The 120,454-nt window shown below is 36.0% G+C and overlaps 6 protein-coding genes and 1 pseudogene across 21 annotated transcripts; 3 read left to right on the forward strand and 4 right to left on the reverse strand.

The window, feature by feature from the left end:
- Nucleotides 1–25,422: 25,422 nt before the first annotated feature.
- On the forward strand, nt 25,423–47,366 carry LOC132623421 (histone-lysine N-methyltransferase CLF-like). Of its 15 annotated transcripts, none has more exons than XM_060338182.1 (24): nt 25,424–25,651; nt 27,712–27,813; nt 27,933–28,258; nt 29,460–29,618; nt 30,371–30,455; nt 30,606–30,749; nt 30,857–30,904; nt 31,002–31,073; nt 31,241–31,950; nt 32,360–32,513; nt 32,623–32,843; nt 33,062–33,193; nt 34,633–34,723; nt 35,698–35,745; nt 35,835–35,963; nt 36,064–36,141; nt 36,224–36,369; nt 41,520–41,602; nt 43,784–43,831; nt 43,921–43,996; nt 44,136–44,213; nt 44,296–44,772; nt 45,859–45,952; nt 47,021–47,366. In XM_060338182.1, the coding sequence occupies exons 1-19, from the start codon at nt 25,601–25,603 to the stop codon at nt 43,801–43,803; spliced, it is 2,799 nt and encodes a 932-aa protein (XP_060194165.1). In that variant the 5' UTR covers nt 25,424–25,600; the 3' UTR covers nt 43,804–43,831; nt 43,921–43,996; nt 44,136–44,213; nt 44,296–44,772; nt 45,859–45,952; nt 47,021–47,366. The 15 variants fall into 15 exon arrangements, with proteins under 15 accessions (XP_060194154.1, XP_060194153.1, XP_060194155.1 ...); XM_060338180.1 differs by having other exon boundaries at nt 44,296–44,582; nt 44,706–44,772; nt 45,859–47,366; XM_060338183.1 differs by having other exon boundaries at nt 44,296–44,582.
- On the forward strand, nt 26,218–26,332 carry LOC132625373 (U6atac minor spliceosomal RNA; annotated as a pseudogene).
- A 2,032-nt stretch (nt 47,367–49,398) lies between the features above and the next one.
- On the forward strand, nt 49,399–53,753 carry LOC132623423 (PI-PLC X domain-containing protein At5g67130). Its single transcript, XM_060338186.1, has 8 exons — nt 49,399–49,714; nt 49,899–50,021; nt 50,143–50,280; nt 50,384–50,482; nt 50,566–50,869; nt 51,330–51,553; nt 51,899–51,985; nt 53,159–53,753. Exons 1-8 carry the CDS (start codon nt 49,604–49,606, stop codon nt 53,336–53,338), a joined length of 1,266 nt encoding a protein of 421 aa, XP_060194169.1. The 5' UTR covers nt 49,399–49,603; the 3' UTR covers nt 53,339–53,753.
- Nucleotides 53,754–55,283: 1,530 nt separating this feature from the next.
- On the reverse strand, nt 55,284–60,620 carry LOC132621566 (F-box protein At5g67140). 2 transcript variants are annotated; one of them, XM_060335889.1, is made up of 6 exons: nt 60,467–60,620; nt 60,133–60,259; nt 59,877–60,023; nt 58,954–59,089; nt 55,890–55,988; nt 55,284–55,744 (listed from the first exon to the last, which is right to left on the reverse strand). In XM_060335889.1, exons 2-6 carry the CDS (start codon nt 60,246–60,248, stop codon nt 55,550–55,552), a joined length of 693 nt encoding a protein of 230 aa, XP_060191872.1. In that variant the 5' UTR covers nt 60,249–60,259; nt 60,467–60,620; the 3' UTR covers nt 55,284–55,549. The 2 variants fall into 2 exon arrangements, with proteins under 2 accessions (XP_060191872.1, XP_060191871.1); XM_060335888.1 differs by lacking the exon at nt 60,467–60,620 and having other exon boundaries at nt 60,133–60,439.
- Nucleotides 60,621–71,919: 11,299 nt separating this feature from the next.
- LOC132622191 (caffeoyl-CoA O-methyltransferase 3-like) lies at nt 71,920–73,392 on the reverse strand. Its single transcript, XM_060336748.1, has 5 exons — nt 73,216–73,392; nt 73,026–73,105; nt 72,766–72,910; nt 72,545–72,676; nt 71,920–72,451 (listed from the first exon to the last, which is right to left on the reverse strand). Exons 1-5 carry the CDS (start codon nt 73,291–73,293, stop codon nt 72,158–72,160), a joined length of 729 nt encoding a protein of 242 aa, XP_060192731.1. The 5' UTR covers nt 73,294–73,392; the 3' UTR covers nt 71,920–72,157.
- Nucleotides 73,393–77,815: 4,423 nt separating this feature from the next.
- LOC132622192 (caffeoyl-CoA O-methyltransferase) lies at nt 77,816–79,317 on the reverse strand. Its single transcript, XM_060336749.1, has 5 exons — nt 79,143–79,317; nt 78,931–79,010; nt 78,661–78,805; nt 78,451–78,582; nt 77,816–78,343 (listed from the first exon to the last, which is right to left on the reverse strand). Exons 1-5 carry the CDS (start codon nt 79,218–79,220, stop codon nt 78,050–78,052), a joined length of 729 nt encoding a protein of 242 aa, XP_060192732.1. The 5' UTR covers nt 79,221–79,317; the 3' UTR covers nt 77,816–78,049.
- A 2,879-nt stretch (nt 79,318–82,196) lies between these two features.
- On the reverse strand, nt 82,197–83,655 carry LOC132623536 (caffeoyl-CoA O-methyltransferase 3). Its single transcript, XM_060338315.1, has 5 exons — nt 83,497–83,655; nt 83,281–83,360; nt 83,021–83,165; nt 82,799–82,930; nt 82,197–82,707 (listed from the first exon to the last, which is right to left on the reverse strand). The coding sequence occupies exons 1-5, from the start codon at nt 83,572–83,574 to the stop codon at nt 82,414–82,416; spliced, it is 729 nt and encodes a 242-aa protein (XP_060194298.1). The 5' UTR covers nt 83,575–83,655; the 3' UTR covers nt 82,197–82,413.
- Nucleotides 83,656–120,454: the final 36,799 nt, after the last annotated feature.

The raw sequence follows: 120,454 nt of genomic DNA on the forward strand, positions 1-120,454 counted from the left end.
AAGCAAAAGAGCTAGAGTAGGAAAAGATTTTGGTCCTGATTTTTATGTTTTTAATGTTGGAGATGACCCTCCCAATTTACAAGAAGTTTTATCTTCACATGATGCTATTTTTTGGAAAGAGACTGTAAATGATGAAATGGAGTCACTTATTTCCAATAAAACTTGGAAGTTAGTTGATTTACCACCGGGTTGTAAAACAATTGGGTGTAAATGGGTCCTTAGAAAAAAGTTAAAACCGGATGGCTCTGTTGATAAATATAAGGCTAGACTAGTTGCTAAAGGTTTTAAACAACTAGAAGGCCTAGAATTTTTTGATACTTTTTCTCCGGTAACTAGAATTACATCCATAAGGCTTTTAATTGCTATTGCTGCAATTTTTGATTTGCACATTCACCAAATGGATGTAAAAACTGTTTTTTTATATGGGGACCTAAATGAGGAAATTTATATGGAACAACCCGAAGGTTTTATTGAAGCAGGCCAAGAGAGCAAAGTGTGTAAACTTACTAAATCCCTATATGGCTTGAAACATGCACCAAAGCAATGGCATGAGAAATTTGATTCCTGCATGATTGAAAATGGTTTTAAAACAAACGAATGTGATAAGTGCATCTATCATAAGTCTTGGAATAATTCACATGTTATTGTTTGCCTCTATGTTGATGATTTATTGATCTTTGGCTCTAACATGAATGTTATTGATGAAACTAAAAATATTCTTAGAAGCCATTTTGACATGAAAGATCTTGGTGAGGCAAATTTAATTATTGGAATAAAAATTACTAAAACATGTGATGGAATATTCCTTGACCAGTCACATTATGTTGAGAAAATATTGAAAAAATATAACTTTCTTGATTGCAAGCATGTTATAACTCCTTTTGATTCAAGTGTTCACTTGTTTCCTGTTCAAAGTGACAATGATGTGATAAATCAAAAGGAATATGCTAGCTTAATTGGAAGTTTGAGATATGTGACTGATTGCACTAGGCCTGATATTGCGTATGCAGTTGGAGTACTTAGCAGGTTTACAAGCAAGCCAGGTAGTGAACATTGGCATGCCATAACGAGAGTTATGAAATATTTAGTTGGTACAAAAACATATGGCTTGTTTTATAAAAAATATCCTGCTGTACTTGAAGGCTTTACTGATGCAGATTGGAACACTTTATCTGGTGATTCCTGTTCTACCACTGGTTATATCTTTACATTGGCAGGTGGTGCTATTTGTTGGAAATCAAAAAAACAAACTATTATTGCTAACTCTACCATGGAGGCTGAACTAATTGCTTTAGCTTCAGCTAGTGAAGAAGCGAATTGGTTAAGAGATTTATTATTTCAAATTTCTTATTTTGAAAAACCAATTCCTTCTATTTTAATTCATTGTGATAGCACCGCTGCAATTGGTAGAGTTCAAAACCGTTATTATAACGGTAAATCAAGATCTATAAGGAGAAAACACAGTACTGTGAGATCATATTTGACAAGTGGTACCATCAATGTTGATTATGTCAAATCTTGTGATAATCTTGCAGATCCACTAACCAAGGCCTTGGCAAGAGAAAAGGTCTGGAGCACATCGAGGGGGATGGGATTGAAGCCCATAAATTCATGAGTCGTATATGAGGAAACCCAACCTGGGGACTAGAGATCCTATAACCAGATTCAATGGGAAAAACGAATCATATGATGACTTGTTGAGAAAAATGCACTATTTTATTTATTCTCTCCCTATGATGTAAGTGCATTATTCTGTAACAATTTGTGGATGTTGAGTTTATAAACTCTTAATGAAACTCTGTAGCTCGTATGAGTGGGGTGTTAAGTTACAGAAGCACTCTTGACAGATTTCACCTATGTGAGTGTGGAAGTAGGCCGCTTTCTATGAGAATTGGGCTCGTTCTCAAAAGCACTCATGAAAATCGGGATAGCACAAGGCTGTAATGTGCTGGCTATTAAAGCTCATGTCAACACCTTGATTATTATGTGTAAGCGGTAATTCTTCTAAAATAGTCATAGTTCAAGTCTGAGACCACTACGGCTCTGGAGTAAAGATTATTGTTTTATTAAGTGGAGGTTCAATGCAGAGCACACCTTCATTATGCATATTAGTCTACCTTCAACTGATAAACTCTCTTATGTTAATATTAAAATGAGTGGGGGATTGTAAGGTCTTGTTTTAGCATTTTAATATTACAATTCCCACAAAATTTGACCATACATTTCACATGATAGCAGCCAATGTTTTTCACATTGGTAGCAGCCACAAAACAATAAATTTGGTAAATCCTTTGACCATACATTTCACATGGTAGCAGCCAATGTAGCAGCCACAAAACAACAAATTTGGTAAATGTTTCACACGTTTTTGTGGTAAAAAAAAGTGACTACTATACCTTTTCATCCACTATAAAAGGATGAATTATTATTCTCCATAACACACATTCAAATACATAGAAAAAATCCTTAACTTGTGAGAGTTGAGAGGAAAATATATATCCTTTGGAGAATTCATAAAAAGTGAGGAAAGTAAAAATAAAAGAGTTTATTAGTTGAAGGAAGGTGTTCTTCTTTGGTGGAGCTTTGGACTCAACATCTTGTTCAGAGTTTGTTGAGTTATACGACGTGATCGGGCTGTTGTATCCTGGAGGGGACAAGTCAGAAAGACTTACTGCTGGACCGGTAAATTTGCTGCAGTGGGCTTGAATCTCCTTAAAGAGAGCGAGATATCCGCGCCTCAGCCATAAAAAAATTTTATTGCTTGATTGCTATTTTTCAATTGTAATTGTAATTTCACTGCAAGATCACCAACAGAAAGTATTTATCTTTTTTCTTCTTTTTTTTTTTTTATATTTTCCACTTCGTTTATCTATTTATTTTATTTTTAATAGCCCAAAAAGACTTTAAATTGAATTCATCAACTTTCCACCTCCCACTGTAATTGTAATTTAGCTAATGAAACTGTTACAACGACCGAATATTGACATTCTACTGATCGTTTAAGTTGCAACAATTGCATTCAAATAATGGGTCATTAAAGCTGCATAAATGCAATACCAAGAGCCTTATAATTTTCTTCATACAGTTTCCCATATATTAGAGAGCCCAAAGATCTAATGTTGGTTCATCATATACAGTCATGTCTGATGCAACATAATTGTCTTTTGCATTCTTTATCTGAAGAATCTATTTGTTGGCTCCTGCATTCATACAAGGATGAAAAGCATATGCTTGAAGTAAAGAATGGTGGATATATGCTCTATAAATAAGAAAAGGACACTGAAGAAGGAGATAGTTACGGGGCTCTGATCTACCACACAATTGGCAGGCCTGGAATTAGAGATTGTCTAGGAACACAATGTAAATATCAATTTTGTCAGAGAGCGGATACAAAAGGAAACTAGTTGTAGGCTAGAGCTGATACAAGGGCTGTGTTTGGTATGATAGAAAATTGTTTTCCTATTTTTTCTTGTTTGATTGCACTAATTATTTTGAAAAATGTTTTCTCTAAGAAAAATATTTTACGGATGAGTAATAACACACCAATGCATTTCCCATCCACACCGCGCTATCCAATCCACCCTCTTACTTGCCTACTCCCACCCACCCCCACCCCACCTCCCCAACTCCACCATCCTACCCCCTATATACTCCCCCGCCTACCCCACTACCCTACCCCACCCACCCACACACCCTACCTACCCCCACTACTACTATCAGAAGATGCACTTCGAATTCAAAAATCTCATAATGGTTTGCTTTGAATATATGTAGAGGCTCTTAAAATAACGTTTTTTAACTTGTCAATCAAACACAAGAAAATGAATTAAAAAATCACTTATTTTTCAAGAAAATATTTTCTTAGAAAACATTTTTTGTGGAAATAGTTTTCGTCATACCAAACACACCCAAGGTTCAAAAAGAACTCATAGGTGTCAAGTTTTGCTTCAAAAATTATGTAATTAATTAGCTTTGTTTGTTATTTTAGTCTGAGGACTGGATGACTTCTTTGTGGTCCTAGCTAGGTGCTCTTTTCTTGTTTAGTATTTAGTCATCGATTTGTAATTTCACAATTATTATCAAATATTTCTTTAAGAATTTTTTTTTTACGCCTGAATGACATTTCTTCTTCGATTATATTTTTTTTTCTAACAATTTTAAAGATGTATGATATGTTATTGCTATTGAATTAGACCTGAATTGATAATGGTATTCTCTTTCTAGTGTTCATATGGCTACTACCAATGATCCAACAGAGGAGGAGATTAGCAACACGAAGCTATTGCTTAAATCTTAGAAATTGTCTACCCGCCTAAATCAGCGGAAACAGATCTGAATGTGTGAAGGGGTGTGATCAACGTAACCATCACACTTGTTAAATGGCTTTGTCGTCTCCAGCAAGAATTGCGTAGTGAATTTGTTTTCATTTAATGATACAAGATCATCTAATTCACTGTCAATATGCAGTGTCTCTTGGAAAACATATGAAGATAAGAAAGTGACAATAAAATTGGGTTCTATTTTTTTTTTTTTACTTTACTCATTATTTATCTATGAGTTAATACCTTTTGTGAAATTTATTTTACAAATATTAAGGTAAATGATCCATTTGTGATAATCTTGAAATGCATAGTAAGTTTAGGAATAACATATGATATGCTTATTATAATTTATTATTCCATGTCAAATAATTGTCATAAATTGATATAACTGTATTGCATAAAGATCATATAGAGTTTACTTTCAAGTTATGAAATATATATAGAGAGAGAGACAGAGACGGAGACGCACACTTAAAAGTAGTTGTAACAATTTAAGATCATAAATAAAAAATTATCATTTTGATGTCCTCCTGTAAAGAGACGATATATTAATGTTTTAATTGTGCATTATACTTTATAATAATAAAATTTTGAGTTTTTAGTATGATACTTGGAATATTTAAAATATGAGGATATTTGACTTATGATTGAAATCAATATTGGACTTAGTGTCTTATATAATTTTGAAGAGTTTAAAATATTTAATTAATTTAAATATGTATTTCTTCAACTCCCATAAAAATTCATAGTGAATATTGATATAGTAGTTAGTGAATTCATAACTTGTTCGATCTTGGTGATAACTAGTTGATAAAATAACTAATTTGAATTTTGAATATAGTTAGTCGTATGTCTTTTCAGAAAGCGTGTATTATTTTGTAAAAGGGGTCATTTGAAATGTTATTTTTTTTTTTGTAAGAAGACGTTACTTGAGAGATTGTGACTTTTATAATAAGATAAAATAAATATGTTTGTTAAAAGACAACCCTTTATAAAGATAAAATGTTAGTCTATAAAGAGAGGAACTAACTAATAGTAATGAAAGATCAAATTTAATTTGGTTTTGTGGCATGATTGAAAGTGCAGCAATTTGAGCATCAAAATAGACTTGTATTCCGTAATGGAATAAAAGATTTAGCTTGTAAATGCTTGAAAGAAGTGAAATTGTTAAAAAAACATGTTGTTTAAAAGTTGTGGCCACAATTGATACAAGCATTCCTAGTTATTGCTACATTAAAAGTAGTTGATACTTTCACATACAATGGAAAGCCTAGACTTTTTAGTTTGTAACATGTTTATGCGTGAAATTTTGCTTTCAATATGTCGTGACAATAATTTATGTTAATCTTGTATATATATAGACACACACGCTTAAAATTAGTTGTAACAACTTAAGATCATGATAAAAAAAAATTATCGTTTTGATGTCCTCCGGTAAAGAGATGATATAGTAATGTTTTAATTGTGCATTATACTTTATAATAATAAAATTTTGAGTTTTTAGTGTGATACTTGGAATATTTAAAATATGAAGATGTTTGACTAATGATTAAAATCAATATTAGACTTAGTGTCTTATATAATTTTGAAGAGTTTAAAATATTTAATTAATTTATATATGTATATCTTCAACTCCCATAAAAATTCATAGTGAATATTGATACAGCGGTCAGTGAATTCATAACTTGTTTGATCTTGGTGATGACTAGTTGATAAAATAACTAACTTGAATTTTGAATATGGTCGGTCGTATGTCTTTTCATAAAGGTTGTATGCTTTTGTAAAAGGGTGTCATTTGAAGTGTTATGTTTTTTTTCTTAAAAAAACGTCACTTGAGATATTGTGACTTTTATGATAAGATAAAATAAATATGTTTGTTAAAAGACAACCCTTTATAAAGAGAAAACTTTAGTCTATAAAGAGAGGAACTAACCTAATGAAAGATCAAATTTAAGCTGGTTTTGTGACATGATTGAAAGTGCAACAGTTTGAGCGTCAAAATAGACTTGTATTCTGCAATGGAATAAAAGATTTAGCTTGTAAATGCTTGAAAGAACGGGAATTGTTAAAAAACATGTTGTTTAAAAGTTGTGGCCACAATTGATACAAGCATTCCTAATTATTGCTACATTAAAAGTAGTTGATATTTTCACGTACAATGGAAAGCCTGGACTTTTTAGTTTGTAACATGTTTATGCGTGAAACTTTTGCTTTCAATATGCCGTGACAATAATTTATGTTAATCTTGTAAGATTTAGATTCAAATGATGCGCTGTAATAAACTTGTGAAGGAATGAGGCTAAAATCCTTCAACTAAACACAAATGATGAGAATCCAGGTGACCGTAGGTTGTGGACTTCACTCCATAACTGAGTGCCTTTGGTGTAACCAAGTTGCATCATGGCGAAATAGTCCCTTGGGTAGTATTAACGCTCACATGATGGACCGGTTGTTTGCCTAAAAAAAGGAGTCAGCCCAACATGGGCAATGATAGACAGACCAAAGATTTACGCAGTCCTTGTGTGCTTGCGAATTCGGGTAACGGCTACAAGGGAGAAATCGAAAGGAAACTCATTTTGTTTGAAGCGGGCCAAATAGAGAATGAAATGCATCAAAAAAATAGGGGAAGGAAGTCAGAGACTCCCTTTTTTTTTTGGTTTAAGGGCTGCTCGCCCTAACTCTGAGTTAGTATACATTCTAACTACGCAAGTTCAGCGGTTAATAACAAGTTATTTTGTGTTACTAAAGCTTGAGTTTCCTCTTTTAGAGCCTTGATTTCAATGTACCGCGTACTGTTATATGAGGAGTTAAGGATTTGTTAAATGCCGAAATAACCGGGACATAATGACAAAATCAACAGTGTAAATTGCTAAGAAGAGGTTAAATTAATTCTTAATGAAATTAGTAAATGTCGGCGGTAACAGAGACATAATACCTAATTTCACCTATATGAATGTTGAAGTGGTCCAATTCAAGTAATATTTAAAATGTTGGACTTGTAAGTATTAAGGAAATCATAATGAGCACATGGTCGTAAATGTGCAAAAATAAATATTGGGTTTTATGAGCTATCAAAGAGTATGTATGTGATATTTTCGAATTTGGCACAAGAGGGTTCAAAGTATTTACACCAATGAAAAGTTCAATCTATTTCAAAACACTCTCTTGCATGCATGATATTAGAGAAGTATTATAAACTAGTGGATCGGGAAAGTGTTAGATAGGTTTTATAATATATGAAGTGGGATCATCCCACAACTGAAGGTGAAACGAGTTTGAAGACTTTAAATGCTAGAAGCCTTGGTATTTTCAGGTTTCATATAAAACTTGCATTTAAATGGATGTATTTATTTTTATAATAAGATGACTATTTCGAATGCCATTTTCTAACTCTATAAATTGGGTCTTCTTTCATAAAATGGCTTATATATAAACACGAACTTTATTGTATTCTTAATTGAATTACTTATATTTTTTCCAATATATATGTGTCATGACCCGTCTAGAGGGCCGCGACGAGCGCCCGGTGCTAGCCCACCCGGGCACCCCTTGGCTTACACTTCAATTACGTCTGGGTGAGTCGTACAATTAAACATGCAATTCTATCCATTCATCATACTAGTCTCATTAGACAACAATGCTTCTATATCATCATTGGCATCTATGTCACGTCAATGTACATGAGCCGACGAGGCTATCAAAACGATATACAAAATATAGGCCGACAAGGCCAGACATATCTAACCATACACACATGTCTACGAGCCTCTAAGGAGAGTATAACATATCACATAAGCGGGACAGGAGCCCCTATGCCCATAATTATATACACAAAAGAATAAGTACCCAAAAGCTATGGCTCCGAATGAAATGGAGCTCTGCTATGGAGTCTCTCAGAATACCGCTATGGATCGAGCCTGTCTCCATGTGCACCTGCGGGCATGACGCAGAGTCCACAAACAAAAGGACGTCAGTACGAAGAATGTACTAAGTATGTAAAGCATGATCAATATCAATATAGAAGCATAATAAGCAACATAAGAAATAACACAAGATGGGAGATGGTAATATCATCATCATGGGCACTTACTTGCCTTTCATAGGAACTTTCCATTCAAATGCGTATTTGTGCTCATACATCAATATCCGAATCCATAATCGTATCCGTTCCATATTAGTACCCGTATTCATCCTTATTCACATTCATATCGTATCATATTCATACTCATTTCTATATCATATACATCATCATATCACATACATAGTATTGACATAGCATACCCGACCATGGAGGATCGGTGTTTCATACATACTTGGTCAACCAAGGCTCAAGGTTACTCATACCTGGCCCTACCAAGGCTTCAGGGTTACATCTACCTGGCCCTACCAAGGCGTCAGGGTTATCCGTACCATCTGCAGAGGTGTGCGCGCATTACGTAATCATATACATACTTATTTACATATCTTAACCGGCCTCATAAGCTCGGGGTTCCATAATAGTCATACATAGACACATATACATAATAGCGCATAGGCATCTTTACTATTTATATCATTATCATAATCGTCATCAACATCATTATTACTATTATTTTCATTCATCACATTTATCTTTATAGGCTTACTCGTCATACGAGGGATTTAGTACAATCGTGGCGTATCAAGAATCATGAGCTTACTAGCTCGGAAGGTCAAATAATTTGAAGGATATCATAATCTCATAGAAGATTTAGATATTTGGCCAAAGAACCATGCCTTATGAAAGAAGGGTTAGCCTTACATACCTTTTCTGTTCAACTATTTTACACTTGCGCGTTCTCCTCCAATGCTAACGTTTCTACCTTCATTAAAGTCATACTATCATTAGAATCGATAGCTAGCATATCTGACCAAAACTAGAGAAAATCGGACAACCTCTCCTTTATTTATACGACATTCCTCCATAGCGCGTATCAACTCCTAAACGTCAATAATGCATTCACAATACCATAACAATAATCATTATTCATCCACATTATCCACATTTCTAGACTTACTTTCAATTACTCATATCCATGGCTATAACGCACAACTATGTCCATTCACGTACATTGCTCATCTCATGTTCTCAACATCATTTATAACACATTTACATCACAATACATCAAGACTCATAACTCAATTCAAACTATTTCTCAAAATGACACTATTCCACATTCATGACCCATTTTGCCATACCTCTCTACAATCCAAGTATTTCAACTCTTAAATACCTTAAACCATATAGAAACATCATAAATCTTACCTTAGATGTCGTAGGAACAAGCCTTGGTTGATAATACTCCACTTGAGCAAAACCCGAGTTTATCTCTAATGAGATTTCTTGACATGTATGATCCTTAATGGCTTTCTTATACTTGATTCACTTAGTTTATGTTGTTGATCACCAAATATCCTTGAATTCTTGTGGAATTTATGTAGAGAGAAGGGGTGTCATGTAGAAGTGAAATGAAATGAAATAATAAACTTGGTCCCACTTTTAATAACCCAAAATCTGATCTGAAGTGAACAGTCGTCGAAAGTGCACAGTGGCCGTAAACCCAGTTTACGGGCCGTATTCTGGTTTACGGTCCGTCTTTCAAGACCGTATTTAAGCATAATAGAACCAGAAAGGTTTGCTGGAGGCCATGGTGGTTTACGGTCACAGTTTACGGGTTGTATTTCTATTTACGGTTGGTATTCTGAGTCGTATTTAACCATTTAGACATTTGGCAGAAAGTTGAAGTTTTGGAATGTTGAAAGACGATAGCAGTTTACGGTCCGTAAACCACTTTACGTGTCGTATTCTATTTTACGACCAACTGGGCCGAAGTGCAAATCTGCAACTTTCGCATTTTCAAAACTCATAAGTAGTCATCCCCTGCTTAGTAAAACACCGTACACTCATACTCTTCGTTGTCCTATTCATTGTACGCTCACGGAAAAATTTCTGAGGTGTAACATTCTCCCCCCCTTAAGAACATTCGTCCTCGAATGTTAATGTCTTCGGGGATTCTGTAAAATTTTTGCCAAAGTCTCCCCTATAATATGACACTACCATCCTGTCACATCAACCCATAATATCATCGACTCACAGGGTTACATCACAATATCAACATATCTATGGCCACACACGACCAAAAGCATGAAAAGTAAGTATATATACCTTATGTCGTTAGCATTTCATCTTGAATCTCTCTTGGGGTTGGAATAAATGCGGGTATCTGGATCGCATACATTCTTCCGCTTCCCGTGTCATTTCCTCTCGTTTATTGCTTCTCCATAGAACCTTAACTGAGGCCACCTCTTTGTTTATAAGCCTCCATACTTGCCTATCTAGTATGGCATGTGCACTTCTTCATAAGTCAACTTTTCTGTCACTTGCACATCACCTATTGGCACGATCGTAGTAGGATCTCTAACACATTTTCGAAGCATCAAGACATGGAAAACTGGATGGACTGATTCCAAATCTGGAGTTAGATCTAATTTATAGGCCACTTTGCCTACTTTGCGCACAATCTCATAAGGCCCAATGTACCGGGGGATAAGCTTCCCATTTTTGTCAAATCTCATTACACCCTTCATCGGTGACACTTTCAAGAATACCCAATCTTTCACTTGGAACTCTAAGTCTCTTCGACGATTATCCGCATAGGACTTTTGACGACTTTGGGCTGCTAACAACCGATCTTGTATGAGTTTTACTTTCTCTATAGTTTGCTGGACCAAATCTGGCCCTATCAATTTGGCCTTTCCTGTTTCAAACCACCCGATTGGGGATCTACACCTTCGCCCATATAAAGCCTCATAGGTGCCGTTTGAATGCTAGAATGATAGTTGTTATTGTAAGCAAATTCAATGAGTGGCAAATGATCATCCCAATTTCCTCCAAAATCTATCATACATGCCCGTAACATATCTTCAAGAGTCTGAATGGTGCTTTCAGCTTGTCCATCGGTCTGTGGGTGAAATGCCGTGCTAAGGCGCACTTGGGTTCCTAAACCCTCTTGGAAAGACTTCCAAAAATTGGTCGTGAACTGAGTCCCTCTATCAGAGATAATAGATATTGGAACACCATGGAGTCTCACAATCTCTTTAAGATAAAGCTTTGCATAATCTTCTGCCACATAGGTCATCCGGACCGGTAAGAAATGAGCTGACTTTGTGAGTCTATCCACAATCACCCATATGGAATCGTATTTACGTCGAGAACGGGGTAAGCCTGAAATGAAGTCCATGTTAATCACTTTCCATTTCCAAGTTGGGATTTCTATAGCTTTGTCACGACCCAGCCCCGTGGGCCACGACTGGTGCCCTATCTGGACACCCAAACGGACTTACATGCCAAACTGTCATATTATAGCTTAGTTCAAATTTCAAACTCGTCATTTTAAACAGATCTGAAAATAATTATTATCTTAAGCGGTAACGCGTACCAAAATATCATATCAGAACAAAAAGGAGCGGTGGAATACACATCGCCGATCATATGTACATATGCAAACATATGGGCCGTTTTGGCCGCTATAACAAACCGGACCGCATTAAGACACAAACCATAACCAAAACGAACACACATAGGACCCACGACCCACATATATGACTACAGGCCTCTACAAATCAAAACGAAAACATATGACGGGACAGGGCCCCGCCGTACCCCAAATAGTCAAATGTACAGAAGCATATACATAGCAAAAGACATATATACCAAAATGTGGGCTCCGGTTCAACGGGAGCACTCTGAAACAGCAGAATGTGGGGCCTACACTGGCGGATCACCAATGTCTGTACCTGCGGGCATGAAACGCAGCCCTCCGAGGAAAAGGGGGGTTAGTACGAAAGATGTACTGAGTATGTAAAGCATAGAGTACAGAAATCCAAACCATAACTAAAGTAAATAGTACAGAAGGGGGATATCGAATTAGTATGTCACAATCTGTACTGGGAACATATGTATATGTAATGCAAATGAAATCATGCATAAGGCTCAGGAACGTGGTCACCACTCCGACACTGGTGCCACACACAGCATACTCCAGAAGGTTTTAAATCTTCGTACAAACCCCGAACATAACATATCATCACAACATATCATATCGCCAAAACGTATCATAAGCCATATCACAGCATAACTCCATGAACGGTACCCGGCCCTATGGCGAGGTCTCGGGAACCGTAACACATCATACTGCTGAATGTATCAAAATGCGCACGATCATAAATCCGGCTCGGGAACCGGCGAACGATATCATAATAATGGGCACGAGCAGAGTAGTGCGGAAACTAATGCAATTTACCTCTCAAAACATTTATGAAACTGGATATAATCATATGACAACCCGTTCGGCAAACTAGTCTGGACAACTGATCAATACGGAGTTTATCTCACAAAAGTACTTCTGAAATCGTATTTATAGTTCAAAATGTAAATCAGAATATCATGGAGTAATCAAAACATTATTTTTTAATAGCTAGAATCATAGGCAAAAGTCTATTTCCGATATCGTACAAGGTTAAGGCAATTAGGGCAACGAAGGAGGCTCGAGGCTAGTGGGCCCACCTCGGTTCAAGTCGAGGCGGCGTACGAATTTTTACAAATATTTGACCTTATGGAATCATCCATGAAAGCTTGGGGGTGATTCGATCATGTTTACGAAAGTTGCAAATGTTTGAACATTTCTTTTCAACAAAGCATAAGTTTCTAATTCAATTTCACTGAATGGAATAGTGCTAAAAGTAAACTCGGATTTCTATGGACAGAATAATCTCCGAGGCTCAAACTCAAACCTAGTACATCTAGGACATGCCAAGAGAAGAAGAGGGATAGCCTTACATACCTCACTTGCGCCTTACGCTCGTCCAAACTCAATCCCCGTTCCGTCCAAAATCTACAATTGGTCATAGTTGACAAATATAAGTTTCAAGCTTTTAGAATTTCAAGTCTTAAATTCATATTATCTACCGAAATTTCGGCAGCATTTCCCCTATAAATTCAACGTCCCCAAGAATCATCTCGGCCCAAAATATCAACAACAACAACCCAACAATACCAACAACATCAACAATCATCACAAAATACATTATAATATAAATAGTCTTCTTTTCTACATAGTTCAACAACTTGCATCCCAATTTCACAATATCAAGCTAATATCAACATTCTCATATTCATTTACTAATTCAAGGTTATTCAAACATATTTCAATAGCATTCCAAACAATATTCATGGATTCAAGTATTCCCGCCAATTCCATATTCCATCTGAAACTTCTACAAATGCGACAAAACTACTAAATCGCATTGTCTTCTTCCAAATTCAATAACAATAACATTGTTTCACATTCTAGAATCTTACTTTCATAATTACATAAAAACTATATAAAAATCACATAATTTCCCATAACGACTTATAACCAATTTCAATGCCAACTCAACTCGTTAAACCTTTATTTACGTCTAAATGTCACAACGACACAACTAACTAACTAAATGAACTTCACTTCACCTCCCCTTCACCATACTATGGCTCACGGCCATACACTACTTCACACACACATACGGCTATGCACACACACACATCACAACTCCATAATTCTCATCCAATTCTCATCATCATAACATATATACTTATTCCATAACACAAAAGAATAGAAATCTTACCTGTTTCTTCAAACTTCAACTTGCCGCAACGTTGTTCTCTTGCTTAACTAATTATACCGCGTTGTAGAGGATCTTGAACTTAGTAAGGATCCAAGAAGAACAAGATTTTTGGAATGAAGATTGAAGGGCTAAATTTTTTTTTCTTTCTCCTTGTTATGGCCGAACCCTCATAGTCTTTGGCTCTCTCTCTCTCTCTCTTTTGTTTTGTTGTCTTGAAACTTCTAGTAGGTGATGACTAATGGTCCCTTATTAATTTATCACATGGATAAATTTAATTTTTCCATGGCTTGGGCTAGCATATCCGGCCACCCCCATAAGACTTGGGCCTCATTTTTCTCTTATTTTTAAGCCCAATTAGTTTATGGATCTTATTTTAAAATTTACGGAACTAATTTCCAAAATTCCAATTTTTGCCCTTGGCCTTCTTCCGTATTTTCGCATTAATATTTTTCATGAATAACACACATGTGTTAAATAAAATAGAAACATAGCCTTATTTCTTACAAGTCAAGATTATTCCAAATTTTCCAAACGCGCAGAAACGCTGGATATAACAAGCTTGCAACAATCCACCCGGCTTTTGGTGCTCGATTTTTACTTGTTGACAATTGGGACATTGAGCTACAAATTCCGCTATATCTTTCTTCATCCCATTCCACCAATATACAGACTTAAGATCATGATACATCTTCGTCGCACCGGGGTGAATAGAATAACGGGAACAATGAGCTTCTCTCAATATCTGGTGGCGTAGACCTGTCACAGCGGGAACACATAATCTACCTCGACATCGAAGAACTCCGTCTTCTGAAATATCAAATGATGACTCATCTTTCTGAGGGAGTGTATCTCTGTACTACATCAGCATGAGATCCTCATATTGTCGCTCTTTCACTTATGCTACTAGCGACAAGACTGCCGAATTCTGAACAATAGTCCCTTTGCTACCTGAGTCCACTACTCGGACTCCTAGGCTAGCTAACTGCTGGAGCTCACGGGCCATTTCTCTCTTCTCTGGTCGTACATCATATAAACTTCCCATCAATCTACGGCTAAGAGCATCAGCCACAACATTTTCCTTTCCAGGGTGATACAAGATATCGACATCATAATCTTTTAGCAATTCCAACCACTGTTGTTGCCGCAAATTCAACTCTTTATGCTTGAAGATGTACTGAAGACTCTTATGATCTGTATAAATATCCACATGGACACCATATAAATAATATCTCCATATCTTTAATGCATGAACCACCGCGGCCAATTCTAGATCATGGATAGGATAATTCTGCTCATGTTTCCGCAATTGCCTTGAAGCATACGCAATCACTTTGCCATGTTGCATCAATACACAGCCTAACCCGACACCTGAAGCATCACAATAGACAACATATCCTTCCAATCCCTCTGGAAGTGTCAAGATTGGGGCAGAAGTCAATCTACCCTTTAACTCTTGGAAACTATGTTAACAAGCATTTGTCTATTGAAACTTTGCCGATTTCGGGGTCAACGTTGTGAGCGGTGCAGAAATAGAAGAAAATCCTTTAACGAATCTCCTGTAATAACTTGCTAAGCCCAGAAAGCTACGAACCTCCGTCAGAGTTGTGGGCCTTGGCCAAGTCTTCACGGCCTCAATCTTTTGGCTATCCACTCGAATACCGTCGGCAGCAACAATATGCCCCAGAAATGCTACTGAGTTCAACCAAAACTCGCATTTGGAAAACTTTGCAAACAACTCTCGAGTTCGAAGGACTCCGAGGACAGTACGCAAATGATCCGCATGTTCTGCCTCGGATCTAGAATATACCAAGATGTCATCAATAAATACGATCACAAATAAATCGAGAAAAGGCCTGAACACATTATTCATCAGATCCATAAATGCCGCCGGCGCATTAGTTAGCCCAAATGACATCACCCGGAACACAAAATGACCATATCTTGTTCTAAAGGCTGTCTTAGGGATATCTTTCTCCCTAACTCTCACTTGATGATACCCGGACCTCAAATCAATCTTTGAAAACCATTTGGTACCTTGCAATTAATCAAATAAGTCATCAATCCTCGGAAGAGGGTACTTGTTCTTAATCGTCACCTTATTCAATTGCCGATAATCAATGCACATTCTCAAAGAGCCATCTTTCTTTCGGACAAACAGCACGGGGGCTCCCCATGGAGACGAACTGGGTCTAATAAAGCCTTTATCAAGCAAGTCTTTCAACTGCTCCTTCAACTCTTTCAATTCTGCGAGATCCATTCTATAAGGAGGAATATATATAGGCTTAGTGTCTGGCAGCACATCAATGACAAAGTCAATCTCCCGCTCGGAGGAAGGCCTGGGAGCTCTTCCGGGAACACATCCGGAAATTTATTTACAACGGGAACTGACTGAAGAGTCCACGATTCAGCTTCTACATCTTGAACCCGAACTAGATGATAAATGCAACCTTTTGTGATCATTTTCCCTGCCTTTAGATAGGAAATAAACCTACCTTTTGGTGACGCCATATTTACTTTCCACTCTAACACTGGTTCTCCCGGAAATTGGAAATGAACCATTTTCATTCGGCAATCAACATTGGCATAATAACAAGCCAACCAATCCATGCCCATAATAACATCAAAATCCACCATTTCTAACTCATGCAAGTCAATCATGGTACGACGATTACAACTCACAATTACACAATTTCTATATACTCGGCTAGCTATCATCGATTCACCCACAAGTGTAGACACCTCAAAAGGTTTGATCGACTCTGGTTTGACTCTAAATTGACCCGCAATATATGGAGTAACTTACAACAATGTGGAGCCCGGATCAATCAAAGCATATACATCCTGAGAGAATACCGATAATATACCTGTAACCACATCAGGAGAAGACTCAAGATCTTAGCGTCTCGCCAAAGCATAGATACGGTACTGAGGACCGCTAGAACTGGGAACTTTCCCTCTGCCTCTACCATGGCCGACCGGCGCATGTGAACCTGGCCCCATAGGGCGTACAGACGCTAAAGATCCAGCTACCGACCCTGAAGGCTGGGTCCTACCTCTACCATGAACTGAGGGGCAGTCACACATGATATGGACGGGTCGACCACATGAATAGCAAGCATCTGAACTCAATGGGCATCGACCCCAATGTAACTTCCCATACTTGGAACATCGTAGTGCGGGTAGCCTTGCCTGACCCGAATCATCTCTAAACTGAGACCCCGAATAACTTTGACTTGGCCCAGAACGAGTAGATCTGTCGAATCTCTGGCCTGAAAACCGTGGAGGCGCACTAGTCATAGAATAGCCTGAGTGCCTGGACATCTGTTGTTCGTACCCGCCCCTGAGCTCACTCACCGGACCCGAAAATCTGACCCTCTTACCTTGACCCCTATCCTGCTCGCGCTCACTTCTTTGCTGTTGTAGGCTTTCTTCTAAGTTCTGAGCATGAGCCTGAATGCGTGCAATATTCATGTTGTCCTGAAGGGACGCCGTTAAACATCTATCCATCAAATGTGGCCCTAGGCCCTTCACAAATCGGTGCACTCGGTCACCCATATCCGCGACCATGGCAAAAACATATCTAGCCAAGGAATTGAAGCGGAGACTGTACTCTAGAGCACTCATGCTACCTTGCCTCAATTTTAAAAACTTATCGGCTCTAGCTCGCCGAACTTCTGGGGGCATGTAATGTCGGAGAAAAGCATCAACAAACTCTTGCCATACCGAGGTAGGTGCATTGGCTCCCCGTGAAGCCATCCAAACCGTATATCATTGGATCGAAACATCTCTCAATCTATATGACGCTAGCTCCACCAATTCGGTGTCCGAAGCGTCCTCAACATACCATCAATAAAATCCTGAGGATCCTCCTCCGGCTTTGACCCAAAGAATTCCGGAGGGTTCAAAGTAATGAAGTAACGGGCCCTTGCACTAACAGCCTTATCACCTTGCCCTGAACTTTGCTTCTGAGTCTGGGCCGCAACCAATTGAGTCGGCAAATTAATGGCCTCTTTCACATCTTGACCCGAAGCATTCGGAGGAGGAGCTGGAGGTGCTGGAGCTGGGGCTGAGGCTCCCTCACGCTCCTCTAATATAGGCACTGATCGGGAGGACTGAGATTGAGCCGCACTCTTGGACTCACTTTCCTCTGCTACCGGTGGCGGTGCTCTTTCAGCCCGCTTCTCTGCCACCATCTTTCCCTTTTGGGCTACTGTAGCCTTTCTCTTTACAAGCATTTATGAAATAAACAACACACGGTTACGGAATAAGAATTTCTTATATCATAGCTCTATCGCACAATTCTTATGAAGAAAGAAGGTCATTTATTCCTAAAATGCCCGTAGCTTTTTGTTCATAAGTGTGGCGCGCAACACACCGATAACCAAGACTCTACTAGATACAGCTCGTAGACACACCCTAGGATTGAACTGCTCTGATACCACTTTTGTCACGACCGGTCTAGAGGGCCGCGACGAGCGCCCGGTGCTAGCCCACCCGGGCACCCCTTGGCTTACACTTCACTTACGTCTGGGTGAGCCGTACAATTAAACATGCAATTCTATCCATTCATCATACTAGTCCCATTGGACAACAATGCTTCTATATCATCATTGGCATCTATGCCACGTCAATGTTGTAACACCCCGTACTTTTAACCTAAGCTTTGACCATGATCCTAAACTTAGAAAACTAGATAAAAAAATGTGGAAATTGGAATTTCCTGTTCAGTTGTAAGATGGGGGTTTACGCCCATGAACAGTAACCGTATTTCATTATACGGGCCGTAATTTAAGTCGTAAACTGGTACCAAGGATTTCTGAGCATTCTAGAATTTGACATTTGGATGTCAAATGGTTAAATACGGACCGTATTTCAAAATACGGCCTGTATTTCAAAACACAGCCCGTATTTCAAAACGTATTTGAACTTTGGGAAAACTTCCTTGATAAAAGTTGTAGAGCTTTGAAATACCTTTCCAACGGTATATTATGAGGGTCAAACGGACATCTGTGCAAAGAGTTATCGCCATTTTACTGAAGAGACGCAGTGCAGTCCATATTTCAAAATACGGACCGTATTTCAAAATACGGCCAGTATTTAACTGGGCAGAAATTTTAATTTTCCAGAACAGTATATATTCGTCCGTATCAGTTCACATCATTATTTTTCATTCCTTCAAGCCCTAGAACGACCTCCTACCCTCTTCCATCATCAAGAACATCAAGGTAAGCCTACTCTAATTATTCTAACTCAATTCTAATACATATCCTTGTAATCTAAACAAGAAATCATCATTCCTAAACTAGGTTTTTCAAGAAAACCCATCTCAAGGTTCAAGATTCAAGATTTTGGAAATCTTCTTCAAAGCTCAAGTCTTTAATTCAAGTTTTGGAGCGACTAAGGTATGTAGAGTTGCTATCTACGTGTGGGAACATCATTGTTCTTCCCTACGCCTCTTAATCCATAAAGTATGAACCCTTATGAAAACTAGGGTTTCTATACCATGCTCATGATAACCCTAGGTCCATGTCCATGATTATATTATGTATGAATTTTATAATTCCATCATTGAGTTCTTAATATTTCTTTATGATTATTGAGAACCCGTCTGTAATCCATGAAAACCCATATCTTGTATTCCATGGGTTCTTGCATGCATGTTTTTAAATAAAAATGATTGTTTCATGAATATCCTACATGTCTACAATTTTTCATGCAACTATATTATAATATTACTTTCATGCTATGATACAAGATACATACATACTAAATACAAGTTATTTCATGAAACCATATTTACAAGTTATTTCATGAAACCATGCTTACACGTTATTTCATGAAACCATGTTTACAAGTTATTTCATTAAACCATGTTTACAAGTTATTTCGTGAAATCATGATTACAAGTCAAGTACAGGTTAATTCACGAAAATCATGGGCTTCTTAGCCAACTATATTATGTTCATGTTTTTGGGAGTTGCACGAATTACCGAGAAGGCTCAGATAGCCTGAATCTACGTAGCCACCGTAGGACAAGGATCGCTCCGCCCAGTTAGGACGATACCTTAATTTTACACTGAATGGATCCATCAGGCATGATACCACCTTATACCTTGGCAAGGTATGAGGGCTCTGCTGGTCCAGCGAGGTACCAGACTCCACGTACCCACGTGGTGATATCACATGTCGGTTATGAAATGCTCTCCCTACTTATCATGTTTTGCTTATATCATATATATATATATATATATACCAGTACTCATATTCAGATCCAGGTTTTCAGTTTCAGTTCTTATCATGTTATTCCATATCCCATGTTATTTCTTTTAGTTGCTCTACATACCAGTACATTCAATGTGTTGACATCCCCTTTTATTGCAAGGGGGCCTGCATTTCACGATGCAGGTACTGATATACAGGACGACTGCTCAGTAGGACAATATTCGTATCAGCTTATTGGTGAGCCCCATCTCATTCGGGGTTTAGTCAACTTTTATTTTATGATTAGTTATGCATCTAAGGTATGCTGGGGCCTTGTCCCAGTAAGTATGTTTTTTAGTCAGACTCATGATAGAGGTTTCATAGACTAGACAAGTCAGTTATGTTATGTCAGACATTCGGAGTCGTATAGCCATTTTGGCTCATTCATGTTATTTCCCCACTCATGTTTAAACAAGTATTTTTATTAAGTATTATGACTTACTACGTTTTATAAAGGTCATCATGCATTCACGTTATATTCTGCTCATGCTATGCCTCATGATGATTCAGCAAGCCATGTGGTTCGCTCGGTCACATGCAGTAAGGCACCGAGTGCCGTGTTTCGCCCAGGCCATGGTTCGGGGTGTGACAAATGTACATGAGCCGATGAGGCTATCAAAATGTTATACAAAATATAGGGCGACAAGGCCAGACATATCTAACCATACACACATGTCTACGAGCCTCTAAGGAGAGTATAACATATCACATAAGCGGGACAGGAGCCCCTATGCCCATAATTATATACACAAAAGAATAAGTACCTAAAATCTATGGCTCCGAATGAAATGGAGCTCTGGTATGGAGTCTCTGAGAATATCGCTATGGATAGAGCCTGTCTCCCTGTGCACCTGCGGGCATGACGCAGCGTCCACAAGCAAAAGGACGTCAGTGCGAAGAATGTACTGAGTATGTAAAGCATGATCAATATCAATATAGAAGCATAATAAGCAACATAAGAAATAACACAAGATGGGAGATGGTAATATCATCATCATGGGCACTTACTTGCCTTTCATAGGAACTTTCCATTCAAATGCGTATTTGTGCTCATACATCAATATCCGTGTCCATAATCGTATCTGTTCCATATTAGTACCCGTATTCATATAAATATCCTTATTCACATTCATATCGTATCATATGCATATTCATACTCATTTCTATATCATATACATCATCATATCACATACATAGTATTGACATAGCATACCCGACCATGGAGGATCGGTGTTTCATACATACTTGGTCAACCAAGGCTCAAGGTTACTCATACCTGGCCCTACCAAGGCTTCAGGGTTACATCTACCTGGCCCTACCAAGGCGTCAGGGTTATCCGTACCATCTGCAGAGGTGTGCGCGCATTACGTAATCATATGCATACTTATTTACATATCTTACCCGGCCTCATAAGCTCGGGGTTCCATAATAGTCATACATAGACACATATACATAATAGCGCATAAGCATCTTTACTATTTATATCATTATCATAATCGTCATCAACATCATTATTACTATTATCGTCATTCATCACATTTATCTTTATAGGCTTACTCGTCATACGAGGGATTTAGTACATTCGTGACGTATCAAGAATCATGAGCTTACTAGCTCGGAAGGTCAAATCATTTGAAGGATATCATAATCTCATAGAAGATTTAGATATTTGGCCAAAGAACCATGCCTTATGAAAGAAGGATTAGCCTTACATACCTTTTTTGTTCAACTATTTTACACTTGCGCGTTCTCCTCCAATGCTAACGTTTCTACCTTCATTAAAGTCATACTAGTATTAGAATCGATAGCTAGCATATCTGACCAAAACTAGAGAAAATCGGACAGCCTCTCCTTTATTTATACGACATTCCTCCATAGCGCATATCAATTCCCAAACGTCAATAATGCATTCACAATACCATAACAATAATCATTATTCATCCACATTATCCACATTTCTAGACTTACTTTCAATTACTCATATCCATGGATATAACGCATAACTATGTCCATTCACGTACATTGCTCATCTCATGTTCTCAACATCATTTATAACACATTTACATCACAATACATCAAGACTCATAACTCAATTCAAACTATTTCTCAAAATGACACTATTCCACATTCATGACCCATTTTGCCATACCTCTCTACAATCCAAGTATTTCAACTCTTAAATACCTTAAAAAACATAGAAACATCATAAATCTTACCTTAGATGTTGTAAGAACAAGCCTTGGTTGATAATACTCCACTTGAGCAAAACCCGAGTTTATCTCTAATGAGATTTCTTGACATGTATGATCCTTAATGGGCTTTCTTATACTTGATTCACTTAGTTTATGTTGTTGATCACCAAATATCCTTGAATTCTTGTGGAATTTATGTAGAGAGATGTTTTAGAGAGAATGGGTGTCATGTAGAAGTGAAATGAAATGAAATAATAAACTTGGTCCCCCTTTTAATAACCCAAAATCTAATCTGAAGTGAACAGTCGTCGAAAGTGCACACTGGCCGTAAACCCAGTTTACGGGCCGTATTCTGGTTTACGGTCCGTCTTTCAAGACCGTATTTAAGCATAACAGAACCAGAAAGATTTGCTGGAGGCCATGGTGGTTTACGGTCACAGTTTACGGGTCGTATTTTGATTTACGGTCGGTATTCTGAGTCGTATTTAACCATTTAGACATTTGGCCGAAAGTTGAAGTTTTGGAATGTTGAAAGACGATAGCAGTTTAATGTCCGTAAACCACTTTACGGGCTGTATTCTATTTTACGACCAACTGGCCCGAAGTGCAAATCTGCAACTTTCGCATTTTCAAAACTCATAAGTAGTCATCCCCTGCTTAGTAAAACACCGTACACTCATACTCTTCGTTGGCCAATTCATTGTACGCTCACGGAGAAATTTCCGAGGTGTAACAATATGCGAGCAATATCTCTTTAGAAAAATCGATATTTTCAAGTTTCAAGCCGTTTTTTTTCCGATTATGTTTTTTCGATTTTTCTAAAAATAAATTGCACTCTAATTAATATTAGTTACTTTGAAAAATAATTAAAGTTAAGGATAAAATAGGAAAAATTTAGTTAATTGCATCTTGGTTTTGTATATGAACAAATATTTTAGGACAAATATTTTTAGTAATGTGGCCAACTAATATAGGACAAAGGGAGTACTTTAATATTCCAGCATAAACTTAGAGGATATAGCAGTTCAAGTATTTTTTTCTATGCCATACCTCAACAATAATTTTTGATAATCTAAATAACGCGTATGCCTTAATCTTTCATAACCCCCACCAATATTTAAATTTACAAATTTATGACAGTTTATTGTGTTCCTTCATAAATATCTATATAAGTTTATATATGTAAGATCAGATGTGTGCTCCGTTAGTATGTTAACTCGCGTATAACCTCATTGTAAAACACTTAGTCTAAATATGACCTTATTTTAAACGGTTCATCCACATAATCTAATTACAAGATTTATTATCAATAAGTACAACATCTTGACACGTGCCGTAATCCTAAAAGATCTAGACTTACCCGCCCTTATATGGAGGGTATCTTTGGTCTTACGCGCATACTCTGAGAATATTTTGACCCACAAAAAAATCACAAAGGAGGAGCAGCATAGGGAGCCAAAAAAAAAAAAAAAAAAAGGAGGAGCCGTAAAAAAACGAAGAAGAAGAGCCGACTTGGGAGAAATAAATCATAATTTAATCAGCCATCTAAAGATTTACAAAGAAAGCAATCAATTTGAGGGAAATTTCACCATTACAAACTTTTATTACACTATGATGAACTAACAAGACAATTCATTAACAAATAAATAACACAAAAGTTTTAGAACTTTAATGGGTCGAATATGAACTCAAAGTATGTTGAAGGGCGAAATATGCCCTTCATATGAGTTCATATGAGGCCAAATAAGTCTTAGATCTCTTGAGATTATGATACGTATCAAGATCTAATACTAATTGACTAATTAATCTCGTAATTAGGTTAATTGGGGGAGCTGTTTTAAAATAACATTATATTTGGATCAAGTATTTGACGCTAAGAGTATATGTGAGCTAAAGTATTAACGGAGGGTAAATTTGCTCAATTTCATAGAGTACAAAGACGTATTTGGACCTTTTCCATATTTGGTTTGTAGCGGTATTAAGATGTTGATATAACACCATATATGTATATATATACACACACATATACGTATATGATGTTTATATTTGGGGGGCAACATACATCGGCGACCCCTTAAATTTATCAGTAAATTTATTTTAGACATTTGAACTACGATATATTCTACTTGAACATCTCAACATATGATAAAGTTTTTCTATTAGACATTTCCAACTCAACTTTTTTTAAAAAAAAATTATGCGTGTGTTCTCAGACACCAATAACATAGATAAGTTAATCATACTAAATATGCGTCTCCTTTAGTTACATCATGCATGTTGTAATTGATGCTGATGTATATGATTAAAAAGGATCCATATAAATTTAATGTGATTAACTTATCCACGTAGAGGACGCTTGCAATTATGTGCAGAAACTTTTTTCAAAATATGAGCGAAATATGTTTAATAGAACACTTTATCGTATGTTTAGGTGCTCAATTAATACTATGATAGTACCTATATAAAATTACGGACAAATTTAAAGGACTGCCGGTGTATTCAGCCTATTTGGTACGATGCATAAAAATAGTGAGATAAATATTCCTTCAGTCCTTTGCTCGTATTCAGCGGACAAAGAATCAGTAATGTTAATACTCCCTCTGTCCCATATTATTTGACCACATTATTAAAAATATATGTCCCAAATTACTTGTTCATTTACAAAACAAAGATAAAATTAGTTAAATTTTTCCCAACTTACACTTAGTATTAAATGTTCTTGAAAATAGTCAATATTGATTAAAATGTATTTATTGAACAAAGATAGAAGTAAGATAGTAAAATATATCTTCTATTTATAATTTTTTAAAGAACACGAAAAAAAAATATCAAATAATATAGGACGGAGCGAGCAGTACTAGTAGTGAATGAATAGCAATTGACAGTGGGGGTAAAAAAAAAGTTAGCAATCGACAGAAGAAGGAAGTTTCCAACAGGGCGATGACCCCAAGAATTGACACGTGGCTAAAATTCGAAATAATGGGCCTAGAAATACGTTCCCCCCAAATTTTAATAAGCACAGTGTACTAAGCGGGATTACCAAAATCCCATTTCACACAAATCCTCGACTGGTCCGCCTCAAACAAAATACATAAGAGCATACCCAAATCAATCCTAGGGTTTCAAATCAAATCGATTGGAATGTCGGGCTCTCCTTCAGCCCTCCTATCTCGACTTACAATTGATCTTCCTGTAAACTTCTTATTCTCATTATTTGTTGACTCTTTTTTTCAATTGAATTTTGATTCAATTCTGAATAAGATTGATGATTTTTTTTGTTTGATTGAAAATTCTATTTTGCGTTCTGGTTACGGCTATCGGTGTCGATTTTATTGATATTAAGAAGCAATTGATCGGCTTACATTGATTTATCAATTGCATTTTAATTGAGTTGTGAATAAGATTTGCGATTTTTTGTTTTATTGGAAAATTGAATTTTGCGCTGAGGTAGTACAGAGCGAGCGATCAGCTACATTGGTTGAACTCATTCAATTGCGTTTTAATTGAATTCTGAATAAGATTTATGATTTTTTTTTTTACTGAAAATTGAATTTTGCGCTGAGGTTAGGGCTATCTCGTTGATTTTATCGCTTATGCAGAGCGAGCGATCAGCTACATTGTTTTTCTGGGAATTCATATAAGGCTGATGGCTAATGTAGGTTGCGAAATTTAGGGGTTTATGGTGCTACATCAATGGATTTTGTGTCTAATTTGAGGCTTTGTCGTTTGGTTGATGATTCATTGTCCCAGTGCTGTCTGTGTTCATAGAAAGGAAAGATGCTTGGCATATCGCTCGGCAGGGACTACAACAGTCGTCAGACTTTACCTGTTACCAGACACATTGATGAGTGCAACAATCCGCGATAAATTTAAAGTAAAAATGGGAAATGTTGCAGGAACATAAGGTATCAAATAAAGAATAATCATTGAACAAGCACCACAAGAATCTCGAGAATGACTTCTTGGTACCGGGTTAAAAGGGGGAAGGGAATCCCTAATCAAATAACTGTTCAGGGAAGGAAGTCCCAACTAACATGCGAAAATTAACTATTTATTATCTGACTGACTGGAGTTGCTTCCAATTGCCTTGTAAATTACACTGGAGTGGTAGTAGGATTGTGGTTGTTAGCTTAGGATTTTCAATGTGCTGAATATAGCCATAAACGAAATATGGTTACTGTCATTACTAAGAGCAACTATCGTCTTGTTCTCTCTCTAGTTGATCTTTCATTTCCATTTGCTTTCGTACAGTATGGCGGCCTATCCCATTTCTTGATTGGACTTATTTATATTGGAATGACCCTTTCCTCCAAGTATGGTGTTTAATACTCGACAATATTATTTAAAACCATTGCCTCGTCTCTTAAAGTGATGCACAGCGAGGACCATAGCTTGATAGTTGAAGTCACACACTTCAATAAAGTGTAAGCTTCAGATATGATTGGTGAATTGCATAATTTGCAACTTCACTTTTTGCACTTGCTTTGTGCTGATCCTTTTCTAATACAATCCCTTATCATTATCGAAAAAGCAAAAAACAAAGTGTAAGCTTCAAATAATGACATGCAAAGTGATTGCAACTAGAAGTGACTAGTTCTTTAAATCTCAACTTTTAAGAGATAGATCAATATCAGCATTATTGTAATTTGATGCTATAATTAATTATTTTAACTGGATCCGATTATTTTAATAATTCATATATGTTTGGTACTTATTAATACTTGAATTGTGTGCTTCACCTCAAAATAGCATTCACTTCATTTCTCGCTGTTCGCTTCAAGGCCCATGAATGTTGTCGGTTTTTTTGTGCTTTTTGCTTTTAAAAGCACTGCCAATTGAGTTGTCATATGATGGTGTTGGAATAGTTGAGGTGCGTCCAAGACACCAGTACTACAAAAAATGGGAGTTTTGGAAGTTGGATGTGCGTAGATTCGTGGTCTCTTAATCTTGGGGTTTCATATAATTACCACATCTGTTGGCAATTGGCGTGTAAAACCCTAGTTTCTGTTCATGCTGTATTTGGTTCTCATAGGGTTATTTCTGTCCCCATGTCTAATTCCACCAATGTCTTTCTCATAATCATTTTCTTGTTCTCAATTCCTTTATGCTTGCTGCATTCTGCCGGTGGCTCGCACTTTTGACTTCGAGGACAGGATCTTCCATGTTTGTCATTTTCTTGTTACCCTTAGTTATATAGTTATATTTCCTTTTGTGACCTGTTATGTCATTAAATGCTATACTGCTTTGGACAGATTGATGCACCTGAAGGAACAACTGTAGAAACTGATGAAGTATTGCCGGCTACTGAATCTTTGAATAAAGAATCTGCTTCTAAACGTGCTGATTATGTAAAGGTATGTTTTCTGAATTGAGTTTTCTCCTACTTCCCCAATGCTTGGTTGTGTATTTCGATTAAAGTACTTTTACAAGGTTTAAGCAACCACTATAACTGTATTGTCTCGTCTCCTTCCAGATAAGGGTTGAAGAGAATGCACAAAAGTTGTTTGATGTGACGGAAAATCTTTTTAAGTTGTCAACAGAGAGAAGAAATCTTATAATTCATGGTGCGGATGTTAGCATTGATCTTCTATCTAAGAGACAGCAGGATGCAATTGATATGCAAAATGGGATTGATTCCAGCAATGGGGATAATGATAGCAATTGCTCTGAAAATGATGGATATGCCTTTGCTGAAAGTCGTCTTGGATCTAGCATTGCTGTCAAGAATGCTGTATGTCCCATTAAACTTCCTGAAGCGAAAAGACTACCTCGATATACTACATGGATATTTTTGGATAGGTATGTTAAATTGCCTTGATGGACAAGTCACGTGGTCTTCAAGTTTGATTTGTGCCTCTTCTTTTCTTTAATCTACATATTTTTAGCTTGCTTCCTATATAAAATTTGAGGTTCTTTCATCACTTCCAGTGTGGTATGCTGTTGAACCTCATAAATGTCTAACCATATATTTCTTGATCATCTTCAACTTGCAATTGAATGTATTGACTGCACCATTGAATCACCTGTCCCACCCCTTTACAGAGGCTTTGTTTTTAGCGTCTTGTATTTATCACCATAGGAATTTAATACCAGCTGCTTTTAGACTTTCTTCTGTACAGTTAATGATCCTATAGGCTTTAGAAATGTTTTTTTTGCACTATGAAATTTCATTTGATGCCTGTTCTCAAAAGGATGTCAGTTTGACCTACTCGATTAGTATGTCAATGCCATTTAAGTGGTTTCGTTTCAAATGGTTTCCTCCTCGGCAGGAATAACTTTGATACTTGATTAGTATGTCAATGCCATTTAAGTGGTTTTGTATCAAATGATTTCCTCCTTGGCAGGAATAACTTTGATGATGTGATCCTTGTTTTACATATTAGTTTCACAGTGCCTTTATCCTCAAGAGATGCTTTCCTAAAGACAGAACAGAGATTTTCAAGTCTCTGGAAGGCGAAAATGGAGATTTTATATAGATCTTCACATGGATTCTTGCTGTAGTTTTTAGCTGATGGCTATTGAATCTTGTAAAAGAATGGATCTTGGGCAAAAGTCAACCCCAAAAGCTAGCTCATGAGGGGAGAATTGCCCAAGACCATATAAGGAGACTACTCATCCCATTTTCATCCGATGTGGGACACTGTCTCAATGTGCCTCTCTCTTTTCATAGCTTCTTTCTTCTTTGCAATGTGCGTGTTGTGGGTTTTTTTGGGGGGGGGGGGGGGGGCGTCTTTGGCTGTTTGGTGTTGTCTTTTGATTTTAAGTTTCCAATAACACTGTAAATCATGATTCTAGTACTTGTAACACTCCAATATTTCACCATTCTTGTTGAAGATTATTTTTTGTTTAACAAATTCACCCCCCCCCCCCCCCCCCCCCCGCGTGTATTGTGTGGAATACTCACACTTATATCACTAGATTGTAAGCCTTGGCGGTTGTTGAAGATTATGAGTTTTCTTGCTATTTTGAAACTGTTCTGATTCTACTTTGACTGGTGCAGAAATCAGAGGATGACCGATGATCAATCAGCGGTTGGTCGTAGAAGAATTTATTACGACCAGGACAGCGGAGAAGCTCTAATTTGCAGTGATAGCGAGGAAGAGTTACTTGAAGACGAGGAAGAAAAGGAGTTTGTAGAGTCTCAAGATATTATGCTGCGGTTGGTATAATTAAGCTACATGAAGTACTGGATTCAATGTGCCATCATATATTTTTTCTTTTTCTACGTAGTAGAATCATCAATTTTAACGTTCTTTCCACATGAAACAATGGTGTCATGTTTCTTGGAGCAGCAAAATTTTTGCCATTGATAGATCATAAGCACATTACCTCATGACAATCAGAGCAATTTTTTCATGGGGTCCAGTTTCGTAGTCAGATAGAGAATATGCCCTACTAGATATATTATGGTAGTCTTAAATGCATATGCATTATTTTGCTATTCTTGTCTCTCTGTTGTAGTACTGTTGCCTACTTACCTAGCACTATGAGCTGCCATTTTTCAGATTTTACAGTCTCATAACTCCTAACTGTAATATAGATCATTGTTCAGTTGATGTCAAATACAGATCTCTTCTGTTTTAGCGTTTCTCTTGACTTCTGCACCATCCATCTTCATGATCAATTAATTAATAAAAGCAGTTTCTTGAAAACTGAATTTCTTTCACAAAGACCCCCTTTGAAACACATTTCAGGAGGTTTCAACTTGGCGATGTGAAATATGTTTAAATCTTTAAATATCTAGAATATAGCATGTAGCACGGAAAGGGTTCACGTGGTATTGAGCTTGGAGCATGTCTTATAAGATTTTCACTGTGGTCTGCTATTTCTTGCTGGATTATTTGCTAAATACTTTTTTAAACTTCTCCAATTATGTGGCTAAGTTGATGATCGTTGTTTACTTACTTGCAGTTCAACTATCCAACAAGTTGGCTTGCCTGACAGCATGTTAGATTTGTTTGGGAAGTGCTTGTCTAGAAAACCCAGTAAAGTCAAGGTACACACTTGGTTTAGAGAAGAAGTACACTTTGTTGTTAAGCTCATTATCGAATAAAACTGGTCACAGTGCGACGTCTGGTCCAGCTGTTTCCCATTTGGTTTTTGCTGTCTTTAAAGAGATAAACCACCATCAAACGTTTTTATACAGGCAAGATATGAAGATCCTGTTAAGGACATAAATGCATGCTCCTCAAAGAATGAGAACATCCAAGGGACTCTAAATTTATGTCTTGACAAAGATCTTGATGCTGCTCTAGATTCTTTTGACAACCTATTTTGTCGTCGATGCCTTGTATGTATCTATCTGTTGTTTTAACTCTGGCTGGTTTTCCGCTTCATACTTTTCCTTCTGACTGTAGTTCTCTTATTATTTTTTTCTCGTTTTACTCTCACTTGCAGGTTTTTGATTGTAGATTACATGGATGTTCACAGAATTTGATCTTCACGGTACGTGAATGGCCATTGAACCAATGTTTTAGTACTTCAGAACTTTGTGCATTAGAAATCGATTCTTACAGTGTTTCTTACTCCTTACGTTCATAAGGCTAAAAAGCAATTGCCATGGTACCCTCCCGACGTGGATAAGGAGCCCTGTTGTCCAAATTGCTATCGCCTGGTATCTGGTTCCTCTTCTTTTATGTAATTTCTGACATCAATTTGGCACTGACCTGAATCTTTTATTTTATAAAACAACTATCATTTCTTAGTAGGGGGATGCACTTGTTCTTTACTCCTGTTGTGGCAATAGTACCTACTAACTTTGTGTGATCTTTTACTCTTCAGGCCATCAAGAAGGAAAGCAAAGCGGGATCAACCTCCCCTCAGTTGGCTAATCACGGAGAAAACCCTGTCCAACCATCTGAAATTGCTAATAATGCTCAGGTGCCTGGTAGGAAGCATCTATCAAGGAGATCAAAGTCTAGCCAAAGCGAAAGTGCTTCATTGCATGCAAAGAACATCTCTGAAAGCAGCGATTCAGAGATTAGGCTGTTAAGTGACATCACTACTGTTCAGGGTTCTGCTTCTCCATCTAACAGCAAATCTGATAGTAGACGGGGGAGCAACAAAACAAAATGCAAGAGAATAACTGAAGATATTCTAGTTTCCACTAAAAAGCGACAGAAGAAAATGACGGCTGTGGAGTCTGAATCTGTAGCTTCTGAAAGTCCAGTGTCTAAAGACTTGAATCTCCACTCTAATTCACATAAGGATATCAAAGATTTTAGTTCATCTTCACAAAAAACACAACAATCTCATAGTGGTAGAAGGTCTAGCAGAAAAGACTCTCCAGTATTGGGTAGAAAAAATTCTTTGCAAGTTGAGGGTTTCAATTGCCAATATAAAGAGGCTACCAGTGAAAGTGATGACACATTGAGGAAGAATGAGTTTGTGGATGAGAATAATTCCAAACAAGAAATAGATGGTGACAAATCATGGAGACCACTTGAAAAGGCTCTCTTTGAAAAAGGTCTGGAAATTTTTGGTAGGAGCAGGTCAGTTAACTTCAAATTACTCTTTGCAATCAAATCTGCTCCTGTTCTTGTCAGTTATTTGACTTGTTTATACTTTGTTTCTCGACACTGGCTCTTCTGTAATATCTTCTTAAATCATTCACTTGACTACTGCCTAACTTTCGTCTATAAAGACATTGTTGTGGTAGCTTTTTAATCAAATTCATGCTAGTTCTCAATAAGCAAGCTAGAACTTGCAAAACTTTCTCTATTAAGTGTTCCTCCGAACTAAGTTGGAAATGGCAAGCGGACTTTTCTTGTTTGATGATTGTGTGCATTCAAGTCCTGTTTTACTTGTCAATGCTCTTCCTAGACGAATGAAAATGCTAGACTTGTATTTTCTTACAGCTGAGATTTTTTACCTGACCTGAGCACCTATTTTGTCATACAGCTGTATGATTGCTCGAAATCTGATGAATGGTTTGAAAGATTGTTGGGAGGTGTTCCAGTATATGAACAATTCCGAGAATAAGCTATCACGAGTAGGTGATGCGGTGAATGGAATGCTTGAAGGCTCTTTCAAGGGTGATGGCCATACAATCACGGTCAGTATATTGACTTTATTTGCATGTTGCTTTGCGTTCTTCTTGTTGAACAGTAGGAATATTATTGCTACCCCCACTTAGGCCGATCCTGTTTTGAATTCAATTTTAGGGTAATCAACCACGGAGAAGATCTAGATTCTTACGTAGAGGAGGTAGAGCTTGCCGCTTAAAATCCACATCGAAATCAGCTGGATATCACGCACTTAGGAAACGGATCTCTGACTGGAAAGATCAGCTTTGTCGTCAGTACAATCCATGCAATTGTCTTGCACCTTGTGGAAAAGAGTGTTCTTGTATCGTAAATGGGACCTGCTGTGAAAAATACTGTGGGTAAGGCGGCATTCTTCTCTACAAACTCCAGTGAGATAATAATGTAGGACCTGGGCTGTAAATTATCCTTGTGAAATCCACAGTGCTAAACGAATTTTATTGCCTTCTGGGTTGTCTGCTTTTTTTTTTGTTTCTGTCTCTTAAACATCTCTTTAATCACAGGTTTGTGCCTATATTAACTAGTTCTGCTTCTACGCTTTGTCATTCTTTTATTCTAGATGCCCAAAGAGTTGCAAGAATCGATTTCGTGGTTGTCTTTGTGCCAAAGGTCAGTGCAGAAGCAGGCAATGCCCTTGCTTTGCTGCAGACAGGGAATGTGATCCTGATGTTTGCCGAAATTGCTGGATCAGGTGAGCTCTCGGTAGTGCTATGGATTTATTTTCTGTTTTTATCTAGTTCCTGAAAGTTGTGTCAAACTAGAAGTGTTCTAGTGCCCATGTGCATCTGTGCTTTCGGATTCCCCATCTTTGGTGTACCTTCTTGTTTTAGTGGTGGTTAATTTTCATGCATCTAGTGTTTTTAGATCTTGTATCGTCCCTCCGTACTCTCAGTCTTCTTTATCCAAAGCCTAAACTAAGATTTTCAGTTTGCATGTGCAAATAGGATAGGGTTTGTTTGGTTCATGGACTAGTTATGCAAGGATTGTAATGTATGAATTATTATGCAAGGGTTTGAATGCGGAGCATAATTATAAAGGGACTGCTATGCTGTGGATAGTAATGTGGGATTGTTAGTTGAGAACAACAAAATAGGGATTATTATGCAATGATTATCTATTTTTAAGGGTATTTTAATTAATAGATACTCTTATTGATGTATTGTTAATATATTATTCTAAATTCTATACAACAACTATGCCTGAATTCCTACCAAGTTGGGGTTGGATGTATGAATCCTCACCAACCATGCTGGTCCTAGCTTAGACTATTCCTCCTGGTATAATACAATAGATTCTTGTAGAGTTTATTACCGAAAATCAATTGCCGCATTGGTTATGCAGAAGTTTCTATTAAATTTTCAGAGATTACATTAGTAATCATAATTTTATGTTGCAAATGAGACGTTGTATTAGTTATGCAAAATTTTTTCGTTGTGTGACCAATCGATTCCTAAAAGCATAAGCTATTACAACAAATTCTCTGTGTTATCTTCATCTACAATATTTAACCAAACCATTTATGTAACACTTTTCTGTCTTTTTCTCTCCCTAAAATGAACAACCGTATTGATTGATTTTTGATGATTGATAATTATTAATTGCTGAGCAAGTAACATCTGATGAACAACCTTTTCATGCTTGATTGATTATTGACCTCAATTGATCTTTCATAATGATGAAGAGGTCGTTTGTTTTAGTATTGGAGCGATTAATCGCGACGCAAAATCTCGTATAAGATAATAAAGTGTTTGGTTGGCCGCCTAAGAAAATATCGCCGTATAACTAATGCAACATTTGGTTGGCAGTTTTAAATAATACCCTTGTTAAGTTATTGAGAATCTATATATTATTTATGCGGAGCAGAGTATGGAATAAGAATGCATGTATTAGCACTGGGATTAAGCTATTTAAAGACAAAAGTGCGCTTTTGAAGTAAGTAATTCATGTATAACAATCCCTTCATTATTATTCAATACATAGCAACCCTTTGTTACTAATCACTGCATATAAATGATCATTATAATTCCCACATAACTAGTAAATGAACCAAACAGCCCCTAATTTTTTCATTTTAATATCCTTCATTTTCTGTTGCAAAATTTTCATGTCTATGTTATTTGGCTCTTGCAGCTGTGGCGATGGGACTCTCGGTATTCCTTCACAAAGAGGTGACAATTATGAATGCATGAACATGAAGCTTCTTTTGAAACAACATCAAAGGGTAATTATCACTATTTGTTTGTGAAGGATGGTTATGTTATTTCTCGTTGAAGTTAGTGGTTGAAGTGATTGTTATTTGTTCCCCTCTGTTCTCCAAGTTCAATTAGATGGATAAAATTTGAATTTGGCATTATCAGTTTCTACATTTTGGGTATTAACTAGTCTTTTTAGATGATACTTTTATTTCATGTCAGAGATTATGTTTTATTCTAATTAGCTGTTGAATTGTTTTGGGGTACATTGTTGAGTCATGTCTTCTTTGCTTACCAGCTAGTTCTTAGTTCACAGGCAATCTTTTTACTTGTTCTCCCAGTACCTTTTATGATGTTCAATTGTATGAAATCCAGTAATTGGCTAAATTCGTCCCTTTTTTTTACAATAGTCGATCTTATCTTGCTGATATTTTGATTATTTAAGATATGAGGTGAAGAAACTGGACCTTATAACTAATTTAACCTTAAAAGTTAGCTCATGAAGTGAGTATTACCGGTATTATGAAAAGCCAAGAATAGGGAGAGTCTGGCTCAGATACCATGTGAAGAAAATGAACCTTGAACCTAACTCATTCTCAAAAGTTAGTTGATGATGGAGGATTTCCCAAGACCATAAAATGGGACAATAACCTATTCCCCTTAGCCCGAATCAATGTAGGACATTTTTAACAAAGGAAAAGATGGAGGTATGCTGCGGTCACTTTTGTGGATCAAACTTTATTTGATTATCTGTTTTTAAGTCTTGTACATTTTGCATGTAATATTGGTACTCTTCACGAGACAGTGTAATGGACAAAAGTTGAAAAAATATTAATTTAAATAATTTATCATCTCACTTTAGGTTCTTGTGAGGCTTTAAAAAATGTGCTGCTCCCTTTTTCTCTTCACCCTTCCTTTTCATGTATTTGCTTTAGAACTGCTCTATTAAGAATCAAGTTCCAGTTTTAGGCTAATTGTAATTCTTCCTTACATTAATTTGCAGATTCTTCTTGGAAGATCTGATGTTTCTGGCTGGGGTGCTTTCTTGAAGGTAACATCTAAGAACAGTGTTATGCTTTTTCTCTCTTTCTATCTGCACATCCTTGTTATTCTTGGGCTTATGTTTAGAATTACTTACAGAATAGTGTTGAAAAGCACGAATACCTTGGGGAGTATACCGGTGAAATAATCTCACACCATGAAGCTGATAAGCGTGGAAAGATTTATGATCGTGAAAATTCTTCGTTTCTCTTCAATTTAAATGATCAGGCATGAGAAGTGACTTGCCCTCCATACCTTGTTAAGTTAGTCCATAGGGTAGGGCCTCAACTGTGGTCTTACGTGAATCACTTGTCTTGTGTGCATGTAGTTTGTAATTGATGCTTATGGGAAGGGTGACAAGTTGAAGTTCGCAAACCATTCTCCTGATCCAAATTGCTACGCCAAGGTAATTGCTGAAATTTGTGTAGGCACTCCCTGGACTAAATTCCTATGGTAGATACACTAATGCTCAACTAACTCTTTGACAGGTTATTATGACGGCTGGAGATCACAGAGTTGGTATATTTGCCAAAGAAAGAATTTGTGCAGGAAAGGAACTCTTTTATGATTATCATTATACACCTGAAACAGCACCTGCCTGGGCAAGAAAGCCTGAGGCATCCACTACAAGAAAGTAAGCCTACAAAGACATTTTATAAATGCCGTATTAAGTTACATAAATGTCACAAAATCACTATCGGGATTTATTAATTTGGCATAAATGTCGGAAGTTTCAATGTCGGGAGTTTTTCGACTTTTAAGTAAATGTCGGTAAAATGTTTACGGCATTTCTTTATGACATTTGTGAAATGTCTCTGGCTAAATAAATAGTGACATTTCTTTACTACTTTTATCAAATTTCAGCATTTTATGCTTTTAGCTTATTGTTTGCGACATCTTTAAAAGTGTCTGAATATTTTGAGTTCTTATTGACACTAATGCAAATAGTGTTAAATTCTTGTGAATATTTTTAACACATCCTACAGATGTTAACAACGGTTTCTTTTTAACTTTACATGAAACTAAACCATCCAAATTAAAATAAATATACCTACAAATTTCATTAACCATAGAAAACATAAATGGGAAACATATGTTGGAAAATAGAAGTTCTCATTAACTAATTCCAAGAATAAGAATCTGTAATCTCTACAACAAAACAATATCATGATAAAATTGTTTAATAACATTCAAGCAAAATCTAACTAATTTAGGAACAACAAGCGATATCTTCGCTCTACAAATTCCTCTTCCACTCTTTCTGACCTGCTTCTGTAGGTTCCTCTCCAATTTAATTGGGTTTGTCTATTTGATAGCCCTAAGGGAAGCCTTGGCGTAACTGGTAAAGTTGCTGCCACGTGACCAGGAGGATACGGGTTCGAGCCGTGAAATCAACCTCATGTAGAAATACATGGTATCCTCGGAGCCCGCGCATAGTGGAAGCTTAGTGCACCGAGCTGCCCTTTGTTTTTTTTTTCTTTGGAAAATGGTAATTTGTATTCTTCAGCATTATGGAGATGCTGGGGACCTTTAAAAGAAAAACAAAGAGAGAAATACTTACAGAGATCCTAATAATTCTACCAACTGTTCTGTTTCCTCTATATCTTTTTCTTTACACCAAATGAAAAGATACAATACAATTCCACTTAACCTTCTGAATGGAATTGGACCTATCTTCACAATTTCTACTATTCCTTTCTTTCCACACTGTCCACCATATGCAGTGTGGGATTATCCTCCACCATGCCTTCTGACTCTTACTTCCTCCTCTTCTAATCCAACAACGTAGCAGATCTGTAGTATGTTCAAGCATGGTCCACTTTGTTTCTGTGAGACTAAGAAAGATGGCCCAAATCTGTGTTGTGAAGCTGCAATGCAAAAATAAATGGTTGTTGGTCTCTTCTGTTTTCCCACATAATGAACACCAAGATAATACAGTCATTCCTTTTTTCTTCAGAACTTCATGTGTCAAGTAAGCCTCCTAGCAACCAACCATGTAAAGCATTTTACTTTGGTTGGTGCTAAGTTTCTCCAAACCTTTCTCCACAAGCTTTTGTGTCTGTTGTTTTGCTGGTCGCTTTCCATTTTGTAAGCCTTACTAACAGTGAAAGCCCCATCTTCACTATGCTTCCATTTTAATGAGTCAGGCCCTTTGTTTTATTTGATGGCCTATTGAATGACATTAGAAGTGGCTGATGTCGCAACCTGTTTTTTAATAAAATGCAAAACAAATTAATTATAAAGTAGTTACAGGTTAATAGTAAACCTCATAGTTACATACACGAACAATTTCATATAGCGAATATTATTAAAAGTGCAGCTGCATAGAAAAGCATTCTCTTAGTTATGCAGTAGAGCCAACCATTTGACTTACTCCATTAGGCTGATCTTTCAACCCAATGAACACGAATAATCAAGAGTAGAAAATACAAAACTATGAAAGATGGATGTTGTTTGGCCATCAAATCTACAAGGTCCTGCCCATCTAAGTTCCTCGGACTTTGGTGCGGGTGTCCGATACGGGCGCGGATCTAATGGTCGGATCCTTCAAACAACAACGACATACCCAGTGTAATTCCACAAGTGGGGTCTGGGGAGGGTAGACACTTACCCCTACCTTGAGAGGTAGAGAGGTTGTTTCCGATAGACCCTTGATCCTTCATGATCTAAATTTTATGGTCCGATTTTAAAATTCGGGGTATGGATCTAGGTACGGATATGGGTGCGGGGAATTCTGCTAAAAATAGTTCAAATATTTAAACATAGAGTTATATGTCTAAATTTTGTGACATTATGTGTAAAACTTACAAGGTAAAAGAGAGAATATTGTTCAAGAGGAGAATCCCAGATGGAGATACAATACAAGGAAAAAGACTTATATAGGAATATCTATACACAATATATTCCATTGCTTCAATTTCACCTTAACTTTTGTTTTGATTACAGAAATCATTGTTTCTGTCCTAAATTTCTCCGTTGATTTTGGTCAAAGTGCCCAAATAGGTTGACCATATCCGGCATGGATCCCCCCACAAACACCCACACCAAGTCGTGTCGACACAAGCACAGCACCGGGTAGAGTCCGAGCAACTTAGTTGCCCATAAGATGCCAAACTCTAGACTTGCTCACCGTGACTCTATAACATACACAAAAGACTAACTACATATTAGCTACCTTATTTTTCACAAAATAATCCAGTATAACTTTCAGCTTAAAAGTTAAAACAACAAAAACTAGCAAAGAAAACAATTGGTAAATTATTTTTACTATAAAGGCATAAAGATTGTCAAAACAAGGATAGTACATAAATTACATCAGTTGAATAGCAAGACGCCCCGTAGGGATGAATTTCCATCCGGTAGCCAATCAACAACCCAAATCTTTCCAGCCAACTTCACTGAATTACCAAAACAACAACAACATACCCAGTGTAATCCCACAAGTGGGGTCTGGGGAGGGTTGCGTTTACGCAGACCGTACTCCTACCTCGCAGGTAGAAAGGCTATTTCCGGAAGACCCTCGGCTCAAGTGCATCAAATCAAAACAATTATGAAAAAAGAAAATATGACAGTGAAGAAAACATGTCAACTAATAAGGAAAGCATTATTACAGAGCATACAAAAGCAATAGTAATTCAACGAAATAATGCGATAACAGGAATAAAATAAATAGATATCAAATGGCAACAAACTACTGGAATAGGGTTAATTCTACGACAGATACGGTGCGCTAGACTACCACCCCGCCCATCCTGCGTAAACGCCAGACAATGCTCAACTAACTACTAACCTGCTACCCTGATCTGCGATCTCCCTACCCTCTTATCTAAGGTCATGTCCTCGGTAAGCTGAAGCTGCGCATGTCCTGCCTAAATGCCGAATTACCAAAACATAGCTAAGCTCAAACATAGGCGTTGTATGTGATAATCAATTTAAGCAAAAGTAGAATTGCTAATATACTAGCAAAACCATATCACCTACAACCGCAACAATTCTTCCAAAATAAAAGTCCCTTCCTTTTGCAAACCAGTAATCCGATAGACGATCAATTTGGAACCAACTACTCAAGCAAACTTCACATGTTTACAAAATACACACCATGACCAAAATTAATAACGGATAATTACAATCAGCATATAAATTTTTAAATGTGCGAAAACCATTGTCAACATATCTGCAGGAAGCCAAAAAACAAGGCGCTCTGGGTCGTCATGAAATTCTACAAACACATGGTTAAATGAAGGGAAACAGAACTACTTCCTCTGAACTTTGATCAATACATATAGCTATGAACTTTGATCAATAGATATAGCTAATTAAATGAAAATTTCAGGAATGCTGATATGGTACACCATCCGAACACTATGTATCAACATGACATTGAGACTAGTTTTTTGACACGTTAACCATATATGGTAATTAATTAAGACATAGGTTTAAGTAAAAAATTAACAAAATTAACTAATAAAGTACAAATTCTTATAAACAATGAATACTCCTTGGTTAATGACTCGGTATTTTAAACTCATTATAATTGCATTACTTTCAATATATGATGTACTAACATATATAACCTACTTTGTACCCATTTTAAACTCTCTACTTGTCAAGGTAGAGGTAAGGTCTACGTACACTCTACCCTCCTTAGACCCCACTTGTGGGATTACACTGGGTATGTTGTTGTTTTTATCCAAAAAAAAAAAGAAAAAAGCAAGAGTGCTTGAATCTGAATAAAAACTGTGATTTTTTAAAATCAAGGGCCTATATATTAAACGGTGTTTTGATGCATAAAGGTTTTTCTTTCTAATGATAATGATGTTTTTGGGGTTATTTCTCTCTATTAATGTGATGATGAGATCACAAAGGGTGAACGTTGAAAGCTAATAATATATCACACGAACTAGCGCAATTATTATCAATTTTATTTATTTTAAAAGCAAGCGAACAACACACACACACACACACACACACACATATATATATATATATATATATATATATAGGGGAGTGACAATAGGCCCGGTGACATGGCACCTCTTCTAGGCCAAGATTGCTATTTATCTAATTCCCCATATTTTTGTATTAGTTCTCTTAATTTCCACCTACTTTGTCCATTAATATTAATTTCTTTCCTTATTATCAGGTATCGTCAGTTATACGTAACTTTTCTGAAAGCCCTCCATTTATTCCTTGGAACGCACCTGTCCCTTTCTTTTTGTTTCGTTCACTTCCCTTCTTTTCGGTTTCGTTTCCTTTTCTCATTGAGACACGCATTAATTTTCTTCCTTTACTCACTTTTATGTGATTGTCTTTAATTATTCATCATTTTTATTCCTTTCTCTCCTGCCTCTCCAAATAGATAATGTATGTATGATATACATACATTGTACTCCCTTTGTTCCAATTTGTTTGTCTTACTTTTCTTTTTAGTCTATTTAAAGATGAATCCCTTTTTCCTAATTTGGTAACTCTTTAATATCACTATCGCACATGGCATGTTTATGAACACAGGATTAAAGGGCATTTTGGTACAATAAACATATCTTTAATATTTAATTTAGGACCACATCAAAAGTCTTCTTTACTTTCTTAAATGCCATGCCCAGTCAAACTAAGACAAACATATTGAAACAGAGGGAGTATAATGTAATATGGAGCTCTACTGAGTTAGGGAGGGTGGTAGAGGGGTGAGGCATATTTTGGAGTTTTTGGGATGGTTTTCTCATAGTGAAAAACTTTTCTGGGAATTTTTTCTTGAATGACAATGTTAGAGTTTTTTCCCAGGCGTTTGGAAGGATTTGTGTGGTTGCAGCTCCAAAAGTGGCTTTGGTTTTGCTATAAAGGAACAGAAAGCTTCATAGTACAAGGTGGTTTCTTTGGTTTATTTAGTTCTCTTATTCAAGATAGTATTTTCACCCTATTGCATTTGTTTTGACTTAAGTGAGAATACATGATCTCTCACTGCTTCTTTTCCATTTAAGTTGCCTTAGGATGGAGCTGGCAACAAACTTTTACAAGGAATAAGGATTTGTAATTCATGATTGCTTCTCCACCAAAATAATGATCCTAAACATCAAGACACTGAGAATTGCAATTGACATCTCCTTCATTTCGTCAAAATAAAATGATAGTGGGTGGTATCATATATATGGGTGTTCAACCAACCTTTTGTACAATAATCCAAATTGTAAGAACATTTTGCAAATGAATCAATATATCTATTAATTGTGGCTTATGGTTCAAAATATTTATACAAGTAACTTTTATTTCTATTACTATTACAAACAAGTTATCTACTGATGCTTTTTCATAACCGCGTGATGCGCGGCAATTTCACTAGTTATAGAAATATTGCTGGAAGATGAAAGCTCTCCCGAACAATGGATAAACATGATAATTAATAGAAGATAAAAATGACTCCAAGAAAGTAAACAAAAGTAAACAGACTACGGTAAGTGCTTTGCAAGATACATGGAACTTGCCATTTAATTGATTCATATGATATAAAAATATTATAGTAGTGTTTAAATGAGGGATGAAAATGTCGTTCTATTTTTAAAGGACATTTTGGTAATTCAATTTTACAACTTAAATTCTTGCCACTTTTAGTATAGTATGATGATATGATATGATACGATGATGATGTCAATTAGGTTTGATTAGGTTGGTTGAACAACACCTAAACAAATATGTAATGACAAGAACTGCAGAGCCCTCTCAAACAATTCCTCCATACCACCAGCACTAGAAAGCTTGTTATATCTCGAATTTTCTATCTCCTCCCAAAGATAAATGAACTGAGCAAATCTAGCATCTTCCCAAAGGGATTTTCTGACTTCTCCCAAAGATAAATTAACTGAGCAAATTTAGCCTCTTCCCGGAATAGGCAAAGGCAGGATGGTCATAGGGAATAATATCAACAACCAGGCAGGTTTTATCATCCTTCATAGAGCTGTATAAAGCACTCCAGACTCCTTTAGATGATTAGTCAAAACTAAAAGAACAATGCTTTAGTTGTCTAGATGCAGAAATTGACAGAATTGAAGCGGAAAGATGTTATCTAGATGCAGAAATTGATAGAATTGAAGCGGAAAAAGAACAAATCCAAGAAATTAGACAATTCCTTCTTCTTTTGATGTCTACACTACCGCTTTCCCGATTTAAGTATCAATCAATGGCAAACGCCAAAATGTTCAATACATTATAAAAAAAGAAAAAACCACAACCATTTTAAACACATTTAATTAGAAATTCTGATGAGTGAACAATATAGAACTTAAATAGAGGTAAGCACTTACCCAAAAATCTAATACCCTTTGATCAAAACATTTCAGAATTATCTGCTGTAGTATCTATGTCACCTTCCGACTCTATGACCCGGTGAGATTCGTTTATCTGCAAATGGAGCGCGACTCTGAACTTCGACAAATTGATCGGAGTGCTGGAAAGGGATATGAAGCAAGTCCAAAAGGGAATTCCCTGTATGCTTTCTGTGTTGCTTTGTCTTTTCCAATCAACAAAAACGATCTTCTGATAAAGAGTTGAATCTGTCGGCAGCAAGAGAAAACAGAGCCCCTGCCTTTCTTTCAAGAGATTCCAAAGAAAACAATTGCTGGTGAAAGCAGTTCCAGTTGACATCACCGCCACTGCCGTCGTGGGTTGAGATGCTAGGGTTTTTGAGAGTTGTGAGAGAATCAGAGAAGAATGCTAGAGTAGACTCTTTTTTCCAAAGAGAAGAAATGTAGATGGGTCTTATATTTTTTTTACTTTCAATTAGTAAAACTTTAAAGTTATAAATGTAAGAAAATTTCCTCCATTTGTTTGTAGTAGTCACTAAATACTGACTAATATTATGACGTTTGCGTTGAAAGACCCAATAAAGTGTCATTAATTTTATGTTAGAAAATGTAATCTTTTCCGGACGTTTAGCATGCATGTCAATAATTAAATGTCGTCATAGGCCTACTGTCTTGTAGTGTCTAGTGTAAGAATGAAGGTTGTAAATTTCCGATTTTAGGCTAATTGTAATTCCTTACATTAATTTGCAGGTTCTTCATGGAAGATCTGATGTGTCTGGCTGGGGTGCTTTCTTGAAGGTAATATCTAAGAACAGTGTTATGCTTTTTCTCTCTTTCTATCTGTACATCCTTGTTATTTTACGGCTCATGTTTAGCATTACTTCCAGAATAGTGTTGGAAAGCACGAATACATTGGGAAGTATACGGGTGAAATAATCTCACACTATGAAGCTGATAAGCGTGGTAAGATTTAATTCGTTTCTCTTCAATCTAAATGATCAGGCATGAGAAATGACTTGCCTTCCATTCCTGGTTAAGTTTGTCCATAGGGTAAGGTCTCAACTGTGGTCTTACGTGAATCGCTTGTCTTGTGTGCATGTAGTTTTTGCTTGATAATTATCGGAAGGGTGACAAGTTGAAGTTCGCAAACCATTCTCCTGATCCAAATTGCTACACCAAGGTGATTCCTGAAATTCGCATAGGCACTCCCTGGACTGGTCTGCCTATGTAGATTCAATAATGCTCAATTAACTCCTTGACAGGTTATTATAGTGGCTGGAGATCACAGAATTGATATATTTGCCAAAGAAAGAATTTGTGTTGTAGAGAAACTCTTCTATGGTTATCACTATAGGCCAGATACACTTACTTTCTTGAAGTGGATGCCTGAGGCTTTCTTGCCCAGGCAGGTGCTGTTTCTGGTGTATAGTGATAATCATAAAAGAGTTTCTACGAAGAGTATTCTGCTCCTTCAGGTGGCCGTGGCAAGAAGCATACATAATGAGTGTAATCTAAGCGGTTTTGATTGGCTCGTTCTTTTTCCAACAAGGTATCATCTACATTGACCATCTGATTGACCTTGTGATCCATTTCGTTGGCGGACAGAACCATTGCATCTCCAGGATAACTTATTAGATTATGTTTGGGTTTTTTTTGACTGGGCTGCTTTCAGAGCCGAGTTTAGTCGTTGAAGCGGGAAAACAATCTATATATCTATATAATTGCAGGAGATAGGCCCGGTGAGTTGGCGTTCTCTTAGGCCAGCATTATCATCTATCTTTTTTCTTAGAATTTTGCCCTTTTCTCTAATTTTAAAATTTACGCTCTCTGTTAAAAAAAACCTAAACAGTCGCTTATTTTAAATTTTAACGGATGTCCCTGAAAAGTTACTTCTTCAGTGTCTTAGCGATGATTTGCGGTCTATGCCGAAACAAAAGGCCTCCACAAAGCGCCTCTCTTCTTCTTTTTTGTTTGGGCTTAATACTCATGAAACAATCAATCTCCATGATCGGGTGCTTAAAGCTGCAACAACTTCCGGTTCTCTCAACTTATCAAATTTCCTCTCTCAGGCAGGTCCATAATTCTTTCTTTCTTAGTGACAATTCACAGTATACTGCCCGGAGAAAAAAACGCCTCTCTTCTTTTTCTTAGTATGGGCTTAGCACTCATGAAACAATCAATCTCCATGATCGGGTGCTTAAAGCTGCGACAACTTCTGCTTTTCTCAACTTATCAAATTGCTCTCTCAGATAAGGTCCCAATTCTCTTATTCTTCTCGTGCTGTTTCTTTTTGTCGACATGATTCACACATTTCATCTTTTTTTCCTATTAGCATTATCTCTGGAATGATGAATTTAGAACATTTTAAAGCTGCTAATCAGTTTTGTTTTTTTACTAATGTTTTGTGAGGACAGGGGATGGGTGTGTAGTTGACGATGGTATCTAGAATCTAAAGATCCGCAGAGCTTCTGGAATTAGTTGTACTCTGATGAAATAGTGTTGGTTTTATGAATATCGAAAATTTCTATGTTCAACAAATTCTTTGAACCAAACTGTCATTCCCTCATTTTATTTGGTCCTGCCTTTCTTTTATTTCTGTTCTAATTTAGTCTTTTTCCTGAAATACAATTTTTAAGTCGATTTACTGTTCTTAAAACAGTCCAATTGCTTTCTTGTTTTTTATGGTACTCCAATTTGTCAGCCTCTGCTTCAAGAACTTCATCAAAGCATTGATAAACTGTTGTAGTATTACTTTTTCCGTCTGCTCATGTGGGTCTCTTGCTTATAGCTTATTATTATATGTTGGAACTGATTCATGATTATAGGTGATTCAATGTTGTGTTATTTTATTCCATGCTGAATGAAAGTGAGAGGACTATTGAGATTGAGGAGAACTTATTATCAATCAACGAGCCTAAGGTACCGTAGAAATTTATTATTGCTAGCTGCCAAATATTATTGGCATGAATTTTTGTTTGAACATGCTCTTTTTACTGCCTAATTTATTGTGTCTGAGTTGAGTAAGTTGACTTATAATTTTACAAAATCTTATATTCTGGTTTCGAAAAGAGTACTACGTTAACCGAGTTGTGATTTTTAGTGTAAAAGCTTTTCCTTTCTCTCCTAATTTCAGTTTGGGCAGGAGTAGTTGACTTTTTCCTGTCTACTGGAGAAGTGCTATAACAGTTCTGGTCTGATCATGATATACATTTACATTAGTTGTGTCCTTTCTTATTATGGAGTCTTTTTAATGGAGGGCAGAACCTGCCTGGCCTGAGTACTGTCCAAGGGTAAGTATTTGTTAATTTACCCATTCATATCATCAATGGAATTTCTTATACTCTATAGCCTTTCACGTAGCAATTAATCTTGAGCAGAAGATAGTTTCGATTTTAACATTCTTTTAGCAACATGATGCTCATAGTTAATTTATAATTTTTCATGATATCGTAAATGGTTTAGTTTGTGTTGCAGGATTCCTAATAACATCTCGAGTCATAATTTTATATCTTGTACTTCACTTCTTTTTTGTTTTCATTCATTTGGTTATCTTTTGGGGACATAGAGATGTTGTACTCTGATTTTAAGTTGAGTTCCAAACTAAATTTTTTGGGCGCTTCTTTGCTGGAGCTCTAAAGAGGGAATTTTTAATGATAAGAAAATCAAGATTGTGTAAATTTGTGTTCTCAAAGAAGACATGTTAGAAAATACTTACCTCAAAGAATAAATAATTGACTTTTTAGACATTGATAATAGCCGCTTGATAGATCGTTTTGCACTTTGGCATAGGATTTTTCTCAAATGTTTTATGTATTGGAGCTTAAAATTTCCAATGCCTAGCAAAATGCATATATTTTAGTTTTAGAGTCAACTCACAATGATGAGAGTTAACATTTAGTCGATGGTTGTTTTACTTGTAAAGTTTATGACAATTATTTATTTGTTAGTTCGATGAGGTTGTGGTCGACTTATTTCACAGTTCAGCAGATATTATTTTTATAGTGGTGAATTTGAGAATTTCACTGAGAAGATAACACAGAGAGTGGTTCTGAAATAGCAACAGAAGTAAAGCTTGAGAAGGAGAAGATTGCCGGATGAAGCAGAGCAGAATATTGAGGTGCCACCTGAAGATTGATCTTATTTTGCAAGATCTTCTCTTTTCTCATTATTTCTGCTTATTATTGAATAATTCCTACCTCAATGTTTTTTCATTCCTTCCTTTTGTGGTTGGTCTGACATTATGTATGTATATCTATATAGGCTTATTGGCTTGATTTTCTATGGAAGTTGGAGCTAGATTTAATGGTTAGATGTAGTTTTCATTATTGTGTAAGGTTGTTTCTTTGGTGCTTTTGTTTATAAGTTTTTCAGGACAATTCATTGTTATATCGTGTTTCTTTATTTTGGGCTGCTTATTAGATGATTGTTGGTCAATGTTTAAGCAAAAAAGAAAGTGCTCCTCCAGCTAATGCATGTAATAGCATACTTTAATTGGTCAGTAAAGCCATGTTTTTATTTTCTTTTATTTTACGACTGCGGTCAACACACTAGTGTATTTATAATTTGGTAATTAAATTGTAAACGTTTATATAGTTGGCCAAATCTGAGTGGAAGTCATATCTAGGAGCAAAGAGAGGGTATGACATGGATTTCTTGCTGATAATATCTGCTGCCAAGCATCTCTTTTCAACTGACAGATGACGAAGGAGAAAAAAATTATTCGCACTCGATATACCAAACTAAAGCTAAACTATGTTTGTGCACTCTTTTAAGTTTTGTGACTAAACCTTGGTCGACTAATTGCGTTCACATCTGATTTTACCATCTAATTATTGATAATAATATGGTGTGGTGTAAATATTGGGAGCGGATATGTATTGTTTTAATGACAGTTAATCCTGGTTTTAGTCAGACTCACGTAAACTTTGTTGAAGTCGATGCTGGCCTCATGTCTCACCTGTAGCCTAACTGCTTCTACGTGTTTAAATTGCCAAGTGCTGTTCTGTTTTTTGAAGCGTCACTTAGATGAATTTCGTGTACGCAATCGGAAGATTTAAGCATTAATTTTCTTAGATGTTTATATAGGTTAGCCCAACTGTTCATTAAACAGAAAGTGGGCGCCGTTCCTATTTGAAACACTGAAGGGAAATAATTGACTCCTTTGTCTATTAAGCCAACAAATTAAACTTGTGTCCCACCACCACGTGAAAAGGAAACCCCACTAGAACTTACTCCTATAAAGGAGAGCCGATAATATTGGGCAGCAATAGCACGATTAAAGTGCTGATTTTAGTTAGGAAGTCTTAATTGTAATAATTAAAATTATGACATCTGAATGCTGAAAATTAAAATTATGACATCTGAATGCTGAAAATCACCACCCAGATAAAGTGAAAAAGCTAACAAGAGGGTGAAAACTATGAAGAACTGAAGGATTGAAGCTTTTGTGCAACAAAAATAAGAAACTGGTAATCAAGATCCTGCTCATTTTACAAATATTTATAACTAATTTGCGGGGGTCAGTTATAAAAAAGGCCAAATGAAAAAAAATATATTTAAAAAGGAGACTTGCCTTATGCGCCAGAATTGACAGATTTTATTTGTTTTTAAATACACGTAAGGTTTTTCTAAATTATTTTATTTATAGATTTTGTTGGTTTAGTTTATATTATTGTAAGACCCCGTTTGGACATGGTTTGAAACCTAGTTTCAAATCATGTTTGGACATACAATTTGAATATTTTAAGTTGTATTTTCTCTTATAGACATAAAAACCCCACAAATTGTGAAAACTATCAAAACATTCTCAATTCTTATACTATCTTACCAAATGAGCAAATCATAGTTTATAACAAAATTAGTACACTACTATAAGGTTTTTCTAAAAAATGCAACATCAATTAATCCAACTTTACTTCAATAAAATCGAAAATTTAACATGAATAGTAACGTAACTACTATTTAATATAATCTTTCCACATAAATTAAAGGTTGGTAGACATAAATAAAGATTGATGAGAGTTAATGAGATTGGTAAATGATTAATGTGGGTAATTGTTAAAAATATTTACCAATGTATGAGTTTTTTTTTACAAAATATTAACTTATGGGTTAAATTTTGTATTTAAAAAAGTTGAAAACATGATTTCAAACCCAAATCATGCTTTTTTGGATGATTTGGGTTCAAACTATGATTTCAAACCACAATTAAAAATTGATGGCTAAATGCTGGTTTGGAACAATGGTTACAAAATTGATGGCCAAACGCCTACTAAGTACTGAGCTTGAGTAATAGGCTTCAGCTAATTGCCCTTGGCCTCAAGTAAAACATTAGCCTATAGTATAATATAAAGTGGGGGTTTAGCACTTTGCAGACAGTGATACACAAAAATTGGCATCTTCTTTGTCGTCTCTCATAAATCTCACTGTTTCTAGCTCTTGACTTTTTGCCTTCTCTCTTTTTCTCTATCTTCTTCTTTCTTTTATACATGCGACCACATTTGTTTTATCAAAACTAGTGTTTTTCTTTCAACAACTCCCATACTGTCTTGTTTCTCGGAGAAGCACAGTATGTGGAGAAGAAGAGGAAATAGTTACCTCATTTTGCTAGTCTGTCACTTAGCTGTCTTCCACTGCTTACTCATCACTTGTTCAACTGCTTGTTCCAGTGGCAATTGCCAGGTAACTCTCTCTCTCTTCTTGCTATATTCCCTTATCTTTACAAGAAGTTGTAGAGAAAAAACACTTATTTTTTTGTATGTGAAAGCAATTCTTGTATGAATTGGTGAACCCCATGTTGCAGATCCGTGCAATTTTGAATTTTGATTTGTGGGTTTCAGCTGAAATTTGATGAATATTACTACAGCTTTTAGATTCATGTGCTTCGGCTACGGATTGTGGAGCAGCTTTATACTGTGGTAATTGCCCTGAATTGGGAAAGAATCAGCCTTTTTGTATTAGAGGACAAGCTATTGAACCCACTTCCGTTGTAAGCTTCTTCCTCCTTTCTTTACTATGCTCTGAAGTGTTTTTTTTTTTTTTTTTTTTGGTGAAAAAGTATGAAGTGTTTATGTTTTTGTTCTCTGTTTTTTTGACTTGGAAATGGGCAGATTAGTGGATTACCCTTCAACAAATACTCATGGCTGGTGACCCATAATGCCTTTTCAATTGTAAATGCACCATTATTGACAGGCCCTCAGAGAATTACTTTCTATAATCAAGAAGACACTGTCACTAACCAATTGAGAGTATGTTGTTCCTTATTATTGTGCAACTTCATTTTTTCCAGGATATGAGTTTATATGCTGTTGACACAACTGTTGTTTGTTTCATGTATTTTTTTTTTTTAAGAATGGAGTCAGGGGATTGATGCTGGATATGTACGATTTCGAGAACGATATATGGCTCTGTCACTCGTTTCGTGGCCAATGTTACAACTTCACTGCCTTTGTAATGCTGCTATAAAATCCCTCTCTTCTTTTTGCTTTTGAGTCGCTCTTCCGATGTTAATAGATAAAATGTGCTTTCTTTAGGAACCAGCAATCAACACTTTGAAAGAGGTGGAAGCATTTTTGAGCGCAAATCCTACGGAAATAGTTACCATCATAATTGAGGATTATGTGCATTCCCCAAAGGGTTTAACAAGGGTATTTGCTGATGCGGGGTTGGATAAGTATTGGTTTCCTGTTTCTAAGATGCCGAGAAAGGGTGCTGATTGGCCCACCGTGAATGACATGGTTAAACAGAATCACCGTTTGTTGGTTTTTACCTCTGATTCCTCCAAGGAAGCTGCTGAAGGAATTGCTTATCAGTGGAGATACATGGTTGAAAATGAGCGTAAGTACTAAATCAATGTGCTCCTTTGGTGGTTCTGGTTTGTGGGTTGGTTCTAGGAGCGGCAAACAGGGGGTTCGGATATGGAGGGGTCAAAAACGGATAAAATTTCCGACCCGCTCATATTTAACATGGATAAAAAAAATGGGTTAACCACAGATTATATGAATATCCATATTATCCATGATAAGGTGAGAACACAAGCTAAATGCCAAAATAAGTTAGACTCCAGAAAGCAAGAACACATGAAAAATAACAAGCAGATAAATGGGTATTGATAATATGGATATCCATATTATTCATCTGGATATCCATTTTTTAGTGGATAGTATGGATAATATCCATATTTGATCCATTTTTAAAAATTCAGTTATCCAACCATGTCTAATGGGTCGGATTGGATGGTTACTTGTTCTTTTTAACTGTTTTGCCAGCCTGATCATATGTGGTAATAATGTTTCAGCTGGAGATCCCGGCGTGGTGCCTGGTGCATGCAACAGTCGTAAGGAATCGAAGCCACTTAATTCCAGAAGTGCGTCTCTGTTTCTAATGAACTACTTCCCCACAGTTGCTGTACAAAACGGAGCCTGCAAAGAGCATTCAACTCAACTTGATGATACGGTCGGTGCCTGTTACAAAGCAGCAGGCAACATGATGCCCAATTATGTGGCAGTAAACTTTTACATGGTATGAAAATATTTAATGGTTACTGATGCTATTGCAAAATTACTACTCTCCTCTGTCCCGAAAAGAATGTCACCTTTCTATAATTAGAAATAACTGAACTTTAAAATTTTCCTTGTGTCCTTAATGAAATGATTATAGCCACAGACCTTAGATATGTGGCACCATTTGATTAGGCACAAAGTTTAAGAAATAAAAGGACTTCTGAAATTTGCAGTCTAAAACAAACATTAGATTTTTTTTTTCCAAGTGCTTAGTCAAACGGTGCCACATAAATTAGGCACCATAAATTGGGAAGGACGGAGCATAAATTTTCAAACGTTGACTGATGAAAAATAAATCCTGCAGAGAAGTGATGGAGGAGGAGTTTTTAATGTTTTAGATCAAATGAACGGTCAGACGCTATGTGGTTGCCCAACGGTCACGGCATGCCAGGTTTTTCCGTCTTTTCTCAAATATTTGATATGTGGATAATTGTTTTAGAACTGTAAACATGTGTTAATGTGGGAAAGGCTCACCCTATGAATAGAATTAGGCGGAAGAACCATAATTGAACTTCTCTTTTATTAGCTGATTCTGAGTTTGAATTATGTGGCCTGTAAGTGATACAATTTTTTCAATACGACAGTAGAGAAAGTAACGTACTTCTCTGTCCAGAAAAAAAGTTGAAGTCCACAATAAGAAATAAATTCGAGACGAGAAATAGCATAGTACTACTTATGTGATTTATCAGATCACAGGAGCTATCAATTGCAACTTCTTTTTCTGTGAATCTAAGCAAATTTGGTGTATTATTCACTGTAGAAGTAGTGGGCCCATGATCTTTAACATTCTGCTTGCATGAATAGATATTTTTTTTATAATTAGCAGGAGAGTTGACTTGCACCATTTTTTGCCTCTATATGGCCAAAAAGCTCTTATCAGGATGTTGTCTTCCTAGTCTCCTTTTAACCTGTCTCTCAAAATAAAAATGTGCAATAAGAAGACAACCCAGGAAGATCTGACCTTAAACATGTTGATCAGTTGCGTGATCTTTTGATACTTATATTGATAAAATTTCAAAAAGATTTGTTGGGGGAGGATATTGGCATGGTTGAACCAAAAATTCTCTTAACATTGACCTGGTTACTTAGTTTGTTTAGCCGTAATTAAATAAACAGCTTTCATCTTCATGGATATTGCAAATATTCTGAGGGATCTATTAGAGGTAGATTTAAGCTTAAACAGTTTTGTTGGTCAAACAATTCTTCAATAATATAGGGTCATCACTGATATTCTCTGCAACAGGCTTTAAGAAGTACATATCTCAATATAAAAACCTTCGACATGCTTGACAGTTTCTTCTCGGATGACATATCTGAGCAAGTGTGATTACCACTCTGTTGGTTCCTAAGGAAATATCTTAGCTTGGTTTCACTTTGTTATTAAGTGAATAGTTGTTTGTGATTTACTAGAGCCATACATGAGACCATAAGTTTACTTTTCCATTTCTGAAAATAGAATCAAGAAAAATGTTCTATTATGAACTCATGAATTATGCAGCCTCAAAGTTGTTTCCAAAAATGATCACTGAAGAACTTATGCTTAAATGGGCCTTTTTTTTTGCAGGCGGGAACACATTATGGAGTTTGTAGGAATATTAGTGCAGCGAATGCAGCTCCAACAGCAACCAATCCTTCTGGAATGTTTTCTGGGTCCGTGCAATTAACAGGCCATGCTTCAGCAATCCATTTTTCCAGTATCAGATACCTATTTTCATTGTTTTCTGTAATGATGTTTCTATTATGAGAAGAAAGAAAAAGAGTTTTACGCAGACGTTTACATGAGTTTCATCCGTGGATGCTCGATTTCTCCTATATTTTCATGTGTATATTTTTGGAGTCGGAATAGGTACAGTATACACTAGAGTCCCACTTCGGCATGTTAGAGACAATGAACATTCAGCTTGAAGTTTTCCTAGTAAAAATGAACTCGTGATTTTTATGGAGGAGTTTGCGTAGAAGTAGGCAATGGACTGCAGAAGAGTAATCAATATGTAGCAGGTGTTTTTATCGCGACCCAAGTCATTTTCTAGCTGCCAGTTCTTTTCCTTCGATATGTTGACGGGGGTGGTCTTATTTTTCAAGTGAATTTTGTTTAGTTTCCAGAAAGGAAATGTAACTTTTCTCCAGTCACATTAGTAAGTGACCTTGTGATTGTGCTATGCTGTTGCTCTGAGTTTCTTGAATTAGTTTGATAATTGAAGATGTCATGCATGAAAGCTGTTGTCTATTAGGAGGAGGTGATAACTGAAAATTCTTGGGTAATTCAACTATTTTCATTCGATTTTCGGTTGAGTGGTTTCTTTTTTTAACAATGTGACGCTGATCTTGCTTCCAGACCAAGCCTGGAGTGGTTCCAACGTTTTGCCTTGTTGCAACATGTGTTTTTTATTCCTTTAGGGTAAATTTATTTAGTCATTTTTTGGGATTGACAATATGGTTCTATGGAGAGTTTCAGAACAGATATACTATTCCTAAATTCATATTGTTATCTGGATGGTGATAAGTCCAAAGTGGAGTTAAGTGGTTCTGGGGCTTTATTTGATGGGGGCGGGTTGGGTTGTGGGGTTGGTGGGCTGAGCCGGTCATCAACAACAACATATCCAGTGTATTCCTACATAGTGGGATCTGGGGAGGGTAGAGTGTACGCAGACCTTACCCCTACTTTGAGAAGGCTGTTTCCGGTAGACCCCCGACTCAAGAAAAGGTGTCAAGACAACAATAATAATAGGCAGTAATAACAACATATAATAAGATAAATGACGTTAAAGAAAGAAAGAGAGAAACAAGCAAGCTAAAGGGCTGAGCCGGTCAACATTATTAAAAATTAATTAGATTAGTTAATTAAATATGATAACCAAATTAAAAGCTGCCATGTGTTTAATGAGATGGGGGTGTTAGCAATAATGGTATTTTAGACCCCATAGGTAGACGGCATGGGTATTTGGGGGCTCAAAGGTGGATGGAGGATATTTTTGCACTAATCGTACTAGTTCGAGGGTATTTTAGACCCTTTTCCGATGATACATTCGAATCACTTTCTGGTTAAGTAACTTACACCAAGAGGAGCTGGCAATTGTTATGGTGCTTCCTTGGTGGACTAAGTTGAATTCTTTCCTAAGGCACATCATGTTCCTAATCGTTTCTACCTAAAGTTTTAAAATGCTTTGGCTTTTATACTATCAATTGATGTAAGTCAAACTATTATTTATTAGTTAACTTTACTCTGACACCTCATTTCTTCATCTTCTCTTCAGGTTTTTATTCAGGGCAGTTCATGTATTAGTTGTGTTCAATGAATGATGATGTCAATCATGCAATCTTTTTCGTCTTTCCAACGTTTCTGCTTGTGGTGTAATCACTATTAACATCATGCAGTTTAGCCACTTTCCAGCTTTGAAAATTAAACTAGAATATGATAGATTCACATGTTAGACCACTATAATACTATTCTAAGGTTTCTCTCGTGTGACACTACTATGCTCCATAGTGGAATCATTGTTCGTCTAAAGCATTAGACAAATCCTAAACATCGCCACTGATGTCAGATGAAGTTTCTATGGTAGTAAGGCTACGTTTACTAATAAGAGACACACACAGATTTGTTATGTCTGCGTCTCTGGGCGCTCTAATTAAAACGGAGAGTTTAAGTTGTATGCACTTATGGTGTATGAAATATCTACACAATTAGATCATTTAGAAGGTGATTACAGGTAAATTTTTATGACAAATATTAATAGGCGAAATAGCCTTTAAATGTCTCTAGCAGAAGGATCTTTTCAGAAGCCGTGCTGCAGGAAATCGTCCAAACAAAAACAAAGGAGAACCACAAAAACAATCTGTACAAAGTATTATTGTTCAATGCAACAATTGACAAGCTGTACACAAGATATAGTTGCAATAACAATCCAGGTGGATGATCCCTTAAGAGAAAGGTCACACGGGGACTTCTGGCTTGTCAAAATACAGCAATATCAGGCAGGATTCCTTTAGGTTGTATCTGTAGAGCTGGGCTAATAGTGACTAGGCCAATAAAGCAGTCCACAGTAACCCTCATGCCCCATGCATTAATAGACTCTAGCTTCCGGCATTTATTTACCAAAGCTAGAAGCCCATTCTCAGTTACATGACGACACCCCCAAAGCACAATAGTCTGCAAAACAGATAGACAAGTATTAGTATCTTAAAAATCCCTTATTACAGTGGAGAAAGTAAAACAAAGAGGTAAGAAACTGCTAGTGAATTGGTGATGCATTTGAAGAGGTGCAACCTTAGGTGTGGAATTTTCGGAGACTTACCTTCAAGTGTGGGCAGCTACCAGCAATAGCAAACAAGGATGTGTCTGTTATGAATGTACCACCGATATTCAGATGCTGTAGAGAATTAGCTCTGGAGATCTATCAAAAAAAGAAAAAAAAAAAAAAGAGGCAATAGACTAGTAGAACTTTTCATAAGCAGCTAATTTCACCCAAAAGTACAGGTCAGGTAAAGCCTAACTCGCATCAGAACAACAAATGAAATTCACCAACTTTACACTTAATCATCCCCTATAGATTGACTAACTATTGAAGCAGCTTCACTGGGTTCAACAAGTCATCAAAATGCATGAATATTGGTGTACAATTGCAGCCTCCAGAGATATAGTTGCAAGGAACAAAGAACATTAACCTTCTACTCGGGATTTTGGTGTACAATTCTTTCCAATCTTCCGTTGGTTTTGTTAATGTAATGGAAGCTTGAGATCGGGAGTTTGACCTTGTCTAGTGCCCTAGAAATGGGGGAGAAGTTGATGGCTATGGGAGCATGGGATAGTAGGGGGGATGCGAGCAGCATGTGGGATAGGACGGCCAGTTACATTAAGGAAGCAGCTAAAGATGTACTGGGGGTCTCAAGAGGCCGCCGTGGTGAGCACCAAGGGGATTGGTGGTGGAATGGAGAAGTGCAAGGGAAGGTGGAAGCAAACAAACAGGCGTATGTGAAGTTGGTAGACAACAAGGATGATGAAGAGAAGCGGATGAACAGGGATAAGTATAAGATGGCGAGAAAGGAGGCGAAGTCGGCGGTCTCGGCGGCAAAAACGGCAGCCTTCGAACGCCTTAATGCAGAACTAGAGGACCGAGGTGGGGATAAGAAGTTGTTCAAGCTTGCCCAGGTGAGAGAGAGGAAGGCACGCGATTTGAATCAAGTGAAGTGCATCAAGGTCGAGGATGGCAAAGTGCTGGTGGAGGAAGCCCACATTAGAAGGAGATGGCAATCACACTTTCATAAACTCTTGAACGAAGAAGGGGACAGAGACATTGTGTTGGGAGATTTGGAGTACTCCGATAGGCGTCGCGACTTTGGATATTGTAGGAGTATAAAGGTTGAGGAAGTTAAGAGAGTTGTTCATAGGATGCACAGGGGAAGAGCGACCGCACCTCACGAGATCCTGGGAGAATTTTGCAAGAGTGCGGGCAGGGTAGGCTTGGAATGGCTGACTGGGTTGTTTAATGTCATTTTCAAGACGGCAAAGATGCCCGAAGAATGGAGGTGGAGTACAATGATTCCCTTGTATAAGAACAAGGGCGACATTCAAAGCTGCAAGAACTATAGAGGTATCAAGCTGCTAAGTCACACTATGAAAGTGTGGGAAAGGGTGGTGGAGATGAGGGTGAGGCGAGGTGTGTCTATTTTAGAGAACCAGTTCGGATTCATGCCGAGACGCTCGACTACAGAAGCCATTCATATTGTAAGGAGATTGGTGGAGCAGTATAGGGAGCGGAAGAGGGACTTGCACATGGTATTCATCAACCTAAAAAAGGCTTACGACAAAGTTCCGAGAAAAGTTCTTTAGAGATGCTTGGAGGCTAAAGGTGTACTTGTGGTGTACATTAGAGCGATAAAGGACATGTATGATGGAGCCAAGACCAGCGTAAAGACAGTGGGAGGAAACTCGGAGCACTTCTCTGTTCTGATGGGGTTGCACCAGGGATCAGCTCTTAGCCCGTTTTTATTTGCCTTGGTGATGGATGGATTGACGCGACAAATACAAGGTGAGGCGCCTTGGTGTATGTTGTTCGCGGATGACATAGTCTTGATTGACGAAACTCGTAGCGAAGTTAACGCTAAGCTGGAGGATTGGAGACAGACGTTGGAGTCTAAGGGATTTAAGTTAAGTAGGACCAAGACAGAGTACTTGGAGTGCAAGTTCAGTGGCGTACCATATGAGGCTGACGAGGAAGTGAGGCTTGGTACCCAGCCATCCAGAAGAAAGGAAGTTTTAAGTATCTTGGGGCTATTATTCAGGGAGATGGGGAGATCGACGATGATGTTTCACATCGTATTGGTGCAAGATAGATGAAATGGAGGCTCGCTTCTAGAGTCTGTGTGACAAGAAAGTGCCACCAAAACTTAAAAGCAAGTTCTACAAAGTGGTGGTTAGACCGACTTTGCTGTACGGGGCGGAGTGTTGGCCAATCAAGAAATCTCACGTTCAGAAGATGAAAGTCGCGGAAATGCGAATGCTGCGGTGGATGTCTAGCCACACTAGGAAGGATAGGATTAGGAATGAAGATATCCGGAGCAAGGTGGGAGTGGCATCGATGGAGGACAAGATGTGGGAAGCGAGGCTGAGATGGTTTGAACATGTCAAGAGGAGAGACACAGATGCCCCAGTGCGGAGGTGTGAGAGGTTGGCTATGGACGGTTTCAGAAGAGGTAGAGGTAGGCTAAAGAAGTATTGGGGAGAGGTGATTAGATAGGACATGACGCAGTTTTAGCTTACCGAGGATATGACCTTAGATAGGAGGTTGTGGAGGACTCAGATTAGGATAGAAGGTTAGGAAGTAGTCTCGCTTACTTCTTTCGTCCTAGTAGTTGTAGTTTGCTCATTCGTTTATTGCCATCTGATTTCTGCTTATATTGTTGGGTCTTGTACTTCGAGTATCTTATTTATTTATGGTAGCTACTGTTTATCATGACTCTCTCGCTTTTGTTGCTTCTCGTTTTCATATTGTTTTGTTATGCTTGTCCTTATCTGATCTTTTGTATTGTTCTCTTTTGAGCCGAGGGTCTTTCGGAAACAGCCAAGGTGAGGATAAGGTTTGCGTACACTCTACCCTCCCCAGACCCCACATTGTGGGAATTTACTGGGTATGTTGTTATTGTTGTTGTTGTTGAAGTGTAACAGATTTAAAATGTGAAGAAATCTCTTTCCCTCTGATTAGTATATGATGTCCTTGCTTATTCTAAAAGCAATTGTTAAGTACACATTGAGGTAACCAAATAGCTCCAATTAGACATAAATCTCTAAGACAATAACATCTAACTAGACCAACTTAATATTTCAGATCAAGGACACGATAAACAATGAGGATGACATACCAGTTGAACAACACCTGCATCTGTGATCCCGGTAGTGCCCCATAAAGATAGTGATGATAGATTGCTAATACATTTAGCAGTTGACAATTGGTACAGCCCGCGATCTGTTATTTGACAACCCCAACGGCTCCTTGAACTTAAGATAGCAAACAAGTCAGAACAGTATAACACATAAGACCTCCCTTATCATCATGGTATTGCATTTTTTAACACTAAAGATCCAAAGTTGAGACAACCAAAAAGGTTGTAGACATTTGTGCATTGACAACTAATAATAATTGTTGTAACTCAATCGAGTCTTGCAGAAATAGGATCAAATATAGAGCTTCAAATATATGCTGTTGGGACGGGGTAGCTAGCTCTCTAATACTAGTAACTCCACATGATTAGATGTCTTCATCGATCTAGTGCAGCGGCGCATCTAGCATACCAAGTGTGGTGGATCTATTAATGGTACATATAGTCTAGACCTACCCAATTTTCAAAAATTGAAGTGAAAGGACGGCTTTTTTGCTTTGCTCATCTATCATACTTGAGATAGATTGATTAAAAGAGAAATTGATTACTCTGATTGCAGGATTTGAAAAGAAGACTATCAATAGTCTAACATCTCTATAGAAGATTCAATGAATCTTATTAAAGCTAGTCCAAGAAAGTCACTTCTCCTTCAATGTATTTTTGTTACTAATATAAGCATTCTCACTTCTATTAGCTCAAAGTCCTGATCAAATTACTTGTTGCCCTTTTTAAAGATATATAAACCCCTGAGTCCTAATGTAAATGAAAGAGAGTGCTTTTATCATAAATTGACAAATGTACCATAGCTGATCAAAGTTCATTTAAAGAGTGCAATGAAAGGAAATAAATTTACTTGTTACAAAATTTTACAGAGCAAAGGCATATAGAAAGAAAAAAAGTCATACATATCCAGTTCTTTGAGACTGTAAGCATGAAGGACAAGGCGAGTGGTAGAATCATCATTCACTTTCCACCCTGAAAAACTCAATCTTTCTCTTCTTGCCAGGGATTCTTTCACCCCTTGTCTCCATTTCTTGCACACAGCGCTGGTCCTACAACATGTACCAAAAACCATAAATAAACACAAGAGCAAGAGAAAAAAAAAAAAAAAAAAAAAAAAAAAAGGAACAAAATAAAAAGCTGAAAATTAGCAAAATTAACTGAGCCAAATCCTTGAAACAAGTAAGCATAGCAAATATGTGAGCCAAGAGGTCAAAGGGGAGTCTATCAATCGGCCTGTCTTGATCATCTAGTTCCTCAACCCCCTTTCGCTTCATCGAAATAAAAGCTGAAAAACGAAATCACAGAAATAACAAGGTGCTTCAAAATTCAACAAAACTCACAAAGACAATTCAATTCAAGAAGAAGAAGGAGAAGGCGTCGAAGTTATGTAAGCTGTGGAACAGAGAAATAATAATAAAATAAAAAATCTGTAGGAGAGAGAAACAAGACGATGGAAATAAAGTGTGGTCATATTTCGTCATGTTATATTCACCTTTTAACGTAGTACGGTGTCTTTCTAGATGCAGTAGCTTTTAGAATCTTCTTAAAGGATTCGGCCTGTAAGCCTGTAACTGACTCAGATGGATTTAGTAAACTTGCTCGTCATTTTAGTCGAAATATGAGAACATCTGTAATAATTGCAGATGATGGCCTGACTAAAATTCAAAAAGTTTACCTGAATCTAATAATTTTAACTGTTAGTCGGTACAAATGAAATTGTTTATCACTGACTAATTTACAAAAATTTACAAAGGTATTTATGTTTATTTTAGATGTACAGTAAAGTATACCCTCCTAAAATAGTGTGCAAGTTGTGCAAGTATTGTGTCTTTGCGTAATCGTAACTCAGGACACCTTTGATTGTTAGTTTCGTTAATAACGTCACGTTTAGCTTTCGTATATAGAGCCCGTTTGGATTGGCTTACAGCTTAAAGCTGTTTGCAGCTTATAAGCTGAAAAAAATAAGTTGGGGTAGTCCAACTTATTTTTTTTGGCTTATAAGCTGTTTTCAGCTTATAAGCTGCTTTAGATAAACTAAGTCAAATGGGTCCAATTATTTTTTTGAGCTTATTTTAAGCATAAAATGACTTTAAGCTGGTCAGTCAAACACTCAAAAAAGCTGAAAACAGCTTATAAGCCAACTTATAAGCCAATCCAAACGGGCTCATAGACTGATTTGGGCATTACACGTGGTTATGCGTTGCCGTTCTTCTTTGCAAGGAACTCTTTTTTTCCCTTTCCATTTGGATGTTATCTTATTGACTTTTGTTATTTATTAGTATTAGAAATGTATATGTTCCTTGATCAATTGTGTAAACTAACACGCTTTGGTTCCTTTTCTTGTTTAATTAGATGCTTATCCTAAAAATAAGTCAATCGAAGTTGTTTTTATTTGTATACTAGTGAATTTATCCGCACTTCGCGCGGTCATAAAAAAAAATTACTAAATAATATATAGATAAAAAGGTGTGTGTATATATATGGTAACAATTTTCATACTTCAAGGAATTGCATGTTTAAATCAAAAGTAAAAAACAATATTACATGTGAGATGTTGTCCTTTAAAAAAAGTTTATAGATGACCCGATTTTTATAAACAGGCTATTTGTAAAGTTGATATGTTTTCTCAATCAATTATCTCTTTAGTATATATTTAATATATTTACGTATCTAAGTTAGGATCTTTAAATATATTTCGAGAGTTTCTCCTTACATAAAAAAGAATATAAAATAAAGGGAAAATGGCGGTTCTAGTCCCTGTATTATTGGCTTATTATGATTTTGGTCCTTGTATTATTGTACTAAGCACATTTAACCCATAATTAAATAGAGTGTAATTTTAGTCCTTATCCATTAACACCGTTAACTTTTGATATCTTCAAGAAAAAATATTACACGTACTCGACCGTTTTTATAAATACTCAGACCTACAATTTGATTCCCTAAAGAGAAACGTTAGAAATTCACATGTGATCATCTTCTTAAGAAGTGAAAGAACACAATATTTATTCTTGCAATTTACTTCAACTTTAACATAAATACACCATTTCTCAAAGTAATACATGTTTGTGTTTATTCTCCCTCCACACCCATGTTGCTTTATATTTATCAATTCTCACGTCATACGTATTTTTTGGTAGTTCTTGAAACTTAAACATAACAAACACCAAATGAATGATGTATTTCAATCACTAAAATTTATTCCTTTTAAGCAATCAATTATAGATTTTGAAACTTGATTAGTAGTTAGCACACTTCCAATCATAAGTTACTAATTTGAACCAAAAGAAAATTACAAACTTACAACAATCAGAAAGTTATATACAAATTAAGCTCGAGATCATAGGAAAAAATAAAGAAAGACGAAAATAATACAATACACACATCGTTACGACCTTAATCATTAAAAAATGAAACTGAAAAATACGAAATCAATACGTATCTGAAAAATACGAAATCAATAAGTATTTTATTCCTTTTAAGCAATCAATTATAGATTTTAAAACTTGATTAGTAGCTAGCATGCTTCCAATCATAAGTTACTAATTTGAACCAAAAGAAAATTACAAACTTACAACAATCAAAAAGTTATATAAAAATTAAACTCGAGATCATAGGAAAAACAAAGAAAGACGAAAATAATACAATACACACATCGTTACGACCTTAATCATTAAAAAATGAAACTAAAAAATACGAAATCAATACATATTTTTCCAAGCTCTTGTCGATATTCCCTCTCACAAGTCGATCATCATCAAGAGCTTTCTTCGTCTTCAAGTCAAACAAAAGTATGAATATAGTACTGGAGTGAAAATAGAGGACAACTTTGGGTAGAGTGTCATGAACAAAAAATATGAGTTTATATAGATAAAAATGGAGAAATACCATAACGCATCTTAATCTTTCAAATTAAATATTTGGGGGTTATGAATATGAAAACTTGAAAAGCATGAAAGTTATAAATATTATTAAAGTAGAAATTAAATCGGTGAGTTATGAAGATAAAAATGCAAAGCAAATAAAGGGTGAAAAAAGATAAATAAAGAAGAAAGAAAGATGCAAATGGTTTACGTGCTATAGTGCGTGGGGTCCGTTTGAGAAAACGGATGCTTTTTAGTAATGTTCTTTGCTTTTACTCATACATTTACTACAAATTAATCACATTAAAAGGGAATGATAAAAAAGGACATTACCCAAAGGTGGGCTGTTGTAGCTGCATTCATTTGTGAGGCTTTTTATAAGTCATTTATTTGATTTTTTATATAGAAATAACTCATAAAAAATTTTAAAAAAGGAGAAAAAAGATAAATGCCAATGGAGGCCATAGAGAGGTGCCACATAGGATTGTCTATGCCTAGCTTTAGATTATATATAGATTGGGATTGACAAAATCCAACTTATGGGTAGTTTTTTGAATAATTTCTCACAAGTTTAATATATTATAAACAACGAATTTCTATCTATGATCTTATATTGATATATAGTAAAATCGATATTTGTGACATGGTTCAACACTAGAATCTTGGATATGCGAGTACAAAATGTAACTTTCTTTGTCCCATTTTATGTGCCACATCTTTGTTTTGATCCATTCCAAACGAGTGACATATTTTTGCATTTAAAAATGATTTAATTCTAAACTGTTCATGTTATCCTTAATGAAACTATTTTTATAGTCATAGAAATGTCTATTATGTTTTAGACGACAAGTTAAAAAAAAAAATTCTTAAATTTCATGTCCACTCCAATATGGTGACATAAAATGGGACGACATGAGTAGTATTTAATAGATAAATTAGGTTTGAGATGATGGTATTTTCCTTTAATTATTTAACGATGTTTAATCTAAGTATCATAATTAAAAATTAAGATAGATTTCAAGGTTTGGATTCAACTCTCATCAGTTCTCTATTTGGTTAGTAGTTACAAGTCGATCGTGCTGAGCACGGGCCCCAGCATTAAAATGAACAGTAATTACTACGTGCTACTCGTGTAAGGATAGATTTTGATTTTCAAAGTTTTGGGTTGCTTCATGGCTTTGAGATTTCATATATACTAAATTGTATAATGTAATTAATTTTTAATACAAACAAACCTATCATTCAAAAAAAAATACTAATTCCTATTTCGTAATAACAACATAATTAATTCTTGCATAACTTACTTTAAAACCAAAAAACCCCTAAGTGAATGAACGATGCAGGAGAGAAAGTCATTACGTATTAGAAAAACAAAATAATACTCATCATAGCCATAGGATTTGAAACAAAATTCCATAAAGGATTTTTAATTTATAGGGGTGCAAAAACTTTCAGAATTGAAAGAAAAATAGGCAAAATAAGCGATAAAACTTCCAATTTGGTCGGTGATGGGGTTAACAAAACATGGATCCCACAAGTTCCACCTACAGATGACATCATCAACTTTTGAAGTGTATTTAAAGTCCCCAAACTTGGAAATATTTACCAATTTATACGTCGCTAATAATGGAATAAATTGAAGTACAAGGGCAAATTAGAGCTTTAGAAAGGGCCACACATTAGTTGGCTTGGGAAAAGGGCAATTCGTAGGAATGGCCCCTCATTCGGGGTGGTCTTTAATTTTTATCACTCAAATTGTTGGTCTTTAATTTTTATTATTCACGTAAAAATCCTGAGATTTTGGGTTCGAATTACGATTTCGGTATAAAAATAAAAAATAATTTCACAAGATAAGGCTTGGGAAATGTTATATCGGATCAGGCATAAGCGCCTTAAGGCCAAACTAAAGTTATATCGGATCCGACATAAATTTTATGTCTTAAGGCAATTTTATGCCTTAACATCTCCTCTCTCTAACTTTCTCTCTCCTCTTCCCTTCACCATTCAGATCTGAGATTTAGATCAGATTAGATCTGATATCTGATATTTCAGATCCTTTTCCGGCCACTATCACATTCAGGTAATACCGGCGACCAGGTAACGCCGGCGACTTTTCTGGCTACATTTACTTTGCTTTCGCTTTTTCCTTTTTCTTCTCCTCTTCTTCTTCTCTTCTACTTTTTTCCCTTTTTATCTGCCGGATAGCCGCTGGTCAGTCGCCGGCGAATTTTTCCGGCAGCTTTTCCGGGTTTTTTCGCTGTGAACAGTACATGTTATGACCCGTGTTTTCACACGTTTGGAAAGACTTGAATTACATTGGATTCTTGAGATATAAGATCAATTTGATATTTTGTTGAACATAGGAGTTATGCATGAAAGAATAGAGTCATGAAAGTGTGGGACAAGGTTAAGGGTAATTTTGGAATTTTGGAAATTAGTTTCGGGAATTACAAAATGTGATCCATAAGTATTGGGCTCAAAACATAATTGAAGCAAAGTGAGGCCCAAAATAGGGTGCTTGGCCGACCACTTTGGCTTGGTCCAAGCCCATTTTATGGGTCATGTGCTTGGTCATGTGACCAAGCACTTCAATACTTATATAATTGAATACTATGATAAGTATGAAAGGAGATAACCAAGAACAAAAAAATAGAAGAGGAGAAAGAAGAGGGTTTCGGGTTTGCTAGGAAAAAATAGGTACCAAAAATCTTGCTTCAAAAATTTATTTCTTGTTGATTTCCTACTAAGTCAAGGTTCCTTTGTAACTTGGTATAGTTGGATTGGAGTGGGGAGCATTAGAATCATCAAAGTGACTACATCTCCAAGTGAAGGAAACTTGAAGAAAAGGTATGAATTTCTACCTTTTTATTGTGTTGTGAAGTTTTGATTGTGTTGTAGTATATGGAAATGTGTTGATTGTATGAAGAAATGGAAGTTTGCAATGTGGGTTTGGTATATGGCTTGTAGCCGTGTGTATATGCATGTTGTATAGCCAAATTGTATTGAATTTATGTTATATTCTAGTTATGATTGTGATGAAAGGCATGTGGGAATTGAAAGTTGGATGAATTTAGTTGATATGGAAAAATAAGCATATGGCTGTGTGGTATGTTGGCTATGGAGTGGAATTGATTAAGTTTGTTTAGTGTATTGGAGTGTTGTTGTAATGCTTGGCATAGAAATGAAGTTAGAATGATATAAGTTTGTATTGAATTGGAATGTAGAAACTTATGTCGTTTTAGTATGATTTTCCGACATTAAGGAAATGAAGTTGTTTGGTTGTTAATGGTGATAATCATTGATGAATTTGGAAGTTGGAAACTTGTTATGGAATTGCATGCCAAAGATTTGATGTTTTGCATAAGTTAAGACTTTGGCGGACAATTGTATATTATGTATATCAAGTGTATATCTTAAGGCAATCGATATGAAATGTATCTAGAACTATATGGTGATGATCTTGATTGTTGATGAATGTGAAATTATTGATATTAGTGAAAGTTTGGATTGAAATGAAGGTTATGTCAACTTGTGAGAAAAATGTCTTGTTGAAGGATATTTGTGTTCTTAATGTTCTTTGTTGATGTTAATGTCGTCGTTTGGGTTGTTGTTGATGATTTCTAGCCGAGTTGAATTCTCGGGGTGCCATATGTATAGGGGAAGTGCTGCCGAAATTTCGGTAGCCAAATATGATTAAAGTTGTAATAATGGCATTAATAACTCACAATTGGTAAACTTGACCAATTGCAGTTTTTCGACGAAACAGGAAGTGAGTTTGGAAAGGCTTAAGGAGCGTGAAAGGTATGTAAAGCAAACTCAATTCTTCCCTTGGCATGCCCTTAGTGTGTTAGAGTCGGATCCGGGCCTCGAAGGACCTCTTGGCCCTCGGAATCCGCAAGACAAAATTTCAGTTTTTCCTTCAGTAGAATTGAACCATCTTTGATACGCTATTTCTTGAAATTATGCAACTTTGCTCCAAATTACTTGGAAAGTCATAGAATGTCTGTATAACCTTTTTAGGTGATACCATAAGCTTAGAGGGCATAATTTGAGCCCGCCGCCTTATTTGTCCCGAGGCGGGCCCACTATTTCCGGTTTTGCCCCTAATATGCTAAAGCTTACTTTTTAAGCGATTTTTGAAAGAAATGTTTTGATTACCTTACTAATCGCTTAAAGAATATTATTTTAAATATTCTATTAAATCTTATAAATTATTTTGACACTCGGAATGACTTCAGGAAGGTTATATTCCTGTAAATTATTATGATATCCGAATTGTATTAGTTCTGATTCCGTCCGACTCCATTGGATTTGTTTGGCTTTGATACGCTTCATCGAGTCTTTGAAACCATTTATGATATTTTTAAATTGCATTAGTCTCTCACTACTCCATTCGTGGATGTCCCAATGTTTCCCACACTGAGCCCGGGCCAGGATATGTTGTCAAGCGTAATTCTCTACATTGTTCGCCGCGTCCCGATGTGAGGGGGCAGGTATACGCGTACATGGGTCTGTGGAGTATGATGTGCCATGTCCGCCTATTCTGATCTGATCTGTTATGGCCATTTTGATATGACATTATATGATACGGGGCCACGCCCCTTTTTCTGATTCCTCTGTATAGTGGCACCAGCGTCGGGAGGGTGGCCACATTCTGTCTGCCGAGTCCCGTGGCAGGGACCGGATATGATATGATATGACATATGTTTTTGTACACATTCTATCTGATTTGGAAATATGCATTTGACACTCTGGATTTTGTACCCATTTTCTGTAATCATTATGATTTGACTTCTGTGATTCCGCTTTACATATTCAGTACATATTTCGTACTGACCCCCTTTCTTCGGGGGCTGCGTTTTCATGCCGCGCAGGTACGGACGACAGGTTTGCTGATCCGCACGTTTAGGATCCCATTTCTGCTATTTTGGGGCGCTCTCTTCTACAGAGCCCATCTTTTGGTACAGTCTGTCACTGCTATCTGGATATGTACTTTGTTCAGGGTATGACGGGGCCCTGTCCCGTCTTATGATTGCGATATGTTCTGTAGAGGTCTGTGGATACATCTGTGTGGGTTCTGTACATATGTTTGGGATGTTTTGTTATATGACAGCCTTATCGGCTTCTGTGTGCCAAGTCTGCTCTTCTGCTAAATTCTGTAGCATCCACTAATGTTATTATTATATTATTATTCTGATAATATGCTAATTTGGGTATCGGGTACGTATAGGTGCCCAGCTAGGGCACTGGTCGCGGCCCACGGGGTTGGGTCGTGACAAAGAGGGACTTGCATATGGTATTCATCGACCTAGAAAAGGCTTACGATAAAGTTCCAAGAGAAATCCTATGGAGATGTTTGGAGGATAAAGGTGTACCTGTAGCATACATTAGGGTGATCAAGGACATGTATGAGGAAGCCAAAACTAGAGTAAGGACAGTAGGAGGGGACTCAGAGCACTTTCCAGTTGTGATGGGGTTGCATCAAGGATCAGCTCTTAGTCCGTTTTTATTTGCATTGGTGATGGATAGATTGACGCGACAAATTCAAGGTGAGGTGCCATGGTGTATGCTTTTCGCGGACGACATAGTCCTGATCGATGAGACTCGTAGCGGAGTTAACGCTAAGCTGGAGGATTGGAGACATACCTTGGATTCTAAAGGATTTAAGCTGAGTAGGACCAAGACAGAGTACTTAGAGTGTAAGTTCAGTGAGACACCCCAGGAGGTTGGCGTGGAAGTTAGGCTTGGTGCTCAGGCCATCCAAAAGAAAAGTAGTTTCAAGTACCTTGGGTCTATCATGCAAGGCAGCGGGGAGATTGACGATGATGTCACACATCGTATTGGGGTAGGGTGGATGAAATGGAGGCTAGCTTCAGGAGTGCTATGTGACAAGAAGGTGCCACCACAACTGAAGGGCAAGTTCTACAGAGTGGTGGTTAGATCGGCTATGTTGTATGGGGCGGAGTGTTGGCCAGTTAAGATCTCTCACGTTCAAAAGATGAAAGTTGCCGAGATGAGAATGTTGAGATGGATGTGTGGGCACACTAGGAGCGACAGGATTAGAAATGAGGCTATTCGGGATAAGGTGGGAGTGGCCTCAGTGGAAGACAAGATGCGGGAAATGCGACTAAGATGGTTTGGGCATGTGAAGAGGAGAGACATAGATGCCCCAGTGCGGAGGTGTGAGAGGTTAGCCATGGATGGTTTCAGAAGAGGTAGGGGTAGGCCAAAGAAATATTGGGGAGAGGTGATTAGACAGGACATGACGCAGTTACAGCTTACCGAGGACATGACCTTAGATAGGAAGGTGTGAAGGACCCACATTAGGGTAGAAGGCTAGTATATAAGTCTCATTATCTTTCCTTATTAGTAGGCGCATTAGTGCATTATAATTTCTTGTGCTTTGATTTATGTTATTATTTGCTACTTTCTGTACTTTGATTACTCTATTTTATCTGTGCCGCTTTCGTGATTTGCATTTCCATATCGCTTTGAATTCCTTGATTATCCTGTTTTACTGTGTCGCTTGCATTATTTCATTGCAATATCGTTTTAAATCTTTTAACCTTATCTGACCCCCTTTTTATGCTTCTATTGAGCCGAGGGTCTCTCGGAAACAGCCATCCTACCTTGGTAGGAGTAAGGTCTGCGTACATTATACCCTCCCCAGACCCCAAGATGTGGGATTTCACTGGGCTGTTGTTGTTGTTGTTGTTGTTGTAAGGCAATTTATAAGGCAAATTTTTAGTTATGTCGGAGACAACATAAGTTGTCTTAAGGCATAACTTTTAGTTATGCCGGATCCAACATAGGTTGCCTTATAAGGCAAATTTTTAGTTATGCCTTAAGGCAACATATGTCGGATCCAGCATAACTTTAGTTATGCCTTAAGTCAGCTTATGCCGCATAAAACAGACTTTTCTCAAAGCCTTACCTTGCGAAATTATTTTTCTTTTTATGTCTGAGCAGGGGTTCGAACCTAGAACTTCAGTATTTTCGGCCACCTTTTCAAGCAAAGGGCAAAACTTAAAGACCTTTGAGGGACAAAATTTAAAGACCACCCCAAAAGAAGAGCAATCCGCGCAAAAAAAATGTACGGAAAAGGAGAAATCTTTGGTATTTGTGACAATTAAACTACATAGTCCAACTTCTACTGAATATGGTACAACACCTCTAAGCATGAGCTAACCCTAACTTCTATGAAATGCCAAGATTGGACCTATGGTCGGCAAGGAGGACAACGTGAAGCTCCTGAAACTCTTCCTTATATGAGGTATTTTTCGCTACCTTAAGGTAGAGTTTGCCTTCAGGTATAAGGCAGAGTTTGCCTTCAGGTATAAGGCAGGTAGAGTTTGAATCCAAAACTCTACCTTTGCGATTTTTCTTTTTAATTTTTGACTGAGCGGGGGTTAGAATCCGAAACCCATTGATTTTTAGATGAAGGACAAAAATCAAGACCAACAATTTGAGGGACAAAAATTAAAGACCTGTGCCTTTGAAGGACAATCCGCGCAAAAAAATGAATTGGAGATCCAATGCTCACTCAGGCTAATTTGAACAGGTTTTTTCGTGAAGGACAAATATATTTCGCCTAAGTATAGTTGTATGAGGTATTTTGTTCCAGCACGAGTGTCAAATGTAATTGGAATGAAGCAGCATAAACTCGTCCAGTTTTAGGCTAGCAGATTTTGCTGTATAGAAAACATGGGGTTAGAAACTTGATAAGGTTTCTATATAAGAACACCACAATTTCATTTGCATGAAGCCAAATTATAATCTAATATCCTAAGTGAGCATTGGATCTCCAATTCATTTTTTTTGCGCGGATTGTCCTTCAAAGGCACAGGTCTTTAATTTTTGTCCCTCAAATTGTTAGTCTTTATTTTTGTCCTTCGTCTAAAACCAATACATTCTGAATTCTAACCCCCGCTCAGTCAAAAATTAAAAAGAAAAATCGCAAAGGTAGAGTTTTGGATTCAATCTCTACTTGCCTTATGCCTGAAGGAAAACTCTGCCTTAAGGTAGAGTTTTGCGGGCAAATTCTGTCTTGACATTTTTTTTAAAAAAAATTTGACTGAGCGAGATTTGAGCTCTGAACCTGTGAATTTTTAGGTGAAGAACAAAATTAAAAACCGGTAATTTGAGGAGCAAAAATTAAAGACCACCCCGAACAAGGACAATGCAAATTGCCCAATTCAGTTTGGTTGGTCCATAGGAAATGGGCTACCTATCATTGGGCGACTGAGTGGGTAAATCTGAAGCCCAAAATCTCAAAGTCTTAATACCAATGCCCGACAAAGTGAAGCTCAGTCTCGATCCTAGTCGTCCCCACCCTGGCTAATCAGTACTCCCTCGTCCCATAATAAGTGTCACTTTAGTCAATTTTTTTTATTCATAATAAATATAATCTTATAAAATCAAGATATAAATTGGCTAGTTTTTTTCAATTCTATCTTTAGACAATAAAGTAACACCTAAATGATGATTGGAAAAGCCACATAATAACTTGGTATTATTGGATTTCCAATGTAAAAAGGTTTACTTCTTGTGCATGCACTAATCAAAAGGTTGAAGTAATTAGTTTTTATTATATAGAGGTAATTTGGTAAACTTCACATTGCATTATTGATTTCTTAATGTGCGTGTTTTTAGCTAAGATGACATTTATTATGAGACGGAGGAAGTAATTTTGATCCATATATTCTAGTTTATCGAAGTTTTCACCCAAAAATCGCCCTATAGTCTACAGTCTACACATCAAATTCATCATCAGTATGGGGCATTTTGTATAGCTTTGGTGAGGCTGCATCTAGCTAATCACTACTAGTTAATAGCAGTTCTTTTTGATTTCTCCTTTTTTTCGACCGAGTCAGTTGTAGTTGAAAGTCATGCCACCTTTTTTTTTATTAAAATCTTTTTCAGTCTTAGCCACTTTGGTTTCTTCTTTGGAAAATGACGACTTTTACCTATTCAAATTAACCTTTTCTTTTTGTCCTACACTGCATTTTGCAGCAATTCTGTGATTCTGTCAAGACGTGATTGATTCTCAATTAGCTCCACTCACCAGATAACATGTTGGAACTTTGTTCTTTGTAATTGGACTTCTTTTTTTTTATTTCTTTCATAAAAATACATTTTGTGAAATAAACAGTAGGTACCTAGACAACGACCCTTGATCAGAAAATACAGAACTAAATATGAAAGGTAAAATAACGAATGAATCGAAACAGGGAATTTAAAAAATATAAATCGTCCATTGCCATGAGCTAGGCCAATGTTATGCCTTTCGTTCTTGGTTGCGATCAATAGCACTTTATATTTTAACTGATGCGGCGACATAAGGTGATGCCATCACCAACTGGAAGCTGGCAGATTTCGATTCTTGTATCAGCAGCCAAAGCCTTGTTGAGTTCCAATACAAAATCCCTATAATATCTAACGTATTTCCTGAGGGGTGCATCAGGTGGTGCCACTACTGATCCATTCCATAGGGTGTTGTCGTAGCCAATTAGTCCACCAATCTTGACCAAGTCAATTAATCTCTTGTGATAGTTCAAGTAATTGTCCTTGTCAGCATCCACAAATATGAAGTCGTATGATCCATGGTAATTGCCCTGTTACCAAAAATGATAACAAACATTAACAATCATAGACAAGTTTTCAGTTTATTCATTTGTTTGTATGTTCATGGGACTTTATGTACTTACGTCTTCAATCATTTTGTCCAGAACGGGAAGTGCAGGGCCTTCTCTGAACTCAATTTTGTGAGCTAGTCCAGCCTTTTCAATTACTGGAAGACCAATTTCGTAGTTTTCCCGGTTGATATCCATGGCAAGAATCTGAATCAATTGTTAGTAAATTAGTACGAATTTATTATAAGTTCAATTATCATTTGCGAGACTGCGAGAAATTGATAAAAATTAATTACCTTGCCATCATCGGGAAGAGCCATGGCAGTAGCAAGAAGAGAGTAACCAGTAAAAACACCAATCTCCATTGTATTTTTGGCATTTATGAGTTTGAGAAGCATGCTCAAGAATTGTCCTTCATCAGCAGAGGTGGTCATAATGTTCCTATTAATGAGTATATGAAGTTTTAATACTTAATGCCAGTTGGAAAATTACTACATTTAAGTATTCAATTTTACATGAACTATAGGCAAAGTAAGAAAAAAAAGGAGAAAGTTACCAAGGGTGATTTGCAGTAATCTCTCTGAGCTCTTTCATGGGTTTTGGCTCTCTTGGATATACACTCGTTTCAAGAATGTACTGTTGAAACATGATTGAAACAATTGATTAAAATCAATACGTCCATAAAAATTGTATATGTGACTGTAATGAGAAGTGGTTGTATGTGGTTTAATTTGCATGTAGTTTACCTGATAAAGGGCATCGCTTTGCAGGAGACTCTTGTGTCCAACTTCTTGATGTCTCCCATTTTCTCCATTGCTTGCCATTGTTGCTTGGTCTTTTGTTGGTGTTGAAGTGGATATTTAGCTACTTATGTTTCTGAAGTAGATAAGTCTTAAGTAAGTAAATCTGCTTTTGGAGTGATGAAAAGTGGCTTAATTTATAGTAGTGGAAAAGAAGAGAGACATGTAAATAGTGGTTGGCTGAATACGATTGGAAGTTGGTGAAGTCTCCTACTCTCCTTCCTCCTCTTACAATTTGTCCAATTGACCAACTCCTTTTTTTGACTTCAAATACATTGCCTAACAATATCCACCGCCAGCCTCTCACTTTCCTAATTTCAGATTAGGCTACTTTCCTTGACCAATTCAGTTGAAAAGTATTCTTTACTGTTTGAAGGGACTCATGTCAAGTGGACGATGCACTGCCGATATTTTTACACACAAAAAAAAAAAAATGAAAAAGCTGTAGGATCTGTGAACTCAATGATAAGTAATACGTACTCATTAAAAGTGGTTGGTTGCTGACTTAAAACTGGTAATCTTATGTAATTGTTGTCTTACAAATAATGGGCGAGCGGGCATGGAATTATTTTACTACTAGTAAATATACCCGCGCTTCGCGCGGTTATAATTTATAAAAATTTATAATTTTTATAAATGAATATTAAGTACTAATTAAATATTTCTTTATTTTTCTACCATGACCTATTACAATGGATCGACAACCGATTGTCTAGGGTGGCTCAATAGTATTAAGGGCCTAAAGTCGAACCTCATAATAAGGCCTAAACTAAAGGGGGAAAAGGGCAGCTTGATGCACAAAGCATTCCGCATTAGCGGGGAAGAGTCGCACCTGAAGGGGTGTGGAGTAGATAGGCAACCCTAATTCAAGCATTAGTGTCTACTTCCACGACTCGAACTCGTGGCCTATAAGTCATACAAAGACAACTTTACTGTTACTCCAAGAGTGCTCTTCTAATGAGGCCTAAACTTAGTTAATAAATTTTCATTGAAAGTCTATTTCTCTAGTAATCATAATCTTTTTTTCGAGGACTGAAATAAAGGCTTCATTTGCCTATGCCAGCCTTAATCCCCAGTGGATATTAAAATTGATCTCTCTCTCAACATAAATCATGTTTCTGTCAAGCACCAGGCTCCAAGTCCTTCAAGATGGAACTGATATCAAGGCAACTGTCTCACTGCACCCAACATTTCGTCCAACAGATTTCTAATATGGTCACGTTAAAGGCTCAACACCTAATTTGAAGAAGGTTTTTTTTTTGGCAGAATTTCAATCGGTGCAACATTAGTGGTGATTTAGTATATACTACCTCCGATCCATGTTATATTGTTTTTTCGCTTTTACCTTTAATCCAAAATAAATGATTTTTCAACATGGAAGGAGTACAGACATTACATTGAAGGGCATGTAAGAATGACAGTACTGAAGGATTTTGAGCTTGAATAAGCTAACATGTAATAAGACCGGAAAGACCAAACCTCTGAGCATTTGAAGTGCCATCAACACTTATTATTGTCTTCTAGCCTCTTCATCAGTCACTTCCCATGGAATATTCTCAAGCTAACAAACATTTAAAATATGATAAGCACACAATCAGTTCATTATGGGGTTGAGATGGTGGAATATCATAGCCGTGTCAAAAAATTAAATAACCAAAACGTGCAATAAGCTAGAGGTTAAGACAATCCCTTAAAATAGGCGACCACTTCCCTAAAGTATTTAGAATAGAAATTTAAATTAGTACATACTTCCTCCGAACAATATTATATGGGCATTTTTAGCTTTTATATTTAGTCCAAAATAAATAATTTTTTACATAATCAAGAAGGTATTTAATGTGCATGATCTTTTTTTTCTATTGCATATAGAAGATAAGTTGTATTATGAAGATCTTAACATAAATACGGAGAACTATATTGAGCAGTTTAAATTTAAATTGAACTCTATAAGAACCGATCACCGTATAGGTTGCGTTATACTTTATGTAAACGTCAAACACTCAAAGAAGGCAGAAACACATCATAATGGAGCAAATAAAACTGCAATTGATATTAAGTCACCAGACAACTTGTTTTTTATACCTTGTTAAAGTTGTGAAAATATTTTCATGGACGGATAGCAAGCTCCTCGGTTTTTTTCTTGCTTTCATCTCCTGGCTAAACTAAAATAAAAACATTAGAACGGGAATAACAGAAACGCGCAACATGAAAGCGATCAGACAACTTGTTCTTTTATACCTCGGCAAGTTTTGAAAATATACTGATGGACGGATAGCAAGCTCCTCGATTTCTCTTTGCTTTCATCTCCTGGCTAATAATTAGTACAACAACTTTAAACTCAGAATAATTAAGTTGGTAGTACAACAACAGGGAAGGAGTAATTCAAAGACATGTTAAAAACATCAAAACGAACGTAACGGAAACCCGAAACAGGAAAAAGACAACGATTAAAGATATAGACATTAGTATGAGTTGAAGACTTTTCTTAAAAAAGGTGCATATATAATTGAAAAAGATGTCAACTATACCACGTCACAGAAAATATGTACTATAAGCAAATCTTCGTGTACCTTCTAAAATTGATTGAATTTGTCAGAAGTTATAAATAAAACAATGGTCAATTTGAAATTTGACTTTAAACTCCCATTAAATCCAGAATGCAAATTCATTTATTCCACATTCTGACAAGTGACAAATTGTAAGGGCCATTTACCATATAATTGAGCAAAATTGAAGAAAGGGAACAACATATCGAAAAAGGTTGGAAAAGGAAGAATAAAAGGAGGGGAATGAAAGAAAGTTGAGACAATTGAAGAATCGGTGTCCAAGAAAGGAGTGGGGGAACGTTGTTTTTAGGTTATGGTGATAAGTGGCCGAGTTTGTAACTGCTTCTCTTTTAATCGGTGTATTAAGAGTTACAGTGTTTAGGAAAAGATGTGACTGTTAGAATATCTGTTTTATTGGAACACTTTTAATTATTTAAAATAGTTTTTTCTCCTCTAAATTCTGTAAAAATAGATAAATAGGAACTTGTGCCTGCTTTTATATAAATATGTGATTTTCTTAAGTTTGTTGGCGTTTGTTTGAGTAAAGAAATTTTTCTATGAAAATATATGTTAAAGTTTGATGAAATTTATATTTATTTATTTATTTACTTTGAGGATGAGAAATTCAAACTTATATGTAGTATTTTTAAAATTTCTCACAACTGAAATATTATTTTTGGACAACTAATTTATATGAGTAATCTTATTCTGCATTGGTCAATTTCACTATTATAGTGATACAAAGTAACAAATATATTTGAGATATAAGGTGTAAATCAAATGGTTCAAAATTAGAATCCTGAACGCCTAAATGGTGAAATGTTATTCCCCTGTTTTATTTTGTATAGCGTTATTTGATTAGACGTAAAATTTAAAAATATAATAAAAGATTTTTGACACACCAAAGTACAATTATAATTAGCGACTTGAGATATACTATGACATTCCTATAGCTATGCAAAATGAAAAGGTTATATATATAAAAAAAAAAAAAAAAAGATGTGTCTTTTTTTTTTTTACTGGAAGTAGAAAGAATTGAAGTCACATAAAATTAATTAGAGAGAGTATTCTTTCAGATGATGGCAATTTTCTTTCACTATCTAACCATGCCAAACCAAGTACTTGGAAAAGATCTGTTGAAAATAACTATCACATTGCCAAATGTAATTTGCTTGTATATGTTTATGGTGTATTTTCTTTTTCTCGGAGACGAGTCTGTCAAATGTAATTGGGATGAAGCAATATCTTCTCGTCCAATTTAAGCAAATAGATTTCGTTGTAAAGAAAACTTGGGTGACAGAGTGGGTAACTCTGAAGCTTAGAATCTTAAGTAGGCTACTCCTCTCCACCCTGGCCTATCTGATATTGAGAACTTAAGAATTTGCAAAAATAGGCTACTTTGAGGGCTGGTATTTAATTTTATCCCTGTTATTAAAAGTTTTGCATATAAGACCAAGCTACATAACTTTTCAAAGTTATGTCCGCCACGGCATCACTTTGAACAAGTTATGCCCCCGCCAAACTACCCTTGCAAATTTACTTAAATGGGAACAAAAGTTAAATAACAGACTGAAATGATCCTATTTATGCAAATCTCCCTTGATATAATTTGGTTTATTTTAGCGCGTTGGTCAAAAATAGAACACTAGTCCCCTTTAGAAATTACTATATTGATGCATATGGCTTAAGCTTGGAAGCTGCTTCTCTTTTTCTTTTTTCTCTTTTTGGTTTTTTTTTTGGGGGGTGGGGGGGGGGGGGGGCGGGGGTGGTTGGAAGTTTTAATCACCCAAAAAAATCGCCCTATAATCTACACCAATGATGCATACTGTTGAGAAATGCAAAAAATTATAGTGTATATATATGGTAGATTTTTTATGTTTATATACATATATTAACTTTTGAATACCCTGAAAAAATGCAAAAGGTTAACTTAAGTAGTTTAAAGTGTTCAAAATTGTCTCAGGCACCACCAGCCCCACTGACCTGTGACATTTTCGACATTTGATCTTTGAACTTGAAATTTTTCTTATTTATCAAAATACATTGTGAAACAAACTGTAGGAAATATAGACTATGTAATCTTTACAAGAAAAGAGAACTGATAAAAGATAAAATAACGAATGATTCAAACAGGGGAATTCAAAAAACAATAAATCCTCCATTGCCATGAGCTAGTCCAGTAGTGGCATGACTTCCATTTTTGGTTGCCACAAATAGACAATGGTTCTGTATATTTAACTAATGCGGCGGCAAAGGGTGATTCCATCACCAACTGGAAGCTGGCAAATTTCGATTCTTGGATCAGCAGCCAAGGCTTTGTTGAGTTCCAATACGAAATCTCTATAATATCTAACATATTTCCTGAGGGGTGCATCAGGTGGTGCCACCACTGATCCATTCCATAGGGTGTTGTCATAACCAATTAGTCCACCAACCTTCACCAAGTCGATTAATCTCTTGTGATAGTTCAAGTAATTGTCCTTGTCAGCATCCACAAATATAAAATCATATGATCCATGATATTTGCCCTGTTACCAAAAAATGATAAATAAAAGTTAACATTAACCATCATAGACAAGTTTATAGTAATAATTTATTTATTTGATATTATGTTCATGGGATTTTAGGTACTTACGTCTTCAATCATTTGGTCAAGAACGGGCAGTGCAGGGCCTTCTCTGAATTCAATTTTGTGAGCTAGTCCAGCTTTTTCAATTACCGGAAGACCAATCTCATAGTTATCCCGATTGATATCCATGGCTAGAATCTGAATCAATTTTAGTATATTAATACATATTTATATGTTCAATTATCATAACTACAAGAAAATGGTAAAGTTAATTACCTTGCCATCATCAGGAAGAGCCATGGCAGTAGCAAGCAGAGAGTAACCAGTAAAAACACCAATCTCCATAGTGTTCTTGGCATTGATGAGTTTGAGAAGCATGTTCAAGAATTGTCCTTCATCAGCAGAGGTGGTCATGAGGTTCCTGTTTTTTTGGGGGGGTCAAATGAAGAATTCCATACTTAATTCCAGCTAGAAAGTTGCCACATTTGATGTTCATTCAATTTACAGGAACTAATTAAAGTTCAAAGTAAAGTAGGAGAAAGTTACCAGGGGTGTTTTGCAGTAATCTCTCTTAGCTCTTTCATGGCTTCAGGTTCTCTTGGATAAACACTTGTTTCAAGAATGTACTGTTGAAGCACAAATCAAACAATTTATTAAAATCAACTTGCTCATAAAAGATTTTTGCACAGGGAAATTAGTGTCTTGTGACAATATGAATTAGAAGTGGCTATATGTGGTTTAATTTGCATGTAGTTTACCTGATAAAGGGCATCACTTTGCAAAAGACTCTTGTGTCCAACTTCTTGGTGTCTTCCATTTTCTCCATTGCTTGCCATTGCTACTTGATCTTTTGTTGGTGTAGAAGTGGATATTTTAGCTATCTTTGTTTCTAAAGTAGATAGGTCTTAAGTAAGCAACCTGCTTTTGAAGAGACGAAAAAGACTTAATTTATAGTAGTAGAAAACAAGAGAGACATATTGTAAAGAGGGGAGGGGTTGGTTGGTGGAAAATGATTGGAAGTTGGTGAATATTTGGTTCTTTCTCCTACAGTTTCTTGGAGAATAAAGCCAAACGACGACCAACTCCTTTTTTGACTTAAAATCCATTACCCAACTCTCACTATTTCAGATTAGGCTACTTTCTTGGACAAATTCAGTTGGAAAGTATTCTCTATTGGAAGAGTCGACTGCTCCTCAAGGATTAGTAATTCAGTAAATACAATGATAAAGTAGTTGGTTGTTGACTTAGTTGGAGTTTGGACGTACTATTTGAAATCATGATTTGCGGAGGCGGATCCAGAATTTAGATTTTGTGGGTTCAATATTAAGAATTTTAGTATTGACCTCATTATATTTTAAAAGTTATGGGTTCATATCTATTATATATACAATTTTAATAATTTTTTACACATAACTTTATACTCCGTGTTGAAAGTGGGGGTTCAATTGAAACCTCACTTAATAGGCTAGATCCGCCCCTGATGGTTTGAAATCAGCTTTTGGACATGCGACCATAGGATGAAATCCCAAATCATCCAAAAAGATTTTGGGGCTTCAAATTATAATTTCAAACCATGTCCAAACGGCACCTAATGGTAAGTACTATTATGTAATTGTTTCTTACAAATAATGGGCGACAGGGTATGGAATTACTATGTTTTTAAGTTTGTTGGCCTTTGTTAAAGGATGATAATATTTACTCTCTCCTATTCATATTCGGTGGCGGACCCATGTATAACTTTTGGGTGCTCCAGCACCATTTAACTCAGTCACGGGGTGTATAGCTGTATAGAAAATATAAAGGAAACAGATATAAATAGTTAATAGAGCACCCCCGAACTCAAAATTCCCAGGTCCAGCACCCCCGAACTCAAAATCCTGGGTCCGCCACTGTTCATATTATATGGCGTTTTTCGTTTTTACATTTAGTCCAAACTAAAAAGATTTTTTATATCTTTTATAAATAGTTTTTTTACATAAATAAAAAGATACTGTTCATTTTTTTTTTTCAAATTTAACTTTATTTAGATAAGTGGATTTTTACTATTTAATTAAGGGTTAATTTAGTGTATGGAACGGAGGGAGTATATAATTATTTTGAGGCTGAGAAATTCAATCTTATATGTCATATTTATCCTGCATTGGTCAACTTGACTCTTGATGAGATAAAATAATACTAACAACTATGTTTGAGACAAAGCGTAAATCAAATGCTTCAAATTTAGAATCCTGAACGGGCAAATGGCAAAGTGTTACTCTTTCATTTTATATTATATAACGGTGTTTTGATTGGTGCGAAATTGCGAAATTTTAAAAAGAAAGAAAGATTTTTGACACACTAAAAGTACATTATAATTTGTGGTCTTAAATAGATATAAGAGCACGCTATTAATTAAGAGTAGAATGAAAAGTTTATAATTAAAGAATTTTAAATATAAAACATGTGTCATTTTCCTTAAAATGACAAAAAATAAAAGAGCGTGACATAAAATTAATTAAAGAAAATAGTCTTAGATAGATCAATCAAGTTTCAGATGATGGTAATTTTCTTTCATTATCTAACGATGTCAAACCTCAAGTACTTGAAAATATCAATTGATTTAACTGTCACATTGCCAAGTGTAATTTGCCTGTATACGTATGGTGTTTTTTTTTTATTCTCCAACGCGAGTCTGTCAAATACAATTGGGATGAAGCAACATAAACTCGTCCAATTTTGGCAATAGCCCAGAATCTTAAGAGGCTATTCTTCCCCACCCTAATCAATCTGAAATTGAGAATTCAAAAATTTGCAAAAAATATGATACTTTGAGGGCTGGGCATAAACTATGTCGTGCTTGTTTAAAGCTATGCCCACCTGGCATAAATTTTGAACAAGTTATATCTCGCATAACATTGAGCAAGTTATGTCCCCGTCAAACTACTCTTGTAGGGCAAGTATTTACTTTTTTCTTAGTTAGAGACCAATGTCTTGGGACTAACGTGGAATCCGCTCAAGCACCTACTAATTAGCTAATATCAAATGTGTTCCCCGAACCAAAAGTTAAATAACAGTTTGGAAGCTGAAATGATCCTATTGGTACAAATCTCGCTTGAGAATTTGCTTGATTTTAGTGCATTGGCCCAAAAATAGAACAATACTCCCCTTTAGAAATTATTTTTGACCCCTATGTTTTAGGTTTGGAAGCTTGCCGATTCTTCTTCTTCTTCTTTTTCTTTTTAAGGAGGGGGGTGTGTTGGAAAATCAGGAAGGAGGGGATACTCAAATAATTTAAATTCTCGGTTAAAGACAAGTGAGATAACTATTCTTCTTTGTTTCACTAACTTGACTTATATAATCACTCATTCTCTTTGAAGAAAAGTGGGAAACATATATTTCCGCTGACTTAACTTGCATATAAGACTATATTTTTTCTTCTCATCTCATATGACTATAGTGTCTGGATATTTATAGGACTATCCTATCATGTACCTAATCTAGTACATGGATCATCATTTAATTCTATTTTTCCTCCTTTTTTCTCAAATACATGCATTCAACCATACACATACTTACATCAATATCTAAATACATGAACTAACTAAATTCATGTATAGCATAAATCAAAAAGTCTTTTTCTTCTTCCAAGGTAAGGTTCACATTTTAACCGGTGGGGGTGTGGCCGTGTGGGTGTTTCAGTTACGGAATATTCTTCCAACATGCCATCTAAAGATGAACGATGTTTGAAACTGCATTTCGTGTCAGTGCTCATGGGTGTGATGCAACAGATTACCAACTAGCTTCATTGACCTATTTACAGTTTGGACATTCGATCTCTGAACTTGAATTTCTTTATTTATAAAAGTACATCGTCAAATAAGCAGTGGGCAACATAGTTAATGCAACCTTTGCCAGAATAGACAGAACTAAAAGAAAAAAATAAAATAACGAATGATTAAAACAGGGGATTTCGAAAATGATAAATCCTCCATTGTCATCTGTGGCATGCCTTTCATTCTTGGTTGCCATCAATGGTACTACATGAATATTTTAACTGATGCGACGGCAAAGGGTGATGCCATCTCCAACAGGAAGTTGGCAAATTTCGATTCTGGAATCAGCAGCCAAGGCCTTGTTGAGTTCCAATACGAAATCTCTATAATACCTAACATATTTCCTTAGGGGTGCATCAGGTGGTGCCACTACTGATCCATTCCATAGGGTGTTGTCATAGCCAATTAGTCCACCAACCTTGACCAAGTCGATTAATCTCTTGTGATAGTTCAAGTAATTGTCCTTGTCAGCGTCCACAAATATGAAATCATATGATCCATGATATTTGCCCTGTTACCAAAAATGATAAACAAACATTAACAATCATAGTCAAGTTTTCAATTTATGTTTTGTTGTTGTTCATCGGACTTTAGGTACTTACGTCTTCAATCATTTGATCAAGAACAGGAAGTGCAGGGCCTTCTTTGAATTCAATTTTGTGAGCTAGTCCAGCTTTTTCAATAACTGGAAGACCGATCTCATAATTTTCCCGGTTGATATCCATTGCTAAAATCTGAATCATTTTATAGTAAATCAGTACGAATTAACTATAATTTTCAATTATCATTTGCGAGACTGTGAGCAATTGGTAAAAGTTAATTACCTTGCCATCATCAGGAAGAGCCATGGCAGTAGCAAGAAGAGAGTAACCAGTAAAAACACCAATCTCCATAGTGTTCTTGGCATTTATGAGTTTAAGAAGCATGCTCAAGAATTGCCCTTCATCAGCAGAGGTGGTCATGATGTTCCTATTAATTTTTTAATGAAGATTTTAATACTTAATTCCAGCTAGAAAATAGTCACCACATTTAAGTATCCAATTTTGCATGAACTAAAGTAAAATGAGAAGTAGGAGAAAGTTACCAAGGGTGTTTTGCAGTAATCTCTCTGAGCTCTTTCATGGCTTCAGGTTCTCTTGGATACACACTTGTTTCAAGAATGTACTGTTGAAACAAAAATCAAACAATTGGATTAAGATCAACATGTTCATAAAAGTTTTGCATAAGTAAATTAATTTCCTGTATGACAATATGAATGAAAAATGGTATGTGGCCTTTAATTTGCATGTAGTTAATTTACCTGATAAAGTGCATCACTTTGCAAGAGACTCTTGTGTCCAACTTCTTGGTGTCTTCCATTTTCTCCATTGCTTGCCATTGCTAGCTGCTTGTGAATATTTTAAGTATCTTTTGTTTGTGAAATAGGTAAAGTCTTAAGTAAGCAACCTGCTTTTGGATAGATGAAAATTGCTTAATTTATAGCAGTGGAGAAAAAAGAGAGACATGTAAAAGAATGGTAGGCTGAAAATGATTGGAAGTTGGTGAAGTCTCCTACGCTCCTTCCTCCTCTTACAATTTGGGGGACAATACAGCCACTTGACCAACTCCTTTTTTGACTTTCATTATCCATTACCTACCAATACCCACTACCCAGCTCTCACTTTCCCATATTTCAAATTTCAGTACATAATTTATGGGCTATCTTTGACAAAATCAGGATGCAAAGTATTCTTTATTTGGAGATTTTTTCTTAAAAAGCTTTAGGATTAGTATAACTGTGTGAACCCAATATAAGTTATAACAAAGAAGTTGGGTTGTTGACTCAAAAAATAATAAAGCTTGAACATTAGGGATAATGACGTCTCTCCAAATTTGACTTCATAACAAACGCAATATTACGTTTGACTAGCTTATTTTGATTTTTTTAAATAATTCTTTTAACTTATTTATTATTAATGCAAATAATTATAATCTGACTAAAATGCCCTTTCTACTTGTTTAAGTTTAAAACAATTGTTACAAGAAAATCTAAGTACGAGAAGTAAGTATAATATTTCAAAAAGTTCCACTAATTTGAAGCCTTTCCTTCTAGTATCATTAACCTCAAATTATATGATACTCTCAAATTGTTCATTTTTTTAGTTCGCTTATAAGTTATAACTAGGGGTGTACATGGATCGGGTTGATTCGGATTTTTTAAACACCAAACCAAACCAATTGCGTCGGGTTTTTAAATTTATACACCAAACCAAACAAAAAAAAATCGGGTTTTTTCGGGTTTTTTTTCCGGAATAGTCTTGATACAAAACATATAACTTTTACTTCAAATATTTCTTTAGTCCTGGTAAGATACAACTATATAATTAAGGTGTTTCTTAAGAAAATAACACAAAATGTGAGAAGAGTGATGACATTGTATTAAAATATTCAACAAAAGCTAATAAAATCGGTTAAAATAAATATTGTTAATTAACAAGCCATAAAGAAAATGAACATAATCTAAAAATACTAAGTCATGCTAAAATAAGTACGGCTAATAAGTATTAATTACATGACGAAAAAAAAACTTAAGTTATATATTTTCACTCTCTAAATCAATTATGCAAAATTAAAGAATAGATATCCAATATTATTGTCATTCCTAGTGGTAAATTGAATTTCTTTTGTTAGCATAGTGTTGAGTTGGTGTTATTTTGGACTTTATTTGAGTTACTAACATCCATGGGATATAAACTTATGGACATACAAAATTCTAAGTTCAAGCTCGAATAATATGATAATAGATAAAAAAAACTACGAAAAAATTTAAGAAATATTTATAAATTACATTACAAATAAATATTTTTATGCATAAAATATTTTATAAATTGAATACATGTAATGTCGGGTTGGTTTGGTTCGGTTTGACTTTTTTTTAATTAAAACGAAACCAAACCATTATGGTCGGCTTTTTTTTTCCAACACCAAACCAAGTCAAACTAAATCACTAGTCGAATTTTTTTCTCGATTTGGTGCGGTTTGTCGGTTTACTTTGTACACCCTGCTTATAACATTGATTGACTAATGTTAAGAAACAGAGAATAGTGTTTATTATATATCAGCCTCAAACTCAAGAAGTGGAATGCAACAAATTATTTTAAAATCCTTAAAATGATGAAAGAAACAATCATGAGAGAACATTTTTGTTTGTCTCTAGGTTAGAAACTAGGTTATTAGGTTATGATGGAGGGTCTTCTGATCCAATAATTTTATGTTATCGAATTATTGTTGTCATTTGAATAATAAGCAAGAGGGACATAGAACTGTGCCATTGTTTTTTTAAGAGTTTGTTGAAGAGGATAAGTTGGCATAATTTGTTTAGAGGGTATCAACTATCAAGTAGGGAAGACCTGAATTAGAAAGGAGTACCAACATTTCAATCAAAGAAATAAACAAAAAGAGAAAAATAAAAAAATAAATCGTCTGGTATGAATATGCGTATGGTATTGACACAAAATGTTTTTCAGAATTTATTTTCAAAAAAGTAAGTCTCTTTTTTTTTTTATGCAAAAAATATATATTTTAGGGAACATCCTCGAAAGAGAAAAATAAGTTGGCTCATTTATGGCTGAAGTTATTTTCCTTTACGACTAACTTGACTAACTTACCAACTGCATATCTCAACTCTAACCAAGAGTTATAGTATCATCAATCTTTAATACTCAAAAAACTTAATCAAAACATTTCAACTTTCTAACATTATTATCATTTTACCAGATGCTTTTTCGAAAATATATTTCATACACCAACTAAATACCAAAAAAAAATAAAAAATCAGAAAGACATTTTTCAGAAAAAGAATTGCCAAAGATGCTAAAACTTTGGTGAGTGGACCAAGGCTGCCAGTCTTGATTCCCCTAATCATAGCAAGTGAGCAAACAGGGAAACTTCATACTATTGATAATTAAGATGATAGATACATCTTTCTTCTCTCTTTTATTTTCATTTTTCATTTTCTCTTTATTTTTTCTTCTGGTCGTCACATTCAGAAAACAAGAAAAAATGAGGAAAAAAATAAATAAATTGGAAACAAGGTTCAGAGTTGACTATTATTGGTGGTATTGGTGGAATTATAGTTTAGTATTTTTATAACTCCTAAAAATCATTGGGAGACAAAATATAGATTGAATGAATCCTTTACAAATGTATATAACTCCAAGATTCTATGTCATTAAAAAATCAAGGGGGGTAGTTATATGCATGCTTCTGTCCCAAGGCTTCAAATTTCATTAGTGCATGCATAACCTATTTACAGCTATCTTAAAAAGAATCTTGATAAAGCTACGTGTATAGTACTACGTGACGGGATGTCATGAATTGTGAAGGTAGTTTCCGATGGATAAATTATTGCTCTATCTATTTCATTTACATAATATTTGATTAGTCACTGAATTTAAGAAGAAAAAAGATTTTTAATGTGTAACAACAAATTAGTATTAAGATCAACGATCTTCAACATGTCATGTGTTAAACTCTTAATTACAAGAACGACATGTCATTGTCGGCCATAACAAGTACATTGATGATTTTTATAGAATTGATCAAAAAGTGTCATATAAAATTAACTGTTGAAATACTTGTAAGCTTTGAAGGATAATGACAAAAATCAATCAATTAGACCTTGTGACTAATAAGTACTGAAAATTCGTTACGTGATGTATATAATATAGCATGATAAGTTGGGGAAATTCATGCCTTTTGCCCTCTTACTAAACATTTTGGATTTATAGTTTACATGCATTATTCATGATTGATTTTTCACTCAACGCGCCTGATGCAATATTTGATATAATGTCCACATAGTAGAACTTGAATATACCATTGATTACTTCTGAATAATTTTTACATATATTGGTGGTTACGTCTCTTTTTTGTACTTGACATTTCTCAATTGTATTACCAAATAAAAGACATTTCTCATTTTATTCTACAACAGTGTGTTCTACCAGATTTTTTTTATTTATTTTTTTTGCTTAGATTTTCTTCTAATATGAAAGATCCACATAAGAATGTGAAAATTGAACCTACTGAAGCAAACTGACAAAGAGAAACTATAAATAATGAATTTTATATATTTAGTGTGATTTGATCGGTTAAAATAAATAAGTCTCTTCTTTAAACAGATTACCTACTCACGGCAGAAAATTAACGAATTTTGTCTGATTATATCAAAATATTTTCTTACACCGCCAGTAGGGAAAAAAAACAATTCTTAGCTAATGGCAATATCAATTTTCTAATCGAATAAGTATTGGGCCTTTGCTTTTTGAGCCCATGTGGTAATTTACTGGTCTTGAGACTTCTCCCCTACTCATAATAACAAGGGGAAAAGAACACCAATGTCCACTGCACGCAAAATAATTATCCTTTCATGCCCTCCTTACTTTCATATCCACAAAACTATTTTGTAGGTAATTTTTTCTTTTTTCTTCTTTTCTTTTTTGTTTATCTACTTCCTTTTTCTTTTCTTTGGGCATATTAGGAGTGACAGGATTAGAAATGAAAATATCTAAGACAAGGTGGGAGGAGCTTCAGTGGAGGATAAGGTGCGGGAAGCGAGGTTGAGATGGTTCGGGCATGTGCAGAGGAGGTTAGCTATGCATGATTTCAGGAAAGGCAGGGATAGGCCGAAGAAATATTAGGGAGAGGTAACTAGACGGGACATGGTGCAGGTCCAGTTTACTGAAGACATGACTTTAGATAGGAGGTTATGGAGAACGCAAATTAGGATAGAGGGGTAGCAAGTAGTTGAATGTTGTCCTGCTTATCATTTCACACTAGTAGTCGTGGTATTATTCTTGTAGTTCCCTATCGTTTGATTTTTGTTACTATTTGTTGCTGCTTGTACTTTGATTAACATATTATTTTGTGGTAGTTACGACTCCTTTCCGTTCAGTCAGCTTTATCCTGCTTTCTATAGTATTTTGTCATGCCTTTTATACTGTTTTGAATTGCTGGTTCTTGTGCCTAGGGTCTATCGGAGACAACCCCTCCACCTCCCAAGGTAGAGGTGAGATCTGCGTACGCTCTACCCTCCCCAAACCCCACTTTGTGGGATTTCATTGGGTATGTTGTTTCTTTTCTTTCTTTTATCTTTTTCTTTTTTCTCATTTTTTTCTTTTTTATTCTTTTTTGTTCAGTTTTTTTTTCCCAAATCATATTATTCATTATTTTCTTTGTTCACCATAATCCGATTCCATATCTAATTCTAGCTCCTTTCCTTTTTTTTTTTCTTCTATTTTCTTTCTTTTTCTTATTTTTATTTCTTGTTCCTTTTTTAATTTCGTTAGTTTCTTTTTTCTCAATAATCTAATTTCATTCACTTTTTTTTTGATTTTTTTTCTTTAATTTAATTTCATTCACTTTTTTTTTTGTTCTTCTTCTTTTTAAAATTTAGGTGATTTTCATTCACTTTTTCCTCCTTTCTAATTTCTTTTTTTTTCATAATCTAATTCTATACACCTTTTGGCTCCTTTATTTTTCTTTTCTTTTTTCTATATCAATAAAAAGAAAATTGATATAGTACATATTTTTATTTATTTTTATTTTTTCTATATCTAAAAAGATAACGTATTCTAGCATATATTTTACCAAATTAGTAGTAGTTGAAATATATTGTTGCAGTATACTATAAAACCCACATGATATATCATATACTGACATGGTATCATAGATAACAGATTTATTCAATCAAAAGTACTCCTCAGTCTTATATGATACTCACATGTTATATATAATATACTGACAGGGTATCATAGAAGACTAGTCGTTCATTCCTTCAAGAAAAACACTCAGTCCTCTATGTTACCAAACTGGTATATATCATAGACTGACAGGTATCATAGATGGCGGATTTATTCATTCCTCAGTCTTTTATGATACCCCACATGATATCATATATTGGCAAGGTATCATAGATGACAGATTCATCTCAACATCACTCAGTCCTTCAAAATAAAAATAAAAAGTTATTAAAAAATTCAACAAATAGAGTTTTTATATCATTTTTAGCAAGTTGTAAAAAAAATCATAAGTGTTATAAATATTATTATAATATTATGATGTCTATTTTTAGGAGAAATTTTACGGTTTGTGACTTTGGCACCAAGTCAATTCTATCCTATAAATAGAGGGGTTCTCTTCATTGTATTTCATCCCTGATAAAAAATAAGAACCCTCTTCTCTCTTTCTCTACAATATTCTTATTCTTGTTTCATTATTTTATAATACGTTATCAGCACGAGTCTCTAATTTATTAAAGTGGAATTGATTTTCTTGTTCACAAAAAATAACATGCCGTTGGTGCATAATTGTTCCAGTGGAAAGAGAACTTGACCGAGAGGCGGCGATTAAGGATTGATTAACAACGTGTAATTAAGTTTTGCAATGGACCACGGACAAACAGACCATTATATCCAGGTAATATTGATGAATCATAATGAGCATATTTATGACAGTAACTCTATTATAATTATTTGCCAAGTACAGTTCTTTTACTGATGCAACATAAGATATTCTCATCTGGTTTACCCTTTTAGTAATTTATTAAATTACTGTTTATCTTTTGTTTTCAATTCATTTCGGAGGCTCACCATGATTGAGATTTACGTTTATACCACCCGAAGTGGTGATATTGTCGTAGTCTGCTTAAGACTAAATTATGCCTATTAACACCAGAAGTGGTAATATTTTTATAGGCTTGTTGTTTTGCTCCTGAAGTAGCAATATCTTAAAAGAGGTTATAAGCCATTATAATTTAATATGCTTAAGGCACGTTTCCGATGAATAAAATTTTTTGATAAATGTTATAAATAGGGGTGGGCGTTCGGTTTTTCGGTTCGGTTTTATCAAACTTCGGTGTGGCTATTTCGGGTTCGGTTTTTTGAAGGTGGACACCGAACACCGACCAAACTAGTTCGGTTCGGTTCTTTCGGTTTCGGTTTTTTAAAGTTCGGTTCGGTTCGGTTTCGGTTTTTTCAATTCGGTTTTTTTGATATGATATTAGAAGCGATTCCTTGACACTAATTCATATTCTTAAAAGCAATAAAACATAAAACTGATAAATTGAAATCAAAATCAAACAAACAGGATATACAAGAATAGAAACTATTACAATGATATAGGATTACTAGGTGATATATACATACCGTAAGAATAATTAAGAAAATACATAAAGGACTTACATTAATCCTAAAGACACATCCTAGTTGCCTTCCTTAACATATTTGATTTTCTCAACTGAAGTAGAAAATTAGGGATACAAATGCAAAAGAGGGCTTGTTACAATTGGGTTTTTTTGGCTTTAAACTTAATGGGCCTGGACTATTTTAATTTTTTTAGGTAATGTATTAAATTTCGGTGTGCGTTCGGTTTGCTCAAACTTCGGTTCGGCTATTTCGGTTTCGGTTTTTTGAAGGTGGACACCAAACACCGAACCAAACTAGTTCGGTTCGTTTCGGTTTGTTGAAGTTTCGGTTCGGTTCGATTTTCGGTATTTATGCCCAGCCCTAGTTATAAATACAAATTCATTCCCTGAAGTGAATGTGACAACATTTAGTAAAACTTATAGATGCAGGCGTGCTCTTGGTTATGAAAATATCACGTCTCACCTCCAGAAGAGGTAGAATAATTGAGTAGAAATATTCTGAATATTTTATTCTTTAATCCTGAAATAGTAAACTTTTGAAAAATTTACTCCTGATGTATTGAGACTTTGAAATTTACTCCCGGAGTAGTAAATCTGAAATTTACTCCCGAAGTAGTAGAACTTTAAAATTACTTTAGAATTAGTAATGGCAAATCTCCCTGAATGAGATGATAATACTTTTTCTTGGTTGTTGTCAAGATTGCCGACCACCAGGTATATATGGAGTTATTCTCTTTCAATCTTTTCGTGTGTTGATTATTGAATCCATTAGTTGCTTGAATTTTATTATGAATTACATTTCTTTGTTTTCCTTAAATTGCATAAAGTGAGTAACTTTACATCATACTACGAGGAGGAAAAGGCAGGCAATGACAAACAAAACTGATACTTTTCAGCATTTAAAAATGTATTGTCTTTAAATATCTGTTTAATTACTGTTTATTTCATGACACCAGTAGCGTCTAACTAAAATTTCTGTTAAGATACCAGCAGTATCTAGGCAATATTTGGTAGCACAAAATTAATGATCAAGGATCATGACATTAGTTGGTGTTCAAAAAAAAAAAATGTGATTATGGAGAATAAATTAAAGGCTCCTGAAGAGCTCATATAGTATTATGTCATTCGTTCTAGATTGTAATATATGAAGGTGTTATGATCAAAACACAAGTTATAGTAAATCCGAAATTTACTAAAGTAAATGGCTATTATATTGAAGCTATAAATGATTGGAGGGCTAAATATCTTCAAAATCATAGTGTGTAAGCCATATGTATGTGAAAAGTTACCCTCTCTATTCTCTAAATTGTACTACACAAATATAAGCGTGATGAAATCATATGCCATGATAAACCAGAAGTTTATTGATACAAAACAGGAGTTCATGTCATAGTAAACCAGAAGTTTACTAAAGCAAACATGGCATGGTAAACTTAAAGTTTACTAGTATAAATAAATTTTATTAGTCGGCATGAGCGGTTTGGCCATCCCGATTCAAATATAATGTGCAGATTGAGTATTTGACATATATTGAAGAACCAAAAGATTCTTCAAGAATTTATTTTTGTTGTTTGTTCTCATGATAAGTGGATTATACTGGCTAATGTTGGGATTGAATTTCCTAAAGGTGAATATGGGCCCGTTCACCTATTATGTGATGTCTCAAATAGATGCATCGATAAGACAGTCACATGTGTTTTATTGTCGATCTGCAGTTTGACATATGCAAAGGTACTTGCTCAAAATAATTGAGTTGAGAGCACAATTTTCAGATTATGTAATCAAGATAATTCATCTTGTTAATGCTAGTTTATATTCAAGCTGGTTTGGCGTTGAATGCCTCCGATAAATAGCTAAACCATTGTTTATGAGAACAAAGCTTTATGTGCTAGTCTGAGATATGATATATGGTATACAACATCACTTGTATGCTTCAGACCAATAAATTATATTAAATTCTCTCCTCACAATTGGGTCAGGATTAGGAACTAGATATTTCCATCTAACAGTTTTTATGTATGGTATATGATTAATTAATCTACCATGATGTGCAAAGATGGATTCCCTCAAAGAATATGGGATATATGTTAGTTTATCTAACATAAGGGGGAGGTATAAGCAGTTATGAAATATGTTGTAAATTATCATTAGTATGATCCTCATTCAAAAAGTAATTCAAATCAAATGCTCGAAGCATTGCTGACCCAAAATTAGTCTCATATTTCAGCTGCAAAATGCTCATACTAACATTGATGTTCCCGAAGGACAGAGTATACAACATGTATGAAGCATGTTAGATCAATCGGTTCCAAATGAAATAATCCTTGAAAAGGGAAGGAACAAATGATGAAATGATCATTATAAGGAGACAATGTGTTCTTGAAGAGCCTATGACATAACACTTCATGAAACCTTATGAGAGGTTAGGTACCTAAAAATAATGGAGGTGATGAGATCTCAATAAGTTATGTCCTATTACACCGATACAAGATAATATATCGTCGACGATACCTTTGGTACAATATAGCGCAATATTGTAAAAGACCATGAGGATCTAAATTCTATGTCTATTAAAGCATGCTAACGTAGAAATTATTATCAAGTGAAATAACGCATCTTGGTAAGCGTTAAGCTTATTGGACCTGCTGTCCAGACATCAGAAGATGTCACATATTTAAATAGAAATAGATGTTGTCACATCCTATATGAATTACTTGACAAAATTATATGAAAATTCCTGAAGAATTTTAAATGCCTGAAGCATATACAAGTTGTAGAAATTTGTTCATAATTCTTATATGAGTTAAGTTAAGCAAGGTGAACGCGATTTTATCACCTTAATGAATATTTACTGACTAAGGGCACAAATGACTCTATTTATCCTTATGTCTTTGTGAAAATCAAAATCTGTCATATTGTTAGTGCAAGTTGATGACTTGAGAATTATTGAAACTCTTGAAGAGTTTTCAAAAGAAATAGATTATGCTGAAAGAAGTTGAAATGAGAAACTTGCAGAATTTTTTTGGTCCTGAAGTGCCATATCTTTATGCAATTAATGCATTTATATATTTTTCTATGACTATGGGGGATTATAGTTATACGATGTTGTTCTACATGACACTCAAATCATATAAAGATAACAACTGTTTATAAAGCAAGTCAGGAATGCACTTGAAGTAATTTCGACAATACAACTCTATTCAAAGACTGAAGATGCAGCAACATATGTAATCCAACTAAAGAGAGGATTCATAAAAGCACAAGGCATGTTTCACCAAAGTTGTTCTTCACACACGAGCTCCAGAAGAATGGTGATATCAACGTGCAAGAGATGTGTTCGAGCGATAATATGACTGATTTATTCACCAAGTCTCTACCAACTGCAACTTTCGAGAAGATGGTGCACAAGATTGAGATGTTAAGATTCACGTTTTTGGATTGAAGTTCTCATCAGAGGGAGTTAATACGCGTTGTACTCTTTTTCCCTTCCAAGGTTTTTATCCCACTGGGTTTTTCCTTGTAAGGTTTTTAATGAGGCAACCAAATAGCGTATTATTAGAAATGTGTACTCTTTTTCCTTCACTAGATTTTTTCCTATTGGGTTTTTCTAGTAAGGTTTTAACGAGGCACATTATCTATCGAAATAGACATCAAGGGGGAGTGTTATAAATATTATTATAATATTGTGATGTCTATCTTTAGGAGGAATTTTAGGGTTTGTGACTTTGACACCAAGTCAATTCTCTCCTATAAATAGAGGGGTTCTCTTCATTGTATTTCATCCCTGATAAGAAATAAGAACCTTCTTCTCTCTTTCCCTACAATATTCTTATTCTTGTTTCATTATTTTATAATAATAAGAAAATAGAGCCATATTTTAGACACAGATAACTTTTGTTTTCATTCGCGAAAGAGAAGAAAGTTATAAAAAAAATATTTTCTATTAATTAAAATTTTAATAAATAAGCTAGTTATTTTAGTATGTTTCTTATATTATTTCATATTATAGTCTAATTATTTAATTTTTATTCTTTAATAAATCTAAAAGTACTTAGTTTAATATTTTTGTTTTTGTATTTTATTTTTATCTTTAAAAATTAGAGAAAAGACAAAAATAAAGAAAGAACAAAAGTAGAAGAAGATAAACTAACAAAAAAAGGAAAATAAAACTAAGAGAAAACAAACAAAATAACAAAAAAGGGTGCCGACTAAGATTTTAGCGGATATAACGAAAACAAACCAAAAGAAAAGCAGTTTGGAAGGGACGAAAAGGCAAAACTGACTCCACAATTCAAGGGGGTGTATTCGGGCAAAACTTTTGCTCTCTATGGGCATCAATTGCTATTAAATTCTTTGGGGGCAGGGTTGAGTAAATAGTTTGCTTTTATGGATATTTTATGTTGTTTTTCCTAATATCATGTGTGATCTGCTAGAATGATCTTGAAAATCGGTTGTGTTTGAATTTTTTATCATGTTTGCCTTATAGATAAAATTAGTTAAGTTTACCAAATTTTGACTTTTGACCTTCAAGGTTTGCTAATGGGACAAGCGGAAAGACCCCCAATTTTCATGATCTTTAGGTGTAATTTAAATATTATTAGTTTAGAGGTAGTATTCTCTACAGAAATTTGTAAACTTGTTATGTGAAATTTAAGATTTTTTTTTTATTAATAATGTGTTCCTTACGTGCAAGGAAAAATATTGAATTTAAGTTTCTTCTTATTGGATTCAAGATTTTTAGCTAAGACATTTGTTTGAAGATATTAATTAAAGAATTAGGACAAAATTGAGGATTTACTAAAGATAACGTCTAAAGTTTATCATTTAATAAGGAGTAGTTATTTTATAAGAACTCTTACCACTCTTAAAATCTATATATAATATAAAGCTAGTCATAAACAAGATGACATAACACCTCTCTATGACCACCATTCCTATTTATCTTTTACCTCCTTTTTTTTTGATATTTTCTTCCTATTTTTCCTATTTATCTTATTTTAAATGGTTTGAGAATTGCTACATTCATTCCTCAATTAATGTCCAAATATTCAAGGAAGTGAAAAAAGAATGGACGTGGATTGCTGCATTCAGTACTCAATTAATGTACAAGCGTTCAAGGAAATGAAAGAAGAAAGAATGCCAGTTGTTCTATAGTTTCCCTAACAGTTGCACTCATTGACACGGTAACTGCTACTAAAGAAATAGAAATAAAAGGAAGAGGAAAATAGAAAGAGCAGCTCACACATTATGGTTGACAACGAACAACAACATTTAGCTGTAGTACTTTGACCTGCAGCCGTTAAGCTTTTCCCAGATTTCACAAGAAATCTTCAGCTGATATTCATCAAAAATTGAGTGAAAAACATGTCTATATTTAAAGTGTGAAATAAGATTTTATATTTTGCATGACAAAGTTATCTTGGAGCACAAAAGTGAAGCACTAATCAAATCATGAAAAGAAGAATTTATCACTAAAAAGGTAGCTTATATTATTGATTTTGTATATTCCAAACTTTTTTTTTTAGAATTTTCAGGGTAAGTCTTTTATTCTTTATGCCCAAAAATATATGAGAAGCTTTTGATGCTCGATCTCTGAAATTATCTTTTTTAATGTGAATTTATCATTTATACATTAAATCGTGATGTGATATAAGAGTCAGCGGATCACTTATGCTTTTTTTTTTTTTTTTTTTTTTTTTTCTGTTCTATAATTTCTGAAAGACTATAAGTAATTTTTGCACATTGGAATTCAAAACGTAAATCAGTGGCAGATGAATATGAGCGACCCTAATTTAATGCTTTTATGTATTAGAACATAATGAGGAAGTTTAATTTTTTGTAGGCGTAATTGTAGTAGCTTTATTCATTATTAAGAGTAGGATTATTATTATTGGTATGTTTTCTATGTGCTTTATCGGTAGGTAATTTTCATATGCTTATGCTTACGGGGCGGTAACCTTTTTTTGTTTTTTATGGTATATTTTATTTATGTTTCAGGCTCATGCACTCAGAAAAGACATTCTATTCGATACCTTTATGTGTTTATTAGAAATCATGCGAATTTTCAAGAAACTTTGATAGGCTTTAAAATTGTCGTTTTAGTCATTAGCGAGAGTAGGAGGACAATTTTTATAGAGTGCCTTTATTTTTTTTAGTTAATCGGCATGTAATTTTCTTTATTGAGGTTGTAATTCTTCTTGGATTTTGATTTTTTTCTCTTTATATCGAGCCGATGCTCTCAGAGAGAGGTTTGAGCTAACAAATACGTGTTATGTTCTTATTCTCCTTTTTTCCTCCATATTTTCTTCTTACTTTTCAGTAAATTTATAATTATTATGCTTAGTAGCATGTTAATTCTACTTTATGCATTTATGTAAATTTTATTTTCTTAGTAGAAACAGTTATTTTAGATTAAATGTTGTGAATTAATGTCTATACCTCTAATTTAATTATGTACGCCATTGTTTTTGTATTTTTTTATGTGTTTTCATTAAACATATAATTTTGTATTTAATACGTAAGAAGATTTTTTCTATGACCGCGCGAAGTGCGGACAAGTACAGTAGTTAAAATTATAAGATTTGTCAAACTAAGATAACTCTATAGTTTCGTGACTTTTATTATTGAAAATTAACAAACTTCCCAAGTAATAGTATAATTTGAACTACACGTGACAATCTCAGCTTAAATTTTGTAATGCGTCTAAACTGGTCATATTTAATAATTGTGAGATCTCTTCTTTATTTGTTTGTGTTTATCTAGAACGTACATTGCTTGGTGATGCATTCTAAGTTTCAACCAAAGTCCAAGTACTAAATTCATGAATCATACCCTGTATTGGGTTAATTAGGGTTAGCCGAAAATTATTAGAGGTGGTGTTTTTATTTCATATTGGTTTTCAGTCTATTGAAAACAATGTCTCCCCTCCACAAAAAATAAGGGGTAAAATCTGTACACATCGTAGCCTTCTCATATCATACTTGTGAGATTATACTGAGTATGTTATTACAGTTCTATAAATTATGTGATCAAATTGAATTGAAACATTAATTAAATTTAATTAATAAACATATTGGGTGAAAGAGAATCATACTTAGTTATAGTTGTACACTTAGGGGTTGTTTGGTAGGAAATAAGTTATCTCAGGATAACTTATCCTGGGATTAGTTATTCCGGGATTAGTTATTTCACCCTCCCACAGGGATAAAATAACACTACAATCCTAGGATAATTAATTTCGGGATTAGTTATACCGTCATTTTATTCCAATCAGATGTAGGATAAACTCATCTCAAATATAATTCAGGGAAAATCTTAGTCCAAAAACTATAATCTATCCAAACCATTCATATTTAATTAACGGAAAAGGCTCAAATATGTCATTGAACTATCAGAAATGACTCATTTATGCCATTGCCATTACCAAAATGGCTCATCCATGCCATTTTTCATTAACGCCGGTTTTACAATACCAGATATGACACGTGGCGATGACATAATTTAGTTAGAGGCCATATGTCACATCTGGTATTGTAAAACTAACGTTAATGAAAAATTGCATGGATGAGTTATTTTGGTAACGACAATGGCATAAATGAGCCATTTTGGTAACGGTGATGGCATAGATGAACCAAATTATTGACAAGTAATATAAATAAATCATTTCTAATAGTTCAATGACATATTTAAGTCATTTTCTATTTAATTAATGACTGATTTTTTTAATTTTCTTTTGTTTATTTAAGACTTCCCGGTTATGACGCTCGATTATGCGATTTAACTTCTCAAAGATAGTTAGGGTTAGTGGGGCATTTTTGCAAGGGGAACAACTCTTTTTGTCTTCTGAAAAATTCTGTACGTTTCCATTAATTGAGAAAAAGCTCCTTTTATTTCACGCATAGAGCACTAATAATCCTCCTAAGTTTGAAGCATTAGCCCATAGTTCTCTGCTAAACGGCTGTTATTATTCAACTTAACCCATTGGATTCTTTCCCATTATGTTAATTAAGTTCACAGACCCAGTGACCCTAAAATTCCTTTGGTCCAACTTAAGCATATTACCTACCGGGTATGTATTGATTTCCCTCTCCCTATGCCTCTGTTTCAAAACTCTAGAAAGAAACAAAAAGATATTGTTGCCATATAAGAAAATCAATCTAAAGCAAGAAACAATACACCAAAGAGGAGAGATTGTCATTATAACAGAGTGTAGCCCAGCTTGTATTACGCAAAAAGACGTAAAACCTAGGTGGAGTTTTTCTTTTTCTGTGGATATTATATAATGAGTTCTAGAGGCTGTGACTTGTGGGTGGGAAGGAAGGTTTATTTGCATTTGAGTCAATTCGACTTGGTTTGCATATCCTGTATGTGCACAGTGATTTTCATGTTTTGTAGCTACAATTAATTCAAATCCTTATCACTGTGGTCAGAGTTCGTATGGTGGAATGTGAAAAAAGAACTTATAATTTTTTATTTTTTTTTGTTTCAGGTAGCTTACCTGTATTTATGGGGAATGTATCATGTTTCAGCCGTTTCACTGCTAATTGTTTTCATCAGGTTCGTCGGTCCCTACCACGAATAGGGTTCTTATGGCATGGTTTGATAGTAAATCTAACCTAGTCATTCATCAGAAGAACCTGAAATGTAACTGAATGCTTTTGACTTTGTGATTTATCGGTGTTACTTACAGTGGCGGAGCCAGGGTTTTCACTAAGGGTGTTCAAATAATGAATAATTAAACACACGAAAAAGTCAAATGAGGTTCAACATTCACTATACATACATAAGTTTTAACCATGTATACAACAACAACAACAACAACAACAACAACAACAACGACCCAGTGGAATCTCATATCTTGGGGTCTGGGGAGGGTAGAATGTACGCAGACCTTACTCCTACCAAGGTAGGATGGCTGTTTCCGAGAGACCCTCGGCTCAATAGAAGCATAAAAAGGGAGTCAGATAAGGTTAAAAGATTCAAAACGATATTGCAATGAAATAATGCAAGCTTAACAGTAAAACAGGATAATCAGGGAATTCAAAGCGATATGGAAATGCAAATAACGAAAGCGGCACAGATAAAATAGAGTAATCAAAGTACAGAAAGTAGCAAATAATAACATAAATCAAAGCACAAGAAATTATAATGCGCTAATGCGCCTACTAATAAGGAAAGATAACGAGACTTATCTACTAGCCTTCTACCCTAATGTGGGTCCTCCACACCATGTATAAACGGTGTAATTTTCCGCCGAAGGGGGTTAACCCCCTTAGCCCTACTTGGCTTCGCCCTTGGTTACTTACCGCTAGATTCTGTCACTATTAGTTTAAAGTTCTCAACAAACCCGTAGTTTTATTATTTACTTTGTAATGTTTATGGTTTCATTATTCTTCAGCAACAATCTTAAATACCTTTCTGTTGTTGTTCTTTTTTCTTTTGTGTGTAAATTCTAGAATGTATACAGTGTACTCATTAGATTTCTCAGTAGCCAGAATCATGGCACGTCGTTGCTTTCTTGCACCATAGTAAATACTGGGATACCTGTTTATATGCGTACTTCTTAATGTCAACAGCTCTCTAGATGTTTTCCAGTAACTTGAGAATTATGTTCATTTAGACTACTTAAATGACTCCTCCTGCTCATGACCTTTGTTATTGGAGTCACTGCAAAAGTGTAAACACTTTCTTCTTTTCAGGAGCTTCCACATGATCTACTTATGCTGATGTTTGAATGTCACAAGTGTAAGGTTGAAGATTTTCTCATAAATAAGTGTATGTATGCGTTGAGTATTAGCTCTCACTCCTTGGATCGCTGTGTTATTAAAGACATCCATTGTTCTTTCCATTACCGGAAATGCGCGGACTAAAGTTTGATTCTAGAAAGTAGTTGTGCAGCATTGCCTACTGCATGATTGTTTTGTTTTAATTTCTTTTTCACACTATGAATTAGTTGTGTAGCATTGTCTACTTCTTTATTGTTTTCACACATGATATTAATTTTCTATTACTGTACGTAATACAGGTACTCCTCACATTTAGCTGTTTCATTTTGTTTTATGTAATATTTAACCACATATCACTGAACTTAAAAGGTTCTGCAAGAACAGTTGACCTTTATAGAGGATGAGGAATCCCTACAATGCATGAAGCCACCTACACAAAGTATACAATGGTCAAGTATGCAACATTCACTAAGTTTCATATGGTATCTTATACTTCTAGACTAAGTATTTCATGAACTATTGAGCTTCAACTCTTTATCTATGTGATTTTCCAGAAAGTTTCAAAATATAATGCATATGATGGCAGTGGCAGAACTGGCTGTATTGACACCCACCTTTATTTATTCGTAGTAGTCAATTTTACAGTGAAATCATGTGATAATCGGATATCTAATTTTCAGATCCTTATAAACGTCGAAAATTCAATACATAACTACTGGCTCCTACTGTTGGTTCGAGAATGGGCACAATTTTGTTTTTGTATACTCTCTTAAAATGGGTAAGTGAAAATTTCTGCCAAATTTTTGGCTATTTTAGTAGAAACAATTCTTTCTCATCTTGTAACCTGGGAATATCATTAATCTTTTATTTCCCTCAGGTGGACCTTCAGGTCAAAAGATTTGACACCACGCTTCTCTGTTATGCCTGTAATAAAGTCTATCGGAGAGAGAATGATACCTCCTATCAATAACATTGTAAGTCTCTTCTGATACTAGAATTCTAATTGCCCTACTTTAGAGTTGCTGATCTTGATAAATATTAGTATTTATCTTTCGTATGAGGTTTGATATTAGTAAAGACAATGGTAGTGGAATGAGATGATCGCCATCTCCTTGTTTGAGGGAGATACTAAATATTAACGAGCGCAACGGATATAAAAGAGAAACTTGATCAGTACATGATGATTTCTAAGTAGTCAAATATGATAGAGAAGAAGCTTTTAAATGATGTCCTTTCTGTTTTCCAATTCCTCGCACCTTCTACCTACATATTTGCAAGACCTTCGCCAAAATTGTATTCCAGACCTTTACCCTGCCAACTACTGCTAGCAAGGAATAACTGCATATAGAATAAGCACGTGTTACCTTAGTCCCCCTTTCCATTTTTCAATGTAAATTCTTATTTGTAATTCGGTGCAGCCTCTTCTGATTAATTAACTATTTATAGTTCCCAACCTGCTTGTGGTTGACTATTTGACTTTAATAAGTAACTCGTATTATGAGTTAATGAAACTTTAAGGTAGGCATATGGTTTGTATTTGAGCTGGATTCAGGAGTATATCTCTATCTCATAGTATCTACTATAAATATACTGCTATTATGCCCCCCAAACCTCTGATCTTCAGTTATGATACTGCAGGAAATGGATGCAGCTACTTTTAGAGACTTCGGTAGTCATGGATGGCATATAGAAGTGGTATATAGTATGAACATTATTTTGTTAATAATTCTACTAAACATTTGAAACAAATATAAATTATCTTTCTCAGTATCTGTTGGACTTCTTTTGTACAATGATGTTACGCATAGCCTGTACTGTCCACGGGCATGGGCCATGCAGTGAAATTGATAAATATGAAGACATAATAGAAGAAAAAAGATTAACATAAGACAGCCTTGGTCTTGGTCACTACCCAGTGTAATCCCACAATAGTGGGGTCTGGGGAGGGTAAGATGTACGCAGCCTTACCCCTACCTGGGTAGGGAGGCTGTTTCCGATTGACCCTCGGCAACCCTCCTCCTTTATCCGGGCTTGGGACCGGCAATGTGAGCGAGCTCACACATAAGACAACCTAAGTAACAATATTTCCATAAGTGCATTTCCTTTTATATTTGTATTAAGGCGCTAATTTTTGAGTTTTATAGTATCTTAAGTTTCAACTAAGTAATGACATCCAAAGAAATTTCTTGAACTGTACTATTTCAAGTTTTTACATGGTAAGCCTATTACTATATTTACTAACAATAATAAAATAATTCATGACTAACAAGAAGACTTATAAACCATTTTGGTAAGTCTTTAAATAATTAAACTTAATTTTCATTTGTATTTGGAAAAATGATAAAATTTTAGGGGGGGTGAGGGGGTGTTCTGCTGAATGGGTGCCACCCTGAGCTTGACGTATATGGAGAAAATTTGAAAACTTTGTTCAAATTCAAGAAATTTGAATTTCAAAAGCTAGATTATATCAATCGGCAAAAAGGGAAAAAAGAACTCAACTTTTAACCAAATCCAATTAATGTAGTGGACTTTTGACTGAAGACCTATGAACTAATGGCGACAAGTTTCAGTTACAGAAAGGAGATAAGAACAAGAAAACAATGCTACAAACTCAACATTTTTCAAGTGGAAGCAGCCATGTGGATAATGCTCCCAAAATCTTAGAGATGGAAGATCGCGAAGAAAGATGCCAATAACCATCCTGGAGGGGGTGGGTGGGGTGTGGTGGGGTGAGTGCGTACCCTAATGCCACGGAGAGTGGAGAGAAGGCTTAGATTGTGATAATCTAAGCGTAATCTAAAGGCTTTGCTCTTTTGTCCTTTCATGGAAGGTATGTAATTACATCCTCATCCTGGTTTGGAAATTCATTTGTAACCTCGATTATATTGATCTTTCAACCACAAAACGCCTTTAAATTTTCTCGTATTCGGGCGACACCATTATCCACTTTTTCCTAATCAAAAACTGCAAAGGTTTCTTAATTTCTTCTTCATTAAAAAAAAAAAAGGGTTTCTTAATTTCTTTAGGGTTTTGAAGCCAGATTCTGAGCGTGAGAAAGAAGTGAACTTGCTCCATCTGATCAGACTCATTCTTCAAGGTGAGCCATTCTTCGTTTTTTTTTTTGTTTGTTTGTTTGTGATGAAGAATGCCATGAGATTTGTTATCACTGGTGATGTTCTGTTATCTCGGGTTCGAGCCGTGGAAACAGCCTCTTGCAGAAATGCAAGGTAAGGCTGCGTACAATAGACCCTTGTGGTCCGGCCCTTCCCCGGACCCCGTGCATAGCGGGAGCTTAGTGCACCGGGCTGCCCCCCATCATATTGAACAAAGCAGTCCAAAACCGTCCTGTGAACCGAGTATCCCTATCACTGATGATATCAGCTGGCACACCAAAGAACTTAACCACATTTTTGTAAAACAAATCTGCAGCAATATCCGACGAACACACAACTGGGGCAGCAATAAAAACAACATACTTTGAGAACCTGTCCACTACCACCATGACCGATGCCATACCGTTTACCTTCGGAAACCCACCAATAAAGTCCATTTAAACAGATATCCAGGGCCTTTCAGGAATAGGAAGAGGCTGCAGCAAACCTGCTTCCTTCTTGCGCTCAGTTTTATCTAGTTGACAAACCAGACAAGTTTTCACATAAGCTTCAATATCATCTTCCATCTTCGGCCAGAAATACACCCTAGATAGCAATGCTAACATCCGTTCAACACCCGGATGTCCCGCCCAAGTAGTGTCATGCGCCTCTTTCAATAGTTCTTTACGCAATCCACCACCTTGAGGTACCACGATTCTCCCCCCTTTGAAATAGAGCAGATCGTCCTCGATCCAATACCTCCTCACTATCCCTTCTTTAACTTGACTCATTAATTTAGTGTATAATGAATCATTTGCAGCACATAGTCTAATTTTATCAATAAAATCAGACTCCAACCGAGAAATTGAATATATAGCAGCAAATACCTCTTTTCTACTCAAAGCATCAGCAACTTGGTTGTGCTTCCCCGGCTTATGCTCCCACATGAAGTCATACTCAGCCAAGAACTCTTGCCAACGGGCCTGCTTGGGACTCAGCTTGCGTTGCGTTTTAAAGTAAGTATTAAAAACGTTGTCCGTCCGCACCACAAACTTTGTCCCTAGCAGATATACACGTCAAGTCTGCAAGCACTGCACCACAACAACCATTTCCTTCTCATGAGTAGAGTATCGTTGTTCCGCTTCATTCAACTTTCTGCTTTCAAAGGCCACAGGGTGACCTTCTTGCACCAACACGCCTCCCACAGCCTTGTCAGAGGCATCAGTATGCACCTCAAAGGGCAATTCGAAATCAGGCAGCCTTAGTATGGGTTCTGAAGCAATGGCCTCCTTTAGCAAGTTGAACGCACCATCACATTTTTCAGTCCACGCCCACACCACATTCTTTTTCAGCAAATCAGTCAAGGCAACAGCCTTCTTTTAATACCCAGCAATGAATTTGCGATAATAGTTTGCCAACCCAAGGAATGACCTCAAGTCCTTCACACTCCGCGGTGCCTGCCAATCAACAATAGCCTGCACCTTCTTTGGGTCCAACCGCACTTGGTTCTGACTGACCAAGTGCCCAAGAAACTTGATTTCTTGTTGAGCAAACTCGCATTTCTCCATCTTCACATAAAGCTTGTACTCCCGCAACCGAGACAGTACCATCTTCAAGTGGCTTACATGTTTCTCCAACGAGCAGCTATAGATTACAATGTCATCTAAGTACACTACAACAAAATCATCTAGGTACTCAAATAAAACATTGTTCATCAAATTACAGAAACTAGCCGGGGCGTTAGTCAGCCCAAACGGCATTATAAGAAATTCATATGAGCCATATCTAGTCACACGTTGTTTTTGACTCATCCCCCTCCGCTATTCTCACTTGCCAATAACCAGACCTGAGGTCTAGCTTAGTGAACCAGCTTGCTTTGCACAACCTGTCAATGAGGTCCTGCACCAATGGAACAGGATACTTGTTCTTCACAGTCACCTTGTTTAGCGCCCGATAGTCCACACACATTCTCATCGACCCATCCTGTTTCCTTTGGAATAAAACAGGTGCACCATAGGGAGCTTTTGAGGGCTGAATTAGACCCGCATCTAGCAACTCATTCAATTGTTTCGGCAATTCAGCCAACTCCTTAGGAGCCATACGATAAGGAGTTTGTGCAAGAGCAACAGAACCTGGCAGCAACTCAATTTTGTGATCAATATCCCTTCTTGGTGGCAACGTTTTGGGGAGTTCGGGTGGCATAACATCTTTAAATTCTCCCAAAACGTGTGCCACACATTCAGGCACCTCTCCCTTGACATCAGGTTTTATCTCAACCAAAGCAGCAAGGAAAGTTTCTTCACCTTTCTTTAGGCCTTTCTCAACAGTAATAGCAGAAATAATGGGGCTCTTGTACTTACTTAATTTTTTTGCCTCGCCATATGGATGAACAGCCTTTATGAATCCCGCCATCTTTTCTTGCATCGCCATGACTCCATCCAAGTGGGGCATTGGAACGAAGCAGTTCTTCCTCAAGAAATCGATTCCAAGTATCATATCGAAATCTCCCAACGGAATCACCATCAAACTGTGTTTTCCAGCCCAAGGTCCAGCAAGCACCCTCACGTCATATGCCATACCTTCAATCAGTTGGGCCACCTGGTTCACAGTTTTCATATAATTCGGGCTCTTTGTCAATCTAAGTCCGAGTTTGGCAGCAAGTTTGACATCGATAAAAGTGTGCGTAGCTCCAGTATCCACCATCGCCACTAACAATTTATCGTCAACTTTCATCTCAATGTGCAGCAACGAAGAATGAGGATTTGTAGATGACTACCCCACCGTGTTCACTAATGAAATATGATTGTTCAAGAGTAAACCAAGTGGGTTTGCCAAAGCAGCAACTACACCGCCTTCCTCGTTTGCATTTACCTTTCCCGCAAGCATAGCATTCACCCTTTCACGATTTGGACCGCTCTTGGCCAAGTGAGACCCTCCACAAGTCCAGCAACCTTTGTCACTTGCTGAATTTTTCTTGTTCCTTGAATTTCCCACGTCCGTAACAGCCTTTCCTTTGTCAGCACCTTCTTTCCGCCCTTCCTTCTTCCACTCCCCCTTCTTTTCAGTCTTTTTCCTGGACTTAGAAGAAGTGGGAATTTCAGATGGACCACGTGTTGAGCGAAAATCTACCAACGAATCAGCCGCTGCAATTGCACTTGGGAGATCTTTCACGTTCTGTCTCATAAGTTCGTTTTGGGCCCATGCTTGCATCCCAGAAATGAAGTTGTGCAACTTGTCTTCATCCGACATATTTTGGATGTCTAACATCAAAGAAGTGAATTCCTTGATATAGTCACGAACAGAACCTGTTTGCCTCAATCTTTTCAAGCGATCCCTAGCAATCCAAGATGCATTGCTAGGAAGGAATTGGTCACGCATTTCCTTTTTTAATTTGGCCCAAGTATCGATCCTTGGCCTGCCAGCACTCATATCGTCCGCATCCCTGGTCCTCTACCACAGTTTCGCATCACCAGTCAAGTACATAGTGGTGATACTTAACTTGTCATTCTCAGCAATACGGGCAGTTGTGAAATACTGCTCCATATCCCACAGAAAATTTTCCAATTCCTTTGCAGATCTTGAACCAGTAAAGGCTTTAGGTTCGGGGATCTTTACCTTGGAACGTTCTGCATCATGGCCTGCGTTAGAACCAGCAGCCATTGCCCTCCGCAGCACTACCACTTCCAAGTTCAGAGTTTCATTTTCCTTCCTCAAATCCTCGATCTGAACCAAGGCTTCTTCACGAAATTCATCATATCCCGTTGTTCTTATTGTCATAATCTCACGAAACTGAGTGAGCTCCGTGTTCAAGCCATTAAAGAGATCAGTCGTATTCATGTGGTGTGGGCGTGGACTGAAAAATGTGATGGTGTGTTCAACTTGCTAAAGAAGGCCATTGCTTCAGAACCCATACTAAGGCTGCCTGATTTCGAATTGCCCTTTGAGGTGCATACTGATGCCTCTGACAAGGCTGTGGGAGGCGTGTTGGTGCAAGAAGGTCACCCTGTGGCCTTTGAAAGCAAAAAGTTGAATGAAGCGGAACAACGATACTCTACTCATGAGAAGGAAATGGTTGCTGTGGTGCAGTGCTTGCAGACTTGGCGTGTATATCTGCTAGGGACAAAGTTTGTGGTGCGGACGGACAACGTTTCTAATACTTACTTTAAAACGCAACGCAAGCTGAGTCCCAAGCAGGCCCGTTGGCAAGAGTTCTTGGCTGAGTATGACTTCATGTGGGAGCATAAGCCGGGGAAGCACAACCAAGTTGCTGATGCTTTGAGTAGAAAAGAGGTATTTGCTGCTATATATTCAATTTCTCGGTTGGAGTCTGATTTTATTGATAAAATTAGACTATGTGCTGCAAATGATTCATTATACACTAAATTAATGAGTCAAGTTAAAGAAGGGATAGTGAGGAGGTATTGGATCGAGGACGATCTGCTCTATTTCAAAGGGGGGAGAATCGTGGTACCTCAAGGTGGTGGATTGCGTAAAGAACTATTGAAAGAGGTGCATGACACTACTTGGGCGGGACATCCGGGTGTTGAACGGATGTTAGCATTGCTGTCTAGGGTGTATTTCTGGCCGAAGATGGAAGATGATATTGAAGCTTATGTGAAAACTTGTCTGGTTTGTCAACTAGATAAAACTGAGCGCAAGCAGGTTTGCTGCAGCCTCTTCCTATTCCTGAAAGGCCCTGGATGTCTGTTTCGATGGACTTTATTGGTAGGTTTCCGAAGGTAAACGGTATGGCATCGGTCATGGTGGTGGTGGACAGGTTCTCAAAGTATGCTGTTTTTATTGCTGCCCCAGTTGTGTGCTCGTCGGATATTGCTGCAGATTTGTTTTACAAAAATGTGGTTAAGTTCTTTGGTGTGCCAGCTGATATCATTAGTGATAGGGATACTCGGTTCACAGGACGGTTTTGGACTGCTTTGTTCAATATGATGGGAACTGATTTGAAGTTTTCCACAGCGAACCATCCGCAAACTGAAAGAATTAATCACTTGTTAGAGGAATATCTGAGGCACTTTGTGACAGCAAGTCAGCGGAATTGGGTGGACTTATTGGACAGTGCACAATTTTGCTATAATTTGCACAAGTCGTCGGCCACGGAGATGAGCCCGTTTGAGTTGGTCCTAGGCAGACAGCCTATGACTCCGCTTGATGTTGCTAAGCAGAAGACTCAAGCGAAATGCCCTGCTGCCTATCGTTATGTCAAGGACAAGCAGGAAGTGCTTGCGGAGGCGCAAGACAGTTTGCGCAAGGCCCAGAAACGGATGAAAAAGTATGCAGACCAGCGTAGAAGAGCGTTGGAATTTAATGTCGGTGATAGGGTGCTGCTCAAGCTTACTCCCCAAATCTAGAAACAGATTACAAGTAAGTTTAGGCACCGCGGTTTGATCCCAAAATATGATGGACCATTTGAAGTAGTTAAGAAAGTTGGTGAAGTTGCTTATAGGTTGAAACTGCCTGAAAGGTTGAAATTACACCCAACCTTCCATGTGAGTTTTCTGAAGCCTTATTTTGAAGATGCTGATCCGGACAGGAACCAATCAAAGAGAGCACCGGCTGTGGTGCGCACACAGTTTGATGCTGAGATTGAAAAGATATTGGATCACCGGGTACTTGGAGTCAAGAAGAATAGGCGGACAGAATTTCTGATTCAATGGAAGGGTAAGCAAGAAGCTGATGCTACTTGGGAGAAGACTAAGTCACTTTGGCAGTTCGACAAGCAATTGGAGGACTACTTGAAAACAGCCTCGATGAGGGCGTCGAGTTCAACTGGTGGGGTGGTTTGTTAGACCCCCAAGTTCGAACCTAGATGCATGCAGGCGAGGGCAGTGTCAAGGGCTTGTACATTGCCCCTTGACAATGGCCTATGTGGGTGTTGGAAGCAATGTGCGGGGTTGCATGCCGATGGCACGATGTGCAGCTAAGTCAAGGTGCTTGGGTGTTGGCAAAGCAGCTTGACGAATGTCAGTGGCTCGGACAGGCGCATGGCACCAGGCAGGCATGCGTGCAGGCAGTGGGTTGGCACCAGCGGACATGGGCATTGACATGGGCTGGCTGGGGCCAAGACAGACGGGCAAGGAAAAGGGTTGGCACGATGTTGGCATGAAGATGGGCGAAAAATATTCTAAGTGTTGGGCGAAGCTATGAGGCGAAAAACAGGCTAAGGCACGCGCGAGGCAGGTGCACGGCACACGAGCGAGGCACGTGCGCGGCACATGCAGAAGGGCCATGCGCGTGGCACATGCGTCGGGGCACGCGGCACGGGCGTCGAGGTGTGCGCATGCGCGATAGTTGTGCACGGTTTTTAAAAGCTCTGCCCGCATGGGGGCGAAATTCTAGGCCTAGAATCTGTATGCCATTATCCCAATGTAAATGCTGGCACATGCCATGCACGCCCCTCCCCTTGTAACTGCTGGTAACTGCCCCTGGCAGGTTTTATAAGTAGGGGGAATTTGGCTAAGGCAAGTATTAGTTTTGTAAGCCTCCAAATTCGTGAGTCCTTTTGTATATCTGAGAGATAATAAAAAGGTTGGGCGTTGCCCGTAAATTGTGTGTGTTCCTTTCATTGTGACTAACCTGAAAAATAATCTAAGTGTTAGAAAGTGAGTGTGTGCGAAGGCTGAAGTTGGCTGTGACGCTGACTGCCGAGCAGCGGTGACGTTGAAAAAAAAAATCACCCCAATTAAGATATGGATTTCAATTTTATTTTTTGTGTGGAAGTTTTATGAACTTCCATTTATTGATCTTTTTGGTTGGATTGTTTAAGCTGTTGAATAACTGCAAATCAATCAATCAGCCATATCTGAGTCCGGAACTAGTTTGATGGACTGTATGAATACTTTGTATCTGTTTGTTCTAGCATCCACGCCATGAGATCTGTTTTTTTTTATGAAGAGTGCCATGAGATCTGTTATCGCAGGTGATGTTCTGCATTTTTTTAAATTTAATTAAGATATGGATATCAATTTTATTTGTTATGTAGAAGTTTTATGAACTTCCATTTCAGGAGCTGTTTTGGTTGAATTGTTTAAGCTATTGAATAACTGCAAATCCAATCAATCAGCTATATTTGAATCCGGAACCAGTTTGAGGGACTGTATGAATACTTTGTAGCTGTTTGTTCTATTTAGGGCTCATTTACTTCCACTGCTAAATAAATTGATTCTTAAGGTAAGTTGATTTTCTCATAATCTCAGTCTTATCTCTAAATGAAGATCAAATCTCTAGCAGGATAAAAAAGAATCTTGGTAAAGTACGACCTAACGTGAGTGTAACCACAAGAACTAGTAAGTTTTAATTCTAACCAGCGGGTGTAACTTATATGGGTCATTTGCTAACATTATGCTATTTTTTAATCTAAATCTACATTGATTGCAGAAGTTGCAAGTCTTCTAACATAACTTTCCATTTCAGGTTTAGTTCTTCCTTTTTATCACCTTTAATCATTATGGTGTATAATATACCGGATCAGTGCATATAGAGGTCTACATGTAACATTGCAAAACCATTTAATAACTTGATCATACAAAAAAAAGATATACTATTTGGCAACCAAGACTGAGTAGATTTGAAGAATAAAAACCCTTAACGGTCCAGTTGAAACCTATGTCCCCCGTCCAATGTTATGATCACTAATTTTGCTTGTCCCTTGTGATTAGTTAGTTAAATTTCAAATATAGCAGCATCAGAGATACGTAGCGATCTAAAGCAAGATGGTCAACTCATATGCTGGATTTTAAGCATGCACGAAGCAAAATCACTTAAATACCCTTTCTCTTTTGAAAACCATCTTTATAAGGTTCAGGATTTTCCCATATCTTACAGATTAGGAGACTTGATTTTTCACTCACCTGTTTTCTTGGATGCTATCTTCAGTAGGTTTCGAGGTTTAATCAAGTAAGTTTTTGTGATAACGTCCCTTCTGTAGATGAAGTACGGTAAACCTTATTGGATATAGTGATAATATCACTTCTGTTATGCGACCTCTACAGCTCTACCTACTCTTGCTTATCACATAAGGTTTCTCAAAAATGAATCTTAACCTGCTACGTATTGCAAAGGAAATGCATTTCCATTCAAAAAATTCCTTCTTTTGAAATTCAGGGTGGCTTTCAATCTTCCTTTTCTTTGTAAGTAGAATCCTTGGTATATTTTTGCTCCTCAATTCTATGGTTAATGTTGTTTTCAGGTTTTCAAGATATTTGTTTCTTCAGTCTTACGTGTAGGATGGAAGTCACTGTTTCACAGCTCACATGAAACATTTTCTTAAGTATATACCATAATTCATGAGCTCTCAAAGGGGTATAGTTATGTATGTTGGGTTGGGGCTGTGGTTTGTTCGGTTCAGTGACCAATATTAACCTCTTGAAAATTATATCAGCCTAGATGAAAGTGATGCTTTAAAAAATGTTTTCTGGACTTAAAACTATGGCTCTTACAGCTCCTAGTCATCGGTTTGAACTTCATAAGCTGAGTCTGTCAATAACTTACACTGAGATTCCCTTTTGTGCTTTCCACTGATCTCCCAGGGAATGGGAACATCTTTTGCAGAGTTGGATGGATTTTGGTTAAAGTTACTTCCGATATTCTTTCTAAAAATATGTGGTTGTATGTCCCCTTATTGGTTTTGCATACTTTATAGGTGTTTCGTATGTGTGTGTAAAGGAAAAGGAAGGGGTCGTTGGTTGATTACTTGGAACGTATTCTTCATTATACTGGCGTGCTGCATGTAAATTACATATATACCTAATGAAGTAATATATAGATTGATGTCATTGTATGTGATTGTCGGCCCGCGGAGCACTTGAAAGTTACTTCCATTAAAAAATTTAGCTGCCTGCTTGTTTTTGGTATATGGCACTTTATTTTTTATGTCTTTCCTTCAAGTTGGTGTGAAAGAAACAGAAGAGGGTCGTTGATTACTTGGAAGGGAATTTTCATTATAGTATGTGTTGCATGTGAATGATGTACGTAGGTAATCACTAATATATAGATTGACATCATTGTGATTTCAGGTCCAGGGAGCACTCTGATAATTTTTTGGGCTTAATTAAATTACAAAGCTTTTAGAAGGAAAGAAAATCAACTATAATGCAGTGTGGTACATGCAATTCTTATTTACCCACTGGAAACTACGTGAACGGTGGAAGCCTAGGTCGACCCGATTTGACAAATACCAATGCTCCTCTCTTGCCGATCATGCATGATCCCACTTTCTCTGTACCGTGGCAGCAGTTTCCATTGAATTGGGCTTATAGTTCAATCTCTTTTCAGGTTCCATTTATGTATCCTGTGAATGAAACAATTGGGTATGAGGTAATTCCCCATCAACATAGCCTGCCTTTTGTACCTACTTATCAGTTTCCACATGCTAGTCAAACAATTGGGTATGAGGTAATTTCCCATCATCGTAGCCTGCCGTTTGTACCTACTTATCAGTTTTCACATGTTAGTCAAACATACCATGCTTCCATTATTCCAAGAAATCCTTTTTCCTACTGGACTCCAGCAGAATTTCTAACAAACACATTGGCTCCTGTCTTACCGACCATGCATGCTTCCAGTTTCACTGTATCCTGGCTGCAGTTTCTATGGAATTGGACTTATAGTTCAATCTATTTGCAGGCTCCATTTATGTATCCTGTGAATGAAACAATTGTGTATGAGGTAATTCCCCATCAACATAGCCTGCCGTTTGTACCTACTTATCAGTTTCCACATATTAGTCTTGTTCCTGGAGCTGAGAGAATAGTTACAAGAGAGAATATGGTAAACACCAATTTTGCAGTTCAACAAGCCAACTTCCCTATGAATCACCCCCCAAGATTCGCGGGAGTGGACCATGGACCTGGTCTTACACCACTGCATCCTTATAATTCTCATATGGTTAGTTTTCTTCGCCTTCTCTTTTATTTAGCTTTCTTTCCTTTTTAATTATAAATTTATAGCAATCATCATATATGCTTTCTCATAGTTATACGGTTATACTTGATTTAGTAACTAGCTTAGACTTAATCGCGCTATAAATACGATTTTAATGTTTTTGAATGCAATTATACTTTTGACCTTGGATGCGCTTATTTTTTCGATGATTAGATGTTGTATACTCTCATCTTTCAATGATGGGTGTTTTGAGATAGTAAAAGTGGAGATTTTGGTTTGGACTTCGGATTTATCCAAACTATGCACAGCCCTATATACAAGTATTAAGAAAAGGAACAAAGAATAATAATAATAATAATAATAATAATAATAATAAGAGGTTCAAGGACTGTAACTGTCTGAAAAAAGTAAAAAAGAGTCTCACCAAGTTCCTTGTTAGATATCCCAATTCTTCGTAACTGATGTAGTGGAAAGGCAAAATATACAATACGAGGCGTTCAGATTAGCCATCTTTAAGAGACACATCATTTCAATTTTAATTTAAAATTAGTATGCCTTGAACTACAGTATACCTTAATTACTTGGATTTGATAAATTTATTATTGTATTAAAACGAGAGGAAAAGTCAAAAAGTTGAGAAATTAGATCATACATTTCCTGAACTAAGACAGCTGCCATGTCAGCATTTTTTTGCCCTCCTTTATAAATATAGATTGGTTGCTAGCTGTCTATAAGAAGTCTGCATGGCCCACTGTTCATATTCTCAAAAGCCTCCAATGAGCATCTTTTTTATCAACCCACATTTAATCAACGTAGACATGCATATGGATTGACATACTCATTTATGCTCAGTAGCGCTCCAAATATTAGAGGTATTGTCTGTGCAGTTTTCTTTTGATTCTTTTATGGGTGGAAAGTTGGGAAGAAAATTTGATAACTGATAAGAATGATTAGTTTCATTATTATTCGCTGCTGTGTTATATGCATGCATTCATAAGGCTATTCTTCCAAATCAATTGACCACTTGAGAAACTACATAAGCTATTATGGGAAGAAAAAGTAATGTAACCTTTATTTTGTTCAATTTTTTTTAATAGAGGAACAAAAGGTAAGTCATATTACTTGATAACCTAATGAGAATTTGCATCTTCCTTGAAAGCCCTGGCGTAGGTTTGTTTTCTGCGACAATCCTTGAAACTGGCTTCTCAAACAGTAAAGAGAAACTAAGCGCAATTCATAGGAAAGAGCATAAGTTTTTGAGTCCTTCAGATTTAGAATATTTTTATTCTGTGATGCTCAAATGGGTTCACATGATGAAAGTTTTTCAGACATTACAGACACTTTAGATGCTCTGAGTATTGTACTGGTTAATCTTAGTTGACTAAATCGGAGTTTAAAAAGTTACTAAAATTGCTTCCCAGCTGCCACCACGAGCAAGCTAGTCATTATGTGTATGAAATGCGTTTATCACTTGACATGAGATCTCTAAATAATAATGATTGTTGCAGTTTGTAAATTATCCAAGCGGCCACCATGAGCAAGCGTCATTATGTGTATGAAATGCAGGAATTTATCAGTTGACATAAGATCTCTAAATGATAATGATTGCTGTATTCTGTAAAATATCCATGGCTAGTTGATTTTTCTTTGACAAGCAAACTACGCATGTTCTGATTGAATCACAATTAATATTTGGATCCGAAGCAGTTACTTGCTCGAAGGTTTTAACAAGTTGTATTTTACATTTCAGGCACAAAATGCTATACCTCCGGCTTTATATGGTGACGTGGACAACATGACCTATTGAGGTAATAATGGGATAAACAAGGAGAAAAATAGTATGAAAATCTTCTTATTCCAATTTTATTACGCTTTTCATGGAATATTTTTCCTCACAAGTTCTGGTCTGGATTTAGGGTTTGTTGGCCTTGCAAGCCCAAGTCGGACATGTCAGTCGAGGATTGAGTGAGCAAGTCATTGTTGCACGAATGAAGTGCATCAAGTATGAGTCGACTGAAAGATTGGTAAATGACATTGACACATGTTGTATTTGTTTGGTAAGGGATTATTTTCATTTGGCTGTCTCTTGCTCAAAGTTTAGCCATATAAGTTAAATTGCCTTACTGGAAGATACTTATTCGGTTCTGCAGGAAGATTTTTCTGATGGACAGCTCATTGGAAGCGTTGACTGTCGCCATAGCTTCCACTTTGATTGCATCCGTCGATGGCTCATGGAGGAGAAGAACATTTGCCCTCTCTGTAATGGAATTGCATTGACAATTTGAACACTACAATTAAAATTTTACGCTTCGATCATCCATAAAATTATTTCTCGGCGTGCAAAATTTTTAGTTGGAATGTAGTGATAATCTTTTTAAAATTAATTTGTATATTACAGAAGAGATATTTGCCATATTCCGACTTCATAATGTCTAATATTTTACTTGTATGTACATTTAATTTTTGTATATAGTTTTTTTATTGCAACATTTAATTTTATACATAGTAAAAGAATGTTAGCAACCATGGTACTTATGCAAGATTTAATACATGAATAACTTAGCTCCTAATCAACCAATTTGTTGATTCTTACATACAATATATATTCCTACAACTATCTGTTGTTTATTCAGTTATTTTATTTATATGTGGTAGCTACTGCGCTTTCCTTTCAAATTGTTTCGCTTCTGTTAGTTTCATTTTCATACTGCTTTGAACAGTTTGTCTCGCCATGTTTTCTCTTGAGCTAAGGATCTTTCGGAAACAACTTTTCTACTTTCCGAGGGAGGACTAAGGTCTGCGTACAATTTACCTTCCCCAAATCCCACATTGTGAAATTTAACTGGTTATGTTAATATTATATTCGTAAACGCATATTGATATCGGGATGTAAGATCTTGAAAATAATTTGCGATTCTGGCAACGTTTTTTTATTGGTATTTGTTTAGTCTTTCCGAAAGTTTCTCGTCCCTTATTCCTTTAGCTTTAAGCAGAGGCGGAGCCAGGATTCGAAGCTTGTGGGTTCGGGGTTCTAATTCTTTAAAGTTACTGGGTTCTTAATTAATAATTTGTACATATTTGACAAAATTTTTAATACAAATATATGGTTCGGACAAAAGCTACTGGGTTCTTAATTAATAATTTGTACATATTTGACAAATTTTTTAATACAAATATATGGTTTGGACAAAAGCTACTGAGTTCGGCCGAACCCCCACCCGAAGGGCTGGCTCCGCCCCTGGCTTTAAGCAAATAATTATTATATTAAGGCTAATAATTAAAAATATATTACAATTTTAAACTTCGAAACATGCTGCGATTTTTTAGAGCGGCCATTATGAGGATCAATATTAGTTCGTTACTTGTTGCTGTCTTCTGTGACAGTGAAGGGTTTACTGATTTTGATTCAAATCATGTTTTTCCGTCATTAAAAAGACAAAATTACCCTTGAAGCCACTCAAAGCTAAGAATGTGGAGAGAATTTTTGTAAATAAATAAGTTTTTTACAAATTATGCAATGCATGTTATTTTGATACATTACACCAAACAATGGATAAAAAGTAATCTCAGCATAACTAATCTCAACACAACTAATCCCTGCATTACTAATCTTGCATTGTTGAGTTTGCTGAAGTTCTAATCCCATAAGTAATCTTGCAAGTAAGTGTCGAGTGATCTACTGCCGTTTGTTGAGTTCGTTGAAGTTCTGTAATTTCGATTTTCAGCATTCCAGAATAGAATTTCGTTCTATTATAGGAGGAATTAATCCAAACCTCGAGCTATTATTGCGGGATTAAATTTCTTAAGCAAACACAATTTTCCGTGGGCTTGAAACTAAACTCTTTTTAATATTCTTTTATTTTTCCAATATATAATTTGATACAGGGATAGCAAACAATTTCGTTATAACTTACATGTATTTTCTATAATAATCCCTAAAAATTTACATAAATTTGAATCTCAAAAAAATAGTGCAAACATAAATTAAATTTAATAAAAGGAGTAATAGTGAGCAAAAATTAGCCTAGCTAGCCAATATAAGAATGCTTAATTTCCCATGCGTTTTTGTTCACTTTTTCAAATATGAGCTCCTACTTTCCTCGCTTTCTCAATCTGGGACCAGAATATTGATAGAGTCAATGTCAGAGTGTAAGAGTTGAGATCATTATTGACTTTGTGAATAATAAGTAGTAGTAGTGCAGGTACAGCAGTCTAGTTTTTCTGATAGCGTGGTCCCTTTGGCACGCATCTCTATTTGCACTGATCATAAACGTTAACACTTCGACACGTCACCTATTGAAAAGCCTCGGGAAATCACGAACAGGCTATTTGCTTGGCGTGTGCGGAAATAGGATGAGTGACGGTTGATGATGGCTTACTTTTCATACTTCCAGTGGTCCTGCATGTAGACTAGATGTCTACTTTTGGATACGTGATCTTCTGATCCAATTGGATATAGCCACGTTTTTATTGGACGAAAGCTACTTAAAAGTAGTATTGGTATAGTATGGTTTAAGTTGGGTGCACCGACGAGTGTATAACTTTTTTTTAACACTACTAGGTAATTGATTTGCAGTAATTGATACATTCAAGAATATAAAGAGCCGTTTAGACATGATTTTAAATGATGGTTTGAAATTATTTTTAGACGTGTAATTTTAATATTTTAAATTGTATTTTTTTTTATAGACATAAAAATTCACAAGTTGTGAAAACTATCAAAACATTCTTAATTTTTATACAATCGTATCAAATGAGCAAGTTATAGTTCATAACAAAATGAATACACTACTAGAAGGCTTTTCTAAAAAATACAACATCAATTTATCAAACTTTAGTTCAATAAAAATGAAAATTTAAAAAATATAATATCAATTGATCAAACTTTAATTCAATAAAAATGAAAATTTAACATGAATATTAATGTAACTACTCTTTAATATAATCCTCCCACATGGTGACATAAATAAAGATTAGTGGAAGTTAATGAGGTTGGTAAATGGTTTGTGAGAGTAATTGTTAAAAATATTTACCAATTTATGAGTCTTTTTTTTATAAAATATAAACTTATGGGTCAAGTTTTATATTTAAAATTTTTGAAACCATGGTTTCAAACCCCAAATTATGCCTTTTTGGATGATTTGGGATTTCAAGCCATGATTTGAAACCATGAGATGAAATGCATGTTCAAATGCTGGTTTCATCTCATGATTTCAAACCGCATGTCCAAACAGCTACTAAATCTCATATTTAAAGAAACTTACTTTTTTTTAATTATATTAAAAGTAGAAGTACGGTTTGCGTACATTCTATCCTTCTCAGACACCACTTATAAAATTACACTACTTAGAGCCTGTTTGGATGGGCTTAAAAAAAGCAGCTTATAAGCCAAAACAAAATAAGTTGGGGTAGCCTAACTTTTTTTTTTTTTGGCTTATACAGCTTATAAGCTGTTTTAGATAAGCTAAGTCAAACGGGTCCAATTATTTTTTGGGCTTATTTTAAGCATAAAATGACTTTAAGCTGACCAGTCAAATACTCAAAAAAACTGAAGACAGCTTATAAGCTGTTTTCAGCAACTTATAAGCCAATCCAAACGGGCTCTTATTATGAATATTAGTATTTGATAACCTAATACTATGAAAAATTATTCTTTAGATTAACGATTCATATAACTACTCCTAATACACACACACTCTGTCCCAATTTGTATGCAATACGTTTTCCTTTTTTATCTATTCCAAAATGAATGATACATTTCTATATTTAAAAATAATTTAACTTAAAACTTCTTATATCCTTAATGAAATTATTGATATCCACATCAATATTTGTGGCTTAATTTAGATCACAAATTTCAAAAGTCATCATTTCTTTTGTAAAACCCGTCTCCAATCAAACTATATCACATAAATTGAGACGAAGGGGGAATATCAATGGCGGAACCAGAATTTTAAATAATGGGGTTAAAAAATATAAAGTAGTAGACAAACAAATAAGTCAAGGAGGTTCAACGTCTATTATATATGCATAAAAAATAATTTTCACCTTATATATATAGTGTAATTTTTCGCCTAAGGGGGTTCGGATGAACCCTTGGCCCTTACTAGATCCGCCACTTGAAAATATATGTAAAGAGACAGTAGTACTTTTACCACCAAAGATTGTAGTTGGAGTCAAATGCCTTCATTTTCTAGTCTTAAAAATGAAATCGTCTTTATCGGATAATTTTATCCTCGAAGTTGATTTATCAGGGCGAATTTGAATTTTTCAGTCCCAAACCGATACCAAACAAGAATCCTTGAGAAACCCCTTTTTTCTGTTTTTTTTTTTTAAAGCAGAGACATGCACTATTTCAATGGTCTGTTTAGGTTAAGGTGACGTTCAGCCACTGATAGCGAAAGTTTCAAATCTCCGATCCGCTGATCTATGCCTTTTTTAAAAAATTTCTTATACAGAATTTTTTTCTTAAATAAACACGGATTATAGTATTATATTGTACTTAGGTAGCTAACTCTCTGTTTGGATGGTTGTTTCCTGTAGTTCATTAATCTACAATATGGTATGATACAGTATGGTGTTGTATTGTATTGTACTGTATTAATGAACATAATGTTTGGATAGATTGTACCGTTTGTTGTGGTTTAATAACATTTGTATTGTTTGGTTGCATGGTACTGTATAATAACTTGTAAGTTTACTAAAATATCCTTAACTCTTAATTAGATATTAGTTTATATATATTAATAAAACTCAGGTAAAGAATAAAATAAAAAATTTAAAAAATAAGTAGGTGGTGGAGGGGTGGGTGGTGAGGTGGGTGGTTGTGGGATGAGGGTGGGGGTAGTGGGTGTAGGGTGGGAGTTAGTGGTTGTGGGAATGGGGTTGGGTGGTGGTGAGGGTAGTGGTGGAAGGGTAGGTGGTGTGAGGTGGTTGGTTGTGGGATGAGGGTGGGGTAGTGGGTGGTAGGGTGGGGGTAATTGGTTGTGGGGTGGGGTTGCGCGGTGGTGAAAGGTAGTGGGTGGTGGTTGGGGTGGGTGGGGGTGGGTGGTAGAAGAGTGGGGTAGTTGGAGGTGGGGGTGGGTGGTAGGGCAGGGGTGAGTGGGGGGTGGAGGGTGAGGCGAGGGTAGGGTGAGGTGGATGGTGGAGGGTGGAATATAATGGAGAAATGAAATACGTAACCACGGAAAAATCATCAAATTCGCGATTATAAAAATTGGGACATTTCATGGTTATATAACCATGCGATGAACCATGAATTTACAACAGTATACCACATAATTTTAAGAATAACGAAAACAAACATAATTTCATAGAAAAATCATACATTAATGAACCAAAGGAAACCACCGTCCAAAC

This window comes from Lycium barbarum, chromosome 12 (assembly GCF_019175385.1).
Source record: "Lycium barbarum isolate Lr01 chromosome 12, ASM1917538v2, whole genome shotgun sequence".
In the NCBI taxonomy this organism is placed as follows: domain Eukaryota; kingdom Viridiplantae; phylum Streptophyta; class Magnoliopsida; order Solanales; family Solanaceae; genus Lycium; species Lycium barbarum.

Excerpts from the sequence above, each read along its gene's own strand:
- LOC132623421 (XM_060338170.1), top strand. The coding sequence starts at position 25,601 with ATGTCGGGCTCTCCTTCAGCCCTCCTATCTCGACTTACAATTGATCTT. Across the intron at positions 30,750-30,856 it reads TATTTTGTCGTCGATGCCTT|GTTTTTGATTGTAGATTACA; the intron begins GTATGTATCTAT and ends TCTCACTTGCAG. Across the intron at positions 30,905-31,001 it reads CACAGAATTTGATCTTCACG|GCTAAAAAGCAATTGCCATG; the intron begins GTACGTGAATGG and ends TACGTTCATAAG.
- LOC132623423 (XM_060338186.1), top strand. The coding sequence starts at position 49,604 with ATGTGGAGAAGAAGAGGAAATAGTTACCTCATTTTGCTAGTCTGTCAC. Across the intron at positions 50,022-50,142 it reads CTATTGAACCCACTTCCGTT|ATTAGTGGATTACCCTTCAA; the intron begins GTAAGCTTCTTC and ends GGAAATGGGCAG. Across the intron at positions 51,986-53,158 it reads CAACGGTCACGGCATGCCAG|GCGGGAACACATTATGGAGT; the intron begins GTTTTTCCGTCT and ends TTTTTTTTGCAG.
- LOC132621566 (XM_060335889.1), bottom strand. The coding sequence starts at position 60,248 with ATGAAGCGAAAGGGGGTTGAGGAACTAGATGATCAAGACAGGCCGATT. Across the intron at positions 60,024-60,132 it reads TGTTTCAAGGATTTGGCTCA|GACCAGCGCTGTGTGCAAGA; the intron begins GTTAATTTTGCT and ends TACATGTTGTAG. Across the intron at positions 55,745-55,889 it reads GTAGCTGCCCACACTTGAAG|ACTATTGTGCTTTGGGGGTG; the intron begins GTAAGTCTCCGA and ends TCTGTTTTGCAG.
- LOC132622191 (XM_060336748.1), bottom strand. The coding sequence starts at position 73,293 with ATGGCAAGCAATGGAGAAAATGGGAGACATCAAGAAGTTGGACACAAG. Across the intron at positions 72,911-73,025 it reads ATTACTGCAAATCACCCTTG|GAACATTATGACCACCTCTG; the intron begins GTAACTTTCTCC and ends ACTCATTAATAG. Across the intron at positions 72,452-72,544 it reads TGGACAAAATGATTGAAGAC|GGCAATTACCATGGATCATA; the intron begins GTAAGTACATAA and ends TTTTGGTAACAG.
- LOC132622192 (XM_060336749.1), bottom strand. The coding sequence starts at position 79,220 with ATGGCAAGCAATGGAGAAAATGGAAGACACCAAGAAGTTGGACACAAG. Across the intron at positions 78,806-78,930 it reads ATTACTGCAAAACACCCCTG|GAACCTCATGACCACCTCTG; the intron begins GTAACTTTCTCC and ends CCAAAAAAACAG. Across the intron at positions 78,583-78,660 it reads CTCTTCCTGATGATGGCAAG|ATTCTAGCCATGGATATCAA; the intron begins GTAATTAACTTT and ends AAATTGATTCAG.
- LOC132623536 (XM_060338315.1), bottom strand. The coding sequence starts at position 83,574 with ATGGCAAGCAATGGAGAAAATGGAAGACACCAAGAAGTTGGACACAAG. Across the intron at positions 83,361-83,496 it reads AAAGTGATGCACTTTATCAG|TACATTCTTGAAACAAGTGT; the intron begins GTAAATTAACTA and ends TTGTTTCAACAG. Across the intron at positions 82,931-83,020 it reads CTCTTCCTGATGATGGCAAG|ATTTTAGCAATGGATATCAA; the intron begins GTAATTAACTTT and ends AAAATGATTCAG.